General features: G+C 39.5%; 1 protein-coding gene across 5 annotated transcripts; it reads right to left on the reverse strand.

Annotated features, from left to right (window-relative positions):
* Positions 1-5,654: 5,654 nt before the first annotated feature.
* On the reverse strand, positions 5,655-117,813 carry kiaa1549la (KIAA1549-like a). 5 transcript variants are annotated; one of them, XM_063477689.1, is made up of 24 exons: positions 117,211-117,813; positions 73,951-74,667; positions 70,406-71,224; positions 69,664-69,779; positions 66,072-66,294; positions 63,056-63,189; positions 61,957-62,125; positions 53,870-53,929; positions 52,739-52,899; positions 50,852-51,023; positions 48,012-48,172; positions 46,224-46,259; positions 39,879-40,072; positions 30,826-30,971; positions 24,251-24,375; positions 23,361-23,581; positions 21,812-21,944; positions 17,322-17,563; positions 16,885-17,050; positions 14,546-14,643; positions 12,036-12,181; positions 11,803-11,942; positions 11,630-11,702; positions 5,655-9,221 (listed from the first exon to the last, which is right to left on the reverse strand). In XM_063477689.1, the coding sequence occupies exons 1-23, from the start codon at positions 117,449-117,451 to the stop codon at positions 11,673-11,675; spliced, it is 4,650 nt and encodes a 1,549-aa protein (XP_063333759.1). In that variant the 5' UTR covers positions 117,452-117,813; the 3' UTR covers positions 5,655-9,221; positions 11,630-11,672. The 5 variants fall into 5 exon arrangements, with proteins under 5 accessions (XP_063333759.1, XP_063333758.1, XP_063333757.1 ...); XM_063477688.1 differs by having other exon boundaries at positions 11,803-11,957; positions 73,951-74,664; positions 117,211-117,811; XM_063477687.1 differs by having other exon boundaries at positions 11,642-11,702; positions 11,803-11,957; positions 117,211-117,811.
* Between the last annotated feature and the right edge of the window lie 26,366 nt (positions 117,814-144,179).

Raw genomic sequence — 144,179 nt, forward strand, 5'->3', positions numbered from 1 at the left:
AACTGTCAGTCATAGTTGTCAGACTGCTAATAATGTATAACTTAAAGCCTTGGTAGCACAATTCAATTAATAGGAGAATTACAAAAAATAAATAATAAATAAGTCACCCACTATGAATGGCTTTAATGGACATTAGAAGAACTGTATTATCTTCATTTTTAACAGAGGTTGGTGGAAGTCACATACAAAGTTTTTACTACTTTACTGTAAATACCTAGTTCAGTTCACAGCCACTGATAGAATGATATAGGTTTGCATATATCATTCATTCGCTTCATTATGAGTTGGTTGTAAAGAATCGATTCAAGAAGGAACAGCGCTGAATATTCAAAAAAATAAAAAATTAGCAGCTTGAGTTACCATGGAGATTCCTGTCACATTCATAGAGCCACTTTTGTGACTCTGATAACTGCAGCTTTAGGTTCAGCATACGTTGGTAACGCATTAATCTTGCATCCCTGTGATATGATGAAAACACCTTTTAAATTTATGCCGTAAGACAAACGGTTAAGTGGTGATAAGTGTGTTTATATGTGTATTTGAACTTCTTCGTTCTTGGGATTGGGCCAAAAGGACAGCACAAAGTCAGTGAGTGTAGACAGTGCAAGTTATCCAGTCTGATGAACCATTATTCTATTAATTCTGGAAAGATGGTGCAAGTGAGATGACCAGGTGATAATTCTAGAAGTTCTGACACAAAAGAAGAAAATCAGAGGCGAATCGATGAATGAGGGTTTGCCGGATATCAAACAAGAAGAACTTGTCTTCTCACCGCTGCACTGAAATATCTAATTTTTATCACCTCGTTAAAACAAGAACAAAACACATCAACTTTTAATTCAGTTCATTCCTAAATATTTTATAATTAATTTCAGCAAAGTTTCTTGTAAGGAAGGACATCATTTGGGATTTATTATAAAGAGAAAATTGAAGCCGTCTTCAGTTGATACATTACTAGTGAACTGCTGCTTTAATGAAGTCTTTTAATCAGTGCACAGCAGGTCAGCTACACATTCCAACATTTATATAGAATACCAATAATGAATGAATAATGAATTCATGTTTTCTTGAGTTTAAATTGATTTCTTCAGGACACCATCATTTTAACCTACAATTAACATCCAATTATGTAGTTATTTTCAGCAATGAACCCCAAACCCGCAGTGCAAAAAACCTACACAGTTGAATATTTTATTTTATTTTTTATGATGTAATGACTCACTGAAATACCTCCAATAGTCCTTATGTATTACTTTTAAACCACCGTCCATTTCGGCCCCTTAGTCATAGCTAAAGAAAGGACTGCTCAGCAAGAACCAAAAGCTCTTAATGTATGAGCAATATTTCACTCGTGGCTGCACTTTCCTTCCCTCTCACCATCCTCTCCTCTCCTGTATATAGAACTATAATTACAGTGTCTTCTTTTTCTTATTAGCAGATAAGACTTTCATAATGGTTCCCTGGAGAGCCTGTCCAAACTTAATTAACACTGGCTAAACAGTCCCCTCTCTCCCTCTGTCTCCCTCTCTGTCCTCACCTCTGTCTCTCTCTATTTGTCTCCCTCCCTCTCATTAGACAATGGCAGCAGCAGAGAGAAGGAGCCAACCAGTCTGTGATAAATACTAGAAAGCCCTGCACAGGAAAATGAAAGCTGGACTTGACACATGCTTGACTCAGACAACACTCAACAACCACTGGGGACTTCCTGGTGTAGCTGTTGTGCGTGCTAATTTCCGTACTGGTCTGAACAAGTTGTGAGTATGTCTATGTGTATGTGAGAGAGGATCTAATTCCACTGAGCGGTATAAGCCCTGAAATCGTGTTCTGATCTTCAGCTGAGTAGCCTGCTCTTTTAATTTCCGTTTGTTTGACTTAGAGAGATTAGCCATTAATTACCAACTAGAGAAATCCCCCCCCCCCCCCCCCCCCCCCCCCCCCACACACACACACACATACGTGCACATGTGTAGCGTAGCATAGAGCTGTTAAATAGAGCTCATTACACCGGCCCTACCAAAGGTAGAGAAAGCTGAGACAGCATTGTCTAACAGAGCTTACACACACAGAGCTGGCAGGGGTAACAATCCGCTAAACGCTGCTGTTCCAGGGGAAATCTGGCAGGTTTTAGCTGACTGTAACATCAACCTCCCATATGGGAATGCAGGGGATTAGCACCTGAAAGAGACAAGTTTACTGAAGCCAAGACAGGATGAAGGATATTACAAATGCAAGACACCTGAGCTAGCACAAAGGCAGGCTGCTTGTATTTTCACAGAGTCCATCATTGGTTTCAAAAGGCCTTTATATCATGTCTAACTCTGTATTACTCTAAATGTGCCCCTTGATGTCAGGAGGATATGGCACAAAAATACTGGAATAAATGAGTGACGAGGTTTCTCTTAGAAAAGCATACTTAGAGGCTCATATGCAGTTACATTTGAATGCCTTTATCATTGTATGCAAACAATGGCTGTAACATCTAGTTATGAAAAATGATATTTCCTCTGGTTGTAGAAAGAAGTCAGATTTGATAGGTAAGTACAGGTAAATCCATCCTTACTTTCCTAGTTCATGGTCTAATGACTAATTCAAACGCTAATTTGATGTCTTACTGAATACAACATCATGATCACTATGCAAAGTATGGTACCAATCAGTATCCAGAAGGTCGAGATGGGACTCATTCGAGTTCATCTTCACGTGATGTCTCATTTCAAACAGCTGGGGACCTTGAAGTTTTAAAGAACATGACTTGATGTCACAGTTGTTATGTCTGTCTTTTATATAAAGTCTGGGCGCTAAGGAAAAACAGGAAAACACCTTAGCCTGATGGCCAATAACTTAAAATGCATGCAGAATTTGATGAATCTGTTGGAAATGCAGTTATTATAATACATGTTATAAGGTGGTGGCGTGTCAGTTGTGTTTTTACAGCTTCTTGCTCTTCCCCAAAGTAGTAAAAAAATTTTAAAGTGGCACTAATCACTATTTTTGTTAGAAATTAATTAAAATACAATGCATAATGCAAAAGGCATTGCTTATGGTGGATTTTTAAAATATTTTTTTAGATTTCTTGGTTTTAATTTGCACCACGACTGCTCAAATCTAAAGATCCTTCCTTAATCATATATTTTTCTCACACACTAGATTTCTATTTAAAGCTCTAATGAGCTGCATGTACACTAGCTGCAACAAGCAGCACACAGAAGTTTGGCACTACTCTGTAAAACATTGGTGGAGTATTGAGGAGCTAATGAGCTACATATTTCTCTCAAACATTGGTGGAAACCAAAACCAAGCTAAAAGCGGGGGAGATGTTGGACTTAATTCATCAAATGAATAGAAAAAATGAATCTTATGTCAGTTTGATCATAAGTTTCTGACGATCAAAGCGTAAATACATAAGTTTCCTCTAGATAACTTTGTTAGATTATGTTGCTCAAGCTTCTTAGCTTAAACTTTATAATTCTTCTCAAACAGACATTTTCATGCATGTATATGCAAATAAAACAATTTTTATGCATTTATGTGAAAAAGAATTCTAAGAATTTATTGTCAGGATATAGTGAAAAGCTATCTGGTCCTTGTCAGGTCTTAAAATTAGGCAAATATGACCTCAGCAACATATGCTCTCCATCCATCCATTTTCTTCCACTTATGTTGGGGGGCCAGCAGCCTAAGAAGAGAAGCCTTGACCTCCCTCTCCCCAGCTCCCTCCTCCAGCTTATCTGGGGGAACACCAAGGCGTTCTCAGACCAGTCAAGAGATATAATCACTCCAGTGTGTCCAGGATTTGCCCCGGGCCTCCTCCCGGTGGGACGAGCCCAGGACACCTTGCCCAGGAGGCATCCTTATCAGATACCTCACCTCAACTGCGTCCGTTTCACCATACCCAGGATAGGGTTACTGGTGCCCCGCCTTGGACCCAGTCCATTGAAGGGACATGTGTGTCTGGCCATTCCCCACCACCCACAGGAGGCGTCGTAGGAGTCGTGTGCAGCATGAGCTGGGCAGCAACCAAGGGTGAAGGAGCTGGCGGCCCAAGCCCAGGCTACCAAGGCTGGAGATGGGAACATGGAAACGTATGACATATTACAATATATCATTATTTAACAAAGACTAACCTAAAATGCAAAAGCAATGTGTGAGGAACTATGTACATCTTTACTGCAACTATAGTAATTGAGAGGAAAAACATACAGCCAGCTGCTGATATTAAAATGCACATAACTGATCATCAGCAAGTGTAGGCACCTCTGAAAAAAGTTTTGCCCATCAATAAGGGTTATACACCTATTTACAAACAATTTAAAGTTATTCTCCATATTCTTCAGTAATGAGTGGGAAAACATAACAGTTACCAATCTCACCATGGTCAGACAGTCCTCAGAGAAACTACAAAAAATCCAAGCTACATCTACGACTCTACAGGCATGTTAATTGTTAAAGTTCACAACAGTACAATTAGAAAATGGTTGAACATGTATAAATGATTTGGAAGCATTGGCTGAAGAAAATCGCTTCTCTTTCAAAAGTAGATGATGGCTCAGTTTAGGTTTGCCAAGTTGCATCTGACCACATGAGTTCTGCACAGCTGACACCAAAGTGGAGATATTAGCCCAACGCTCAGTTAAAATAAAAAAGCTTAGATATGTCAAAGGACATTGCAAAATGTAAAAAATGTAACCAGGAAAGATACAGATGAACAAAACTTGTACTTTTATAGCTAATGTTTGAAGCATAAAGTTGATTGTTGGAAGTCTGGGCCCTCTGTGCAAGCTTTTGTTCTTCAGTTGCATCCCGAGTGTAAGAGACTAGAAGATGAAAGGCAGGATTTGCAATCAAAGTATTCAAAGCTTTCTGAGGGATTAATGATATTTTAAATTGGATTAAATTAGTTAAAGTACAACTGCTGCATTTAGGAGCAACTTAAAGTCATTAATGCTTTCTTTTTACTGGGTACACAGAGATATTCAATAAACCAGACAGGATGGGAGAAAAAAAGCATTGATTACTTCTTCCAAGTGAGCTAGTAAAAGAAACGCCATTGATATCTGAGAATGTCCTGAAGTGATCAAAGATAGATACATTAACTTCTTGAGTAAAGCTGGCCTGTCAGAAATATGTCGAGCCCAGGAAATATCTTCTTTAGACACAAGAAAGAAGACTTTTCCACTGAGTTATTCTTTTGATTTTTTTTGAACATCCTAAATCCAAATCAAAAGATTATTCCTTCAGGCTACAGTCAGGTAAAAAACCAGGGGTGTTTGAACTGTGATCCAGGGCTGTGTGTTTTTTGCAGTTTATAAGATGAAGTCTGCCGCAGAGACATCTCATTCTAACTAGCTGTTTGAAAGCATGTGAAGGTCACTGACAGGCAGCTGTTTCGGTAACGCATCTTTCATCTCAAAAAGGATTCCCTGTGCATGTTTTATTCATTACCTGCCTTACCTTAAAACACAAATAATTTCCTTATCTTTTGCAGGTGTCTGCCAGCGGTAACAACACAAACACTATCTGACAGCTGACAACTTTTTCATAAGGTGGATAAAGATTAAACCTGTAACGTGTGTCTGCCTCCCTCTAGTGGTTTATACTGTTCATACACGGCAGCCCTGTTTCACTACACACAAATACAAACAAAACACACAGGCTGAGAATTGTAATTTGTATTTATTGTTTAAATTCACCAAAAAGTTTTCTGCATAACTACATCCAACAGCATTCATGGTTGTCGTCACTGTGACCTCCTCAACACCGGAGTGACGATAGTATGACATCATCAGCGCCGCCAAGATGTCACAGCTTCATGACATGCCTCAAACGGCAGAAAAATACTACTGATAGTTAAGTCCGTCCCGGAGTCCGTCATCAATCAAAGTGTCTCGCCACTACCCGTGTAAAACACAAACATTGCACATCAACTTAGAGCATCGCATTAAGCCTCGCTTTTTACCCACCCACCCCTTTCTTTTGCATGGAGTCAAATGAAATGATAAAAGTGGGTCTGTACAGTGAGGATGAATTAAAATGTGATGGTTCCTGCTGTCATCCAGGAATGATACTGATAATTCAAAGCATTCCAAAACACACCGTGTGCTCCCACAATGCTTCAGGACTTTCTTCTCACACCTTTGCTTTCCTATCGCTAAATATACACAACTAATATTCATCATGTGCAGGCCTGGTTCAGTCTGTTCTGCTTGCTGCACACATGGGTTTAATTTAGCAGATTGTCAATATCAGAGTTTTGCATTTTGAAGCAAGACAGTACAGGACAAAACTGACGATTTTGGGATTGTGGGGTTATTTTTCTCTCATAGTAAAATCTGCAGATTATTGGAAAGAAAATGTCCAAAAACTTTGTTGCTTATTTTACAGGACAGTTAACTGATCCTTTGTCTGTTACCTAAACTTTTAACAAAACATTTTCATGTTTTCAAGTTTTTTAAAGAGGCGTTTGCACACAAACTACTCACAGCTATATTGGGGGTATTTTTAGCTGTCGACAAGGTTTAATGTTTTTTCTCTTTTGTGAAAAAGAAATATCCAAATCCAAATTTCCTTCTGGAAGAACAAAATGAAAGTGAAAAAGTTTGTTGTTTTTTTAATTCTGACTTCTCAGTAATCAACTTGGAAAGTTAATCCATCCAGTTATTTGCCTGTAATGTCTTGCTTGAAGTCATAAATGTAAAGGAAGAGTGTAGTCTACAAGTCTGCAGACTACAAATGTCCCTTTCCCCTTTTTAGACATTTGTGAAAATTCCCTAAAATCTCACTCACTCCATGACTGTTTCAGTGGCTGAGATGTTGCTTTAAAGCCGGTCTATTTGTTTTTAGCCATGACTGTCAAAATTTAAGAATTCTAACTTTAAAAAATATCAAAATCCAGCTATAAAATGTTACTTTGTAAGAAGTGTGTATTACCGTGTAATATAAACTTCCTAAAGGTCCTGGGTTAGGAGTCTTCACTGTTAGTTACTGCTGAGCAAAAGTATTTCAAAACTTCGTGTTAATTGTGCAGTTACACATTTGACATTTTTTGCATTGATTCTGCTCTTTTCATGTCACAAAAGTGCTTTCATCTTTAACTACCTACTATCCTGTCTTTACATTATTATATCTATACTATCTCTCTGTCCTCTGTCTCCGACCCCAACCATATCTCTCCCACTCACCCACCCATGTCTAATATATTCTCATTTGGTATCATTTACTTTTTTGACATATCATTGATCTTTTATATCCACTCGATAAAGTTAATATATGGCTATAATCTCCTTTAATACCATCTAAATGATAAGGAGCTTTACGTACAGTGTGGTCACAGAATTCCAGTTTTCCTCAGTAAAAATGAGGGTAAATATATTCTAGACATTCTCCATAATAAAAAAAATTGCATTATTTCTACTATTATGGCTATCAACTTTTCTACTTAATGAATACTGCAATTACAGCGGTAAATTTTCTTGCTGCACATCACTATAAACTCTCTTCTTCTTTCTTAATGTAATGATTTATGCATTGTGTTATGACATAATATGATACTGAAATGTGCGCCACCTTCAGAAAGTCAAGAAGTTACAACCTTCTTTCATCTGAAACCCAAACAGACTAAAACAAAGAAAAGAATGGCATCATGATAATGTCAAGTTTCCCTCCCACACTACTTGCATAAATCTCTTCATTAAATCATCTGCTATATACAGTAATACATGTAATCGTTACATATACGGCTCGTCTGAGCCCGGCGAGTCTCTTGAACAGTACTAAACCATAGTCCAGCAACCAAATAATAATCCCTCGGCCTCAAAAGAACCAAAAGTCAAAGTTACAGTAGAATACAGTAGACACCTTTCAAGTAAAAGAACTGTTTTTTTCTAAGAATACTGGTGTGTTCACATAACTGTAAGAGACCTGAGTCAAACCACAACTGAAATCCCTTCAAAAGCAGCTCATACTAAGTATGTTTTTATCCAAGGTGCCTTTTGTGCCTTTCAAGAAACGGCATGTGACCAAAATCATGCTGAGCAGGATTTCCGTGAGTGTCTCTGACTCAGGTCTAATGTTTAGCAGACAAAAACGTCATAATCAGATGACTGACAGAACATAGTGACATACAGTAATTCTTGTTTTCATTGCTGAGTCGGATGAAGGAAAAAGGTAAACGAAGTAATTCTTTTTAAAAAGTACAGAAATGCCGTCATAACCACAGACAACTAAGCCACCGATTTCTCTGCTTCAAAGAATGTCATATATTTTTTTGCCTCGGAGTAACATTTTTTGTACAATAATCCATTGATAATAATCAATGCACAAAAGTAAAAGACAAAAGCACACAAATATCCAAAAACTGAAATAGAGACAGCTCAAGACAAGAGATTTTTTTTTCCTTTTTCCTTAGTTATTTTTTTCACTCAAGTTTAAAATACACATATTAACCAGCTGTTGAATTTTTACATAGGAATTTGGATTGATCAAAAAAACAAAACAAAACACAGTTTTAAGTCAGTCCAGCTTTCCTGGCTTTACGGTGGACCTTAGGGGCAAGTCCACGATGGCCCAGTCCAGTCCAGTTCAGAAGAGGAGTAGACTACTGGCAACGGCTGGGGCGCTACAGTACTGATAACGCAGCGCTGCCTGCCATCGTGTGCTGGGCAGATGGCAGTTACTCTACGATGATTGCTGGGCCACAGAACTTGTCACGCTGTACTGTAATCACCCTGTTCATCCACTCTGCGTCTGTGTTGTTAGGCAGGGAGGCACAGCACAGCAGCTCAGCTCAGCTCAGCAGTGTGAGGGGCCTCGGACTGTACAGTGGTGGTCACCACAGAAGAGGCAGTCTACATGGAGATAGTGACTATGGGCCCAGAGGGGCCAGCATGGGCCTGTGAGGCCAGGGGCTCAGAATACAGAAAAAGAAAATTATGGCTGAGCTTTTCATTGGCAAGAAGATCGAAGACGAGGTGAAGAGGGATTAGGGGGCAGAGGAGCTCTGGAGGATGTGAAATGCTTTGAGCTGCAGATGAAGTGGGCTGACAGAGGACAGATAGAGGGCAGGCAGAGGAGAGCTGTGGGAAAAGGTGAGGGCAGAGGGGGGGGCCTCCACTGGTGATGAATGAATCATACAGGAGGAGCGTTGTGCCGGAGCCAAGGAGGGGTGATGAAGCTCCAAAGAGTTTTGAGTGTGAAGGAGGTCCTCTGCCCATCTGAAGAGACACCTGCACAAAACACAAAGACAGTGTGTGACAGACCTGCTACCACAGCACAAGTTACTGTATGTGATTATCTCTTTGTACATCAGGACGAAAGTCCAGAAACACCAGCAAAATCAGAGCAAAGCTTGATGTTAAAGCTATAAAAAAAGAGTTAGATTTTAACTTATGAGATATGCAAAAGTGCTTACTTTTTTCTTTGTTTAGTAATTAACAGCAACATTAAAATCCCCTCAGCCTTTTACTGCTGAAGGACAAAAACATAATAAAATAATAAAATGGAAAATCTAACTCTCACAACTTTAACAACTCCATTAGCTCATTCATCTGTTTCACTTTACAGTGCAACCGCTGCTTGATAATGTTTCAGATCTCATAATCACATCTACAGGCTTTTTCTACTCAAAAGAAAAGGCTTTAAAGAGTTGCTTCCTTTTAGGACAGCTTTACTCAAAACTGGATTATTATTTTATTATTTTAGTCATTTGGCACTATGTCTGTGTTCTGGGACATACTGAGCCTTCCACATGCATAAGTGGAAAGCCTGAAGGCAGGAGGAGCAGCAACAGGACCCCCTCGTGGAACAGGAGTTATAAATAGATTGAATAGCTATTACAGTAGCTGAAGGTGGGTGGCAGAGCAGGCTGGAGTGGCAGCAGCAACTTTATCCAGTTTGAAGCAACTAAAAAGACTCATTCAACACGAGTCTTGCCAAGAAGTTGCACAGTTGCTCAGCTGAATGGGATCAGCTGCTAGTATTACCGACTGAGCTGCAGTGGGAGGGGTCACAGGAGTCACTAACCCTATGCTCAATTTGTGGATCATCAAATAGCTATTTATCATTTAACTTGAAAGTATTTGCCAGCTATTTCTCTCAAAATGTGTGTATTTTGAATGTAATAGTGCCACAGATATAGTCTAACTATTTCCATATCAGCTATATTTTACCCTGCACAAATTTAAGACAAAAAAACCAAAAAAAAAAACAAAAAACCCCAAAACCTGAAACAGTATCGGTCCAGGTACAGCACTGCATTGCTTTCTGAACACTACAGCAAACATTTGATCCTGTCAGCTTTTCACCTGCAGGCTGGCATACAGTCTGAACTCTGAAGCAGATAATGGTTTTGCTATCAAAGTAGAATTACCTGCCCAAGGCTGTTTGGCCAGGAAAACAACAGTCAACAAAGCAAAGCTTTTTTAAAACAGTATTTTGAAGGATTCACATGTTTTTTCATGAGATTTCTACTTTTTGTATATCTGGTAAATGGACTTGATTTATACAGTGCCTTTCCTGTATTACTCATCTATTCAAAGCTCTTTTTCATGACACACTGAGATTCAGTCTATGAATATCTGCTTTGTCTACACACATACTAACACACCAATGACTCTATCTGGGGAATCTGCCGTTTAGTATTTTCCCCAAGTAAATTTCACCACATAGACCAAGGAAACCATGGATTATCCAATTAGTGGAAGACCTGCTAGGCAACATATGCCCCCCTTTACACACAAATCAAATAGTTAATTCTGATCACATCTCTGGAGGTCTGCAACCTCAGGATCATCCGGAATTCTGCTCTTTTAAACTCATCACATACCAAATCCATTAAATCTCTTCTACCACCTAAAGAATGATTCCAGACTGACTTTTACTCTCAGACCTCATTCATGCCTTCATCACCTCCCGCCTGGTCTACTGCAATAGTCTCTGGTTTCGTTTGCCTAACAAGCTGCAGTATGTTCAGAACTCAGCTGCCCGAGTTCTCACGCAAACTAAGTACTGGCAATATATCACCCCCACCCTTATACACCTCCACTGGCTCCCAGTGAAGTCCCATATGCCCTATAAATCCTTGTCCTCCCCTACACCCCATCTGGGTTCCTCAGTTAAAGGCCTACTCTCCATTTCCCACATCAGACCGTAGTCCTTCAGGGACAGAGCCTTCAGCGCCGCAGTGCTGCTCCCTGGAACAAGCTCCCCTGAAAGATCTGCAAAGCTCTGTCTCTGGAAATCTTCAAAAGCCAGTTGATATGTCAACTCTGTAGTCAAATGTTGGCCTTCGATTCATTTTTTGTAGAAAGTGACTTAAGTTCCTATGTCCTGTGGCCAAATTAGTATGAGGTCTACAGTGAGACACTAAGCAATTCCATAATGCCACAATTATACTCTTATATTTAATTTTAAACCTTTAAGACATCAACAAAATAGTAACTAAATACAAAATATTTTCACTACAGATGCCAAAAATCTAAAATAAAATGGAAATATACGTTGAACTATAGATGGAATACAACATTTAACTTGTACAATAAGCTAAAATCACCTAAATCAAAGATGAGAAGGTAAACAAAATTCGCCAAAGAAGCACGACAGTATAAGACTGCAGTGCAGAGAAAAAGTGACCCACCAAGCTACTGACCGTTTCCACTCAGTGTCACAGGCGGACGACTTCAGCAGATGGTCTCGAGGTGACGTGAGTTCTGCGGGAAGAAGTGGGGGAAGTGTTTCACACACACTGAAACTTTCCGCAAAGTGTTCACAGCACATTGTGTACTTAAAAAAAGGAAAACAGTGTCTCACAGGTGTGTCGTTCCATTGCCGCGGCAGGTCTTCTGGTTCAGGTGGATAAGACATCCATGATGGACTCCGGTATGAGGATGGCGGTGACATGACGAAGTAGTCTGAGTAACCTGGGCGGTTAGCCGATATAGCGTAGACTGCTGTTATTGGGTTTCCTGTGAGATGTAAATAGATTTAGATTGAACGGAAATAACATATCAATAGTAATTCAGCGTCCTGTCAGTGTGTCGTACCTGAGTAGGTGCTGATGGACTGGTCAACAGTGACAGCAGGGAAGGGGGTCCTGGAGAGTGGCAGGTAGGGGGCACCATTGTGCTGCTGGGCCTGCAGCTCTGAGGCTTCTGACACGCGAGGCTTCAGACTAACATCAGGGGTGGAACTGTCGGTGAAGAGGAGAGGCAGAAATCAACCCGATGTACAGCAAACAGACACCTGCAAATAACAACTATAGCTTTTTTGTGTCCACAGGACACAATTCAATAAAGCAGTTAAGAGAAACTGAAAACATTTGAAACCCGAGTTTAAAAGCTGTTGGCAGAAGAGCAAAAAATAATAGCAACTGGAATCTGATTTGATGTCAAGCCCATCAACAGAGTTACAGAGTTCAAGAGTGAGCAATAAAAGCAGTTTAAATTCAGTTGGAGTTAACAAATCAGAGACATCACTGACGCGTCACCACCAACATTATAACATAATAAACTGAGTATTAAAACTGAATATTATAATATGATAAAACCTTAAATAAAATAATCTGGCTTCTTGTGAGTCAAATCTCCCTTCCTTACTTTCTAACTATTTACCATTATTTATCAGATGCTGCATTTAGAGTTAGCTGTCTGATACTTTAACACGCGACAATAAAAAAAAACAAAAAAAACAGAGTTAGCTGTGAGGCTTCAAAATGCAGTCATAAACCAATGGGTGATATGATGGCAGTTATGTCTCTCTTTTATATACAGCCCAAATTTAATCTGTATCAGTTTAAAGGTCAAATCTGCACCATTTGAAAAAAAACAAAAAAAAAATAATTTTTTTTTAATTTTCTAGCATTGATTTAGCTTTTTACTCTACTTAATACTAAATCCTGTACTGTTTACTTAAGAAACAATTTTAATTATTTTCTAAGTCTATGTTTACTCACGGTTTAACAAAGATAAAGGAAACATGTTTGTAGAAGTGGCTTGCAGCTTTAATTAAATATTATGGGAAAAGACATAGTTACATAACATAAAAAGATATAAAATCTTTAGTAATCTTTAAAACAAGAATAAAGTCCATCAGACATCTTTTCATCTTAAGTCACATCTGACTGTGGTACTGATAGCAAGTTACGAAAGTCCTGGTTTAAGGTCTTGAGTTCAAATCCAGACTGTTCTCTCTGTATACACTTTGAATGTTCTTCCCTGTGTCTGCATGGGAACTCTGGGCTTCCACTCAGAGTCCAAAGACTTCCGTGGGTTAGCCCTGCAACAGACTAGTGACCTGTTCGGGGTATAACCTGCCTCTTGCCCTATGACAGCTTTTGGGGTGATTTTCATGCACAGTACAGAGGTTCCCAGACTTGTTTTCAACATCTGGCTGAAATTTCCAGGCATTCTGGGTCACTGCAAGGACACATGACCTCACGGATCATAAATCCCATCCTGTCACCTTGAGCCTTATTACAGCTCTCCATGCAGTCATATTCTTTCTCCACCTCTGCACTGAAGCACCATCCTCTTCATCGTGCAGACACGCGTTACAGTGCATGTTAACTACAGTAAAGAACCGGAGGACAGATGATGTCACTGGCACATCTCAGGACCATGATGCACTGTGCGCACTAATGCCTCACAGTGCATAGCAAAGAGGGATTAACATGCTGCACTCTTTCTCCCTGGGAGCACAGTGGAGCTGATGTGTGACGAGCTGACTGATTAACCGCCATAATATGACTGTTTCTGGTTGTAATAAGCAAGAATAATGGTCACATACCCGTGGCCATATCTGAAAATTTAATTAGCAGTAATTAGAGAAGTCCAACTAAAAGCTGTCTCTGTCAAGCAGAACATTTTAAATATATATATAAATACATATATATTTATATATATATAATGAATATCTTTTTATTAGTAGATTGATTGTAAATTAGTTTGTCTTTTTTTATTTTATTGCAGAACACTGAATTTGTTCCTGCCACTCTGCAGCACCTTCTGTTCCCACAAGTGTTAATTATTTATTTTGCCCACTAGATGGCGAGAGTGCTCCTCACTGCTAACCAACAGACTCAATCACTCTCTGCAGTGCTAAAGTGCCCAGCAACACAGTGCACACAGCAGCAGCATTCAAATGAAGAAGAGCGTTCAGTTCAAATGATGCAGACTAGCACATGGGCCTAAGAGAGAGAAGTGAGTGGCACAAACTGAGAGTGTATGTGGAGGGCAATCTCTTGAAATGACGCTGATTAAAATTCTGATGCATTTTGTGTATTCTCCAGTGTACTCTCCACTATCTGTCTGATCCAGTGATTAGCCCCAGTGCTGCCATGTGACTGGCTGAGGACTGATCTCAGAGTACTTTTAAATGCCATATGTGAGCATTTCCTTCAAGTTTGATGTCTAAATATATTTATGGGCCACATGTTCAACACTGTGCATGTTTTTATGTTTCTTGCTTTTATTTTTTTTCTCTTTAAAAATGTTTTCCCTTCCATATATGAAGTGCAATGTGTTTGACTGTTTGATTATATAAATGTGCGTAGTACCGTCGCAGTGAGGTCGCAGGTGGCGGTCCTGGTCTTGAGGGGATCAGTGGAGGTGGAGAACCAATGCCCATATCAGGAAGCTGGGTGAACCGGAAACCCTGCAGGAGCCACAAATGCAATTTAGAGATCTGTTCAGCTCAGTATGAACACAAAACAACCTTAATCCAAAGTGAAAAAGAAGAAATAAATAGGGTAAAGAAACCAGGGGGATATCTGATCAGAGCGGAACAGAAAGATCAAACACAGATTCAGATTCAAGCGGCAACTTTATTTGTTGGAAGGCGTTCAGTCCTCAGTTTCTTTAATCATTCTCAAGGTTCTCCTTGCAGAGCAGCTGGTGACGGCACGCAGTTTGGCTGTCCAAATTCTCGGTGTCGGTTTCTTGGTGCCAACATTTTAACTTTTGCATGCAGCCAGTTTAGTTGTTTTGTCATCTGGCAGATAATGCAATGTGACTTACACGAGTATAGATAATTACCCCACATGAGCAAATATTTACTACACATGCATGACCTTATCAAGCTCTTTGGGGATTTACAGTATCTATTTGCTGGCATAATAAAGCTAAATATTAAACATTCTCATCCATTATGCAGTTTCTTTTTTATACTTCAAGTACTTTAATACATGTCGGAGAAAAATTACTGAAAGAAATTACTGTGTGTAAGGTGTCATCATTATCTTTGTAATGTAATCACTATCCATGTCTCCAATTTTCTGTTTGAGCATCTTTTGTGTGTACACATTTCTTTCATTCATTTGTAGCTTTCAATTATTTATTTTGGGTTTTCAGACGGTATGTTTCTATGTTTTGGTTCAGTCTCATAGCTGAAGGCAGTGGACAACACATATTAGGCCTAATACGCCTATAACCACAGGTTATTCAGGAAATAGTCACTTTAAGCTATTTGGGTGAATTGACCACTTAAGCACTCAAGAGGAAAGGTGCTACAGTGTACCTAAAGCCTGAGGTCCAGACAGGCACCCTCTTTACTTGTTTTATTCTAAATTATTCATTAATGTTGAGCCCAAATCTTTTTATTAATGTACTCATAATTGCCTGACTGGTGAAAATCCTTAACAACTTAAACCTATCTGCAATAAGTTAAGTTTATAGGTTGCCTGTGGCTGCATTTTGGTGGGTAACGGTTAGAAAAGTGATGAATCTACTATATAAAGCTATGGGATCCAAAAATCAATACTCCAAATACTGTGAGCCTTCAAATTCTAATAGAAAAATGCAAAAAATAAAACAAAAAATTCTGGCTTTCCAGGGAATCAGACTTACTGAAGACTTTCTTACTTACTAAAATCAGAATATATTGACACCTGTCACAGAGGTAAGCAATCAACTCAAGCACTGTAGCTGCTAAACTATGACCGTGTTTGTGATGAGTCACCTGCCTGAATTGGACAAAAGTACAGATATAGATTTTCCATAAGATCCGATCCACCTATTTTACTGCTGTTGTGCCTTTTGCATGAATGTGTTCAACTCTTCTTGCTTTGGAGATGCTCATATGCATCCTCCTGCTGTTTGATGCTGCTGGTACTTAATAAACTCAGGGGACAGACAGACAGTTTGAAGCAACAAAAACATCCCTAGGTCCTCTAATTAAAGTCAACAGACATGAAAGGCCAGGTTAATTGCCACATGAAAGCTGAAATGTTCAGAGAGACTTGATCTTGTTTATGAGATCAAGTCACTGAGGATTGCTCATACTTGGCGTGAGATTGAGCTCTGTGAGAGTGTCAGACAAGTATTATCAAAAGGTAAAGTTCCTGAAATGCAAATTTCTTTAAAACTATTACATCCTGTTATTACCAGACCTTGATTCCAATTTTAGACAGTGCTAACAGTCCTCCCCCCAAAGAGGGACAAAAGGACCCCCTGATGATCCTCTCAATCAGCCAGGGTTTCGGGTGAGCTCATTGTGAAACCTGGCCCCACCTTGTCGTGTGAATTCCTGAGGTCAGATGGCCCAGGATGTGAGTGGGCGTTAAGGCGTCTGGGGAGGGAACTCAAAACTGGATTATAGATGGCAGACAGTTGGTGCCGTAAACCACCGCCTCTGTTCAAAGATGGTCGCTCACAGTGGACATACGATTGCAATTAGAGGATCATCTTTGGGGGGATCATCTTTGGGGGGGGGATACTCCCACTAGGTTTAAATCTGGGACTCTCGGCCATTTGACCTTAGAACTGAAGAAGCTTCTCGGATGAGAGGTGAAACGTCTTCAAGCAACTTAAAGAAGTCCAGACGCTTTTCTTTGCAAACTCCTTTGACCATAGCTTTAATTGTATTTTTCTAAGCCTTAATCTTCCTTTAAGTGCTTACTGGTTTGGGCAGGCTACACTGGTGCATGTCCTCATAGCCTATGCTTCTCTGCCTGCCTCCACAGGGGTGGTTCATGGTTCCGGGGGCACTGGTCACTCCGTCACTGTAGTGGCTGGTACTGGAAGGGTTGTAGGCGCTGTGAGCGTGGTGATGATGATGGTGATGGCTGTTGGTGAGAGAGGAAGAAAAAAAATTCAATTGAGTCAATGCACACACCTACTGTCTCTTTATTTTTCTAGTCTTGCTCCAGCGCACACTGCATAGGCAAGCAGACATCAGCTAAAACTGCTGTGATTTTGAGAAACAGCTTGGGAGTGGGATGTATGCGCTTTCAAAGTGCCTATCAGGGGACCTCTCTCTTTTCTTTCCTACACAGTACTGTAAATTATGCAGATGTTATAAAAGAAAAGAGTTTTCAGTGAAAAATAAAAACTTACTTGGTTGGAGGAGAAGGAGGGTCATGGTCCGGAGGTGCCAGGCTAAAAGCGTTGCCTAGCAACATATGCATCTGCGTACGGACCTCGTCAATGGACGGCTGGGAGCTGAGTGTGGAGGAGTCGGAGCCACGGTGAGCCTTCACCCCTAAGCTGCCGTTCCCAGTGCCAGTAGATCCACCTCCATAACCCAGAGAGCTCATCAGACGGTCCACGTTGGTCTCCTCAAAGGGTTCTGGTTCACCCTGTGGAGTGAACACACAAACATTTAGCAACCAGTACAAAAGTAGTTTATCAGCTTTTCCAATAAGTTTCGAGGACACAAACACCAAGGTCATGTGTCCACAGTTTAAAGCTCGTAACATTCCTCCTTTCACTTCTGGCTTCCTTATAAACAAACCCGAAGTGATAAACATTCTGGTGCTGATCTTTATCAGTTATTGGAGAAGCAGTAAAACGAGCCACACTCACAAACATTAGTTTTTCGTATTTTTCTCCTCTTATGTTGAGTGCTTTCATCAATCCTTGAGAAATGTAACTAACTATACACTGTACAGTTATAACTGTATAGCACTAACTGTACAACTGGATGTTTTCAACTCAATCACATGGACATAGATATCGTTTTTTTGTTTTTGTTTTCTATCTTTTTATTTTTAGTCCTTTTTATTCTTGTCCCTATCCTATTTTCATAAAACATTTAAAACTGAAAAAATATGACAAGAATCTTCTTTCATTCTGCTGTCTACAAAGCATAAAACAAGCATGAAACGAGTTTTCATGAGTCCCGTGCAGTCAATGAACTGCTCCAGGTGGGTTATTCAGGGCGGACATTTTGATGCAGGAAAAGCACAGGTGGAATTTTTTACATTAAAGACCATTTTTACATTGGACTCAACTCTTATTCAGGTTTCTGAAATCACATTTTAAGAAACATCTGCTGTGAATAAAGGTCTAGATTCTGATGTGGTGTTAGAGCTGGTTTACCTTTTGCTCTCAATGCTGTTCTGGCACGTGCCAACAAGAACACAGTGTGCTTCTGTTGGTACGTGCCAATGCCCAGGAGGTAGATCCCTGGGTCCTTCAGTCTACATGTTGAAAATACTGCATCTGATTTATCCATCACTGTGTGTGCATAAGTGGGTATAGAGGAATATCAATGGGTATTATGTTGCTTGTAGTAAAAAGTGCTTTGAGTACTTAGAATAGAAAAACATTCTGTCAGTAAAAGTCAGTGCATCTTATGTGTAAATACTGTATGTGCAACTTCATCGCTTTGGAAATGCTGGTATGGATCCTGCTGGTCTACCGCAGGTATTCAAACGGAGGAGGGAATGAAGTGAACTCAGTATGCATGAAAAATGTTTTGGATAGGTCCACATGCGCCACAAAATGACCAAGAAAATGCACAAGAAAGCACAAATTAGCTGTAATGGTGACAAAAAAACCCATTGTTTTGACTTTGTCCCCTTTGTGGAAAAAAGCTTGTTTAGCATAAATATGTAACAAGTGGAATTATTTTTGGTATTTTGAGAACTTTAATTGAGAATTCAAGATAAACCAATACCTGTTCCATTTCCTGCTCTAATTAGCTTCATACTGATAAGATTTCTTGCCCCTTCTTTGTGTTGCACCAGGGTCTAACTGTCCTTCCCCTGTGTACATTTGGTCTTTCTTTCCTCCTTTCTATCCAAGATTGTCTGTCTGCCACTAATCAAGTGTTCTGGTAATCTTTCCTTCTATTGGACCTCAATTTTCCTCTTAATTTTTACCCTTTTTTACCCTCTAGTTTTGTTACCTCCACTGAAGTCAGCCTTCTTGATCTTTAGCCCTATCTTGGGAGTCTTCTCATTCAGTCACATATATATACACACAGGGACTGCACTAAATGTTTCATGCTGTAGTCAAAACCAGCGTAAGACTCATTGCATTCAGAAGAGTGAATTTCAGGAACGGCACTATCTTCAGTATCAGAATAATGCTAACAAGCTGGGATTGCATTTCGCTCTTAACAAGTACTGTAACATACATCTGGAAAATTAAGTGATCTGTTATTCAGTTATATTTAAAAAGAATAAGTCCAGCACTGTTACTACATATCTCTGCTCTTTTCTGTTGTAACAAAAAGAAAAAAAAGAAAATCCTGATGCAGTTTCATTGTTTGTCTCCCCTCGACTCCTTGCAATGGAGTCGTGTACTAGTCAACAAAAAAGTCTCACAGCTGTCATCTATTGATTTTTTTTCTTTCTAGAATTTTACTATTTTTCTTGTCCCTGGACATAGATTTCCGAGCGTTATTTTTGTGTTCCTAAACACAAACCTGTCCAATCTCATATGGGCTAATTTGCATCCATGTACATTGAATTAATATTTTGTGCTTTTAGAGCAAAAAATGCTCCACAATTACAAGAATGAATGGAGGAGTTGGTGGTGGAATGGATCCTCTCATTGCTTACACCAGAGACTACCAGGTGTCCAAAGACCGTTTATTTGCTTGCTCATGTCCCCGTGCTGCAAGCACAAAATATAGTTCCCAACAAAGTGAATCAGTTTCTTAGTCTTGATATAGTGAGGAAAAAAAACAGGAGAATATTTCTCTGGTAACACAAGCAAATAAGTTATATTTTTATTTTAGTAATTCATTTGTGCTGTAGCAAAATCTTACAGTTGTGTCATTGTGAATTTAAAGGTTGTCATGGGAGACGAGATGGTTATTACATTGGGAAGGTATTCACACTTCATTTCATGCAAGGGTGATAATAATTATTATAATTTTGAAGAAGCATCTTGAGGCTAATTACAGTCCGTTGAGAAGAAGAAAGATGGCGTGCTGCAGCTCTAAAACTCGATTTTAGCCCGAACTCTCCAAGGAACATCAGGAGCAGCAAGACTGTTGCTGGTTTTGTGGTGGAAGAAATACTACAAGTATCAACTCACTATGCAGTAATGTAAGTCAGTAACTGCTACGGACATATGCAAAGATAAATGAAAAGAGTTGTTTTCTGGGAGCACAAAAATGTGGTTATATTTAACAAATTAGTTTTTAATAGCAGTAAATTTTTTTCTGTGACATTTAACAGGGTAGAGATCAGTATCAAATCTATATTTAATATTCTTTGCCTTTTTCCCAAATAGAACTGTAGATCTAAATATATTTATTACCTTATAAAAATTGCCATTTTTTTTTAGATTTTCAGATTAGCTAAACTACTGCAGCTACCCTTTGGGAATTTGTGCCTATGCTGTGTTAAAACGTCACACAGGAAAAAAGACTTACTCAGATAAATGTAAGACGTGTGTAACAAAAACTAAAATAACCCACTGTATCAGTTTTTAATTAAATTTTGCATTAATTAATTAGACTAACAGATGAATGAATGAATAACAAGACATTAAAACATAATCACATCACCACATTAGGATTCCATTAAAAGTTGGATAAAGAATATTATTAAATTATAACCTAACCATTGTACAAAACCACAGGAATAAATTCCACAAACCACATAAAAGCCACCCATAAATCCAAACATCGCTAATACAGCTTTAATATGTCGCAACCGTTCTAAAGCATGAAAACAAAAGTGATAAGGGATTCTGATCACATTGCTTTTCTGTCCTGTCTGCATACACACACACTCGTGCACAAACACACCATGTTCTCCTTCCAAACCGTTTGGTGCATCTGAGGCTATTAACTGCTATCGAGTCTCCCATCTGAATCCATGAATAGGCTATAATCATATTCAGAGTCATTGACATTCAGGTAGGTAGCACGGTCGCTGCTGTTACTATGGTGCGTCAGAGGAGCGGCATAAAGAGACTTCACTCACGATGCTCTATCTGTCCCCGTTTTATCTCCTCCTCTCTGCCTTTTCACCCCTGTTTGCTGCCATTAAAACGAAGGAATTGTGCTGTCTCTAATCTTTTTGTCATTTTCTTCTTTTCTATCTAATTTTTTTTTTCATCTCTGTGCCTGTGTAGGTTTATAAGGTTCATCGAAAGGTAATTTGTTAATCCACTGGGTCAGAGCTAAAAGCATCGGAGAGTAAAGGAAGGGAAAGGAAGGATTAAAGTTAGAACGCTCTCAAGAGATTATTTTATTAGTGTGACAAAGTGGCAGCGCTTTACTTTCCTACAACTATCAAGTGACCCATTTCATCATCGCTCTATGGGACTCAGTTGTTCTGAGATTGGACCTGAGCTGCTATATTACAGCTCGTTACAGAATCAGACTTGAGAGCTTTGCTTTTTCTTACTACTCAGTAAGTTTATCTGAGTTCAGAGATTCAAAAAAAATCCGGAAATCCTCCATCCTCAAGTCACAGACCTTGGTTAAGTCTGAACTCTTGGTTATAATACACAGGTTATATAGACCTTTACTCACATATTACAATTTGGGTAAAGCTATAGTTTCTGGCCTTATTCTGGATCTGCTCTACTGACCCCATTACTGGTTTACTGTTTCAGAAGGTTGTTGTCCAGTCACTTACATCATAGCCGTTATTGCGGATGCCCCTCCTGGATCTCTCCCTGAGCACCAGCAGGTCCATCTCTGTCTCTACTGGACTGGGGCTGCTCAGAGACTGCCGGCTCCAATATGTAGGCTCTCGTGGGTGAGAGTACCTGGTGGAAAGAAATAAAACACCAGCTTAGTGTCATTACTACAATTACTCCTGATGGCACTGAGGTCCTTTTCCAGTCCTTTGACATCTATGTTTAGGGTAGTTTGATGCAGTGTGTAATGAGAGCTTGATCTTCCATCATGAGGACTTTGTCACACTGCCCTGTATTGCTCTACTCTTACCTGAGTAAGAGGTCCTTCATAATCAGCATTGGTAAATACTCTTAAAGTGGCCTGGCGTACCTCAAGGTTCCGTTCTGGTTCCCATTGTTTTTTATTGTATTTGCTATCACTAGGACATGAAGCTTCTCAATACTTGGGACCACATCTTTGCACCCTGGCATCATGTTTAAAACTCAGCTAAACAACCTCTGTGTTATTTTTTATTCATTGCTTAAATTTGACTCATCTGTGTGACCATACACATCAAACACATTGTTAATGCCAGCTTGTTTAAATTAAGATTTCTATGAATAAATGTGAGAAGCATAAGTCTGGAATTCACCCATATATTTTAATTAAACTATTTGAGTGCCATTTGTTTTTCTGGTAAGATTCACTGAAAGGAGTTAACGAAAAATATTATAAAAGTGTTTTGTCATATTCAAAACAATTCTTTTGTATTCTTTTGATTTGCTTAAAATGACATAAATTCTTCTAAATCTGAATGGTTTTTGGTAGAGTCATGCAAATTACCCAAATTTACAAATCCACATCTGTTTATTGTTTAAATGAGTTATAGTAATAGCTTCAGTGATTAATGTATAATGTTTGTTTATTTTATTTCATCACTTTGACCAAAAACAAATTTGATGCAGGAATTACCTTCTAACAGCACTCAGGTGCTTCTTGATGCTGTCAGTTTTTAGTATTTTGAGTCAATCTCTTGAAAACTGTCACAGTTTAGATTCTGCATTGCTGAAGTTTAAGTTTCAGAAGGCAATAAAAGCTTTTCTTTGTCTGATGTCAAAGGATTTGTAAAGTGTCCTCAGGCTGAATGTATTAAACTTAGTGACAAAAAGAAGCAAAACAGACACTCTGTCAGTGTGACCTGTGAAATATTAATATGCTGACCTAATCTCACCCCTCTCTACTCACTCACTCGTTACGTGTTGCTTAGCAACTATGCTTTACAGCTACAGCACTACATTAAGTTTATATTTCCAGATAAAAAAAATGTATTTATTGTTCATCATTGTAGTAGTTTAACACTTGAACATTCATTATTTAAATGGCATGAAACAAAAATTTTATGTGTAAGAACTGTAATTTTATAATAAGGTCTAATCTTCGTAATACATTTTGTGATTGGTCATTGAGATTTATTTAACTTTCTGCAGCAAATCAAGTCAGTGATAAGACAAACATTTAATTATATTCTACAATATGCATATTTAATTATATTTATATTACAATACCTTTTGTGACACCCTGCAAAGGACGCCCTCTTCTCCTCGGCAGTCATTGGCTCTTTCACCCCGCTGTCGTGCCGGCTGTGCCTTGTGTCACGGTGGCTATAACCGTGGCTTCCAGTCTCGGAGAGCGAGAATTCTCCGTAGCCTTTCCTCCGGGCCTTCTGACGCAGTTTGTTCCTGTAGTGCTCAATGTCGGACTTCTGTTTAAGCCCACTATGGTTAGCCTGCAAATTCAAGTAATCAAATTATTATTATTTTTTTTTAAACAATTGTTACTTTTTACTTTTTTGGCCTTTCTTTTTAGTACTAACATCCAGATAATCAGACTATGAAACACACTCTAATCATGGGGTTTTCTAGTCTTATGTTAATAGACTGAGGGGGGATTTATCATGAGCCTGTGTGTTGCTGTTTGAGCTGCAGCAAGGTGCAGAGAGGTTGAGGCAGAATAAGAGTGAGATGTGATGGGCTGACTGAGAGATTAGAGAGAGACAGAGGAATAGTGTTTGTAGCAACAACAGCTATATTCAGTAACAGTACAATTTGTCCCAGAGGAGATGTTATGTTACTACTACTATGGTGGAGGAGGGGTAGTATAACAGAATGGAAAAGCACCTTTCTGAGTTGATGCACCTAAAGAGCTTGATGAACTACTTCTTCAATACCACCCATTAATATTTGTTCAATCAACTGAGTTGATTGATTTCAATTTGGATGCAGTCCAACATTATCAATCATTTAAACAATGGTAGACGAAACATAGTTACCAAATGCTGCACTTGTCTGTGTGACTCATGGTGTCCTACTTTTCACTCTGCCCTATTCTGTCACCACTTCTGAGTGCGGGAAAGCTTTGAAGACATGCGTATAAATGTTTATGTTTTCCAGCTCACCTCCCCATTGACAACCACAGAATCTTGGCTGTGAGAAGAGGAAGAGGGATATGAGTAGGTTGGCTGGGCTGTCATGGGCTTGATAGTGATGAGACGCAGAGAGCCTGTATGGTCTTCATAGGGATCTGGAAAGACAAGAAAGCACACAACTTGGTAATAAGCAAGAGTAGATCAGCTCAGTTCTCAAGGTAGAATAAATCAAAAATAAGTATTAACAGATGGATACAGAGGTTTACTAATGGAGCTAGTTTTCATTTCTCGTATACTGTAAGCTTTATATTAAGCTTGGGTGGACTATTTTTGAACCAATGAATGATATGCCTGTTTTTTGTTTTAAACGCCTCACATCTACTTGCAATCTTATAGTTTGCTGTGACGTACAGACCATGGAAGAAGTTTGTGTTTCATGTTTGGTGAATGAAATTTCTGTATTTATTACTCTGTCATGTAGCACTAATAGGCTGGTGTGTGTGTCTACATTGCACCCACAGAGTTTTTGAATGGAACTTACTAATGAAGTAAGCTATTGTTAGCTAATAAATTAGCACGCTGGGTTTTAATTTATATGATTTTGCTTGTGCTATGTTGGGGTTTTTTTGGAGCCATAAGATGAATTTGATCAGTAATGGGTTATCAGCTTTTCAATTTCCTACCTTCCGTTGTCTCATTGCTCACATGTACCTTCCTCCACTGTTTTCCACTCCAAAATAATTGCTTTTATCCTCTAATGTGAGATTTACTTGTTGTCATGGAAACTACAACTTTAATAAACAATAAATCCAATGAAAATTGAGTTTTGTCTCATGAAAAACATCCGCTGTACGTGACAGGTCCTCTGCTTCGCACAGTAACACAATCTCAGTATTTATGTGGCTACTGTATGTTACAGCAGCAAGCAGCAGATGGATAGTCCTATGTTGCTCTGGCTCCACAGTGACTCACTGACTGACTGACATCATATGGCAGACTGCTTCTTTGTAGGGCTACGACAGTATGCCATTAACTCTGCTCCAAACCCACAATGTTATATTCGTCCCGGCACCAGCTTGGTCTGCTCTCATTTGCTGGTGAAACTGTTCAGCCTATCAGAGTGTGACAGGTGGCATCACAAGCAGCAGAGGGCTGTGAACCTGAATGGACACAGGTAACAGTGTGTTGTAGCTAACGTGAACCCTGAACCACTTCACAGCAAATGGCAAACACTGAACCGGTGTTTGAATTGAACATGTACATGGTTTCTGCCACAAAGGTTGTTACACGTGGTGAGTGCCATGGAGTGTGTGTGTGTGTGTACGTGTGTACATGTTTAGACATTTTTGTGAGGACAAAAAAATTGGCATGCTATACTTTTGGGGACAACAGTCACTTATGAGGACAAAATGCCCGTCCCCGAGTTTGAAGGCATTTTTGAGGCTCAAAATGTGGTTTTACTGTCAGGGTTACAATTAGGTTATGGTTAGGCTGAGGGTTAGGATTAGGCATTCATATTTGATGGTTAGTGTTAAGGTAAGCGGCTAGGAAAAGCATTATATCAATGAGATATCCTCACTAAGACATGAAAACGAGTGTGTGTGTATGTGTGGCTGTGGGTGGGTGGGTGGCTGGTTGGCTGCATATGTGCACTCCTGCACTCAGGGAAGACAGAGAGGCCAAAACGAGGGTGAAATTCTCAACTCTGGGAATAGCAAAGGCTATTTTATCTTATATTATTTTATTTTACAATAACTTATCTTGTCCAAGTTTCACTATGAAGAAAAAGTAGCAACTGAATCATATTTATTTTCATACAGCACTGACTGGTTTGGTCTACGTAACATTACAAACATTACAAATATAACGTTTGTAGGCTTTGTTTTTTAATTTTTTCCTTATTAGGAAAAAGTTCTACTTTCCTGTTGTGTCTGTACCTTCATTTAATTTAGCGGCAGCATGATGGCTGTGTTGTTGTTTTGCTTCCTCACAGCTACACATTTCAGATCAACAAAGAAGGGTCCTTCTTCTCTTCTTCTTTTGTGGTTAAATACATTTTAAAACATGTGGCTTCATTGACTGAATGTAGAAACTAGATGCTGCATAACTTGAATAAACTACATTTTAGACCCCCGTTACTCAGTGTGTCTTCTGCACACAGGGAGGTAAACAGTATGAGTCAGTCAACAATCTGCTGGTAATCCGCTGTTTACTCCTTTATGTTTACAGCAATATTGGTTACAATTATGGAGATAATTTAACAGATGAACAATAAAGTTAGTATATCCATAGACTATATATAAAACCACCATCATGTTATCCATTAGTTTTGGGATTTGAACCCTGAACATCTGAGGAACATTAAAAAGTTCACTTGAGCTATACTAAGGTCAGTGTCAGATGTTGTCTGTTTCTCTTGAACAGTTGCTCTAAAATCATTCTAAAATGTAAAAAACTAAAACACTGTTTTTAGTCTCTTGTTGTGGAAGTTTAGCGTGCCAAATAGAAGAACTCCCACTGTCTTTTGAGTGGTTTACTCTTGTAAGAAGGAATTCAGTCAGCACAAGGCACTGATGGCACTGCCCTGAAGGATTCACCTGAACAATGGAACCAGGCTGTACTTACATAGAAAGCTGTATCTTCATATATAAGAAACTAATCTTCAACATGTCTCACATCTGACAGATTAATTTTGGCTCACACTTCATTACAACATTGCTTCAGTTTATTGAAGTTTGCATGTATTTGCTCATCACAGCTCTCTTGACTGAACCACTGGAACACCTCAATTGTTTTCTTTTTTAGCCATTCTGTTGCAGATTTGCTGCTGCACTTGGGTTCATTGTTGTGTTACACGACGCAATCTGGACTAAGCTTTATCTTGAGTATACAGAGGAGTTCACAGTCAACTCAACTACAGCTCAACAAGCCCAAATCATCACCCCTCCACCACTGTGCTCAACGCATTTGTGCTGGAATGCTGTGGCACTGTGCATTATGGCCAAACATCCCCACTTTGTATCCCATCTGTACAAAGGACATTGCTCCAGAAGTCTTGTGGTTTGTTCAAAATCAACTTTGCAACTCTAAGCTGTGTTGTTCTGTTGAGAAAGAAGATGCTTTTCCTGACAATGCTTCAAAACGAGCCACACTTGTTCTGTCTTTTTCTAGTTTTTCTGCAAGGAACCTTAACTTTTAACATGATAACTGAGGTCTGTGGAGTCTGAGATGTAGTTCTTGAGTGTTTGCATTTTCATTTCACTTTCATTGACTCTCGCAAGTAAAATTACAGGTGTAGTACAAATGCTCTTTAGCCAATGCTTTGACACCTGTAAAACTTCCTGAAGATGTGTGACCCACTGCAGCAAGTGGGTGTTTTTATCATTTCTGTAGGCATTATTCTCTCCCTTTTTTTCTGAAAACTCTATTCCTGTCCATCTCCAGCTCACCGCAATCTCTAGTGAGAAAATGAAACGATTACTCATCTTCTTCTTGTCTCCTCTGGGTAAGCATTCATTCGCTCGCATAAACACTATTAATCACTTAAATTGCTGTGAACATTAGTTTGCTGATGCAAAAGAGATCTGAAAATCACAGTGTCCCAGAATGTCACTGAACAGCAGCCACGTGGCAGGGTTACCAGTGATCAGAGCAATGTTTAGGCAATCAATTCTGAAACTGCAGAGCTGGAAAAAAAAACTGGGCTGGTAATCTGTTGAACAGTTCAAAGATGCAGTGCATTCACTGCCACTACTGATTACAGATGTAGATCAAAAGGCACAGTCTATTATCTCTTGTCTGACAAATATTTGTTTGTTTTTAATCCTGTGATGTCTGCTAATTTAACGGTAGTAAGGAATCTGTGGTGACAGTGAATAATGTTATCATTTTATCACATTCTGCAAACTATGTAATTTATATAATATTTTATAAATATGTTTTAGGTTTACAGGTTGCCAAATATTGCAAGGGCTGACAAAAGCATTCATGCTTGCATCTTTGGACATTTTGCACCCGAGCCTCCAAGTTAGCTAGCAGGTTCATCCCACAGACTGTATATAAACGATGGACTGACCACCAAGATGGCAACCATTAGTTATGAAATCTGCATGTGGCGGGGCGTGGCCTGCAGTGCCGCTGCAGTAGCGATGGACGCACCTGCAAGGCATCTGCAATCACGCCTCGTCGGCTTGAAAATCTGCACTGGGTCCTGAGGGTCGTGTTGTTGTTGACGCAGTCGGGCTGTGAGCTGGAAAGTTGCAGCCGACTGAGTGTGTTTGCAGCAGCTTAATAAAAAGATGCGGAAAAGCATGTTCATGGAAACATCATCGAGTCTGCCGTGCTATGTTTACACTGCATTTGGAAACTTCAACATTTGCCTTGCTTGTCTCATGTTGAAGTTTTTGGACCATAAGTGACCCTAGTTGGATAGAGGTGAAGTCCTAAACCATACAAGGCTATTTAGCTTCATCAAGATGCATCCATAAGCAATATGCTACAGCACATATATATTTATTCATTAATATTAAGTAACAGACTAATAAAATAGATAATTCCAATAAAATGCTAAAAAGGGACTAAAAGGGCAAACACAGCTGAGAAGTCCATTGCAGTGGAGTGGTCCAAATGACCAGAAGTGAGCCTATCTATGGAAAACTACAACGTTTTTTTATTGTCACAACCTGCTAACGTGCTTTTTTTAAGCTCTATTAGGAGAACTGTCGTTTACTTCAGCAGTGGAGATTGTCATATGGCTGAAAACAAGAACGTTCTTCTTTAAAATGACTGTTAAGAGTACACAGTACCTGCCAGCTACTCTGTTGAATTAATGATGGAGAACATTTCAAAAGGCTCAAAGATGATGCAGTAGAAAACAGACATTGTCTTTTTTCATTTCACATGTTCTGTTTAAACCACCATTACTCATACTGTGCCATCATGCTAGAACCGGCTATTGTAGCCTCAGGCAATGACGAGAAGACCACAGAAGGTAGCAAGTTAATTTTTTCATGACGCCTCAGTTTTTGTCATTTCTAGATTTGACTTGAGTCTTAACTGACACTGACTCAAGAGTCTGGATAGATTTAGCCAAAGAGTGATTATAAAGAAAATTGTTAGTAGCTTCCTGGTCCGAAAAGGGGAAGGGGAAGTAAAATAGCCATTGGAGGACATCATAGTGGCTGAATTCATTTTTCATAGATGTACCCAAATGTAAATGTGTATGACAGATTTAGCACAGCTCCCACAGATTAACAGGGGCTTTGTGTATAGTTTTGCTCACATATACCATGTTTACTCCCAACACAAGCACACCTATGCTAATTTTGTTTTGTGTTGTTTTGCTGTTATATCAACTTTAAAGTTGCTTAATTTTTTTCTGGAATTCAATTCAGTTCAATTCAATTTTTCTTATAAAGCACCAAACCACAACAACAGTTGCCTCAAGCTGCTTAAAGTGAACTTAATAATGTGAAGTACGTGTTTGTCATCATCATGGACCAGTCTCCTCCTTTTACGACCTTTTTTAACAAATGCTTTTAAATTAATAATGCATTCTTCATAATTAGTCATCAACAGTCTGTCTAATTGATGTAGTAGTGTGAAAAATATCAGAATCAGCATAAAAAGGTAGAACACAACATGGAAATCAAAATCTCCTTCTCAAGAAGTGTCGATAAAATATCAATAAACTAAGCTACAGCATGTGATTTTTGACTACATCAGGTCCCTTCTTAAAAAAAAGAAAAGAAATGTGACTCTTGATTACAAGGAACCTTCTCATTTTAATAGTAATTCAATTATAACTTGGCATTTAAGTAGTCATACCCTCTGTGTGTGTGTGTTTTTAATATTGCACTCTGTGTGAGTGCAATATCTAAAAGCTCATTTAAAATGATGGAGAGGACAGGCATCAAGGATTAACAAGTAACTTTCCTACAGCATAGAACATATGCAGTGGGTTGTATGGATTTGAATAACACCTAAGGTGACACTACGCTGTCAGAACTGTTTCCTCCCACTTCCTTGTCTTTCTCTGTGGTTCTGCTCCAAAGTAAGTTGATGCAACGCTTAAGGAATATGTACTCGCTTTTATCTCCGTGCAGCATTTGGAATGAGGTAAGCCGATTGAAAACAGCCTAAATAGCAACATGTGAATGCTTCATATGTCTTCTAACTGATCTAATATCCCAGTTTGCATATGAGCAGACATGTGACAATATCTGATGAGTACATGTGTCGTCCCTGATAGTTACATGATGCTGTAGCAGGCTGACTCATTGTAAGCATGAGTGTGTTTGTGCTTCATTAGCTCACAATAATTATTCTTGGGTAAAAACATCATTGCATGAGTGTGTGTGTGTGGGGGGGGGGGGGGCAGATTTTTTGGTGATCTGCACTTGTTTATTAGCAATGAAAGACTTTGTGATGGGCACAAACATAAGGAGAGGCAGATTTTTTTCCATCTATCCAAAGACAGATGTGTCTTTATGTGTCCTTCTCCTAATACCTTCCCTTCTTCCTCCTTCACTGGAATCATCTCATTCTTTGTCTACCTTCTTAACCCCCTCCCGCCTCATCTCTCTTTCCTTCCTCCTCCTCCTCACCGTTGGTGCCCCTCTTGTGTAGCTCCTCCTTGCCGTTCTTGCTGCTGCTGCCAGTCGCAGTCCTCCGGGCCGAGGAGCTCTTGCTGGTGTTCAGCTTCCCGGAGCCGTTACTCGACACCGAGCCATCCTCATCACTTGGCAACCTCCTGTAGTAGCCATGGCAACAGAAAGGAGGCGAAGGGAGAGAGGAAAAGGGAGGGGCGGAGAGGGTTGTGAGTGTGTACACAAACAGGGCATCATCTCACAGTTATTACTGCCAACACACCATTTAAAAAAAAATGTTAATGGCTCATTACAAAAAAGAAAAAAAAATCAAAAGTGCTTTACAAGCCAAAAACATGTGGTGTGATTTTTGTATGTGAGTGTGAGCATTTTATGACAATCCTGGAGATAAACCAGCAGATTTGGAAGTTTATATGCAATTTAATTTTTCCTGGAAATGCCAAAAAAAGAGAAAAAAGGTGAAAGCTTGGCTGTAAGGACTGTATAGTCTACGGGAACTGAAGGTGAACAAACTTTGTAAAATCTAAGCTACTTTTCAAGTGGCATTGTTTAACTATAAGTGACATCATTAGTCACAAAGACAGAGATGTCTAAAAAATTATTAAAATCTGTAGCAGCAACTTGATCTGAAAGCTGAAGATTAGCATTGTCACACATCGTGCTACCTGCCGATTGTCAACACCACTGACTCAACTTTTGTCTCATCTTGAGCTAATCACTTGTTATCACCAAATTATATAATTGTCAGTCATAAAAGTATGAGTCCCCAACTTTTTCTTCGTTCTTCAGCTCATTCTGTCAATATTCTAGGATTCGTAGAGCAGTTTTATCCTTATGCCATGAACTCACTCATGAAGGTGCTTTAACTATAAACTGATTACATACAGCTTGTGGTTTTCCTATTTTTATATTGTTATGGTTATTTTATTGTTAATAGCCATAAGAATGCTTTTTAGCTCATTCATTAGATTGTTAATTATGTACGTTTAGAACAAGCTAGCTAATTTTCGGAAAAATATACAAAGCTGTGTTGACACCACTGAGAAGAAGAGGTCATCTAACAGCAATAGACATAACCTGAATAATGGACAATATTGTCCCTGCTGACAGGGTCAAAGGGGACTGGAGCTACAGGATACTCCCTGGGCAGAACACCAGACTGTCACAGACAACCATTCACATCTACACATAACTAAGAACTAATGAACCTAACATGCATGTCTTTGGAATGTGACACCAGGAGAAGACATGAATTCCACACAGAAAGGCTCCAGCCTGCTGGCGGACTCGAACCCACTGTGCTGCCCGGATAAGCCATTAAGTGAAAGGATGACTGATGGCATATGACATCACATCACCAAATAAGATAACATTATAGATATACAAGCCTGATCATTTAGAGTCAAATTAATGTCATAGCATTTTTTTAAATGATAAATGATTTATTTCTTATCTTATCTTGTGCACCTAAACTAATAACACTCCTGAATCCTGGCATTTTCATGCCGGCTTCCACACCTGATAATCAGCAGTTACAGTAGCTTGACCTATGTGATGTTAGCAGTTAACTAGACAAATTACATCACCTTTTACTGTTGTACTGTGTCATACAGTGTTTGTGCTTTTAGAGATGGTGATCAGACTTGTGCTGAATGCACCTTGTAAAAAAACGCATGCAACATTAAAGAAATGCAGGGCAAATGTGAAGGACAAGCAGAACAATGGCATGCTGATTTTTTGGGATAGCCTGGCTTCCGGCCAGGGACCTTGATGGAAAACAGCCCAGCATGCATACATTTCCCACTCAAAGAGTCATTTCCCTTTACTTCAGAGGAAATTATATTGATGACATTTATTTCCTGTTATAGTAGCAACCTCCAGGCTTTATCATAACCTTAAACCAAGTAATGATCTACATTATAGCGACTTCCTTTTGTCCCCAAAAGGTAACATCAAGTCAGTGTATTAAACACCTTTATGTCCTTTATGTCCAGTGTGTGTGTGTGAAATAAAGTCATGCATAAACATGTACGAATCCAAAAATAGCACTTAGTCAGTTCAATCTATATACCGAGCACACACATACGCACACACATGTGCAGGGTACACAAACACACATGCGCACAGCCTTGAGGCATGTAAGACACAGCAGCTACACAACGTGACAGGCCGGTCTACAGGTGGTGTGAGATGCACAAATCAGCCGGAGCCGACATTACAAAACCACAGGCGAGGCTAACACTGTGAACACAAACACGTCCACAGACACACACACACACACAATGCAGCCAGTGCTGTGTCCGGTGACTGGCCAAGTCAAAGTAAAAGTCATGTGGAATCAGGCAAAGAGCCACTGGGATGGAAGGAGAAATACAGTGTGTGTTCCACATAAATCTGTGAAGGCCAGAGGGAGGAGCAGCTGAATCAATAATCACACTACTGGAGACTAGCGTTCATCTCCCTGCCGCTCTTTGTGCCTCACAAACTGCAGCTCTCTGGAGGCTGAAGCGAGCAGAATAAATGCTGCCCCTATGAACCCATCCTACAGTGTTGCCCCATGGTTAGCATGCAGACTGCGTCTTCCTCCTTCCTCACACCAGAGCATGTTCAGCGGGTAAAATAATCACCGCCGTTGTTTCTCACATTGTTTCAATTTTTTATGTTTTAAACAAAGAACCATTTTAAAATGAAGCAGAAAATGATCACATCACTCTGCTTGTGTCAAGACAATGACGCAATCACACACACACAAAAAAAAACTGATTCCAATTTAGTCACTGTTGAAGAAAAACAGTTATATTACAAAGCTGCTGGAGTAAAATATCTATTCTTAAAACACAAACATGTTGCACCTGTTCCACTGCTCATTAACAAAAATAATATAATATACAGCAAACAATAATATTAAGGGAACTGTTGAATTCAAATACAAGACAAATGCTATTATTTACTCTCACAGACATAACACAGAGCGAAGAAAAAAAAACACACTCTGACACGGCCTGTTTAGTATTTAACAAAAATTCTTAACTATTTAAAAAATAGGCATCCATGTGTGCATGAATTGTAGTGAAACAGCAAACTGCTGTTTTGTGATGGGTGGGAACAACATCAAAATCTACCCACTTCTGATACCACAACCAGTTTTGGCCGAGGGCAGCATCAATGAATTTGAAATGCACGCACAAAATAAAAAGCCCAAACTGGAACGCAGTGCAAACTGATTTCAATAACATGTATACTGCTTAGCAATGCAAAGTCATTTGAAAATGACAATCATGCAACTTTTCATCTAATGCAAGTCGGAAACGGTCATTTCACAGTAAACGTCTGGTTCTAAGTGTACAACGTGTTTATGAATGAGCGAGTGATTTGAGTCTTGTTTCTTCTTATCTACCTTTTCCTTTATGATAAAGCACAGCACCTGGTTCTGCCTGCACACAGACCACAAAGCACAACAATAAATGCATTCTTGGTTGTTGTTTGGGTTTGAAATCGATTGCACCCCACATTGCATCGGTTAGACAGTGAGATATGTAACTAGTGTGCAGGTGGTAGAATAATCTGTGTTAGTTTCTTTGAGAATGTGTGTGCTGGTTGGTAAAGCTGATTATCAAACTATGCCAGCTCTTCCAGTCCTTTACACTGTCATCACCGTCACACAGAACGGCTCCCTCTCGCTTGGCTACAGCCAGGGTTATAAATATACATGTGTTTATCATCCTCGAGAGGCAAAGCACAACTAATCCCACCTCCATTCATTTTCATCTAGTGGTGTATAAATGTGAGGCTCTGTCTTATGTGCATTTCTGCATTTGCATTAATGTGAGAGGAGGCATGATGCATCTCATTTATGACTCCCAAACTTCCTCAAGGGAAAGCTGTCGCAATTGACTGTGGGCGCGGGTGTGGGTGTCGCTCGTAGTAGAGAAATGTTTGGGGATGGAAACGTTTACAAAAAGAACAGTTTTCATATTCTGTTCTAAATCTTTTCAGTGTTTATGCATAGAACAGATTATGTCATAAGTCTAGTGAAATCTACCGGGAATAAGACCTTTTGGTACATTTTGGGAAATGTGTTTAAATGGCGGGATTCCGGCAGATGTTTGCAAATCACATTCATCGCTCATGCGTGAAAAGCAGGGACAATAACAAGGAAGATTAGAAACAAAAAAAGACAGAAAATATATGGGGAAGAGACTCCATTAAATACCAAATAAAGACAAACTGCATAAAACATGAAGATTAGCAGCAGATAGATGCAACTTTCATTTTCTAACATTCATTCTGATTTGAAATCACAGAAATACAATCAAACACTCGGTACAAATGTCTAATCCTCAGTAGTAGCCCAGTGGCTGTGGGGACAAATGACCATCTGTTTAGCCGTGTGTTTGGGTCATTACATGGATTTCATTAGTTTTTCACTGAGAGCAGATTGTGTCTGATCAGTTTGTCCCTTCCCATGAGCTCACATTTCCAAAAACAGCATAAATCTAATACACAGTATTTCGCTCAACTTTTAAAAACCATGTAGAAATAACATTTTACTAGAGCCAAGCTTCAGAGCTTTAATCCAAAATAGTGCCCAACTTTTCAAAACGTGCTCGTTGCGGCTTGCTTGTGATGGTTTTGGTGACATCTTTGAGTTTTGGTTCTTGTTTTCATTGTTATTCTAGTGGTGTTGAGTTTTTGTCTGCCCAGCGTTTCCCGTGTTCCTTCTGTCTCGTCTGTCTGCTTTCTGTGTGGCATGTTTACTGTGAGTCTTGTCGCCTCCGTGTTAAACATAGTTTTTGTTTGTTTCCTGTTTGACTTTGATAGGTTTCTTCTGGTTGCTTTGTTTTATCTTGTGTCCTGATATGATCTTCTATCTGATTATCTCTGTAGCTTGCATATTCTCCAGTTTTTAATTATAGTCTTTGAGTTTGTATGGTCACGTTTGTCCTCTGCTGTGATTTGTTAGTCAAACAGGCATGCACTCAAAACATTTTTTAGGGTGTGGAGACCGGTCAGTGAGCCAATGGCAACTGCTGATCTCTAATTAATAGTGTGTATTTCCAGACTGGTTGGGGAGGTATAGATATGTTGATGCAGCAAAAGCATCCTTGCAAATGCTTTAATTGCTAGCAGGTTGCTGTTGTTCCCCATAGTTCATATGGAAAACGATGAATGTCGGAAAAAATACTCAACAAGTAGTTATGAAAAGTGCGATCGAAACTGGAAATTTATACCGCTCACCTTCAAAGACAAAGTTTCACATTTTGAAATGTTTTGTTTGAAGTGGTAAGATAGAACTTTTGCTTTGAATGTGCATGTTATCCGTTTCCATTTTGTGTGAACCTTTTTCATGTTTTATCTACAGCTTAAAGAGTAAAAAGGCTAAAAAGTCTGCAGCTTTCATGCAAACTACAGGCGACTGCAGCAGTCTGCAAGGGATCTCACGGGGAGCTTTTTGGTGCAGAACCCAATTTGCAAATCATTTCGCCGGGCAGTGAGCTGACCTGTGAGGTGGTGTGAGGAGGTCGCTAACTGGTCTCTAGGCCTGTGTGACTGAGGCCTTATGCTTTTGCGATGTTTTTTCCATGTTCTTTTACAGACGTGGATCATAGTGACAGGCTTCAGCTGCAGTTTCTGAGACAAACATTTTAATCAACAGTGAACTTCCTCCTGATCTCACTGGGTACAGATGCTTTTTTTTTTACTTTATTGCTCCCCAACTTTTGAAATCAGTCTATGATTCATGCCACATGCCGAAACATGATCCAAACCTTTCAAACCTGACACTACGCTTTAAGCAATACACTCCCCAGTGTGTAGAAGATTAGAGGAAATCCACTTAAGCTTGCACAGATTCTATTTTTTTAATGTTAGTAGTATTTTTGGAGACATTTAGTTGCAGATAATTATCTGTGAACGACCTAATGAACCCACATTAGTGCAGGAGGAAGCCATCGGACTCATGTCATCAGCGTATTTAAAAATATGAGAAGAGGCTTGACATTCATTAGTGTAGAGTTTGTATAAAATCCAGCACTGGCCATTTTTTGCTAATAAGAGGACATGGGCTCTCTGCTCACTAAAATGACAATGAAATTATTCATCCAAAAAATGTTATTTAAATGTTACTTAAACAGATGACTTTGGGTTTGGCCTCTCCAGTGTAGACACCAGTCCCAACACAAAAAGAGCCTCAGTAACTATAAAAAATAAAAATATATCTCACAAAAATTGTTCACCTCTGCTGCGAAGCCATCTCTGATGTCTATAAATAAATGTATATAATATTCGTATATTTCAGTGAGACTAGCTGCGAGTAAGACACCTCCACCCCCACCACCTGTACGGTTGGCGATCTGATCCCAGGCTGGAAACAGTCCCAAAGTATCCTTGGGAATACACTGAACCCCAGATTGCTCCTAGTGTGTGCATCATGTGAATGTGTGTGAATGTTAGATAGAAAAACTGTAGAAAAAAGTGCATTTATGAATGTTTGTGTCGATAGATGAACGAGACATGCTGTACAGAGCTTTTTTTTTTACTAATGAAATATCTGAAGGAATTATGAATTCATACCACCACTCAATATTTGTAGGAAACTTAATTATCTTTGCGCCTCAAACAAACACAGTGGTGAAATCTCAGGCAGCAGATTCCCCTTTGATGCCATGTGCTTGATGGCAAATTGATAACCAGACAAATCAAAGACAAATGAAAACTTTCTGGTTTTCAGACTCAGTAACATGTATAAACTCCTAAAAATCATCATAAAACACTGATTTGTACTGATAGTTATAACTATGCACAACATTTTAAATTTAAAGATAATCATAAATCTCTTTGAAACACATTTGAGCTTTGAAAAAAGGTGTATACATTAAAATACTAAAATTAAGCCTGTTTGTGTTTTGACTCAGCAGGGATGATTTTAAATAGCAGAAGCTGAGAATATTTTTTTTTTTATTGAAAGCCACATGGAATCCTAGAGTGCCTTATTGCGTTATATTGCATTATATGTTGACATTTCCCCATAAACTGACGTAGAAAAGGAACAAAATGGTGCGTAACATTTGACAAGAACGCAGGAAATGAAACGTCAGATGCTTGAAATAATCGGGGGAGGGGGGTGTCTGGCCCTCTACTTTATTTTTCCACTCATCGATGCTCAGAAAACTACGCCAATGACTGTAAAGTTCACAAAAAAATAGGATTGTGTATTTGTATTATATCACACCCATTATCAGTCAATAACTCTATTAAGCACCACAACAGTCTATCCTACCTTTCCTAAACATATGTTATGTATATTCTTACATATAAAGTATAATGAGAGAGATTTTGTGGATTATCTGTATTTTTTATTTTAAACTCATTTATTAATTTCTGACTTTGAGATACACCGGTGTGTCTACTGGCCAACTTGTTTTTTCACAGTGTGGTCCAGCAGCCCTATAATGATTCATTTCAACAGGTAATGCACGTCGTTGCCAGTGATACCCCGTCCCACGCTGTTTACAGTAGATCTTGCTCATCAGATGAAAGGCACAGTCGTTTAAATGTATTTCCTGTTAATTTACACAAATCTTTTGTGTCACATCATGTGTCAGATAAGTGTTAAGCTGTTAACAGTTGAAAATTACTGGAGCAATTATTTATTCACACTTAAATGGGATCATCTGTATTTGTATAGCAACACACCTAACACCACTATTAGACTCAGCTCTCTCAACTTCAGCCTAGTACATCACTCCATCCGTTGTTTTTGCTGCAACAGAAGCAGCTTCCCTTCTTTTGTCTACAAACAGCCTTTCGTTAACATTGGACTTATCTTAAAATCATGTCAATCTGTCAGACTGTGCACTGCTTACTCTGGGCTTCTCTCTGGCTTAACTGTGATGCACAAACAAGCACTGATGTCTGGACTTGCTGAAAAGCTCTGGGTTTTGTCACCGCCTTGTTCACTGACTGAAACAGATGCTCGAGAACTTTGTTCTTCCCCTTCACAAGGCTTCCAGCTGGGAACAGCATGTCGGATCAGCTCGCTATTTCAGCACTGTACCTGTGTTCAATCACAGCTTATAGTGATGTATGAACAAGGGAGAGCTTTTCTTTACATCCACATCTATAATGAATTATGCACAATGACAGCAGTGTGACATAAGACACCTCCTCTACTGGGTTTTGGTCCGTGAAAGGGTCAGACTATATTTTTGTGTTAACGATATGCTTTGCTTAAACACCCAAAAGCCAACCGTCAAGCTCAAATGTCTCTGAGCCAACTGCTGCTGTTGTTGGCCATAAAACAATGTTTTAAAACAGACAGTACAGCTGAGGGTGTGTTACCCTCTCTGCATCACAGCTGATCTAGTCTAATTCATACCTAGCAGACGTATATCAGCTGAATGGGTAACACAATATTACATGACAAAATTTGTATTCTTAAAACTTCTTTATGTAAATTTGAGTCACCAGGACTTTTGAAGTTTTATGTGTGTTTATGTTTTCCACATTCTTCTGTGGGGACGAGTTGCCCTGGCAACCAACCAGCAGACATTTAAACCCAAACCATGATCAATACCTAACCCTAATCAAATCAATTTTATTGTCTAAACCTCACCAAATATGTTTTTTAAATTAATAATATATCAAAAATAACACAAATGAAGTCTGTGAGGTCTATTTGGGTCTCCGTTCGGTCCCACAAATGTAGTCTTTTTCATCTGTTAAAGTGAACATTTTTCATTTAATACTTGAAATTTTGCCATTAGAACTTGAGTTCAGTCCACATAAAAAAATAATGATATATAATTAATGTTTTATTCAAATTGTAGCATATGTCTGTGCATGTCTGTGTTTAGGTTTGGTAGGTAACACCTGACTAAATGATCACACCAAAATAAAGAGATTTTTGTGCTATTTGTCTTCATGATTAAAAAAAAAAAACCTAAAAAAACAGATGCAATGATAAAGCACAATAATGCTAACATCCAAATCATTTATATAAGGTCAGTTTTCCCAGTACATTAAAGCAGATCAGTCAGTAACTTTCTTACCCTCCTTTGTGTATGTCAGCAGACGGAGGCCTCTTATTGGCAGTCCCATCCTGGTGCACCTTCTTATCCAGTGACAGTGACAATGGAGCATCTCGTACAGGCAGCCCCAACACCAGCGTCTCCTTAGTAACAGAGACTGCCTCATCGCCAGTTCGACCCATGTGCTTCTTGGCATAGTCGAAGCCCTGGACAGGCTGTTGGGGGGAAAAGAACAACACATAATGTTTGAATTTGCACAGTCAAAGCTAATCCAGCTTTTAGCACAATCCAGTCAGGAGTTTTTGGATTGATGGACCAAAAGAAACTAGAGACATGAAAACAAACATCGACTGTAGAGCACATGCAAAGACATAAAAAAAGACAATGCAACTGTTTCTGATATGCTGTACATGGCATACGCTGATGAGAGGGAAATATTGTAAGTCAGTTTACTTTAAAACTCACAATAATGAACAATGAATAATATATCAGCCACAGAATGTGCAGATCTTGCAACTAGCATAAATGAAAAGAGCGCTTGACACCAAAAGAACAACTGAAGAATCAAAAGCGCAAGGCAGGATTTCTTGCAGAATTTAACATCAGAGTTTTCCCATTTACATTATTGGTAAGCTAGTTTTCAGTTTAATCATATATGTTATACTGTTGCATTTCAACAAGCAAACAAATAGAGCCAATAGCCAGCTGAAGCATATTAGCCAATTGTGTTGTGCTGATGCATGCATACAGCTAATGTTCACGACAGTTTCAGCTGTGTGGTGGCAGATGTCTTTTCTGCCTGTTGCCATAGTAAAGACGTAGATACATCTGCACTTTTTACTGTCTTTGCCTACTGTTTTGTGACATCATTGTTGCATTGTTCAGTGCACAACACCTTTTATCCTGATACAAGCACTCTGAATTGAGCGGTAATTGAAGCCTTAATGTTGGGTAACACAGTTACAGCAGAAGCAAAAGCTTAAAGTTTAATTTGGTGAGAAGTCACCACACTTTAGAAAAGGTCATTGGATTTGACAGGCAATAACCATACGTGCAGTTTTTATGTCATGCCACAGAAATTAAAGTTTTTTTGGTTGTTTTTTTATAGACTGCTCATCATGTAATAAGCCCAATAGCAGTACCAGCTGGAGTTGATCTCTGTGGCACATACACACCTATCACATGCCTCGTGTAGCCATTTCCAGTGATTAAAGCAGAAGCATAATGCTGCAGCTTCAACTCTATTATGGATACAGTCTATTCACTGGGTTTGTGTGTTTCTATACTTTTTTTATCTGGTTAAAACCTTCTGTTTCACAAGCTGGGCTACTGCAGCTTAAACGTAAATGTGTGTTTATTATTTTCAGATTTAACCTCTGTGTGAATAGATATGTCAGTAAACACCATGAACGCCGGCGATGAGACTGCCTTCATTTGATTGGACTGATAGATGAAAGACTTCAACTCACTTTTCAATTCATAAAACATTTTGAGTCCGTTGTCACCCTGAGCTTTTCACGCTAGCTGCAGCACTGAACAACCTGATGTGGGTGAACAGCGCTCAGAGTTCTACCAGCTGACACGACATGTTCTCCTGAATACTAAAGAAAAAATTCCAGATAAGTGTTGCTTCTATTTCAGATAAAAGTAATTGGATGGACATCCCTCCCTGAACCTTTTTTTTTTATCAGTCTCCAAACACCAGAGCTGGCATAATGAAAAGTTGAAAAATAAATAAATAAAAAAAGATTAACAGCACCTTTGAAGTCAGGGGTTTTGGCATAAAGAGACAGAACATAAAAAGAGGCGGCAGCAAAAGCAGTCTGAAAAGCCTCCGAGGCCTGGACACAATCTTTGTATTCAAATTAAGAAAAAGCGTTTAGCGTGCAGGAGTGAAAAAAGATAAAGCGTGGGGGGGAAGAAAATTTCAATTTAGGTTACACAACCAAGTAGATGAAACCCAGATTTAAAAAAAAATAAAAATTGCCGCCTCTTTTCTATTTTGAGCAACTCTAAAATGGGACGTCTAATGCATTTGATGATGCATGCTAAATTCTGAGTGCGTGTGAGGTTAGGCAACGTGTGCATCCAGCTGACGGCGTTGTTAATAATTCATCAGTCATACACACCGCTGTACCATCAGCGAGCTCCAACACACGTGGCTGCAGACGTGGATGAGTGCCGGGGAAAGTGATAGGAGCTCAGATAGAGACGGAAAGAGAGCGGTACACCGTAGGCCCTCTCACCATGCCATAAATATATATGGATTGAGTCCATCTTTACACGCATATTCTACCAACTGAATTGATGTATGTTGACAGTTGCTGACTCTTTAATGTGAAAGACGTATGGAGAGTGCAAACACTCATTTGCCTATAACCTATGAGGAGAAAAGAAAGGGCAACGTGCAAGGTAGGAGCACAAGATGTGCTGTTGCAAATATGTCCTTCCACCAGTATGCATGTGGATTATCGAAGCACAGGCATAAGGCTTCGTGCCACGGGTGCTGAACTGGCACTGAACTGCAGGTGATGGGTAAAGCAATGCATGGAGACAGTATGGATTCTCAGAAATGACAAAGCCGAGGGGATGTAACCTTGAAAAGCAGGCTGACATTTCACCGCTCACATTTGACTGCACTGCCTCACGATCGTTCTCTGTTCTTTTCACTTCCACACATCTGTCTATTCAAATTGTCTCTGCCCTTTCTTCCTTTCCAGACTTTCTCTTTTTCCATTCTCCCTGCCTTGTCATCTCGCTCCCTCGTTTCCTACGTCCACTGACAGTGTGTTGACTTAACAAATGGCCGTCTTTCATCTTACGCGAGCGGCCCGGTTTAATGAAGACTTGAAGCCCGTGCTATGGGGTGATCCTCTGATCTCTCTGTCAGAGATGGATGGTGTTTTTCTCCACATCCATTTAGAACAGCAGCAGAAGAAAGAAGGCGAGGAGAGAGAGGAGGACAGCAACAAGAAGTCTGGGATTTCTTCCACTTGAGGATGTCATATGAAGTCACTCTGAGCACGACTCTGTGGCACCACCAGATTATCCTCCCTTTTTTCCCTTCAGTATCACACAGATGCTTCTCCTCTTGTCTAATTTTAACTCAGAGCAATACCCAACAGCAGCTTGATGAGGTGCAGCAGATGGATGAGATATGCTCTTTTCCCCCTGTGGCCATATTGATTTAAATTCAGCTCCAGCAGGGCTGATGGCGGAAGCACAGCAAAGAGATGCGCTAAAAAAAAAAAAAACTAGATACATAATAAAAAAAATAAAGGCTTGATTGCACATCAACAAGGTGCTGCAGCGGTTAGATAAACTCCTTCTGGGGGCCAGTTGAGGCATGATGCAGCAAAATGCAAAATACCTTCAGTCCTTTAAATGGCAGCCACTGCATTGTACACTCACTGAACACCTTACAAATGAAAAATGGATTTCTTCTACTTTCGCTGATTCCACCTCTATTGTACTCCACATGGAGGCCAGCTATCTGAGGCTTTCATGCATATACAAGGCGGCACAGAGGGAGGAAAAGCCATTTTGAAGAATGTTCCGGCTGCACAGCAGAGTGATAAAGGGAGGAGGAAGCAGCAGAATCCCTCTTTAATGCTTAAACACACATGCAGACCTAATATAAGTCACAGTATTGATCAGCAGCTTTAGCTTGTCCTGCACAGCGTGGGAATAGTTCATGCACACATGCGCACGCGAGCACAGTTGCACACAGGAGGTCAACTTGATGGAGTCTGCTTGGTATTCAGATGACTTAACAGAACACACACGCAAGCTAGCTTAAGACACAGACTCCGTTTACGCCTGAAATTTGTATGGGATTTATATCTGCATGTCCCGTGGAGGAAAATTCAAGATGTATACACAAGCATTAAAATTAGAATGTGTTGTAGAAAAAAATGAAATGACAACATTGGATCTTTGCCGGGTATAAATGCGATCTGCAAGGTGTGACCACAAATCCAACCAGTAACTTCTAATCAGCTCTTCTGCTTCTTTCTTCTTACATCCACTGCCAAGTTTGAAGCAAAAGCTGCCTCATGAAATCACTGATGTCTGTCCTTTGCTATTCTGTTAAGAGCCTCGTGCAGAGGCTTTTTTTTTTTTAAAGTCGACACCCTCGAATTTTGTTTTACGATACTGTTTTTGTGTGTGCGTTCGTGGGGGGGGGGGGCTTTAATTAAATTAAAGCCAGAATTAAACATTTTCAAGCTAAATTAATCAAATTCAGCAGTCGTCTTCTAGCATTTCAGTCTTTTTACTTTATAACTGCCTTTTGTGTTTTTCTTTTTCCCCACTGTAGCTCAGCAAGAAAACACTTCCTATGAGGAAACACACTGAGGGAATTTGGTGCTACAATAACTCACTCTGCAGGACTGGCTAGGCTGTTAATCTCAGTAATGCGTACCGTGCTTTATCCTCCTTTTGGACTCTAATGGGGACTATAATTTTCAAAATGAACATCTTATTGTATTCAGTAAGACTTGAAACTAGCGACTGAGATCATGAAGTCATTACACAAGTGCTCACTGAGGGAGACTTAAGACTTTCATACAAGTGGGGGTCTTTTGTTGCAACCAGAATCCTCACCCTCTCCAGGCCATTAGACAGAATGCAGGGTTAGGGCACAGGTATAACCTCTGGGATGTTAGCTTTGGGTGGTGAGAAACAAATCAAAATGTATATACCAGAGAAACTAAACAGCTGACTCCTCAAAGTGCAATAAAATTATGAACAGGGCACCCGACTTTAAGTAATGAAATAACTGATGAGTTAAAATATTGCACCTTGATTACATCTCATTAAAGTAAGTTATTGAAATCACAACTGTTTTTTGGAACAGTCTACATAAGCGTGTATTTTTGCTGTAAGGCTGGGCAGATTGTGGACCCTCGAGTTGCCATTTAAAGACCTTCAGTTTTTGGCAACCCGGAGGTTGCTGCTTGATTGCACAGAACAAGCACTGCACGCCATTCCCACTCTCTTTTTTATCATTTCTTCTAACATCTGGCCCTTCTTATGTAAGCAACAAAAAAAAAAAAGATTTAAAAAAACACTAGCCAATACTGAATGTAGACTGGTCAGTATACATGCCGCCATGAGAATAATTAAAAAAGACCAAAATTAACTGAAAAGTCTCTAACTTTAGTTTTCAGCTCCCAAACCTAACTCCTGTTAAATATTTATCTGATTTATTGAATGCACATCTTGCTCGGGTTTGGGAGAGAGTAAATACAGTGGTTGTAGCTTCACGGCGCCACTTATAAAACCTCATATTTTGGGCCTCTTTAATATTTCATGCGCTCTCTTGTGAAACGCAACATTAAATGTTTACAAACAGTTTCGAAAGCAAACAAACCTTGAAGCTGGAAAATTTGAATGTTAATATATAATACTAAAAGAAGTGGAAAACACTCAAACCCAACACGTACATGTATTTTCCGAGGAGTCTACACATACTAGCTCCGTGTCCGACCAAAGACATCCCGCCTACCCCTGCATGCATCGTTCCCTCGGCTCGCTTTGCATCTTGAGGAATGAGGATGAGAAAGGCTGGACCAAAATAACCCGCTGATATGTTCCACCGCAGTAACACTAACCACACTGATGGCCTCTGCACAGTTCTTTGTCATTTAAGGCATTTTTAAGCATCTTTATGTGTTGGCTCTGTTGCTGCTCTGCTTTGAGTTCATGATCATATCATTTAGTGGAAAAACCACATATAAAAAGGGAATGGGTTGGAGGTCTGTGTGCAGGGATCCTGCTGTGCCACTGCAGAATGTGAGCAGGATAAAACAACCGGTCTGAAAGGGAATGGCAATAGCAAATAAGCCAAGGCTGATGACACAAGCTTGTGTCACTCTTTATGGATGCTACAAAAATAAAAATAGATCGATTTGGTTCGCAGATGTTGAGCTTCATTTTTGCAATTCAAATTTATGGGCCCGGTTAAAAATGGATTCTTCTTCAGGCCAATAGTATTGAGCTCATTTGGCTGTTTTTATGAGCCAGCATTTTATCAGCCTATCAACTCAAACCTAAACATTTTAAATCTCACCGAGCATGCTTTAGATATTTCTTCACCTGCTCTCAATGCTCCCCCTTCCAATTTCCTATTGATCTCTCGTAGCCAATGAGAATGGTGGAAAAAGTGATGTCCACAGAACAGCAGCCGCATGCAAGAATTTACCCAGCAACAAGGACACACAGAACACAGAGTGATAAGCAGCCAACAAAGCAGTTCAAGCAACTGTTCAAACCCTATTAATTAATGAGAATAACAGCAACTCATTCATTCATCCACTGACTCTATCAGTCAGCTATACACCTTTCAGGCGTCTTAGTGAATACCTGGTGGTGGTAACTGCCCTCCCTTCGATATGAAGTCTAAACAGGGAAGAGAGGGAAATGGTCAGGAAAGGGTTATTATAGAATAGAATAGAATAGAATAGAATAGAATAGAAAACAGGTGGATAGGGGAGGAAGGAATGCATCAAATGTTCCGGTTTTGGCCATCACTCTAATCTGGGTTAATAAGGCTGTATTCACTCAGTTCAGAATGAAGCAAGAGTAGCAAAACAATCAAAGTAGGATACTTCTGACATGCCTACCATGTCGAGCTATAAAAAAAAATGTGTATTTCAATTTAAGAAAATATGTTGGACACTTTTTTAAGTGAAAGATCACTAAACAGCTCATGCTATGGTGAGTTTTACCCGTGGCAAGAACATTAAATGTGTGAAAAAGGAATTTTAGCTCATCTCCCTTTAACGTGGCAGTCTGCTTTATTATGGACTGTCCATGGAAGGTAGCTGGGTGGGGCTTTGCACTTACACCCAGATATGTGTGCCTGAGATTACCATTGTAGGGATATCAGCTCCCTTTGATATCATAAAGAGCAAAGAGTAGGAAAAATTATAAACCAAGGTTATTCAAACCTATTTGGTTGGAAAAGCAACAATAAAAGGCAAACTTTTACGCTTTCCCTCCACCTAACACAGTTTACAAACCCCTGGAAACTGTACTTATGTGCCACATATGTAACCCTTTATAACAACATTATAGGCAAATGAAGCTTTAGTTTTATCCAATAAAGTGTTTTTTCTATTTGGTGAGTACAGAAGTTTTAGAATTGAATTTATGGCCAACGCTATATGATGAAATATCTGTAATCAGTCAGCGTTATCCTTTAAAGTGCACATCTGTAGCCTACTGTGGTGCAAACAGGCTGCAATGAATTCAAATAATGGAAATTATCTGCAGCCTTCTCCAGTAACTCAGTGAGTCACTTCGCTTTGTTTTGGGCTGTGAAATGTGAACATGGTTCACGTGGATTTACAACCAGCCACATCCCATAAGTCAAGTCACTCCAATGTGCTGGAGTGGAGACCTAATGATGATATCGAATTTGAACTTAAAGGCGATCAAATTCTGAACACCACTACAAGAATTTTCTGAAGAAATAAGGCTGGCAGGCTCGCTGCTTGTTTAGCACTTAACTGACTGCAGTGACACCAGCAGCTGTTGTTCTGGCATCATGTGCTGCACGGTGTCAATCTGACCCGATCAAACCCAGCTGGTAGCAATCCATAACAAACATGCCCATTTCAAATGATTGACTTTTACTTAACCTCACATTGGCTCATGTTGGCTGAATGCTATTATTGTGAAAGGGCCAACATTACCCTAAGGTCCACTTCCAGCACAACAGGGCCTGCCCATTTCCTTTTGGTCATTTGGTCTTTGCAGCATGCATGATTAGCAGTAACCATGGGCTATTGGGCAGTGAGAAAACAAATGAGTAATTCCGGGACAGATGGGATTCATTTTTCTGACCTGAAGGAACGGCTTAACACACTCGTTACTCTGCGCAGTTTGTCACTCATAACAGGGTTATGTAATGTTTTTAGAAGATCCAATTTCTGGTATTGGGATTTGTTAAAGTGAAGCAATGACATTTGGATATTTTAGGTTAATTATTTTTTCCTCTTCTGCTCTAAATACTGCAACAGTTGAGCTGCAGTATTTATAGCAGGAGGGGAGAAAGGAGCAGAAAAAGCAGCAAAGGGAGAGAAAAAGTGGACAGATACAAACACAAAGGGCAATAAATAAAGGCAGGAGAAAGGGATAAAATCTTACCTTGGATCGAGTTTTAAAGGTCCTGAAGGCGCCCGTTTTAAAAAGGACCCTGTTTCTCTTACAAAGAATGAAGGCCACCATCCCAATCACCACCATCAATAAGAAGAGAGGCGTCAGAACGGCCATGATCCACAGGTTGCTGGGCGGTGTCTTTACCACAGCTGCACACGAACACAAATGGGTTCAGTCATTAAAAACAATACACTGTATAACAAGTTAATTAAATATCTTTACAAGAGCTGTTAGGCAAACTGATTCAGGCGGTTTTCCCAGATGCCTCATTAACAATCTCTTTTCCACCTCCATGTTTTTCTTCTTGGACTTCACTAGCAAGGCTAAGCATGATTCACAGCTCAAAATATGCTGGACCTTGATGCTAAGCCACTGCCTGAAACAAGGCAACATCTGATTGGCTCCTCAGCACAAGTAAAATAATTTAAACAGCAGGTGGGTGTGGCTTCTGCATAAGACCCAGAGGTTTTAAGAGAGAGAGACGTGGCACTGAACTAAAATCACACAGTCTATGCTGTCTACCAGAGATGAGCATATTAAAGACATCACTACTCTATGACATCATAAAAAGCCAGGAGTATAAAAAGCTGTTGGAAAATAAAGTGTGTAGAGAGTCTGAAGCCTGAGCTTTTAGATGACAGGGATTGCTTGTTTTGAATGTATATCCAATATCAAAATCAGGCAACAACTTGAAGTTTTGAACTAATAACTTATTTCTCTGAGCTTCTCTTCAACACAGCAGTTTACCAAATGGATGCATCTCCATTACAAGAATGAATGTAGATGGTTTCCACTGAGGCCATGAAAGCAAAGCAAATGAATTTTACAGGAACACTGTGTTCAGCTCCCTGCCCAAACACTGTGTGGAGGAGCTGTGAAGGGCACACGTGGTTGTTGGTGTCTTTCCAGATTCTGTATAACTCAGAGGGAGAAAAGGTAAGGGGGAACATTTTGTCCTCTCCAGCACATACAATACGAACAGTAGTTACTCAAAGAAAACTGACCTGAAAAGCATATCTAACTACAGCGTCCTCTTAATTTAGAAAATCCTGTTATGTGTTATTTTATTTCTATTTCATTCAAAGCTCTATTAGATGCACTGAGTATAACTGAAAGTTAATTTAAACCCAAATGTCACAGTAAGCCAACACTGCTGTGCCCAAGTTTTGCAGATCTCTCCTAAAGAGGAATGTTTTAGCAGTGTGGGGTCTCTACAACTGCTACTGAATGAGAAATGTGCTCTGTGAGTTGATTTTGCATCTATAATATCTCACACTGACAAAATTTGCGTTAATATTCAAAGAAAAGAAAGGTCCACGTACTTCATTGCTCCTATTTTTATGCTAATTAATTCTAAATTCTAGACTAAAATCTGCAAGTGTTCGAACAAATGGGAACAGATCTTTTTTACACCAGACATTCTGACTTGTCACAGCAGGAAAAGCACTTAATGAAACATTAATAACTTAATGGAGTCATCTTTCACTCTCTGCCATAAAGTGATCCTGTAAGCCATGACAGTGAACCAGCATGCATGACAGTAGAGCCGCTCCAAAGTGAAATGCAGCCGTCATTAATCTGTCTACTGTGCAAAAACATCAGTAGTTGATCAATGTGTACTTGGATAACACATTTCAACTTTGACAAATTCTGCAGTCATTTAGAAACTTTACATCAAGGATTTAAAACAGCAGATCAAAATTTACTATAGCAGCTGCAATTCCTAAGCAGGTAACTACAGAGAGCGTATAGCTAAAATCACTGCTTGTAAAACTAGATTTTCAGCCTGATGAACACCCCGAAAAATTTTAACAACTGCTTTTTTTAACAGGTTGTGAAGCTTGTGTTTGTCCCAAAAACTGCACTTCCACCTCAATTAGCTGTGAGAAAACCAAAAAAATGGCACAAACACCCAGCAAACCTGATTTGAAACTCCTTACATTGTCTTCCTTGTCAAAACCTACACTTATTGTGTATTTAATTATTTTAAAAATACCTTTTATTATATAAATATTCTTGTAAACACTGTGGTTATATATTTAGGTTCTGAACCTGTTTGTTGGAAGCTCATAATTATGCAATAAATATATAGTTAGTATCAAGAAAAAAAAATAGCCCGCTTGTTATTTCCCAAATTGCACCCCACTATGGTTTAAGTTGATAACAATACTATACTACTGTATAATTTAGCATATATTTTGCAAGCATACTTAGTAGTTAGCAACTGTAAGAGGAGAGGTAACAAGGAAAGCAATTATTGTATCAACTCTAGTTCACAAATTTACAAATAAAGTCCTTCTACATGGGGCTCAGTTAATTTTGTTTTTGTTTTTTTGTCACAAAGATACACACAATTTAAAGCTAATGTTAGTGTTATACTGCAGGCATGAAAAATTAAGTCAAAGTCCTAAAAGGTGCAGTTTCTGAAGTGGCCACTTGAGCCTGGCTTCAAAAATGAGTCTCCACAAAAATGCCCATATTTACAGCAATGCATGTTTACAGCCTGATCCAAACAACAGCTTTGATCTTTATAGCTAATATGTCATAACTAGTCTATGCTGGGTGAATTTATAACTTACCAGTTTTGGTAGTTTTTGACTGTAAAGCCTGCTAGGCCTAGCTTGCATCCTAGCTAGCTTTCTGGCTACAACAATCAACATGGTCATGGCCAAAAAACTGACACTTACATTTTGTTACATTAAAATAGCTTTTATGCATAGTGACACTGGGATAAATAAAGCCCTCTTTTGTGTGACTTGCCTGGTCCCTGATATTCATGATATATGACAATGTAACTGAATACTGGAGGAGTATAATGAGAAGCTTACGCTCAGCCTGGACTTGTACAAAGTATCCCAGGGTCAGAGCCATGGTCTGGGAGTCCAGACTGCTCAGTGTCTTAGCAGCTGTGGTTCCAGAGATGGGTGCTCCATTCAGCTGGGCATAGTAGGTCATCTCTGCTGGGTTCTTGGGACCGGGAAGTCTACGCATGCTCACCATCTGCAAGAGAATGGGGATGTCATAAAACCTTGAGTAATATGAGAAAAAAATGTTTTACCCCAGTTTATACTCATAAAACATATTCTACGGCAAGATTTAACACAAAATCCAAACTCTCTTTCTCTCTACCGAGCAAAGGATTAAAAATTCTTGCTGGTGGCCCAATCAAAACTCTGAATCAGCTCAGTTGCTTTAATCAAGTCGAGCATTTGGTGGAAGATAACTACACTTGGGGAAGACACTCGAGGATAACTGAGTCACTTGAAATCTCAATTTCCTTTCATCATACATCAAACACCATTTTTAATTTGACAAACATTACACGGTTTAATAAAGTCCGGTAATTTGATTTTGTCATAAGAAGAAGGGATGTGTGTTATTAAATGGTTGGATGATTTCTCCACCGACTACACCCCGCACCACCCTTTCTGTCTCTCTCTGCCAGCCTCTCCCTCCTCAACTTTGCAGGCATAAAACCGGTCATCCATGGCAACCATAAAACCTTACGGGTGTGTAAGGCATAAGGCCCAGGAAGAGTCAAACATTGTCTTAATTTGCACAATATGGAGCACTGGAGCCGGGAGGTGACAAATACACAAAATGTCATGCACACACACACACAGGATTTTACTAGAAAAACACAATGAAAATTAACTTACTGGCACTTGAGACCTATTTATGACAAATTTAAGACTTTATTTAAATATTTGGGTACTGCTTTTAAAGGTTTGACATTGTAGTGTGTCTCAGTTTTCATAAAGTTTGCCCTTTCCATGTCAGTTTTCTGGCAGCGTACTTCATGCTCCCCTGCAGCTTAAGCGCTCAGAATATCAGCATTCTTGAACGCAACAACAGTTTTGAAACCCGTCCCTGCTGACTACTGTCAGTAGCGCTGTCCAGGGTGCTAAATCTGGAGCTGTCCAGGGACACACAGACATTCACAAATAGTAGGTTTGCCATTTCCCAAAGCCCTGCCAGAAAGGGGTTCAGGGAATGATACTGACACTATGTTCATTGATAGTTTTTCCAGGGCAAATGTGAATGTTATTTATTACATTGAAATTTGATACTCCCATTTTGCATGGCTTAGAGGGAGGGGAAACAGAAACTTAAAACTAAGGATGAACAGAAGAACCAAGATTTTTGATTATTATGAACTGTGAGTTGTGCAAAGCTACCAAAGTGTAGTATAAGAACAAAATTATGTTGCTTGAAATTATCATAGTAGGTCCTCTATATCACCACTTTGAGCATCGTTCGTACAGCAAAGACATGTGTAATGTGAATTACAGTAAATTACAGATTATATAAGCAGAGTGAAGGCATATCAAAGACACAACCATGACTATAATTATTGTTATATTTTTCCAGTAAATATACATATTAATTTGTTTTTGAAGCACAGAAAGGAGTTTAGAAACCAGATTCTACTGTGACCTTCTGAGACTCTGTCCCACATTTTCTGGAAAAAGGTAGATGTCTACAGACTGAATGTGAAATCCCAATACCTAGAGCTATCTTAATTAAAAGATTAAAGCTAAACCTCAATCTCTAAAAAATAAATTTGAGTAGGTGAACACTGTGTACCAGTTTCTAGATACAAGAGGGGATGAAACTTATAGAGGTGCAAAGTGTTTTTCTTCCCGTATGGAGGAAGCAGAAGACGCCATCATCACAGCCACACACTGAGATCCACAAATCCCATTTCCACCTACCTGTACGGTGTAGCCCCCCACAGTGGTGGCCCGCCGGGATCTCGCCGTCCGAGGGCCCTGCCTGCCAGCCACCAGGAAGAGCTCAGCTAGTCGTTGCTCCATAAGACTGGCAAAGCTTTGGTAGTTGACCTCCAGGGAGGAGCTGTCTACATCCTGGATCACTGTGAGTCGAGACAAGAGAGGACAGAGGAGGGATTTTGAAGGGAGGGATTTCAGGCGGTCAAAGAGAAGAGAAACCGGAGACAAGTGAAGAGATGGAGGACAGGAAGGAAAATACAAACAGGACAAGAGCAAAGGGAGGAAAAGAGAAAATAGGTGTGAGGATGTGATAAAGAGAGAGAAGGAGAGTGTAAAGAGAAATTAGCTGAAGACAGTATTGATACTTGAGAACAAGGAAGGAAAATAGATAAGAGAAACAAGCAGACAGGAGATGAGTGGGCTATCAGAGAGGACTGGGTGATTGTCCCTTCAATTTAATAGCTGATCATCTTGAAACTTCTATCAGGGCTACAGCGGCACACAGATCAAACAGTCTGTCTGTATCACACACACAAACATATAAACAAACACACACACACACAAACAGATGAAGATGCTTGCATCAATCTTGATCTGAGTGTGCATCTCTTACTAGAGGCCATAAGTGAGATGAAGCCGTGGACACACACACACACACACACACACACTTCAGAATCATTCACACCCGGCCGTGATGTGATGTGAAGTGATCTCTCCCTCTGCCCCGGTCAGGAAGCTGTGAATTATACATCAATAGGTTTTCCCGGGAACAGAGCAGCTAAAGGCACTCTGACACAGAGAGCTCAAGCGGGCGAGGGAGGGGGCGCAAAGGGAGGTGGAAATGGGGGTGGGGGGTGGGGGTGGGGGGGTGGGGGGGCTCAAGAGGAAAGGAAAATGTAAAGATCCAAAACCATTGTGCTGAATTGCACAACAGCACACGCCAAGCATTTAACTAACTGCTGTTTTGTCCAATCGATGCAGCTCTTGATTACCACTGATCACCAAGCAGCACCTCAGTCCATGTCTGTGTGTGTGTGTGTGTGTGTGTGTGTGTGTGTGTGTGTGTGTGTGTGTGTGTGTGTGTGTGTGTGTGTGTGTGCGTGAGCAATTTACCCGTTATGACCCAGTAGTTCTTGGTTGCTGCAGACGTGTTGAGATTATGGTACTCAAGAGCTGGAGACAGACAGAGACAGAAATAGGGGGTTAGATTAGATTAGATTCAAGTTATTGTCACTGAAAACATACCTAACACAAACAATGAAATGCAGTTTGGCATCTAATCTGAAGTAAAAACAATAACAAAATTCATAGAAATATGAGAAAGTCTCATTTGAGTTTTTTTACCATCTAAAATTTACTTTGGGATATTTTTCAGTATTTTCTAAAGATACACACATGCAGACCAGAACTTCTGATTTTGGATGGAGCTCCTTTCTATAAATAATAACACTGACAGTTCCCTAAGATTGTATTTATTTATCTATTTCTGGTGTACACTTTTATGGTGTGAGTTGCAGTTTTTTGTTTTTAAACTCAGGCTGTTGAACCCATGTGGAACAGAAATAGAAAAAAATCCTTTGTTAAAGGTAACGTTTGAAAACGTTCACCCCTGGATGTCAGTAGATTGTATACTGCAGTCAACTGAATTGTTTTTTCTTAGCCCTCCCAATTCAAATGCATAACCCTAGCAATAGTAGCCACTGGAGTAAAAACATGTATTAGTCTGCCAAGAGAGATTACATTTGCAGTATTTTTACTTTTTCACCCCTGAGTCACCTCAAAAACCCTGGACAGGATTCATCGGTAGAGTATAGGCTGTCAGCCTGCTGTTTACCTCAGCAGTAAACGTCTATTTACTCTGGAGGAGGCTGTAAAACCTTTTGAAAGAGTCTAATATGAATTAATGAGTCAGTGAAGCTCACTCCTGTCTGATGAACACGATACTAAGATGGGTTTTTGAGGATATCCCGAACTGTTTTTTGCCATTATTAGTTAGCCAGCATTACTGAATCTTTCTTTAAATTAGCTCTAAGATTGTGGGCTCAGCGAATATGATGTGAGAATGTAATCAACCTATTTATCAGAGAGAAACTCAGATTTTTAGGACACCAGAGCCTAACATCAGCTGCCACAATGTTAGCATATAACCAGCTGTTATTGTTGTTGTTGTTTTGCAAGCTCTTGTCACCTGGCAGGACACCGGAGGGTCACATGGCTAATCTGTTGACAATAAATGATTGTGACAATACTGATAATAAATTGGCACATTTATGGACATTTTCGTGTGTTAGAGCCCTGACCCACTTCAGAAGAGGTTTGAAATGAGCAAGGATAGAGAGCAGTGGAGGAGGAGAAAGATAATGAGAAAGAGATGATATAAATATATATGTATAAATGTCATATAGCCATATATAGTTTGAACGAGATATATTATCATCTTTTAAAAGTTACTTATAAGGCGTAATGCATATGTGGCCCGCTTCTCGTGAGGTCTGTCTTGGCTACTTTATTAAAGATAGCGGGGAAGCAGGTAGTTTCCACAATCCGGTGCCCAATCCTATGTATTTTTAATAGATTACTTCTAAGTTTATTTTCCCTGGTTACAATTAAATCATAATTAATAAATAATTGAGCTACACATCTCCTCTGCTGATGTACTATAATTATTACACAGCAGTGTGCGTACAGGTCAGGTTTCATTATCTGCTTTGATTTCCTTTACCTCTCACGTCTACACTAGCCTTCAGTCTTCCTTCCCGCTCGCGTGCTTCTGTTAGCATCTCACTCTCTGCTTGTTTACCTGTCAGTGTATTCATTTCCTAAAACGCCGGCTCCTTTCTGTCCACCCGGCCGTCTCCTTCTGCTTTTATACACACATCATCACTCCCTCAGCCCGTCGACCTCTTTCTGTGTCCTGTTCATCCGTCAAGCTCTCCCTCCTTATTTCCCATCTGCCTGTTTCACCATCTGTCTCCACCTAACTCCTCTGAGCTGGCTGCTTGCCGAGCATTGAGTGTTTAGCCTGAGTCAGTGGCATTACAAGATGCAGTAGCTGTTACCAGCCCGCGTCCTGTCTGCCTGACGTCTCTGTATCTGAACGCATTCATATTCACTGCGCTGTCCTCTCGAGTTAAACAAGTTCGCGTAAACACATAAGACAATCCGCACCGAAGTGTCAAAGTTTAGACTCATTCACTTTGAGAACCTGCTCAATGTGCAGATGACTCCAGAGCTCTGATTTTATCAACATAACAGCTGGAAAAAAAAGAGGAAGAAACTTGAAGAAGAATCAGATGAAAAAATAAAAGCAAAAAGCTACTTCTACTATCTAGAAAAATGCCATTTCTCAACAAGTGTAATATTATTGCCTGTGGACTATTTTCACCTGTAGACATATTATCGAGTGAGCATTTTCCATAGGCTATATATAAAAGACAGATCCAGCCATCCTCACATTAACACTGTCACTTTAAAATGTGACAAAGAGTTTTATGACAGTAATCATTTTTGCTTCTCTGAAGCCAGATGCCATGAGTGAGGGGTGAAAGTAACTAAGGAATTGAGGGCGCTGTGTTGTTATCAGCAACCAGAGTAAGGGTTTAGACACAGAGGATAGTGAGCAGATTGGCGTATATTGGATTGTTTTAATTGAACTAGTTTCTGCATTCATGGTAATACATGGACATGTGTATCTAACTATTACTTTTTCAGCCTCAGTTTCATCTGTTTACCTTATGAACACAGACATAGAATTCTTTGGCATAATATGAAACCTAAAATCTTTTGTTTCTCTGTTTTATTTCTATCAATCGCTCAAGCCACACCTGCTCCAATTGAATCCAGGGGATGAAGTGCTTTATATTCTGAACAATAGTTTGTTGGGGGGAAAACAAGGATTCACAAAGAATTGCATCATTTGTTTGACTGACAGCTAAAGCAGCACGATATAATAACCACGTGAGATCAAAGCTCCCTCAGATGTACGCTGCCAAAATTCAGTCACGCTAACCGATAGTTATGCACAGAAAGTTGTAAGGTTTTTTTTTCCATATTAATCTCAGTTTAGACAACATTATAATGAGAATAATTTAGACATCTCACTGACCTGAAGGTAAGGATACAGACCAAAGCAAATGCAGACACTCTATAAGGAGACAGGCTCAAACACGCACAGTCATTCCCTATGGCAGCTAATTAAATTTACATTACACATGCCTTTGCTGCTTTACAGGCACACGGCATACTTTAGCCTGTACTTTGAAGGATAATGAAATACACCCGGTGAAAGTTTAAAAAATATAATTATACTATAAGGTTGCCCTTTAATCCTCAAAAATGCAAACACTTAAATGACTATATGCTCCTCTGTATGTAAATAGACTGTTCATATGAATCTCAGTATAATTCGGTATGACTATAGTTAATTTTTCTGACCAATACAGTGACCTGCATATGATCATTTCCAGCCATTTGTTCATTTAATTATGTATTTAGATTATTATATACACAACCATTCGCTCACTGTTTCCCTAGAAAAACGTGCTGCTTTTAAGAGAACAGACACTGTTTCCGTGGTGATGCCAAGTGGGTTTGCATGTGACTATGTGAAGTGTGATGTTTGAGCCCTTTGGGTGTTGAGAGCATGCACAAATAGATACTAATCTAATCTCACCGGGCTAAAATTAGCTCATTCGGGGGACATGGACAACAGACTGCCGATGGCACGATTGAGATGATCGGAGCTGTACAGCTGTTTGCCCTTTCAAAATCTCACAGATGGCAGTAGAGACGAGACCGGAATACAAACAGAGCTCCTGTGGCTCATCTTTGGGGTCTATGGTCATTTGCATATGTTTGTAGAGTCTGCGTCAGCTACTGCAATAATTCATGTTTACCGTAAAGATCTTCAGGAGTTGCACTGTTTTTTGTTTTGTTTTTTTAACTGAATGAAACACTTGAAGTGACAGAGGTGACTGCAGGTTATTCATTTGAGTAAAGAACACAAATTACTCTATAGTACCCTAAAGTGGCCTTTGTCAAGGTAATGCTTGATATAGTCAGGTAACTTAATCATTTCTTTAACTTGTTACCACCTTCCTGTAGTCTACCTACCTTCAGGTATTTGTAGCTAAATATAGTTATACATAAATTCAAATAAAATACATTTAAATTCCATTTAATTACAGGGGAATTACCTTACCCTCAGTCATGGGCTATATTAATAATAATGACAAGCTGAAATAATTATTTCCTATATGACTTTATCAGTCCATCACATTTCTTTTGGCCCACTCCTTCCAATGTTGCTTCACTTCATTAAGTCCTGCAGGCATTAGTTTATGTACGCCTCTCTTAGGGCCAGCCTTTCATTCAGGCTGAAGTCTGGGCTTTGGCTGGGCCACTGCAGCACCTTGATTCTTTTCTTTTTCACACACTCTGTTGTATATCTGCTGCTGTTCCTGAGATTTTTGTTCTGCTGAATGACCCATATTTTCCTTAGCTTTAGCTGTCAGCCAGATGGCTTCACAATGAACACTTTGGTATACAGAGTTGTTCATCATCAGCTCAATAACTGCAAGATTCCCAGATTGTGTGGCTGCAAAACAAGCCCAAATCATCACCCCTCCACCCGAGTCTCAAATGTAGCTTTAGTAGTTTGGTTTTTTTTATTTCTCTGAGTATGACACTGTCTGACCTATAATGCTCAGAAACATCAATTTGAAGATTGACAACAGCCCTAAATGTTTCCCACTTGTGAATAATCTTTCTCGCTCAACTTCAAATTGTTTTGAAATTACTTTATAAGCCTTCCCAGATTATTGCTGATGTTTTTCCTCCTTGGCATTAAAACAGACCTGAATGCTCCAGATGAGCAAGCTGCCAAAACCTGCGCTTTTATAGAGGTGGGCACATTTGCTCATGATCAGTTAATCAAGCGCATTTCATTAGCAGAACCTGTCTGCTACTTACCCTCTTAATTCCTATGTAAGTAGTGCGGCTGCACTTTCACAGAGTCCTATGCAAACTTTGTTTTGTGTGTTTCTGTTTTATTCTTCTCTCTAACTAAACAGTTTGACCTCTTTCTGTTAACATATATGTGATAAAAGACCATCACTCTTCTTGAATTAGAAAAAATATAAATATTGCAAGGAAAGCCTTAGGTGAGAGCTCTTTGAGGTGTGTGGGAAAAAACATGAGTAGCACCTTGCATTTTGTAGGAGTACCTAAAACAATCTTACTGTTTATGCAGAATGCTGCTAATGTCACATTATAGCAACCGTAAAAACCATAACAGACAGCTTTTAGTTAATTTAACTGCAAAATAATAAGTTAAAAAAAAGCATAAAATATAGCATGACATAGGAATAGTTATGGAATAAATAAATAAATAACATTAAAACTCTACTGCATTAAAGTAGTTAGTTACATTTCTACCGCTCCTATCCATGCTTTCATTCACTCGTCTCATTTTTGCTGCAGGACATGCGTCACAACACCAGATGCTAAAGGAAAAATGAGACCCCAGCAGGTTTGATTAAACAGCAGAATCTGATGTTCTGATAATGAGAATGGAATAACTGCATCAGTCATGATATTTTAGAAAATGCCTCTTATCAGTGTTACCCAATCCTTAATTCCCCCGTAGAGAAGCAGGTCAGACATTTGTTATGTCACGAAACATGCAACGCCCCGCAGTGAACTCACTGGTTCTCTGTCGTCAGTGTTCATGAAGGTACCCTACATATGCCATGTCAGTTTCAGACCAGCAGCACAAAGCAGCACAGATTAAGTAAAAGAACAATGGTTATGTAAAGACTAAAGGAATTAGCGTGACGAGACTCACAACTGCTTTATGGGAAGAAAACAAACAAGAGCATCATCTTCTGACGCCTCTTTCTGCTCTGCATGTGTTCGATCGTCTTGTGTCAATACTGATATCTGACAAGGGCAGTCCTCCACTCTGCCTCCAACCTTTGTCTAAGTCATGTTCTGCACCCATGTTCCCTTCCTGCTGCTTAAAACCTGACAAAAAATACACATGGATGTGGGAACCATCTCTGTTCTTGTTGTGTTTTCATTTCAGCCTTGCCAGCATGAGTGTAACACTCTAGCAAGTCATAAAAAATAAATAAATAAAAACATTCCCTGATATTTTCTTGGTTTCGGATTTTTGAGGCAGATATACAACATGTCCAAACCTACCTCAAATTTACCTCAGGGTGATATATTGATTAAAGTGGAACAGAGCAGGGTAAATAAAAAATGTAACGTATTTATTTATTTGAAGTTCTTCTCAGTAGGTGATGAAGATACCAGCAAAACAAAAACTACAAAGTCACCTTTCCAGCTATAAACTATCCCTGACAACGCAGCAGAAGCTCCTTCTGATTTGTCAGAATGAGCTAAAAAAAACAAAAACAAAACAAAAAAAACCACACCCATTAGGGCAATATAATGTCAAGTCAGTATAATGTCAAAAGCAATCTTGCTTGGTGATGTACCTCAACACTCTGAAATGTCACTCCTAAGTCTCCTACAATGGCAGCTGAGGATAAGGTTGTTTTTGATAGTGTTATAATAAGCTCTGGCACAGTGCATTGACATATACAGCTAAAGTGTTGCTGCGACATTTAACTAAACATTGCAAAGCGTGAATGTAATATTTCTTAATATTTTCTAAATTGTCAGCGCAACATGCCTCACCCGATGATGAATTTCTCATTTTAATTTCCCCTTGCAGCCCTTTATAAAAGATTAGAAATGCATCATAATCATCCAGCCGCGACTCTGAGGAGATGGCTTGAAGGTAGATCTAGTGAATGAGTACTGAGCACCCTAACTGAACTCTAATTTACTGGTTATACATCATTTATTCTGAATTAGACTGTTCTTTTGTGCCAAGTCTTTGTGTGCTGCACAAAGTGACAATCTCAGTGATTAATAATGAAATACTAAAAACCGCAATTCCTCCAATGGCCACTTGAGGCTGGCTCCAAAACTGAGTCAATTTGCTTGTTAAATGCAAAACTAACAGCATTAACATCATGTTTCTAGCCTGATAGGCTACAATAGAGAGTTTAACCCTTCATAACAAGGGCGTAACTGATTTCATTGGTCGATGGTGCCAATCAGCATCACCTTCACTAACTGGAGTCATTCTAAAAGACCTCTTGACATCATTTGTGCTGTTGGTGGCTTCCAACACATTCTCACTCCCAAAGCATAACATTTTACGCTAGGTGACAAATCGTCTCTATATTACGCTTCCGGGCACCCAACACGTCCATATATTTCGAGAACAGAAAAATGAGGAAACATGAGAACTGTTTGGAATGAATCTACACATGTACATTTGTTTTACTTAAATCGCTTTGGAAAACACTATCTAACGTCATTAAAGTGCTGGTTAAGGTTAGGGATAAGGTAAGGGTTAGGGCTGGAATACATGGCTGGAACGTGTATTACCGCGGGATCGTCATTCTACTGGATTTCATCCATAACCCGGCGCGTAGCATAAAGAACACTGAAGGTCACCTTTCACATTCCTCAGGAACACTTCTGGACTTGACAGGTCGTCACTACATTACGCCTCGGGAGTGAGAACGGGCTCTGACTTTTGGAGCATTTTTAAAGGATTATCTGAATACGTGCATGGCTTTCTGTAGTGCAGATCAGCCACAAAGTTTAACTTCACCTGTGGTGATCATTACAGTGGCTACAACCATCTTTTATATACAGTCTATGGGTACCATAAACTGTTAATGCGGTTGCTCAAAAATGGGATTCCTACCTGCAGCAAACCACACTGGAAGCAATGTAAAGCATGCTTTAATGCTCACAAAATCTGTTTCTGCTAATCAACAGGAAACACTGAGAGTATATATTTGATAGACAGATGCACTAATTAAATTTCATTACTATTTGTTCTGTTGGTCTGGGTGCCATAAACCTAAAACTTTCAATAAACATAAATGGGGAAAAATAAAACCAAAAGCATCTGTATGGCTATCTTACAATGAATAATCGATTACTGTGTGTCATTGTACAGTATGTACAGTGTTGGTATTTGGCAGCTTCCAGGTGTAGAGATGGCAGCAAAAAAGGGAGGTTAATGTTTGCTGAACTACAGTCTTTAGCTGTAAGTGCAAAACATAACTAAATGGATAAAAGTGTATTGAGTGTATTATGGATGCACTTACGCTCAGCGATGACCAGCGGTGGGTAGAACAGAAAGTACCCCACCAGCTCAGCAGTGAGCTGGTTGAGAAGACTGCTGGAAATTGTCCCGTTAAGTATTGAATCCTGATTTTTCACCACATACACCAGAGTGACTGAGGGGGAGTCAGGCTCCTGAGACACACTCTGGATCTGAGGATAAACACAATATATATTTTATTATTTTTATTTGAATCTGCCTGTCAAATATGGTACACTATGTGCCCCATAGTCATTCTAATATTTGTCATATTAGAATGACTTCAATACTTTATAGCGAGCACACAAACAGCCTGCTACGGCTGCATGTATAATTCAAATATTCATGCTGAAATATCTAAGCGTATCATACCAAATGTCAAAAATCCACATAAAGAATGCATACCAGAGCTTCAGACACTGTATTACGCTTTGAGTGAGCACAATATAATAAGACCTAGGTGGTGCTGTGAACCTTATGTGAATGAGTCACTGTAAACGAGTGGATGGCAATACAAGGTACGAGGGATTCCCATCACATTCCTCCATGAGTGTTAATATTTCAGACGATAAATTATGAATGGACCCTATATATCTGTCTCTTCATGCTGAGACCTACTTCTGATTATAATGGTGTGTGCATGTGCAGTATATCCTGCAGTCATGAGGGTACATTGACAGATGGAGAGAAAGAGACAGGAAATAAGAAAGAGGAAAGAAGAGCTTAAAAAAAAAAAAAAAAAAGAGAACAGCTAAGGTTTGCGAAAAACAAAACAGCATTGCACAAAAATGAGCTTTGATTGTGTCTCCAGTTGTTTAACAACACAGCTATTTTCATCTTTATTTTTTTAAATTGCTGCAAAACTGTTTGACCTTTTAACAGAAAAAAATACCAGGCAATTACCACAGAAAACACAAGAAACACACGCCTGAAATAAGGTATTCGGACTAGTTATAGAGTGGATACAATCAAGAAAGCTTGTTTTCTGGTAAGTGACGAGAATTTTACTTTATTATTCATGTAAACCTTATCAGCATGCAGCATGCAAATACTGCTTATTTGTCCGTCTGTTTTTTCCTAATAAAAAACGCCCCATGCAGCACCTCAACAGTGAGTGTGTTGTAGGTCTCCAGCACTTTGTCCTGAGCTTCATCAAAGGCGTTCTCCAGCCTCTGCTCCAACATCTGAACAAAACTGCAGGAGTAGATGTTGTCTGTCGGGCCAACAAACCTCAACACTGGAAAACAGACCATAAAAAAAACAACATTATTTATAGGCTGCAGTTTTAAAAACCTACAAAGTTTGACAATTTTCCCTTTTTTTTCATGAACCGGTGGTAAGACGCTTTAAAATTTTTCACTTTATAGGCAGTTAGCGCAGTAGGATGAGACAGAAAAATGGCCGGGAGCCTGGGAGCCTCTTCCAGTGCAGATAGCTTTTTTACTCCTCTACCAATCAAGTGTATTTCATTTTGCTCTTGTCATTAAAAGGATAAAATAAACCAATTATTGAACAAAAACTCTTTAGTTTGAAAGTCAGACACATTCATATTTTTTATAACTGATTTATGGGTGGCAACCTTGTGTCCAGTCCCTCTAATGCCATACTCTGGTGATTTCTTTAGCAGAAACCTACGTATTCAGGTACCAGCTCCAAAATCTGGCTCTTCAGATAACAGACAATCATTTAGAGTTTAATCTGTTGTCATGGCAATGTTGTAGCTACAAATTGAATTGCTGCACCGGGAAAGAATCAGGGAAAGAAATTATTTAAAAACTCTTCAGCAATCCACTTCATCACGCTGCATCTAGAATCTGTATCTGGGGCTGTGGTTTAGGCATTAGTGCCCTATATAAATGTCTGTGTGACCAATAAACCTAAGCAGTGAGGCACAGAAAGAGGATTATCGTCACTATCTAGAATTAGAACAACTAAAAAGAGTATTTCTATGTTAGCGTCACACAGTCCTGCACCGAGGAGGCACAGGGTAAGCAATATTGAGTCTATCAGATTACAGCAGATGTTATTAATGTTGTCGCCCTCTGTTCTCGCCTTGCACTCTTGTCTTTCTTTGCTGTTTTTAAAAAAAGCTCTGTAGTGACTGGGATAGGAGAGGTGGAACAATATTCTGACCTAAATTCAAATGCTGTGATGCTTATGAGTGCGGGCTACATCTTTCAAAAAAAGAAAAAAAAAAAAAAACACTACATCATTCACTGGTGTCTTAGCCTGCAACACTGTGCAGGCGCAAACACTGCTGACCCAGTTGGTAATCTTATGTAAATGGATCTGTGGCTGCTAAATTGGCATATACTATACATTTATGGATTAAAGCTGTACAACACAGAAATGGGTTTTAATTTCTGCTTCAAGTGCCTACTTCACACACAGGAGTAGATACAACAAACACAGCAAACATCACACTACAAGTCCTAAAGTGTGGGAATTGGCAGAGAGCTGTAGTTGTTTTTACAGAAAACGTGAAAGCCAAAAAAATAGGTGTTCTCAATTGCTTAAAGCCACTGTGTAAGGTTCATGAACATACACTAAATACACTGAATAGTCATGATGGTTTTCATAAAGACACTCTCATCTTTGCATATAAAAGAAATCATATCTAAAATGAATAATTCTTACAAAGCACTGGCCAGTTTGCCCATTTACAGTCATGAAATACAGAACAAGTAGCTTTAACTGAAACTGTGTGTCTGATGAGACTGCTGAGAAAATATTTTACATCTAATTAGTTGCTAATGCAAAAGTGTACATTAGATAATTACAACTTTGACTGCTGTTTAACACTAAAAACATTTTTAAAACAAAACCATAACTAAAAGGCATTTTACGGACATTCAGTGGGAGCTTGTTTCCAAGGATTTTTCCACATTTTGCATATAATTTTATTAATTAGAAAGGAACAAAAAGATGTGGCATACATACCAAAAATGTATGCACAGATAAAAATGCACAGAGATTTGTATAAAATGTACAGAGATTTGTATAAAATGTACAGAGATAGTATCACTGTACACAAAGGGTAGGAAAAAACTGCAATAATATGATTGGTATTTTTTTGTTTCTATGGCAGGTGGATGGATTAAACCACTATTTTACATGGAAAAATGCCTTCTCTGCCCATTAACAACTACCATTTTCAGCCTGTGAAACAATATTGCTTCACAGAAATGAAGAGAATTTCAGAGGTGATCATTATTCTTATCCTCCCCGTTATTAATATGTTTCTTTTTTATGAATGCAAGAAAAGGATTAATTATAGACAGTAAATTGTCTTTCCTTCTTTTCTTTGGAGAAATAAATCTCTCTCTTATTAGCTTCTCTTCATTAGTTCCATAAAACCGGAGCTGAATTTAAAATGCTTCTTGATGACCGGGCCCCATCATTTCTTAAAGGCCTCATAATATCACGTTATCCCAATAGAGCACTTTGCTCTCTTACTTGTGATTCTTGGGGTTTCCACTGGAACCAGCTCCCAGTTTGGATCATCTGACTGTGGAGGGTCTTAACTTTACAACATAAAGTGGCTAAAGGTGCCTGCTGTTATGCAGTGCTGCTATATAAATACAACTGAACTGAAATGAATAATATAATTAGTGATACCAATACAAAACCTAACAAATTCTACAGATTTAAAAAGTACAATACTTATTTTTATAAGGAAATCTAATCTGTGCATGTATATTTTAACTAACAATTCAATAATTGCATTCATTGTCCTACTTTTGCTCCCATGAGGTTTGAGGTGTGTCTGGGTGGGCATGCTGAAATGTGTTTTTTTAAGAGGCTTACCAGGCTGTCTAAATGAATGGACCAATTTGCCTTTGCTCTGCAGTCGTGGAAGTTTGTATTGGATTTATGGTATCAGAGAAGAGTAAAGGAGAGCAGACATGTAATCAAAATTTTCTAATTTTGACTCAGCTCTACTCTTCCTCTGTGTCTTCCTCCCTGCGCTCTCTCTCCCTCCCTTTCTCTATACATCTTTAACTTCTGCTTCCTCTCATACTCCACCTCCATCGCCAGATCCTAATCAAGCTGGTGCTGTGAGAGCCTCTTGAGTAAAACTGCTCCATCATATCTCATTTTTTTGTTTGCTTTCATCACCTGTTTTCAGCTGCAGGTGAATATTTGGAGCAGGCACCCAGGTTGCCACGGGAACCAGAACTGCCTTAACCAATGGGGTGTGCTGCCTGATGTCCGACAGCAGCTTGTCAAAACCGTAAACATTCAGGGCTCTGACAACCATGGCGGAAATGTAGACAGTTTTCCCGTTGGTCACGTAGTATCCCAGTGTCACGTTGTGGGGGCTGCAGTCATCATGTTCCACCTGTGACAGAGACGCAGAGGAGAACAATACAGGTTGGAGTTTGTTTTTTAAACTACATTTATATCTGTATTTCAAGGCAGACAGTCTTTAAAGCATTGTTTACCTAGTGGATTTGTGTCCTCATTTTAAAGCACACACACTGCAAAGAACTGCAGAAACCATATAAGAGCAGAAATCAGCTCTACCAGGTGACACAAGCTTAGAAAACTACACTGTACACCAAGCATCTTTGTCTGATACATGTTGTACTCAAGCGATGGGCTTCAAATATAAATGTATCAGACTATGAATACTTATAATCCTGGCATTTTTTTTAAAGTCAAATCTGACTCAAGGGAATTTTATAGCTTGAGCCCTCACCAGTCATGAATCTGACTAACCGTGTCCCGGAAAAACACACACAGACAACAATCGGCGGTGAGTCAAGGCTTGTATTTCTGGAACTATACACCGCCCACTTTCCTCTACCTTCAACCACACTGAGCTGCTGTAGCTTGTGTTACTATGGCGTCTTCCTTTTTCTTCATCCTTCTTTTTCCTCTCCTCTCCTCCCTGGCTGCCCCGGCTAGTCTTTTTCTCGAAAATAACACATCCTTCTTAGTGAAACTGTATCTCATTAACCTTCTCTCCTACTCTTATCCCCTCTACTTTCCATGCAAACAGAAACGAAAGAAAGTTCACCCAGTTTTTCAAACTATAGCTACCTGCCATCTTTGTTTAAGCCCTTTTCTGTTTTAAGTTCTCGTCAAAGCTTTAGCCCCAGTTTCTTCTTTAGTTTTTAATTATACTCAGCGACACATTCCTTTATTCCAACACCCTACCTTTGGGTTTTGCATATCATTAGAAAACAAAAAAAGAGCTTTTGAAGCTCTCATTTTAGGGGCTAAAATGAAGAAGAGTGGGAAAGTCAAAGTATTTCTTGCAGATATTATGTGTGGTTGCAGGAACAGACTGGTTGTCCTCATGTCCTCCCGTGCTACGGCTGGTTTCCTGGCTACAAGGAAAACAAGTGAAAGTCAACTCGATCCTGTGATGCAATCTTCTAACCATAATCACTCTGTAACTGTCAGCTTGTTTTCTTTGTTTTGTCCACCTATTTACTAAAGAAGCACACAAACTATTAATGACTCGTTTATGTAGATTCCAGTACAGTAGCTGAAAAAGCAATTATGTTAAAAGACATGGTTCAATGACACAACATATTAAATGTAACCTGCAAGTTAATTTCATGCTGTTTGACAATCCCTGCCCACGCTGATGCAAAGTTTTGCCTGCGTATCACTGCTTTTAAAGATCTGTTTCCTTCCTCTTGTTGTTGCTGTTGTCAAAGGACTGATCCTGATTGCCAAATAATAGCTTACGTTATCTGATGGATAGGATGAAAACTCAGGAGATTGAGGTTGTGTGTATGTGTTGCAGGAGGGTTAGATGAAAGTGGACTGCAGCTTTGAGATACTGAGTCACTCCAGCGCGAGCTCACAAACAACTGGATAAAAATAGAAAGAAAAAAAAAGATGAAGACAGACAGACAGCAAGATGAAGGGAGGCAGGTGGACAGACAGAGCCGGGCAGGCCCAACAGGCGTACAAACAGACAAGTGAGACAGACAGGTTGGCAGAAAATCAATCGACTTAAACCCAGGGAACAATCAGATTGGAGGGAGATGAAGAAAGGGAGCAATATGAGAAATGTAAACACTGAGAAATATGCAAAGGAAACAAAAGTCAGAACAGAGACACGATACAGAAAAAAACAGCAGAATGGGAAAATTATGTGAATGAAGAAAAAAAAAGTAATAGCTCATTCTTAATTTGTTTTACATTGTAGCGCATGTGAGAGAGAGAGACAGTACAAGGGTGCGTAATAACCTCTCTGAGTAAACTGCCTCGCTATTCAGTAGGTCATAACAATTCAGACTCAACCACAGTCTGCATTAGTCACCTCTCTCTGTTTGTCTCTAGCACCCTTCATGTGAGTCCTTATGAACTGAATGAGGAGGAGCATGTCATGAAAAGTATTGTAAACTGATGACACACTCACATATAGAATATCTGAGCACACATGAAGAGCAAAAATCATGGCAAAACAGAAACACAACAAAAAGATTTGACTGCAGCATTGCAGCGTGGTCCTTTTAAATATAATTTATAGATCTACAAAATTTCTTGCAGTATTAAATGCACTAGAAGATTAATAATGTGTATGCAAAATACTTGTATTAGTCTTAATAGCCATTTTATTTGCTTCTGACATATGTTTTCTAGCCACTTATCCATTGCTGCTGTGGTCTGATCTTTCTGATCTAATTAGCAATAATTAATTATTGTGAATTGCTCGAAATACAAATTATTAGTTGAGCATACTAGTGTTAGCTGCTAGCTTAGCACCCTCTGAGCACTACTGGCTCCAAAAAAGATGTTTGATGCTTCAAAATGTCCAGAAAACAATGGGTGATGTTACACTAGATATGTCCATCTTTTATGTACAGTGTTTGGTAGTTATGGGCTGGTCAGCTGTGTTAGTATGAGGGGGCGGAGCTCTGAGCACAGGTTCGTCATAGAGAGACATGATGTCATTGGAGCTTCCGTAGTTGGCCACACCACGACGATTCCCACAGTGAAACCCTTTACTTTGCTATCAGGAACCAGGGATTACAGGAAGTAACCCAACATCATTGTTTTTATGATTTTTATTATGTTTTTGATCTTTACCAGTAATAATTTAACAAATGCCTTGCCATTATTGACCTTTTCTTTTAGACCCTTATTACACAAACAGATGTCTGTGGTTACAGTAATGGCAAAAAGAAAAAAAAGCACAGCCTCTTCGGTCACCTTGAATGAAGCTGAACTAAACTTCAAGGGAGTTTGAGCTTTTAGGAGGGGGCTGAAAACACACAGTTGGTTCTTTTCAGAGTCCCTTTAGGAAACACCACGGCAGATCGTCTGCCTCCATCTCACCTTATCCCTAGTATCCTTTACTATATCCATTAATTTTGTCTGTGCTCTTTCTCTTCTCCTCCTGTCTGGCAGGACACCCTTTCAACATCCTTTGCCCAGAATATTCACTTTCTCTCCTCTGCACACCTCCAAACGATCTCATCTCCAGTTTGAACTCCTATCTTTTCGTTCATGCCACAGTCTCCGAAGCATAGCTCTCTGTCCTCCTCTATCAACCTGTCCATTACCACTGCAGACAAGAGGGGGCTTGGAACAGATCCCTGATGTAATCCCACCCCACCTTGAACCAATTTCTCACTCCTTCCGCATACCTCCCCACCGTGTTGCTACCCTCAGACATGTCATACATGAAAAACCAGTGAGTGGAGCTTATAGAAAAAGAAGAAGAAGATGATGAAGAAACACTGACCTGTGCATAAACAGTGGAGTCATTCAGGGCTCTCTGCAAGGCATGACTCAGACCTTTGGAGAGGTGATGTTTCAGTATGAGGTCTAAGCGGTTCCTGCGCAACTCAATAGATAACACTGTGAAGATGAAAAAAATGTAATTAGTTCTCAATCACCGTGCACTATGTCTTCATATGAGCACATTTACATAATTTTTATGCTTTAGTAACTCTATCAGCACTGCTTCTGCTGTAAACTTAAAGTATACTTACTTATATATCATGAACAAGCTCAAGTACTATTAAAGGCTTTATAAAACCACAGCATCACTGCTATATGCAATCAAAGGCTCGCTGGCTATTATTAATGTGTGATGTGTGGCTTTTTATATTTGTTAATGGGGAAAGGCTGTACTTACTTTTATCCAAGTTTTAATTAATTTGTGCACCTCTACTGACATGTTGGCCACAAAATAGGTACTTTCTGCCTGACTCTCAAATGCGGCATTTCATGTGCATTCATTATTACTTTGTAATCATTTTTTTCTGGAAGATTGGTAAAGTCTGCCTGTACTTAACGCAGAGTGTACTTTATGTAATTTAAAGGACATGCAGTACCTAGATTATTTTTTATGAGAGCTCTCTGATGTCCTAGCCATTCATCTTACTAGCTTTACTTATTCTTCCTTATCTTTCACACAGTTTCTATAAATGTTAAGAAATTCATCATTATCTCATTATCGCTATGTTGTTTTGGTTTCTTACCTGTTCTAACCCAAAACTTTTCAGTAATGTTGCATGGCAGAGGACTTTCCTCTGCACTGGTACTAGGTGGAGGAGGAGGTGGAGTAGTCTGGATGAACACAGTGGTAGCAGGCGCCTTTGTTGTTGTTGTGGTAGAAGTAGTAGTAGTGGGAGCTGTAGTAGTCGTGGTAGCCATGGTGGTAGTAGTAGTGGGCTCAGGGGTGGTAGTGGTGGTAGTAGTAGTTGTGGTGCTGGTGGTGCTGGTGGTAGTAGTCGGGGGAAGAGTAGTAGTAGAAGCAGTAGTCGGGGCAGGTGTGGTTGTTGTAGTGGTTGCAGGTTGAGTTGTTGTGGTAAGTCTGATGCTTGTTGTTTGCTGCGTAGTGGTTGCAGCACTGGTATTTGGCGATAACGTTGCATCGCTCCCAGTGGTCGCTGCCTGATTCGTCACATCATTGGTGGTCACAGTAAGAGTGGTCGTTAAGGGTGTTGTTGTAGTTACTGTCGTCAGCTGAAGACTGTCATTGGTCACAGTGTCCTGGCTTGTGATGTGTGTAGCCGTGCTGGATTCTGGTGGTGTTTGTGCTCTTGCAGTCGTGGGGAACGGTAAAGTTGAGCTGGTAGTGGGAGACAGAGGCATCTTTATGGTGGTGGTGGTCGTTGTGGTGGTCGGACGCCGTGAGGTGTTTCTGGTGCGCACAGGTGCGGTGGTGTTCCACTGGTGGGTGGAGAAAGGGCTGGTGACATTGGCAGGAAGTGTGACATCATGGTCACCCACTGTGGACAGGAGTGATTCGGGGACTGTAGGGAGATCCCAGGCCGGCAGGCTGCTCACTGAGTCCTCTGTAGGGCAGAAAACATGAAAATCAGTCATAATAAAGGATTTCCAGAGACTCTGAATATAAAAACTACTCAGCCTTTTTTCAGATTTAAATGGAGCACAGCATTAGTTCAGCTAGTTCATGACAAGTACTGACTATCTCAAACAGGGTACACAATTCAAGCTGCAACAATTGCTACAGATCTGCAAGCCACTTTGTGACCCACTACTTCAGCATTTCCTTTCACGGTATTTCTAACTTAAATGAATGCTGTGTCTGACATCAGTGATGCCTACTTTGTTCTGTTTGGGGGTCTTGCTTTTGCCCGCCCCCACTACAGTTTTCCCATGTGTGCACAGCAAAGGATGGAGAGGTCCATAAACAATGCCAGTGAGCTGCATACAGAAGTATCGCTCATCTGTTGATTATAGTGGTCCTGAATGAACCATACATCTTATATTAGGTCAAACATGAACTGCAGAAAGATAAGACACTTGAAAGTATTGGTGCTATTTTTGGTATTTTATATCATCTGCTGACCTACATACAACATATGCAATATACAACATAAGAGACTACAGGCTGATAGCAAACACTACTGCAGCTACACTTGTCTTTGACCTGAATCTGTAATATTTGACTCTTAAAAAGTGTAAACACAGTTTTAACCTACTCATACCACACCTATATGTATATATGCAAAGACCCCTGAGCAACCAAGTTTAGAGCAATGTCTCTTAAATCCTCATTAAAGCACTGCCATGGGGGTATTTAAACCTAAATAAAGTGATGCAAAGGAACCAGTTGCCTGATAATAGCAAACCAGCAAGACTCAGTTTTCACTTTTCTCATGAATGAGGAATGAGGAAGATGAGGAGGTTTTTGTCCAATTGAAGGCACTTAGATGGACTGCATGATAGTTTCAATTTTGAATGGGAAATAGAAATCCAATTATAAAATGTGAACCAGAGAGGCATTTTAATGAAAGGGGTTTGTTTAATCCATCTACATACTGATGCGAGACGCATATTGATGAGAAGTGTAGATGGATTAAAGTAAACAAGAGCCAGGCGATCAATGAACCTTTTCAGACCAAGCTGCGGATTCATTCTTATCAACACCTGACGACTTCAAATATTGTGCTTGTTATGTGACACAAAACACTGAGCAACAGGATATTAGCTTTCTGCTCACTCGTTGATCAGAAGCTAAAATATATGTGAAGGAGTTACCTTGCTGATGTCAGCGCTATAGATGATGATGGCATGACAGGAAGCAGGGGAGATATGAAGGTGATGAAATGGGACAGGACATGAAGGATGCTGATGATGACGAAGATGATGACACTATGATAAAATTGCTGACAAAATAGTGAGGGCGATGATGGGGTGATGAAGATGATGCGCATAAGTGGCTGTGATGATAGCAATGCTGAAAATTACAATTTGATGAGAGCAGTTAAGAATGACGATTCATAAAAGATGACATCAAAGCCGATTTCGCTGTGTGAAAGTGTGCAGTAGGCTTAAAAAAACAAAAGCTGAGCAAAATTAGCTGACTGTTTGCTATTCACTTATTATTGCCGCAATAGGCCTCTGTGCAATGACGTAAGTAGAGTTAATGCATGCCATTATTCAATTAGGGGGAGCAATTAAATTCCACAGTCCCTGCAATCAGGTGATCACATTAAAGCAGTCTCTTTATGATTACTTTTCACGGGATGCCAAATACAATACTACATTGTTGTGCATGATCGTTCAGTGGCACATAATCCTCAGAGGAGTCTTGCTATTCTGAAAGGTGAGAAACTGCTGAGACAATTTGCAAGTCACACACACAGCTCCACACACATTTAGCTCCAGTAGCTAAATGTTGGTGGGTAACAATGTGATCCTATTTTATGCTAGTTTAAAGTTTGGCCGGAGTCAAAGGGTCAAACAGCTTTGTTATGCTAGTATAAATAGCATGCTTCCTGCCTCTCTAAGCAGACTATATAGACTGCATGGGCTGTTTCATTTCATTCTTTTAACTACACTGAAGTGATACTGAAGGGTCAGGCTATACAGGCTATAGTATTAAACATCCACCCAAACTAGCATTTTTCATTATGTAGCATGAACCACTGCAGATGAATTATACTTTGTATACAGGACACGGTTGCATTGCATGTAACCCATGAACCAGTGTTTGGAGCAAAAACAGGCCCAGATTTCTTGCTAACAGCAGTGATTTTCTTAGATGAAAGCTAAGCTAGCAGGCTAATTAGCTATAACTAGTTAGCCGCTTAATGCTAATTCAAAAATCTTACAACTGATTAGTTTAATGAGAAAAAAAAACAAAACCTAAATGTATTTTAGCTTATATCTTGATGTGTATGCAAATCAATGCTAACTGAAAAAAACATTTTTTTTATATTTAACCTAAAGTTATTTTTTAACTGTATGTATTATATTTGTAGGAGAAATGACTAAAGTGAAGATGAAGACGGTACACTTCATCTCAGTTATGTTTCCTAGAAATTGCATTGCTCCTTGTTGTAGTTGAAGTCTAACCACTACTAACCAAGCTAATTAGTGAAAAATACTCATGCTGATGAACACACAATTTCATCAACACCTTGCACTGTTTCTCTTGTTTTTCCTTTTTAGGAAAAAACTATTTTTTAGTCAGCAGTGTCTAGTTATGGTTGCTAACACTTAATCATTGTAAAAATGTGAAACATATTCAAATGGCAGAAATATTACATACCAATGGTGGGGCTACTGTTGCTGTTGGAGTAGTTAGTGTTGACAACAAGCACAGATATATTCTGTGATCCTGCTGTGTGACTGTCTTGTAGTGTACTAGCTGGAGAGGAGGAGGATGTGGAGGAAGAAGGCAAAGAGGATGCTTTTGTCGTAGAGGAGGAGGCTTTGGCTGATGATGAAGAGGAGCTTTTGGTCCAAGCAGCTTTAGACAGCAGCCCTAAAGGTTTTCCAACCACTGGAGCCTGCAGCTCTGCTGTCTCTGCCAGCATGGTTAGGACAGATGAGAAAGCTGCCTGCTCTCTTCTTTCCTCTCCATCTGTCTGTAGCCTCCGCTGCCCCAGCCAGGGAGCTGTGTCCCCAGGCATGCTCGGCAGGTCTTCCCCTTCTGTGTCTACGGGCCTCCATTCTGCTCCGACTTCAGCCCAAGCACCAGTTCCTGTCATAATCCCAGTCTCGGTAAAGACTTTGCCACCTGCTTCAGCACGCACTCCTGCTTCTGTTTCTGTCCAAACTGCTGTTCTGGCTTCAGCAAACACTTTTGCCTCAGGCCAAGCTTCAGACCCAGCATCAGGACCAGTGTGAGGCCCATCCATTGTATCCTTGTTGTTAGCCCCAGCTTCGTCTCCAATCCCAGGGGTGGCCGAGAGGTTGGAAGTCACTGCGGGGTCCAGAAGCAAGTCAGCCTGCCTCATTGACTCATGATGACCTCCCTCAGCTGCTGGAAACAGAGTGATGGAGAGGGAAATGGGGTGGATGAAAGAAAAAGAAAGAATAGAGTTTAATTAGGAGTTCTGGACAGCAGCATGATAGTGAGCAGTCTTTGACTCATCAGTCCCACAAGCTAGACAATTACTTTTATGGTACCTCATCACGTTCCCGTCCATGCACATAAACACACACTTGTGAGCACACACAGCTGGAATCCTCAGATCATTAGTCCTCATAATGCCATCACAACTTTCCAGATGCCAGGAGATTTTAACTGCTTTGCTCATCACTGGGGAAAAAATACAAATTTCTCCCTCACTCTCTGCAAAACGCACGCACGCACACACACACACACACACACACACACACACACACACACACACACACACACACACACACACACACACACACACACACCCCTTCTCTTTTTTACCCTTCTGTCTCTCACACATTTATCCAAAGGGATTAAAACTGCAACTGTGGAAAATAGTAATAATGTCTAAAGTAGGTCACTTATGTTTTTAGAGGATAAAGCATAGGGAATTAATTTAGATGTTCCAGAGTGCATTAGGACACACACACACACGCAAATCCTAATCAGCTGTGATTTCACAGATACTAATCTGATCTGTTAGGTTAGCTGTGCTACGCGTGGCGTTATTATTCCTAGAACATACACAAGCGCTCAGCTCACAAGTCAAATGATGAGAATGATCTGTTTTCCAGGCAAAGTTTGGTGTGGCTTATTTTTAAGTAATCACAGTTTTATGGCGTCATTTTTCATTTGGTAAACATCAGATGATACGTGGAAATGGAGCACCAAAGATAACATTCAGTCAAAGCATTTAGCTCCGGCCTTTTTCTCCATTCTGTAAACTGTCTTCATCTTCTCAACAAAGCCTAAAGGTTTGGCAGAGAAAGGCGATCATCCTGCCTAATACATTCAGGCTCAAAGGCACCTTGCCTTAGTGGAAATGAACAATGAAGAAATACAAGACTGACCGTCTGATTGGCTTGCTGGACATCTCAGTGGGTGATACGGTTTACTGCATTTGCTCATTTGTTCTGAAGTCAAAAGGTTTGGTTTTGGCCTCAATCCAGGTAGATTTTGCATGTTTTTGGAGGTTTTTTCTTTTCTTTTTTTGGTTTCCAGCCAAAAGATTATAAGAGAAGTAAATCTGGATAGATTTTCTTTTCCAGCACACACTCATTTTAGCCTGTGTGTTAAGTGTGCATGTGTGACGCACACTTCCCACGCTCCCCATGTCTCTGAGGAGGATTGGTTAATTAAAAGACAGTGATTCTGAGCAAGAGAAGCTTTATAGAACTAGCTCTGAGCTTAGCTGCTGTATATCCTCTGGACACCTGCTAGAAAGCCTTTCAACCACCGCACTATTAACTACCACCAATCTGTTCCTCATTAAAGGATGTCATACTATAAATATCATTTAAAGTGAAAGTTAAGCTACTGCAATTTATATTGCAGCTTCTTTATGTGCTAAGCTTTATGTTATAGCAAGCATCCTGAGCTCCAATAGCGATCTTTGCTTTTAATTAAGTTTAGTTTCCAATTTCCTTTCTTGTTTCAGTTTACTGTTATTTTTTTAATATTTCATTTTAGCTTAGTCTTTTGTGGTAGCTTTATTGTTTTCAGTAAATGTGAGGAGCGAGAATTAGTACAATTAGTACAGGTATTACAATAAAAAAGGAAATTATTAAAAGCAGTGGTGTCTCAGTCTTGTAGACCTCTAAAGTCTGAATGAACATGTCCATCAAAAACTCATCAGGCAAGTTTTGATACAATTTTGATATAAACTAATAATTCAATTCAGTTTTATTTATTCAGCACCAAATCACAACAACAGTCGTCTCAAGGCGCTTTATATTGTCTACAATCATATGACCCCCTATGAGCAAGCACTTTGGCGACAGTGGGAAGGAAAAACTCCCTTTTAACAGGAAGAACCCTCCAGCAGAACCAGGCTCAGGGAGGGGCGGGGCCATCTGCTGCGTCCACTTGGGCTGAGAGAAGGAAGACAGGATTAAAGACATGCTGATACTTAGACAATGGATATTTCTGCTCTGATTTTTATTCTATTTTAATCTGTTTTATAGGTTTACAAAATTGTTTGAGTTAAATTTATATTTGTATTTTATTTAACTAAAATGTTTTTTTCACATCTAGCCTTAGTTATTAGTTTAGTTTTAGTTAACTATAATAACCTTGAGAGGAATGTGATTAGTAAACCTACCCTAAAAGTTGACATTTGGCACATAGTTCTTGATAATGTTTAAAAGTAAAAGTGGTACAGAGCATATTAATTTACTGTAATTTGTACAAACATGTACAATACTTATTACAATACTTAGTACACAATACTTATTGAGGATTATTTTCTTTCCATAGTCAACTTTTTGTTTCTTCAAGTAGCTAACAGGAATCGGTTTATTTGAATGGATGGATGAATGGACATGGAATGAATGAATGATGGACGGTGTCGAGGATGGAAGGCCTTTACCATATGCATAACTGTTAGCAGTGATTTGAGTGTTTTCTCCGCCAACAGTTGGCCACCTGCTCAGGCTGAGAGCAACATATGCGACTCTACCATCAGACCTCTGACAAAACACTAGGATAGAAGAACCTCTACTGAGAACAAATATGGACAGGATGGATGGATAGATGGATAGGAAGGTGGATGGCGGAACAGAAAATATGGATTAAAGATGGATAAATGTAGCTCTGTCCAGACATGACATGCTTTCTCTATTTGGAAAAGACACACTGAACATGTCCATGTGAGAACATTCGGCTTTTAGCCGATTATGAGAATCATCACATGAAAACGATGCACAAAGCAGGCAGTTTAGGTCGTACTATGTATTGACGATAGCGGGTTTCCAGCTGGCATTGTTTCTGCTGATGTCCCACTGCATCTCTGCAGATGCCAACACAAACCTGTAAAACCTTGCCAGGTCACTACAAGCTTTCTGACCACTCCGGCTTGCTATTTTCAGGTGCCTGTGATAATATACGGGTATAATCTCTTTGGTCAGGGCTTTGCCTTCCTCACTCCTGTATTCCATACTCAAAGCTTCCAGCCAACAAAAGTTGATCCATGCTGCCACACTGACTGAGCAGGACAGGTGGTTAGGAAGTGTGAGAACAGAACTGAGCCAATTGGTCGTCAACATGGAGAGAAAAACTGAGGAGGGGGAGTGTGGCAGCTCAGTCTGCCAACCAGCCAACTGGTGGCCAGTTTTCATTCAGGTAATTATCACACATGCTGGCTAAAAAAAATCTAAATGTCTTGATCTCCACCTCAGAGCTGCAGGCAAGATTTGTCTATGTGACTAAACTACATAGTACATCATCACCCTGCAGTACAGAAGAGTGTCACATTATGCGCACTAATGAAGACACTGCAGTTTCAACTCATTAGGCCAAATAAAATACCATTGTTAGTAACAGGCAGAGCGTTTTTCACATACACAATGCAAGTAGTGGATGTGGTCACAATGCCAGGACCTTCAGCAAAAGATGTCATCATGTCACATTCAGCCTGGTGTTCTATAAAGACATTAAATTCATTTATCAACAACGACTGCACAAAAGCTGCAAAAGCTGCTCAGGATGGTTACAAGTCTTATCTCAAAGCCACACATTCATTCAGTAATAGATTGGAATTTTTTCTTTACTCACTAGCAAGTGAGGAATAGAAGCGAGACACACTGAGCACTGCTGTGAGGGACAATTTTCCATTTCACTTTCACAAATTAAAATATTTACTTGAAGCTTTGTTGTAATTATCAAAGTTTCCAAGGAATGAATTACTGGTGATCTAGTGTATATTTTAGTTGGTCCACCTGAGCTAATACTAATGTATTTAATGTAATTAAAAGCTAGCTTGCAAATTGCATCTTTATCTCTTAAATTAGCAGTGGTGAAAGGCTAAATGTTAACATGTTACCATTTTTATTGGAAAATTTTAAGAATTGGTTGGCGTGACCTTTACCCTTGCCGTTATAGCTATACTATTTTTATTTTTTTTATTTAGTCTATTTTATTTTAATCTGGTATTCCCAGCATGTACAGTTGTGCATTTACATATCTAGCTAACACAGAGCAAAAACAGCATTTTAATAACCTGAATATTTACTTTAACTGTTTAGTGAACTCTATCATATAAATGCATTTAATGAAAATCATCCGTCTTTACCTTACTTACTGTTGTTCCAGACTGGGTAGTTACTGTAGGGTACATTATTTTAGCTCGTTCGCTGGAAATCAAGCTCAGACTGAATAATATGGTTTATTTATTTTGTTAACAGCTTATCCACTTATCCCAGCTGTCAAAGGGTAAGAGGCAGGGTACACACTGGACAGTTTGCCAGAGAATTACAGGTATATGCTGAATACGCAAAACAAATTTGCAACTGCCCTCAGAGCATGTGTATGTACAACTGATTCAGTTGAATTTAATCCAGATCATTGGCAGGGGTATTTTTACATTCATTTGTTGTCTACGGCTTCAAAGCTCACCAGTTGGTGGTGATTTTTCAGTTAAGGTAATTTCTAAAATGTAAGACAAATAGAGGTCACACTCACAAACAACATGCTAAGGGGCCAAATTCACTAATATGTGTGCAAAAGCGTTTGTCATTTGCAAACAAAATAAGCGTGCATGTTGTTCTTACAGTTTTGTTTAGGATAATGAAACCGATTTATTCTGGACTGCCTTCTGCATGCTCTCTTTTTCTTTTCCCTTTCCTCTCACCTCATCAATAGGCCACAAATTATTCCCGCCCCTGAATCAGTCTCATTCTGCTGGAGGTTTCTTCCTGCTAAAGTTCTTCCTTCTCACCGTCACAATGTGCTTGTTCATAGGGGGTTATTTGATTGTTGGGCTTATCTCTAGAATACTCTAGGATCTTTACCTTACAGTAAAAAGTGCCTTGAGGCAACTTTTTTTTTTTCCTCATTTGGCACTATATGAATTACTATTTGTACAATGCACATGTTTACATTTTGATCATTTGCACATACACAAACCGATGGGAGTTGCACATTTCTGTGCAGAGAAAGAACAATTTCATGGGACAAAAATGAAATTTTTTGTGGACTGGTGTTTAAAGCATTTGCATGGTTTAAGCACCTATCTACATATTTGTCTCTACACAGTGCTGTGAATGAGGTCCAAGGTCTCTGTGTAAAAGAGCGAGACTGTGAGGATCATGGAAATTTTTTTTCTCAATGCTATTGTTTTTCCTTTTAAAAAATAAAGTGTTTGACTTGCTACCAGGACTCCCACTCTAACCACAAAGCACTCATGTACTCGATGTGGTACGAGACTCAGTGGGCGTAATGGTGGTCTCAAGCCAATAAATTCTATCCAACACAGTGAGGCCGTCCAACAGGATGGACATGTAACCATTTCCTGGGACTATTCAGGACATCCATCTGTCTGTGTGGAGGCAAGAACAGAAAGCAGTTTGGATAGATTGTTGAAAAAAAAAAAGATATTTAGGTAAAAAAAATTAAAAAAAAAATCAGTCAGTGATAATGAAAAGAGGCGTACTAATCAAATCATACTCAAAGGTGGCTTTTATGTTAATATTTGAGTTGCTGTCTTTAGTTTAATTTTTTAGTGATGTCTGCCAGCATATTAGTACGACCAGGACTGTTGCTTTGACAGGATCTGACAGCACTGAAGCAACCCAGACACTCCATCTGTTTGTGTGAGAAACAGCCCAAAATGTCCACCAGGATGCAAAAAAAGCTCATGTGATATAATGCAATTATTTAGGTTCTTGAGCGTTTAAAACAATCTGTCTCTCATAATGTGTATGTGCAAAACAAAAGTAATGCAGCAGCAGTTCTGAGAAGTTTATTATTCTCTGAAGGGGAGACAGCAGCATTTGGAAAGTGTGCCGTGTTCTCAGTAATACTGAGAAGAGCTGCCAAAGTGTAAGAAAACTGCCTGACAACAACAGCTACCCATTGTGTGAGCTGAGTGCAGCACAATATCACACCGACCAAAGAGTGTGATAACAGGGAAGTAGGCCTACTTTTTTCAGGATTTATAGTTAAATTAATGTAAAAATGTACTGTTTGTGGTTTTTTCCTCATTTACACCTTTAAGCCAAACCAAATTGTGGAAACTTCCAGAATACAACTGATCATTAAACATTTGATTTGATGTGGTGATCATATGCAACGAACAATTTAAGGCATCTAAGCTTGCAGACAATTTTCTGCACATCTGCAACCTACAACCCAGCACCACGTCAGCTCCAGTCAGCATCAGATCTGTTGCCACTGCCTCACTGCTCTTTCCAACTCTGGTTGTCTTTTTCTGGCTGAACTGAAAACAGCCGTTATATGCACACACAGTACAGTGATGGATTTAATGCACACAATAAAAATCGTGGCTAATGGTGAAGCTTTTTGGTTTCTGAAAGTTGCATCACTAAACAATTAGAAGAGGGCATGCATATCCACACACACACACACACACACACACACACACACACACACACACACACACACACACACACACACACACACACACACACACACACACACACACACACACAAAATGCAGCTTATCAGTGAGTATTAATGCAACAGCTGCTATTTCAGCTGCTGTCAATATCTGAATGGGTTACATTTATTCAGGTCTATTTTCATGGGGGAATGAACTTGCTACACATATATAGTTGCACTGTAGTAGTGGCATCCATGTCCATGTGATCAATTCTAATAATCAGGAGATTTGTGCACACAGGACAAATAAGAGGAAACTGTACCTGTAGCTTAGACATTTTTCCCTTTTATATTTGTTTCATAAATATTCTAAATTCATACATTATTAGTGCTGCCTACTACCCTTGTCCAAACAGTAGTATGGACTATAACATAAATATCTCTATGTTTTTATGAAAAGCTGAAAGCAGTAAATATGCTGAAACCCTCTACATATAATACGATTCTTGTTTTCCTCAACTTATCACTTGCTTTCTGCTTGCAACTTGTGTGATGCCATAAGCTAGCTGCTTTGGACTTGCCAAGGCTGCAAGCCTGCCATTGGAGAATATGAGATTAAGTTTAAATTGATGTTTGCTCACTGCTGAAATATCCTACACTAATAAATTTCACACAGAAAGTGAAAAATAGCACTATCGAAACTATCGAAAAACACAAGCACCGGCTCATTTAATCCCGCAGCACTCCAGACATATTTTACACTCCTTGTGCCAGCATTCATTAATCTTTTCCCAGTAAGATTGCGCTTTATTTCCAAATACGGGCCAAGAGCTGTCAATCAGCAACACAAGGAATAAAATCTCAGAGAGATGCTCAAAGCCTGAACAATAATTCCACTTGTTTTTCTATTGCTTTTTATTTTATGTAGCATTACTCATGATTATGATTATTTTATGTCCTCGGCATCCTCTCCACCAGTAAACTCTAAATGAAAATGCAAACCTTATATAACATATATTACATATGGATTGGAACTACACACTTACCCTAATTCCTACACCCTCCTACACCTTGATGTGTTCAGCTCCATGCAGTCTCACTTACAGCTAGTTTAAATTAGGAGATCCAGCTGGGGCAGATAACTGAGGGACACTCTCACCTTCCTTTAATAGGAACAGAAACTTCCAATCAGTATCTGCTCAACTTACTGCGATCATGTCTGTCTCTTTAAAAAAGAAAAAAGAAAAAGAACCCAGCCTATTTCAGTTTCATTCAGATGTTTGTTTGCAATATTTTCAAAATGGTCTCACTTCATTTTTTCTTTCTTGCTCTTTGCTGTTAGCTGTTATACAAATAAAAATAACATGAGTTCTGAAATTGCATGTAAAAAGACTACGTGCAAACATAATTGTGTTTATAAATGCAATATATCTGTAAATATGTGGCCCAAGTTTGGTTAGTTAGCCAGCAGCAGTGCAGAATCAGCGTATGAAAGCTTTATAGCCCACTTCCACTTAAGGCTATCTGCTCTGGAACATCACTTAATGTTGTGGACCCTCCATGTGAACATCAAACGGACTGAAAATGAGTAGGGACAGGGTTTAGGGGCCAGACTGGAACTGGCCAATATTCCACTTCAAAACCCAAGAAAGTGTGATGACTTGGATTGTAGCTACAGACACTGAAAGTCGGAGAGGTGCTTGGTTATTGGGTCATATTAACATGTGAAAAAGTAGAAAAACAACAATAAAAAGTGTAGAGCCAATGTGGAATTCAGTACATGCAAATAGACGAGGCTCCAGTATTTGTTGTTGGTTTTTTTTTTGTTCCAAATCATCTTCATCTTCTTCGGCCTATTTCCATAATTGTTTTTATATATTTGCTATTTAAAAAGTATATATAGTTTTTCCACCAGTTCCTCGAGTTTCAGGTAAATCAACAGGTTGATTGCAATCAATGGGACAGCAAGGCCTGAGATAGATTTCCTTCATTGTGGGTTATATGTGTGTGTGTGTGTGTGTGTGTGTGTGTGTGTGTGTGTGTGTGTGTGTGTGTGTGTGTGTGTGTGTGTAGTCTTATGATGAAAGAGCACAGAAAGTCACAAAATGTCAAGCTGAAATGTCATTTCCTCACAGCTGTTAAAGTCAAACATTTTGGGTGTTTGGGTCAGTTCAGACCGGTCAATACAAAAGAATTACCCTGTCAAGTTTTTCTCTGTGTCAGATGGTTTGAACTGAGAGGTAAAATGAAAGAAAAACGAAGGAATAACCGTTTCTGTTTTGTCACCTCTGCTTTCAGAACGATTTTTGAATCTTCCGTGTTCAGTTTCTGTATGAGAACACATTCAGCCTAACATGGCTTCGATAACCTAATATCCTCTAAATCAAAGAGAAAGAGGAAAAAAACATGGAGGAAATTTTTTTTTATGTTAATCCGCAGAGATTCCATCTTATACATTCACACATTAAAAGAAACTTACTAGACTTCCTTTCGCTACAAGACGTCAACCTTGCACTTCAAAACAGCACAACAAAGTGATACCAAAGTCAGTCGTTAGATGAAAAGAAGCAAAGCAGGAGCCCAAACCTATTTGAGGTAACAGTAAATCAACAGCCTCATTCAGCTTGACAACAAGCTTGGGCTTCCTCTGCCGCTGGGTCTCCACAGCAACCACAGGGATGCTGTCACCAGGGTAACCATTAGAACGGATAAAGAAAGACACAGAGTGTTCTGGTTATTTGTGACGTCTGAGACGTCTGTTGTGTATCACCTTGAACGGCGCTGTAACAATAAGAATGAGCGATAAGGAAGTATGATGTTATCACAACAAACACAATAACATATTTAACGCAACAACTTCACAAGTGAACAGAGCACAAAATGAACTCTTGTTGTTTCGTAAACACAGAGAAAATTACACTGATAAGGAATTCATGCACCGAAAATATCTGCTGATAAATGAAGGCAAAAGCGAGCATGTTTGTGATGTTCTGCTTTTTTTTTTTTTGCTTGATAGACAGCCTCTAGCTTCTAGTCAGAGTTACACTATGTGATCACAGTCACCCACAATGTTTTACAGAAATGAAATCAAGTCCCACCTGCGTGTCACAGTGGTGCCCTGCAGTTTCACGGCTTGGCGTAAGAGGCAACATTAGACATTATTTTTGTTGGCAGGATGAAAATGCATATGAGGGCTTATCATACTGTGCCAACAGTTTACAGATAAAAAGAGCCTTGAATTATCTATAATATAATTATGAGCACTGGGGAATTACATGCACTAGTTGGCTGCATGAACAGACCCCTCAACAGAGAAAATAATATGGCTGCTTTGTTTGAAGTTATTTACTATTTATTAGTTCTGATTGAAAATCAGACTAATCGGATGGCATGTGGATTAAATTTAGACCTCCAGCGGTTTGACTGGTGTGTGATGTGAGAGGCCTGTGGGCTTGTCTCCCTGCTGTGTGGCCTATATTAAAATAACTAACCCACCATATAGGAAGCCATCACAAACTTGATATTACTGATGTGAAATATGCAGTAGCATTGGTAAGTCTCTGCCAAGTGATATTTAAAGACAGAGCTGGATAGAAGATTTTGTACTTTTGGACATCAAATATGATTTGAAAGACATCTGTAATGTCACTAAAAGAAAAAAGGGGGTGTTTAAAGGAGATTATTGTCTACTGTTGGGGTTAAATTGTGGTAGGATGCTGACAAATTTAAAATGTGTAATTGTGTGTGTGTGTGTGTGTGTGTGTGTGTGTGCGCGCGCGCGCGCGCGCGTGCTCCTGTCTAGCTATCTTTGTGAGGACCAAAATCTGCATTCTACTATACTTGTGAGAACCAACAGTCACTTGTGAGGACACACTCACCAGTCCTCACAAGTTTGGCCTTTTTGAGGCTCAAAATGTGGTTTTAGTGTCAGGGTTACAATTAGTTTATGGTTAGGTTTAAGGTAAGGGTTAGGGTAAGGTGCTTGGGAAACCATTATGTCAATGAAGGTCCTCAATAAGACAGCCGAACAGGCTTGTGTGTGTGTGTGTGTGTGTGTGTGTGTGTTTTTTTAAAAGAATGGTTTACAAAGATATATATTTTTTGTGTTTTGATGTTGTCATTTATCTGTTTCTTTATTGTTTTTTTGAGGGTCGGGTACTTTACAGAAAAGAATATAGGTGCTCTTGCCGCCTCAGCCTGTATGTACTACACAAAGAAATAGAAAAACTGAATTATGCTGTATTTTCACACAGTGTTTTTACAAAATAAAATTTAGATAGAATAAAATAAATATTAAAAAGGATAAGACTGGAAAAATGCTATATAAAGGAAGAAAGGCTGCAGATAGCCTCAGCCCCATAAAACACAGGAAGACTCGACTAGTTTAACAACTGTGTATTTTGCTAAGTTAATGTGCTGCTTTAATAATTTTGAGGCGTGTCAGACAATATCAGTCATATTTGTTCAGCAGAAACCTCAGTTTGTAGAACAATAAAGAAAAATGTTTGTAGCAGGGGAAAAAAAACAAATAGGAATCTATATTTTTTGTGCTCTTAAAAATACATACTGTCTTACTTTCTGCACACTGAGGACCAAATTTGAAGCTATTTTGCAGAACTGATTAGTTTTGCACATTTTGATTTTTTGATCATAACCCGGTCTGGAGCCTGCCGGGTCTGCAGCTTAAATTACCTCTGCAATGTTTTCTAGTAAGAACTGAACCACCATCATTACTAATATGAAGTTGCAAATCCTGTTGCATGGACACGCTTCTGGTTTCAGAACACAGCCGAATAGGGAGAATGTGGAGGTCACTGCATATTTCCATATTCTCTTGGCATATTTGGTAATCCGTGCCCGCTTTTCACTGATCCAATCATATCTAAAGGATTTCATGTGGAAATATGCTGCATTACTGAAGATAAAGGCGCTTTAAGTTCCGTTTCACTGTGGGTTTTAGCACATATTTGATTGGACAAATTGTTCTTCTGTGGTGAAGAGGATCAACAATACAACAACACACAACAGACAGACTACACCACATCAACTCGTATCAAATTGGATTTCTGGGTTCAAAGGTTCAAAGTGCTTTGGAGATACAGTTAAAATGTTACACAAACTCAAATGTGCTAAAATCATAGCAACACATAATCCATAGCACAGTCACCCATAACCATTGATTGCATTTATCACATTATGCAATATCACAGTTTTGATGTAGTCTTAGCCTTGGAAAATTAGCGCAGGTTTAAAGATATTTGGGGGGCTCTATGTATGCTGGTGCATACATGCATGCAGGATCTCTTTCATGTAGACATCCCCGTGTGCTCTAACAAGGTGTCCTGTGGGATTTGTAGCATATGCAAATCAACAACATTTGACACCCTAAAGTGAGAACCAATCACCTCGTCACATCCTCAAAAACTACTAAAAGTCCATCCATCTTCTTCCGCTTATCCGGGGCCGGGTCGCGGGGGCAGCAGCCTAAGCAGAGAAGCCCAGACCTCCCTCTCCCCCAACCACCTTCTCCAGCTTGTCCAGGGGAACCCCAAAGCATTCCCAGGCCAGCCAAGAGATATACTCTCTCCAGCATGTCCTGGGTCTGTCCCGGGACCTCCTCCTGGTGGAACAACTCTTCCTGGAGACGCCCAGGAGGCATCCTTGTCAGATGCCAGAACCTCAACTGGCTCCTTTCGATGTGGAGGGGCAGCGGCTCTACTCTGAGCCCCTCCCAGATGGCTGAACTTCTCACCCTGTCTCACCACGATGGACCGGTACAGCGTCTGCATCACTGCAGCCGCAGCACCAATCCGTCTGTCAATCTCCCATTCCCTCCTGTCACTCGTGAACAAGATTCCGAGATACTCCACTTGGGGCAGGAACTTGTCCCTGACCCGGAGTGGGCACTTCAATCCTTTCCGACTACTAAAAGTCACTAAAGATAACGTTGCAAGAAAGGGTGACTAGATGTCCTGATTTTGGAAAGAATGATTTTGCTACACAGTCAGTGTTTTTATCAAATACATTACAAAAAGAATGTAAGCATCAGGATGACAAGAGTGAAAAAAGGTCAAAAGTGAAAGAGGTGTCAGAAGGAATGCAGGAAGAAAGTCAAAGTGCAGTTTTGCTGATTTAAGTTCTACTTAAGGTAACAACATGCTGTTGTTGGTCAGTGTAAATACAAGTGTAAAACAGCTCATGGCGAGTCATTACTGCACGGTGTTCAAGAAATGTCAGAAACCTGGCAGAAAAGTATTCCTAACGTTGCTTTGTAGACTGTTAGAAGATGCCAGGTGACTAACAGGAAGCAAAATAATCCAGGGCACTCAGCTGGGAAATCTAATTGCTTGATTCATATTGTAGCTGCCTGGCAGACTGCCTCTGTGTTGCTTTGCTTCTCATCAGGAATTTGGCATTGTCTTGCAATATTTAGGCTTCCTGGCTGCTACCTACACCTACTGCTTCACTCCATGGGAATTGTTATTAGCCTGTTAGAATGAACGGATTGTTCACAGAAGGAGCCTCAATCTCAAAGAAACTGGTACTTTTATTTTTAACTTGCGTTTAATAATAAATTCACACTCATACCTGAAGAAAGCCATCCACACATTTATTTTCCCGAGGCTCAGCTATCGCTGCTAGCTCCTCTCTGGCATAAATGAAAAATGTCTTTCTCAGCTCAAATAGTTCAGATTTCACAGCTCAGATTCTCACTTTTGCACAGCATGTGTCGATCCCCAGACTACAAGCAGAAATTTTGACCCTTTATTAGCCAGCCTCAGATGCTCGGGTGAGGCCCTTCTGGCTATGCCAAAGTCCAAACTAAAAGCTAACTATGCTTTTTGTAAGGCTTGACTTTGGAACAACTTGCCTGGAGAGATAAAACTCTAAGGATCAGTAAGTTTCTTTAAATCACTTCTTAGAAGACATTTTTATAGACTTGCTATACACAGACATGTATTTAAGTGTTTTTATCTGTATCCACAGTAAATAAAGATATTATTATAATTATACTAATTATTCTTAGTATTACCAGCAAAAATGCACCCTACAAGGGGGTTTTACCAGGCCTTCAGTACTTGTTTGCTTTTACTCACGTATGAAAACAGAGACATTAATCACATTATTCCTTTCCTTTAACTACAGCATTGTGTACAGTGAGATGGCAAAATAATAAATAATAAAATAATAATAAAAACATTTATTGTTGTTCTTTTTTACAATATTCTAAAAATTACAGGCTCATTACTTTTTGATGAACATTGACACGTAATGTCAACAATGTAATTAATTAATACAGACGTAATGTCACCCTTGGTTTTGAGATCAGCTACAACACATAGTAACTTGTCCGAATTTTCGTTTTATAAAAAGAATTTCTAAAGCTTATATAGCAAATTTCATCGAGATTCCATCCATTCTCTGACGCTTATACTTTTCAGGATTGCGAGGGGCTGGAACCCTATCCCAGCTGTCTTAGGGCGAGAGGCAGGGCACTGATCCTGCTCACCTTAGCTGATAATGTAGCACTCCACAATCTCATCTCTGCTGGTGTGAAAAAAGCAACAAGGCAGTGACCAAAATATTAAAGACAAGATCTGAAAAACAAAAGTCCACAACCATCATAGCTATACCCATGCAATCTATGATCTAAAAAAAAAGGTGTCAAATATGAGGCCTGGGGCCTGAATTGGCCTGCTAAAGACCCAGCAATCTGGAGAGGATTGGATTGTGAAGCAGGGCACACATTTTAGACTTTTAACTGAGTTTTTGTAAGTTCCACGGTTCCTTCACAGCCATTCATACGACACAAGTTAAAGAGATGTAAATAAACCATTAAATGACAGAACGTTCCTGTTTTTTTTCCCCCACTTACATCGACTATTCAAACGTATGATTTTTACAGTGGGTTAAAAAAAATTAAAATGAATATCAAATAAATAAAACAAATGAATAAATCATGAATAAATAACAAATTAACAACAATTTTTCATTTAAAACTACAGGCCAGTCAGCACAACGAGCTAAACAAACTTTTTCTGTAAATTTCCATATTTATTTCTTACAGTTTAAGCCCAAAGCACTTATTTTTTTACATTAAAAATATATTTTCTATATTAAAATATCTGACCTAAAGCCAAACTAGTTGTTTCACCAAAGTGAGCAAGTGTATGTGTGAAAAATTCAGCTTGTCATTTGTTAAAGTTCATTTTGAAGTCTCACTGTAAAACTCGTTCTCTGGAAATTGATTTTGCTGTCTGCTCGGGTGACATCACTTCACTGCAACACTTAAGCACACGCACAGCAATGTTAGAGTCTGATGGCCCGCAGTTTTTCATTCTCAGTGACACATTGAATTTTAAGGATCTAATTGCATCACTGTGAGAAAGAACAAACTTTATTCAATTACGTCAGCCTAGAGGGATGTAAGATATATTGCCATCAGTAAAACATTAGAGCACATTTTTTTACCCTTCAGCTTGTATTATGTTGTGTATTAACACATCTGCTCGATCATGAGAAATGATGCGCACCACTAAACTAAACTAAAAACCAAAGTAGCTGTAAGCAACCTAAATGTCTGCAAACACAAGCGTTCAGTCTGTACACACATCTTTAGAGTCTGGGAGAGGTTGGGTGAGGAAGGCAATAAGTATGCACTCACGCAATAATTAAGAAACAACCGCACTTGGAAGGCAGCATGGCGCCTCATCTGTGCTGCTCTGTCACAGAGTCCCTTGTGACTGGCTTACGCAGTCATGTGATTAGCTCTGGGGCTCTCAGTAGGTCAGCCAGTCTAGCATAAACAGAACTTGGGAGACATCCTGGGCTGCTGCATTGTGCACACACACACACAAATAGTCCAACAAGCCAGGAGATATGTTATTCTGAAACACACAGGAAGAGTCAAGCACTCACAAGCACTAAAATTTTCAGTGGCAAAAGTAGAGGCACTATTCATACACCAATATAGCCAGACACATACATAAAACATCACTCTTTCTCCTTCCTGTTCACAACACAAACCCATTGTGCTCATAGACAACCATGGCACCGACAAGCTTAAAGCGGGCTTCAATCAGTGTGATAACTCGAAAATACTTTTTCAGTATTTGGATTACATTAAAATCTTTCAGACTGCAGGAATGAAAATGCATGGAGAGAACTGCATGTGACAAAGATCACAGAGCACATCAACATGCTAATGAGAACTACCATGAAAACATGAAAGTCAGGAAGGTTGGCTTGAGCGTATTTCAAAGTAACATCAGTCTCCAGCAGAGACAGGAGATGAGGCCGCGGAGTGAAGAAACAGGTTCTGCATACATTCCTAAACAGTTGGCGTCACCAACAGCTAAAGCTGTAGCCGTGTGTGACAAAGACCCATCTGGCCCCAGTTTTTGCTTTGTTTTTTTCAGCTGCTATGCTGTAACCATCGTGTCTGATGACCACCTGAAATACTTCCCCAAGATAGACTGACAGCATGTCACAGATGAGACAGAAAAGCAAAATATTTGAGAGGGGTTTTTTTTTTTTTGTTTTTTTTTTTTGGGGGGGGGGGTCATTCTGGGTTTAAGTTCTGGTTTATTATAGCATGCTCCACTGCAGATGTTGCATTTATCTTATCATTAACCTCCTAAGACCTGAACTCTTTCATGGCATGCATTTTTATCTGCTCTTTGCTATTTGGGCTGATTGGGACCTGATGAATGTAAAACCAAAGAATTATCTTTTTACCTGATTTTGCTCTACAAGGGCCTGATATCCACACACGAGGAGATTATACTGCCACTGTTCTATCAAAATTTAAAATGAATGTTCTCGTGTGTCCTCGAATTCAGTATTGTGGTCTAGACAACCCAAATTGTGATGTCCACATATATTTGGATGCCAGGTCCTAGGAGGTTAAGGGGAAATGGACTGTCTGTCTCTGTCTTCATGTTTCTGTAATTTGTGGTCTTTTTAGTTTTATTTTGAATGTTAGTTTTCTCTTACCCACTGCTTTTTTTCCCTCCTTTCTGATCATCTACCCCATCCTGATTAGAGCCACTTATTTTTAATTAGCTGTCTGTGCATTTACAGACCTCCCTTTTCTGTTTTGTCAGTAATAAAGGCCCAAGTTTTCACTATTTGCTACATTAGTTTGAGCAAAAAGGCTGTTACAAACCAAACACACTGCGATTTTGCAGCAAATTCAACCATCAACAGATGCTCTGTGAAAAAAAGTTGACTTCAAGCAATGACGAGCTGGTCCTGATGTTTCTAAACAAGACAATTAGGAAACTTCTCGGTCCATCCAGTTCCCACGAGAAGGCAACAGCAGTGAAAGTTTCCATGTTTGATCCAGGAGCTGAAACTGCGTTATGGCCGCTTTTGTCCATATTTCAGGATGTCAGTGGCAGAGTTTGGACCTGTTACAGCTGCCGTCGTGGGCTGGGGTTCTGAAATGTAAATTTGAGTGTGCAGGTGCGCATCCAGGAGTGGTGGATCCCGAAGATGGTGTGCTCGGATTGGATGATGACCTGGAGGCGGAGTATATGACAGCACCGTTGACGACGGCAATCCGTCCATCCTCCTTTTTACCCCAACCAGCTGGGGTAAGCTGTGTTGTTTTGTGAATCCAGGAGGAAGTAGGGGTGGATCTCCTTTTCAATTGGTCACAGTTTTCTCATGTTGTGTTAGTCGGGGAGGTAAGTGATTGTTGTTTGGTTATGTTTCTTTTGGGGTTAGGGAAGCAGTCGCTCCTCTGAGTTAGTTTCCTTTTGTTTGTTATTTTGGCGTGGGTCCACCCTGAAGCCTGAGCATCTCCTGTGAATTCCATTTTGTTCCGTTCCTGTAAATAAACCACTTCCTATTTTTAACTTATGGTGTGATGTGCTGCTTGGGGTCGAACGGGGGGTGGATCATCCCTCTTGTTGCGGGTGTCGGGTCACCCCTAGACCGTCCGTAACAGACTACATCTGAGAATGCAGAGAAGTCCTTTCAGAGAGCTGGAAGAGTATTTGTGTGCCTAAAGTAAGACAGGATTATTTCACTATTTCCATCTCACTGTGTACACAGTACCGGTGTGCGTTTTGAGCAACAAGCTTAGTCTTTGCTAAATGCAGTGATCTGATTGGTTAGATTTGGTTATTCTGAATTCAAAAATCGAGCTTGGGTTGAAAGAATAAATTATATAAAATAAATTACAAAAGAAAAAAAGACTTGTTTGCCAAACTGGCCTCTTGGTACTCCCACAGCTGCTGGTTCTCAGCAGGACATTAAACATGCACGATTCAGTCAAGTCGGGCTGCAAAATTCACTAAATACCTGCAGAATACTGAGCATTTATTCTGTCTGATACAGCAGCTGAAAAGTTTTTCTGCACTTGAAGTTATCTGAGCTCACTGACTTGTTCTGGAGCATTTCATTTGCATGTGACGGTGCTTGAGATTGTGATTTTTTTTTAACAAAGCGAGACCCTCTGGGACTGTGTGCCAACCCCAACCAAGAGGGCTAAAGCTTATTTTCACCAGGTGACAAAAGTAGAGATCAATAGGCTTTTAGCATTGTACATTTCTACAGGTATTTGTTCCTACAGCAGAATCATTGTCACCACAGTGAAGCGCTCAATCGCTTTCAAAAGCTGACTTTGCTGTCGGCTTTGTCGTACTGCTTAAATAGGCTACTGAAGAAAGGAGAAAGGAACTTTCAGGATTTGTACAAATTATTGTAATTTATTTGTGCTCTATATAATTAGCTTAGCTATATATAAAACGAAACGTGACGTAAAAGATGAGGTAAGATCAACTGAAGAAATAGCAGCTGATTCAAGACGGACACTGAATTACAACTTTCTTCCTTCACTGACTCTTTTATGCTGAAGCTGACCTAAATAGTGTATGGAATATGACACAGTCCCAATCTCCACACCCGCAGACTTTGAAGCGCCTTCCCGCTAAGTCCCACTGTCAAATCCTCAAGTGCACGTGGACTCTATCGCACACATTTTGAACCCCTTATGCACAGTTAACATAAGTCTGCCAACATTCTGCAGACATTGATGGAATTACCCACAGTACGTAGTGTTGTGACATTTAATGTGGAAATGTTTTTTAACACATAAACAAAGAGGTTCATACAGACTTTTTAGCCACCGATATCATTAAATTATAACGCTAACTACCCAGCGCTACCCTTCACATGTGGTCACATCCAGTTTTAAAGAAAACCAAAACAGTGACGATCACAATGTCAGACTTAAAGCTTCAAATCAGCCGACGCTAATGTCTCAGAGCAAAGTTAGTGGTGAGCTTGATGACATATTGTGCTTAGAAGTTGTTGGAAATCAAAACTGAGCTTAAAACAGACCGAATGTTGCACACAAATTCTTCATGCATTACAATAAGTTCCTATTCTGTGTAAATATGGAGTAGCATTCAATATTCTCAGGTTGGGTATATGTGGATAGCTTGTGTAGTATGAAGTCATTTCTACTGCCAAATATATTACTACAACCTTTATGTTAAGTCAGTGGAGAGTGGGCATAAAGTGAAATCCATCCTATTCTGGACACTTAAAGGTCTAGGCTTATTTATTGTGGTTGTTTTTGGTTTATATTTCATTATAAAGCTGTATTTTTTCATTTTCACATCTACAGACAAACCCCCCCCCCCACAAACTTTTACCTGTTGCTATTCATTGGTTTCTGGAGACAGGCATTACCACCATCTCAGACATGCACAGAGGCTCACAAATCACTGTCTACCAGTGTGATCGTCTTTGTATACATATGGTAATCCTGGACACAGTGGGGGCCTTCACACTTGCATTGAGCATATTCGGATTTTGAAGAACCAAAAGCAAACATTGCATCCTATTCAAATGTGATTCTGACCACAAAGCAGGGAGATTATACCACTGTGATTCTGGACACAAGCCCCGAGAAGGCCAGGGCAAATTTTAAAAAGCAGAACATGTTTGACTTTACTATTATAAGCACCATATCAGAGTACACCTGATATTTTCAGCACAATTAAAGAATGGATTCAAGATCATTTTCTTATCTGCCCATATTCAGTTTCAGGTGTGGATTTTAAGAGAATTTCTATGGAACAAGCCACTCCCACGCATACCAAATACGCTGTAACCCCCTGAGAAGATGAGACCTTGGTTATCTCACTGCATGTCATTTCATAGACAAAGTTTGCAAGTTCACTGCCCTTGGTTGCAATAATTTTGATGTTGCCATGGTTTCCAGCTACTAGACTTAAAGTCAGAGGAAAAATGCATCAGGGAAAGATAAATCAGATAAATTCTTTAGTCGTTAAGGTGTGGAAAAAGGAAGAGGTGGTGTTTGAAATCACTCATGCATGCAGCATAAGAGCAAATAGGTTCTTGTTTGTTTTGCAGGATTTTACAACCAAAAGATGGAAAAACATGCCATCGGCCAATGGAGATAAGAATACTGCTGCTCACCGAGGATCAGCTCCTGCTTGTGTCAGGTTACCCATACTTGTTACCCACACTCGCACTGGGAATAAACGCAGAATCCACGCCACCACATGCACAAATGCACAGAAACAAGAGCGAAAGGCTGGCTGATCCGCCAAAGCTTCCCACTGTTATTATTCCAATATTATTTCATCATAAGAGACAGGTTCATTTTAAATTTCATGTTCTCACAGTTAAAAAGCTCTCGTGTTTTACAATACCGTACTGCGGCATCAAGGAAATGTTGCTCATATTGCCTTAGAAAATGCGAGAAGCAGAGGTCAGTTTATTCTTCGTTATCCAGTGTGCTCTAAACCACTCCATAAATTCATATTTCTATATGACATGTGGGAATGCTGCACTGCACTGTATGCATTAGAGATACAGAAAAGCTAAAAGGGATTCGGAAAAATTGTTTTCTATATTTTCAGAACAAAACACTTTGGCACCAGAAATGATCAAACATGGTAAAATCCATCTTTACAACACAGTGTTCCCCCGAGTCCAGTTGTGTAAAAATAAATCAGAAACATTGTCCTACACCGATTCTTTGCTTCGGTGCTGCACTTTAAACAATTAAGGATTGTGGTTTTAGTAAGCTGAGCACCTTCCTGTCTGTTTTTGACAAGATGCATCCAATGAAATTCCCCCCACAGAAACACACACACACACACACACACACACACACACACACACACACACACACACACACTCTTTGAACTCCAAAGCCATTAGCTTATGTGAAGTGACACACAAGGGGACAAAAAGTATTACATCATCTGCCTAAGTCCATTTACCCTTTCACAAACACACACAGAGCTACACAAACAGTGACAGAAACAATAACACACCCAGACAAACACACCCAAAGCTGAACCACAGACAAGCGCACAGAAACCCTGATGTCACCGCACGACACACAAACAAGCTGTGACACACACCGCTGCAGACAAACTTGGAAAATAGGTCCACTGAGTCCCAACAGGAGTGCAGATAGAAGAGTCCGAACACACCCAAATTACACACACACACACACACACACACACACACACACACACGTATAGACGCCAGTTCAGATCCCATCTCTCGCTTCATTTCCCGCAGCCAACCTGCTGCTGCTGAGGCCTCGCTGGCGTGACAGCAAGTCTGTGATGACGGATCACCGTGGAAACGTGCATATGAGTGCGCGTTTGTGTAGTGGGAGTGTGTATAAGATGGATAGATGTCTTCACCTTGTCGCAGAAACACTAAAGATACAAATTTTTCTTGCTTTTTGAAGAGATTAAATCAACCTCATCAACCTCAACCCGAAAGGAAGGAGTTTTAATAAATCAAAAGTCTGTGCAAAAATTTATGGTCTCTTTTAAAACAAACAGGGAGCCAATAAAATACCAGGACAGATATGAGGCGCACATTTGGATCTAGCCAATGATCTCGCAGTAGAACTGTAAAGCATGTGAAGCCAATCTACTGCTGGGTAACAATAAATCTGTCAGGCAACAAGGCATTGCAGACAAATTTATCACAATCTCAGCAGGCCATGATTTAGATTTTTTTAATGGATTAAAGCAAATGCAACTTAACAACCAAAGTGTAAACAGCCATAATTAAAGCAGAAGGCTAGAGCTGCGTGAAAAGGTCTTAGAAATGTAACTTGGTTTAGAACACGGGGGAGAATTTTTAATGAGCACATTTTTTGACATAAAAGAGACCAGAATAAAATAACTGGTTTAAAAGCAGAGCACCAAAATAAGCATTAACTAAGAAGAAAAGAGAAGTCCAGTGCATCACAGGTCAGCCCTCACATCTGTGCATCCTCTGAAGGTGTATTTTCAGGCAGCAGGACAAATACCTTAGGGTCAGAAAAGCAACTGTAGACCATTTCAAAACATAATCTCACTTGATATCATAACTTTAGGCATAGATCTTGCAAACTAAGCTAGTCAATAGTGCAAGCGTTAGCTAATGGCAGCTAGTGTACCTTGTTGTGTATATATGTTCACACTGAGTTTTTTAAAAAATGAAAAAAAGCTAAAATGCCAAACTATCATTGTGACTATGTCCATCTAATGTATATAGTTTTAACAAAAGATGATCTATAGTTTGCACAGATTCACCAAAATTAGATACAGACAAGTGTTTTTAATTTTTTGCAGCAACATTCAGATTGTAGGCACTCAGACGAGCTCCACAGTCATCCGATCTCAATCCAGCAGAGCAACTTTGGTATGTGGTGGAATAGAAAATTTGCATCATGGACGAGCAGTTGAAAAATCTACAACAACTGTGTGATGCTATCATGTCAATATGGACCAAAATCTCTGGTGAATGCTTCCACCGCCTCGCTGAATCAATGCCATGAAAAATTAAGGCGGTTCTGAAGGTAAAAGAGGGCGAGTGTAATGCTGAGTTTAAAAAGCCACAATTTTATCAAATGTTTATGGAGATCAAAATTGAGTTAAAACAAGACTAAATGTTAGAGTTAAAGGAAGAAACAGCCTCGATTGAATGCTCCATATCCGCTGGATTAAGCTGCTGTTTGACAACAAGCTTAATATATCAGTTTATTATATGTGAAGCTTCTAACTAATGAAGCTTTTACCAGCCAGCACTTGAGAGGTTTTATGGAACCATTCCTGCCCAGCTGACAGAGCATAGCAGTGCCTACTTTACTTAGATTTAAATCTGGTGCTAGGAATGGTCACTGGTGGGAAATCATCTCCACCCACACAAAGTGCCAACTCTAGTGCTTCTACTGAACCGCAGTGGGAAGTGATCTAGATGAGACAAAAGCAGACTCCACTGGTATTTATTATTGAACAAAAAATATAAATAGATTCTGCTTTATGCAGCCACAGGCAGAACATCCAAACGTTACACAGAAACACCCCAGGCAGGTTTGAACCTGCAACCTTCATGTCGTCAAGCAACAGTGCTCAACTGTCGCTGTTATTTATGGCTTCTCACTCTTCTTGAAGTTAACATTGTGCAAAATTCATAAATGCAGCCAAAGTACATCAGCTGTGCTTTTTAAAAATGTTCAAGTCGAACTGAAAAATTGCAGCTGCACATCTCCAAGCTACGACTGACAGTATCTGATGAATCCAGGAGAACAGCAGGGCATGAGTCCCAGTAGTACACTCGGGTCATTGGCCACCCCAAAATACCTCTTAGAGGCTTTTAGTGCTCTGCACCCACACAGCAGCACACACACACACACACACACACACACACACACACACACACACACTCACTGCAATTATTTTTATTTTTAGATTTCAATTTTAAACCCTGGTAAAGGTAAAATGGAGAGCGACAGACTGATAGATTAGGTAGCATCTGTTTTTTGGAGCAGAGAACTGTCACTAGGGGAATATACAATCTACTTTTATTGAATCAGAACGACAATATAAAAGCCACACAGCAATAAAAGAGTCTGAGAGTCTCCGTTCTGCTCCGCAGTGGAAGAGGCTTTGATTTTGCCTGATAAATACAGAGACTCAAACAATGGAACTTCAAATTTGACTGAAAACTTGTTTTGTGTTAATAGGAAATTCATGTACATAACTGGCGATGTTGTTCTGGGATATATTTGGAAAAACTGAGGTATTTAAAATGAAATCTCAAAATCGTGTCACTTTTACATATATCACAATAATAATAATAACATTATATTGATATTATTGAGATTTTGTATCGGTTTACAGAAGATGTTTCCTAATTAATAAGACAATAAAATAGCTAGAACAGCTGGAAGTGAATTGTAAGAGATCATAACAACATGGCTCTACTTAGATTACATATTCAAATATCCAAACTGCAGTGTGTGCTTCTGTGTGAACGACACAACGACACAAAAACAGTGTATCACATAAAACTTCCAAACAACATATTACTGTAAGCTCATCTCACTTTTACACCCCTTTGCTTTCATTTTTGTTCCAGTTTCCAGCTGAAAATCTCATCAGGTTGTGTTTTCACACAGCTGTCAAGCCTTCGACGACTAAGCCCAAAAAAAAAAACCAACAAAAAAAAAAAAAAAAAAAAAAAAAAAAAACACAACACACACACACACACACACACACACGTGAGAACTGTCAAATTGTTAAAGACAACCATTTCCTCTGAGGAATGTCAGAAAAGAGGACAGGCCTCTTTGTAGTGTGACACGCACACACTCGATGAGGGAGCTCTAATTCCTATTAACTGAAGTATGCTCAAAACAGAACACATGACGCACTTCTGTCGCCACACAAGTGCACACTCGTACACGCTCACACGCACGCACTTACACAAACACGTAATCATAGTGGATTGTCGTGGTACTTTGATGCTTTTTGAACATTGTGTGCCTGTGTGTGAGTCTGTACACAGTGTGGGTGTTTGTGTAAAGCTGTATTGATTTTATACTGTTTTTAAAAAAAAGAAAGAAAGAAATGAAAACAAGCCAAAGCCGCTGCAAGATGTACCATGTGACTTTGAGCAAGCCAATGAGCGAGCTGAGTGCTTCCGATTGGCCTGCAGCACCTGATGTGCGTTTGCCCTTATTGTGTCCCCTGTGGTGGCACACTATTATCCGTGTGAGTGCATAAAACACATATGGTGTGAGCAAAGAGTGCCATTTCATTACCGGCTGTGGAAATAAGACATTAATCTGATTAAGTGTCCTCATCATTATCCTTAACCTAACTCCTATCAGTCAGTGCTTCCACCCAGCTATGATGAGACGATGACGGCGCTGATGAAATGAAAATCTTGTGTCGTTTAAGGAACTGCAGAAAGAGAATAAATTGTGCGCTAATTAGTCATCACTTGTTATGTAACGGTCTGAACCATATTACACAGACACCCAGAGCAGAGTTCAACATCATCACTAACAGTTTGCCAGTTAAGAAGACCGAACAGACTTCTAAAGTCCCTAAAAAGTGATTACAGCACTAGTCTGAGTGACGGCACTTTACTTTAATCCTAAAGTGCAAAACACACAAACCAAAGATACGGTGCTGCACTGGTTTCTCCTTTAATCACAAGGATCTCAGTGCTCACAGCGAGGTGCTGGTTTCATAATGCCTGCTGCTAACTAACCTCTGATCTTCATAAAGCCATCCGAACCAGCGGGAGCACTGGTTTTTAAATATTCCCTGCTCATGAACCCGGAATCTAATCTGGGTTGTTGAGACCTTACAGCTCGCTAACACCTAAACTAGGTCTTGAACAGCATGTGTGATTATGCACAGTTATGAATATTTTATGTAGATTTTTTTTCTTGAGGCTGGTAAACAGATAGCAGAGCGTGCGCTGGGGTCAGAGCCGTGCGGTTTGACTTTGATTTACCCAGGGGGAACAATTACCTTTGTCATCGAAACCAATTGTTCCGTTTACACAGCAATCTAAGTTCGGTTCACCAGGCACACATAATGAAGAAAACGAGCTGCCATGTGGAAATGGATTCCCCTAATTGCAGGGGAAAGTTGCTTTTCATGCATGCGCAGGAATTTATTGTATTTTTTTTAATCCTTTATCTGATGTCCAAACAGTTTTGATCCCTGTGTTGAAGGCACTTAAATTTAGCTATTTACATAAGAGATAACAGACCAGAGGCTCAGGTCAACTTCAGGATACTGTTTATGTGCATCTTCGCATTCTCATCACATACGACCAAAGAGAATATTTCAAACATTGCTATGGAAACAGAAAAAAATGTAATCCTATAAATATGAGATTATGTAACAAGAAACTTAAGGTACATTCAGGCTAAGCCCACCACACTGATTGTCATATACACTGCTTTTTAATGTTTAAAAAAAAAGAAAAAAAAGTGTCCATTCAAAGAAGATTCCAAATATCATTGATATGCCAAAAGAAATGTATTTAAAAGGAACCTATATTTTGTGTTATAAAAAGGGGAAATGGCTTTTTTTTTTTATCAAGTTTAGATCATTTCACACTATATTTGCAAGATAATGTCAGTTGCTGGTGTATCGCAGGAGCGTGCAGTGGATGTATTTGATCTTTAATCTCCAGATAAAAATGCGGTACAAAGTGGAGGGAGATTTTCATTCTTGGCTGCTCCTCACTGAGCCTGTTTCTGCCAGAGGTTTGTTCCTGTTAAAAGGGAGTTTTTCGTTCCCACTGTCACCAAGTGCCTGCTCAAATGGGGTCATTTGGTTGTTGGGCTTTTCCCTGTATTATTGTAGGTTCTTTACAGTATTAACTGTCTTTAGGCAACTATAATTCTCATTTGGAATGAGATGAGATTTATTTGTCAGTTGCAGTTGCCCAAAACCGAGATGACAGACCTTGCCGACTGTACATACAATACACAAACATCACATTGGGGAGATAGGTCAGGCTAGGTAGCAAGGGGGAAAAAAAAAAAAACATCGAAATGTGCAACACAAAAGGATAATCCAGGAATGCACAGATATAACACAATAAAACACAGACAAGCAACATGGGAGAGTATTCCAGTGTGTACAGCTTATCTGGGACCGCTGCAATCTTGGATTGCACCTCCAGCTGATCCGGTGTCCACATCGGATGGGAGGTAAGCATTGTAAGTTGAACTGATTTCAATTACTATTCGCATCCCACATGTATGTGTTTACATTTTCATCATTTGTACATACACATGGTCTGAGGGCAGTTACAAATTTATATGAACAGTTTTGGGGAAGTTGCCTTGAGGTAGGGCTGTGCGATATGACCAAAATCTCTTATCCAGATATAAGACATTTATCGTCCCGACAACGATATATATCACAAAAATTTTACATTTTCTGTAAATCTCAGGCAACTCGACTTGCGTGAAATGTTTTCAGCTGGGCGTCATGTACCTGGAGTCGAGTGTTGCATAAGTTGAAACGGCTGCAATTTTCTCTGTGAGTATTTATTACACGGCGTGCTGTGGGGAAAAGCCTGTTCCAAGCTTTATTTTTTTAGCTCCTGACAACTCTTTTTGGCTTGTAGTCCGTAAAGTGCATACTACGTGATTCATTTTATTTTGAAAAATTTCAACAGGATCTTCAGCTTTATTGTGAAAGGTTTATGTGGAAAATAAACAGCGGACGATGGAGCCACACGATGGTTTTACCGTCGTTGTTGCTACGACAACGCATAAAAACTGTCGCTTGTGTCCGTGTGGTTATATTAACCTCCTAAGTCCCAAACTCTTCCACAGCATACATTTTTAATTTCTCTTTGAAATTTGGGCTGATTGGGGCCCGATGAATGTAAAAATAAAGAATTACCAGATTTTTTTTTTTTTACCTTATGTTTGTTTGGATATTATGAGGATATTCGTTTAAAATTTTGATAGAACAGTAGCAGTATAATGTAAGTGGATATCAGGCCCTTGTAGAGCAAAATTGAGTGTTTTGGTCTAAATAACCCAAAATGTGATGTCCACATATGTGGACGCCAGGTCCTAGGAGGTTAAGTATAAGAGAAAGAGAGAACTTTAAGAAATTCTACAGTGACCATCAAAACGATGAAAAAATATTGCCGTAAACAGTTTATTTTGCGACACCATAAAACAATTGATAGCGTAATATGAAATGATAGACGTTTTCATATCGTCATCCGATATATATCATTATATCGAACAGCCCTACCTTGAGGCGACTGTTGTTGGGATTTGATGCTATGTAAAAAAAACTGGATTGAACTGAAAACTTACCTGATTGAAAAATGAAATGAAATCATTCACGCGACTGTGTCATATCTACCTAAATTCACAAAAGCATCAGTTTGTAAACTTTGTAAACCCCCTTCCTGATTCTTGTCCTGATTGTAAAAGGGAGTTCTTTCTCTCCACTGTTGCCAAATGCTTGTTTATAGGGCATCAAATGGGGTTCTTTGTTCTCTACCGTACAATATAAAGCGCACTGAAAAGACTGTTGTTATATAAAGAAAACTGAACTGAATTAAACTGTGATGGATGTTTGTAGTGCTGGGCGATATGACGATATATATCGTGTGGATGATAGAAAAGTGTCTATCGTGCCATTTGTCTTCTATCGTTTCTATCGTTTCTAACCCTAAATTTATAAATTATTACATAAAATTTATCATTAACCCTTTACAACCGGTCGGAGCAGGCACACTCCGTTTTGCCTAACTATTTTTAAATCCCTGTAGAACTGGAACCACGTAAGGTAGCGCAATAATTTTTTTTGCATATGAAACCGTAGGAGTTGTACTTACTTACTTATGCCATTATCTTGTCCTAAGTCACGGTTTCCTTCCACATATAGCTTTGCAAAAATTGCATAAAAAGCACTTCCAGCAACAAAAACATTATATTCCAGACTTGCAGTAACAAAAACAATATTCCAGAAACACGCTTTGCCGATCCGATCAGCTGTTCATAACACTTCCTACGTTGGAATATAAGCGCGAACTATCGCATGTCCGCCATTACCTGTCCGAAACCGGAAGTGACGTCATTTTGCGGAAAATGTAGTTTTTAAAAGTCATGTTTGACTTTATGCTTTTCTGTATCGTTTCTGGGATGCTTAGAACTCAAATTACACTGTTGGAAATAGTTTATTTTGATGCATTATAATATTTATTTTCATTTTTCCTGTAGTATATAAAAATTAGTGTATCTCAAAAATAAAACTATGAAGACACTCAAAATAAATTTCTTGTGGTTGGAAACTATTTTGTGCAACTTTTTTGTATTTACAGTTTTGAGGGATAAGCCTCTTAAATTTCTCTAACTAGAAATATATGTAAAAAAAACAAAACAAAAAGAATTTTCATTTTTTTTTGTAGTTTATTGCACTTTTTTGCAATTTATGTAGTTTCTATGGACTTAATGCATACATATTATTAAAATGTGGGCTATAACGGTTGTATTGATGTATAGCAACTTGAAATGCTCCCACAAGTGGCACTACAGCATGTAAAATGTAAAGATAAGCTCTGGCGGACTTGGTTCTATGGTAGGTCTTAAAGGGTTAAATAGCCTGTGGCAAATAGGCTAATAAAGAGAAAATAAAGTATAAAAAAAGATATTTTTCGCTAAGAAACTCCGTCTTGTGGTTTTGCAACATGGTACTGCTTTACGTGCACCCGGATTTGCGACATACTTTACAGTAACTCAAAACAAAGACTGCACCCTCTCCACTCGCTGTTTACAGACTGCATACTTTCCAGATGACCACAGGTCAGGTGGTATATCGTGATATATATCGTTATCGTGATATAAAATAATTCATATCGTGATAAATATTTTTTCCATATCGCCCAGCACTAGATGTTTGCAATATACAAGTTTGGGTAAGCATTGTGCCCTCAATTTATCTTCTAAACAGGTCTGGCGAACTGGGAGGTTTGCTTAACATCTGTCCGCTGACCACCCTTTTCTTTTGGCTGGAAACTCCAGATCTCAACAATTAACACGGTGAATATCTTTGCCAGATGGACTTTGGCCACAAATACAAAAGTAGGTTATTGTTCTGTACGGCCACTTTTCCAGGATTGCTCAGACAACAGCTGAAGTGAATGAAGCTTACTAAAGGGCTGAACAGCATCCTTAGACATGAACAAAATGTGGCTGTTACATACACATCATTGGCTTCAAGGCCAAGTGACACATCAGAAACACAAATGGAAAGGCTCTTGCATGCACACACAAACACACACACAGAAGTGAGTGAGTGATAGGAGGGAGGTGAGCAGCTGGAGTGATACATGGTGAGTTGAAAGAGGGAAGGCCAAGCAGCTATAAATCCAACCCTCTCCCAGTCAATCCTTAAGAAGCACAGACTGATTAAATTTTCATTCTTTCGCCTGCTTTGTTTCCTCTCTCCCCATTTTTTCCTTTCTCAGTTGCTACAGCAGAAATAAATCCCTGCCTGTCTGCCGGTTTGGAGCCTGAAACAACCTCCTGCAGTACAAGCAGCTCATCAACAACTTGCTAAAAAATAAATAAATACTGTACTAGTTCATCTGAACAAATTGATTTCTCACGGATATCACAAGCTGGATTGCATTTTCTGCGCAGTTGATTTTAAACAGAAAAGCAAACGAACATGAAGACGATGGAGTGGGTAACGGTGGAAAAACACAGAGGCCTTTGAAGGCACACTCCACAATTGGTCTGGTTGCATAATATCCTTACAGGAACAGCAGGGAGCGTGGACAAAAGCAAAGTAGTTTGTACATTTCATTTTATTTTAGTGACAGAAAATAAATCTTCTTGTTAACAAGCCCTGAGGCTGACTCTAAAAGTAGATGTCAGATAGAGTGTTTCTTCCCGTTCTACCTTTTGCACACAAGTTAAATCTTTTGCTTTTCATTCTTATTTTCATTAGATGATCATTACAGTCCTAATGATGACAGTGCTGCTAATGACGGTGGTGTCACACTGTGTCACATTTCCCTCACAAGCTAAATCGAGTGAGGCCATCAGCCGGCGTCATTCCCTCTCTGTCTGCCCAGATTTGATGTTTTCTCTACCATCACTTGATATTTTAAAAAAACTGTTTCCATACTTGTCTGCTGCCAAGTCCGGGGGGAAATTTCCAATCTCAGGATTTACCTTTCATCTCTTCAGCAGGGTGCGCTCTCCACCGAGAGGCAGTTTTATCTATTTGTTGCATGTACAAGGCTTCAAGACCTCATGAAACTCGGTGGTTGATGGGGTCACGCCACATGCTTTTTATTTTAATCAGTTCAATCATGCTGCTATACAAAACCCCTAAAGTAACCTCCACCAGCACTCAATATTTCTCTCTGGCTACTTTTGCTAAACTAATTTCCTGACCTTGGAAATCAGAAATGGGATCTGGGGATAAAAAATCCATTCGTTTCATTTGAGGTATGAAATAATGACTGACATTTCATATTTGGATCATTTACTAAATTTACTCAGTTGTGAACCGTGTCCATCAGATTGCTTGCAAATGTTTGTTATACTCACCTCACGCTCTACCCTTTAATGTTCAAGGACATTTCAACAACTGAGTGTGCAGAATGCTACAAGTTCATCTAATAGTTTAATAAGCAGTGTTAACTCTCAGCCCAGTTTCCACAGAGAAGCAGGTGTTTTAAAAAAATGTAATAGGTGTTGGACCCAAAAATCTAACAAGCACCACATGACAACAAGAAGGTGAGGTATGATTAGCATACAAGCATATTACATCCGATAAGGGAGGTAATATTTTTAGTAGTGTTTGCATGCAAGTCATCATTCTGTCTGCAAACATGAAAAGTTTTGACTTAATTCTGTACAACACTGTAGGGGTGATTTATTGGTTGAAACCTGACACAAAGCCTTCCAACTTAGAAACTGTTATTCTCACAAATGTGGTGTGTATTTTCAGCATGTAGAAAGTAACGTGTACAGATTTTAAATATCATGCCGCATTTGATCTCTGACCTCTCCTCCAAAGTCAACCGATTTATCTAAAGGTCAGTGATAATGCTATATAGAGCTATTTAAAACTGTTTCTTACCGTCTTTGTTTGTATTGACAACAGACAGGCACATAGGGGGATGATATATTTTACAACTGCTTTTGTTTCAAATTGACCCTAAAATATGTCTTTAAAGAGGCTATTGTCAAAAGAAAGAGAAAGAGCTGCTAGTTAAAGATATACTGTAAGCTCAAGTTAATCATGTCTCCTTATCGACAAATCAGTACTTATTGTCCATTACATACTCCTTGATAGTGTTTGTGTAATCCAAGTAAACATCTCTCATGCTACTGATTCACCTGATTTTTAGTTTCATTTTTCACCACAAACATCTCAAAGCACCTCCAAAAAGAATTAAGAAAACAAAATTAAAAATAAAAAACACAATCCTATTTCCTTAAAAGTAAATACTGCCTTCTGAGCTGCCTTGCTGGAGGTTTGTGCTCTCTGACTGCTACATCTACATGTGACCAAGGCCTCACAAGTACCAACTACTACTGGCTCATTTTTTGAGTTGGCTTCATTTTTTAGCCCTCAGGTGGCTTCTTGATCTCTTAAAGTTACAGACACACACACACACACGTTGGATGTATGTGTAATTTGGGGAAAATGACCAGCTAACAGTTGTCGTCTCTTACTACTGCTTTACTAATGCTTCACGCAGCACGAAGTAATCAATATGCAGAACCTGTCCCACATCACATGACCACCGTGAGGAAGCATGATAAGCACGCTGCATGATCACACAGATGTCTCTATTGTAAAGAGGTGTAAAATCTAGAGAAGATGAAATAATTTAAATCAGTGCAAAAAGGCTCGTTTTTAGCAACAAGGCATTTCTTCTTATGATCCAGCTTTTCAGGCTTGTTCTCTATATTCTATTGTTAAAAGATATAAGTTGATGATCTTTTATCACTAGTTTTGATTACTGTTTGAAATTTGATTTATGTAAATTATAAAGATGTTTGAGCTTCCTTTTCACAGGAACAAACAAAAGCCGGCAGAACGAGGCTCAGGCAACCGTGTGAGGTAACCAGTTGGGGCTGCAAATAATCCCGGAGACAGATGCTCAGGCTTCAGGCAATTTTTTCTACTCTTAGCTTTGCATGGTGTTAGTGACTGCTGCTATCCCTAATATAAAGGGCTGCACGAAGGTCCAGCATAAACTAAGTTCGTTAGTGCAGATGTGAACACATTAGTCACATTTGTGTTCAGACCAAAACAACTGCAACAAGACCCTTTGGAGGACGTGGTCTCAGTCTGGTTCCTAACAAACTCTAATGGGGTTTTGGTAATGGTGTATGTTGCAAGTTTGAGCTAAGCATCTCCCTGTAGGCACATATACTTTGCAGTCTGGGATGCAGGAGAGTACCACAGATGTGAGAAGGTCAGTAAATTCTCCAGAGTATCTAACAGTCCAGAACACAGCACCTTCTTCCTGTGTTTACTTTTCTGGCCACTAAGCGGTCTGATCAGTTTCACATGGTTTTTAAATGATACATTTTGGTTCCCTCTGAGATTGCTTGGATTTTTCCCCTGAGTGGAAAAAAAAAAAAAACATAGGAAAAAGCTTCTGCAAAACACACCAACGGAGAAACACGCAACCTCCCACAAGATTAGAAAAATACAAAGTGTGGCTAATTGGGATTATAAAATCAATTTATCCAAAAAAAGCTTCTGCCTACCCGTAAGATTTCAGAGAGAGTCCTTCCATGCATAATGTGTTTAATATACAAGCTGAGGCAATATTTATGGTCGGCCTATGAAGCCCCTCTCTCTCATGTCAAGTCAGTCTTCCTCCCTCGAACATACACACACTCGCGCTCTTTCCTGAAATAGATTATTAACTTCAGAGTGCTGCAGAAAGGAGCTGTCTGGTACACTGATGCTCTGCACTGAATGTGACTTTGTGCTACTGCATGTGTGTGTGTGTGTGTGTCAAAGAAGGACAGATCTGATAAGGACTCTCTGTGAGAGATGTTTGGCCTGGTTAGCTTGGTCACAGTCACAAAAACACACACCAGAGCACAGCTAAAATAGAGCTGTGTCAGTCATATCATTAGAGTTCATCAGCACTTCCTTGAAGCTGCGCTGCGTTTCTGCCTGGCAACAGTAAGAGCTATGACAGCGCAGCCAGAGGAGACGTTTAACATGACAGCACGCATCACTACAAACTCTATCTGCACTAAAAAGAAGCCTCAGTGGTACAAAATAATCGTGAATGACAAAAAAAAAAAAAAATCTAAAAGGACTCACAAGAAAATACTTGGCAAATCCATAATAAGCATTTTACTTTGAAAAATAATGCTATCAGTTTTTAAAACTCTGCTTGCTTTTTAATCTCATGATTTAGTGACCATGGTGCTGGTTTAAATCTGTGTTGTGTGGAAAGCCAAACTTACTCCTGTGAGGGGTTTTTTTCTCCTTGTCGGTGTGAAAAGCTCCAGCAGTGCATAATCAGAGAAGCACAGAATGGAGTGCAGCCAAGCAGAGCGATGCAAAATGAGCCACTGCTGCTTTAATGCTGAGAACATGTGCTCGGATGATGCAGTGACCCCACTCCCTCACCCCACCTCCACTCCCACACCGCTCCAGCCTCTGGGACCAAATGCAGGATCTTTGGCATTGGATCCATTGCAGGCAGAATCCTCTTCTTAGATGTGCTGCCACACCTCTGATCACCTGAGCCCTTCAGATACGGGGGGGGGGGGTCTGAGCATGAGCAGCAGCAGTGTTAATTTAAGCTACAACTCAAAGCTTTTCTCCTTGAGACCAGAGCAGTCTTGATGGCCCTGTCCTCCATGCTGTGAGTCGGGTTTCTGCTCCAACTGTGGTCACTCATCTTGATGAAATATCTGCTAATACCTCGCAAACGGCTGAGGTAACTATTAACATTGAAGCCTCTACTAATAAGGTCATCTCGGGCATACAGCTCTGACAGTGAGCTGAGAAGCCCCACCCACCAGCCTTTACAATAAAGTTGGCTCAAAGGGAGGATGTCCTTAACATTTACATACTGTTCATATTTCATGCCTTCACAAGTGTGGTCAAGGTCAGCTATGACCTGGGCTAAGAAAACCTTCATACGTTATTGAAGGTTAAGTTGGCAAGAACAATCTGGGACTGCTGGGATTTCATTTACAATAGAGCTGGGCGATATAAGATTTTTTCATATCACGATATGTTTTTTTCATTTCAGGCGATAACGATATATATCACGATATAAGCCAAATAACTATATTTGTAAGATTTAAATGTGCCGTTGCTCACAAGTAAAATTTGAAATAATCAGCAGCTTGTCTTGATTTTAATATTTATTTCCCATAATAAGTTCAACAGGGTAGATGTACTTAAGGAACATGAGACTTTTTCAGATAAATAAAGGCAAATATTGCAAACTACACAAAAGGCAGCCGCTAAAGCGTTTAAGTTTCAAAATAGAACAAACAAAACAGACTACTAAATTGTCAATTCCACTTAGAAACAAAATATTAATTCTAAAAATAAATCTTAGTTTGTTTTACAGAAGAACAGACAAAATTGACTAACTTTTGTCAATATCAAATAAACTGAGAACTAAAAGGAAATTTTCAATCTCTCCTTGTTGTATAGCTTTCTGAACTTTCTGAATCCTTTATCATCCGCAACTGAAAATAGTTGTGGATGATTACTATACCTTTCTAATGTGACGTTGTTGTCCCTGGCTCTCTTTCTCTCTCTCTCCCTCCCGCTCTGTTCCTGTGCTACTGCGAGTGTACCTACCGCCCCTCCCCCCTCTTCCCAGCGCAAAGCGCAAGGCTCGCATGCAGAGTGAAGCGGAAATAAAGTGCGAGAGAGAGAGTGAGAGAAAGAAAGAAAAAAAACCCCCCACGGGTCGCGATAAGGAGCCGGCTCGCGTCGTTCACGTCAAAGATCCGGCTCTAAGAGCCATTTCGTTCGCGACCGACCCATCACTACGAAATACTACTACTACTACTAATAATAATAATAATAATAATAATAATAATGTGCGGCTTGGCACTTGTGCTGTATGTAACAAGTCACGTGACGTGACGCTGCGGCTGTGATTGGTTCGGCTCTGCTCTACTTAATTTGGATTGGCTGTTCTTCTTTTCTTTTTTTTAAGAGCAAGAGAGAGATGAGGTCTATCGCAATAGTTTAATTTTTCTATCGAGAAAAAGTTATTTCGCAATACATATCGTTATCGTTTTATCGCCCAGCTCTAATTTACAACTATGCAAGCATCTTTAAATTACCTAATAATGGGTGTTTTCATACTTGTCATCGTGTCTCATCCACTGCAGTGGTTTTCAAATGTTTTCTATCCCTGTTTGGAAGCAGGGAACATTTTTGATACTTAATGATGGAAATCCATTTTACTCATGAGCTAATTTCAGAGCTTTTACACAAAAAAGAAGGAAGCCTCTCTTGCAGAATTACCTGTCAACTACAACAGTGGTCCCCAACCTCCGGGCCACGGACCGGTCATTTTGTACCGGGTTGAGGCTCAGGTGTGAAATTCATGGTTTCCAGGGTTTTTATCAGTTTTTAGTGTTTTTTAATCATTAACTCTGTTTCCCTGGGTCTTTTCCCGTGTGTTATGAATAAATCTTTTTTTGGGAGTACCGGTACTGGTTTTGTTTTGTTGTATTTATCCGCAACACCTTAAAGGCCGGTCTGTGAAAATATTGTCGGACATAAACCGGTCTGTGGCGCAAAAAAAGTTGGGGATCGCTGAACTAAAAGGTAAAAATTCTATTCAGATTTGGTTTTAAGGGTTTTGCTGAGTTTCTTTATATTTTGTTGATGATTATCTTTCACGTCAAAAGTCCATCTTTTAAAACCAAGCGGCAACCGTCCAGGAAGAATGAAGCCAACAGGAAGCGTAAAAAGCTTGAGTCCCATGTAAAACTGCAACTTCATGCTGTCTACAGCCATCTTTTTTAATACAGTTTAGGAATAATCTGGGTGTAAGGCTATCTAAAACATTCCCTCTGACCTCCTTACATCCCTATCTATAGATTACGGCTTTTGTTATAACTACAGGATTCAAAACCCTTGGAGCAAAGCTGCTGAAGCACCGGTTTTCATTTTCCCAATGTTTGATTACATCCCCTTTTTTAATACTTCTTATGAGACATGCTTTGACACCAAATAAATTGAGCAGAAGTGAACTGTGGCTTTGCAAACCTCTTTGGATTGAATCTTGGAAATGTTATTTACTTGAGAGCTGAAGAGGACACATTGGAGCGTGCAGCGCTGCCGTTCATTTGATTTGTCAGGGTTTCTAAACGGATGAACCGAGCGATCGTGTGTGAGCAGGAATCCTTATGAAGCCAAGTAACTGGCATCAAATAGAGCAGGTTGTAGCGCAGCAAGCCTTCTCATCTGTCAGCCGTCATCAGAGTTTTCAGAGGTATCGCGTCCGACATTCCCCGTGCATTAAACACGAGCTCGGAGCTTAAGTGCTCTGTGAAGCGGGCGGAATTCACCGCAATTATGAGTAAAATGTACTAAAAATTGACATATGCAGAAGAAGAATACACGGTAAAGTCGTTCTCCTTTCACATTTGATAAAGCTACAGATAAATATTTATAGATTTTATCTTATTTATTATTCAGTGCCACCACAGATTTAGTAGGTGTCATTGTTACACAGTGGGTAACGGGGCTGCAAAGCTCTGGCAAAGTTCACTGACGTAAGTGAAGCAGCAGTATTAATAAAAGCAGTCTCTCCATCTGAACGCTATTCTTTGCTTTGAGCTGAAATTGCACTGAGCCTAAAGTCACATTTAAATCAGCCTCACTAAGTGACCGACTGATTACCTCCTCCTCCTCGTTCTGTCTCGTCTTTCCTTTGCAGCACCACAAACTTTTAATCTGATTGTGAGGGCTCTGATGCTCAGCCAGCTCCTCTTCTTCCTCTTCCTCTCTCTCTCTGAAGCCACAGGAGGCGGGGAGGAGCCCAGTTTCCCTCTATGTAATCAGCACAATCGATTGCTTTAATTGATGACAGCAGATACATGATCAGTAGCATCAGGATTTATCAATGACTCTGTGGCCAGACATTCAATTCCTCACAGTCCGGCTCCTGGTTATTAGATTCTCGGACTTTATCTGATACAGCTATTTATAGACCAAAAAAATATAAGCATGCCATCTAATGCCCAAGTCACCAAGATACAGCGTTTTACTAAAGATCCGAAATGACCAAGCAGCTTTTGGTTTTCTGAATATTTGTATCTGAGCGAGCAAAACGAAATTAAAACTCCTGACAGGTAAAGTTAATAACACTGATCGTTTTGTTGTTGCTATGTAATATTCTGATGGGAAACCTCTGATCCTGTTCACATCCGTTACTTTGACACATACTATGAATTATAACTCTGCTACAGACCAATCAACCCATATTATAATAACAGCACTCCCCGATGGCAGCTGTCTCTCTCAGCAGGACAATCCCCAACACAATGAGTGTCTCACTTCTTAGGCCCCACCCTGCAACTCACTAAAACCTAAGGATCTGGTGCCAGGCACCACAGGACATCGCAGAGCTACAGCTGTTTCTGCAGAATGTGGTAGATCTGCAGAACATCAAGCAGGTGTGTGATTTTAATGTTCATAAGAAGATGTCACACTTTACAAGAGCTGGCTTGGATCCATCTAAAGGTGAAAGGAACAGCCACCAAAATTCACCAAGCCCTCCTGTGAAAAAGGTTAGGAACATATGTCATAATGCCATAACGAACAAATGAAGCCCAATCTCTTAAGCTGCCTTCAGTCCATGAAACTGTCTTGTGTTTAAAGGCACAGCTAACTGACATCAGCTGTCACGTTGCGGTTTGTGAAGCATCCTGAAGTGAAGGAGATTCACAGTCGCATATGATGTTAAACACTAAGAAAACAACAGCAGCAGGATGCAGTGACTCAGATGGCCAGAAAACCGGATGTTTAGCAGCTGGAAGCAGAAGGTTTGAGTTGATTTTGAAACAGTGCAGCACGGGGAGCGTTTCATCTCCGCTGGTGTGTCATCAGACGCCGATCATTAGGCAACAGACTCTAACCTGGCACTTACTCAGATGTTATTTTCAATCCCTGACTGACAAACACAGACACACAGTGAGAAAAAGTACTAGCTGCAGATCTGTTCCCATGGTAACGTGGACCAATAGATCTCAGCTATTGACTGAGGATGAAGATCTCTGTAGACCTATTAAAGAAAACGCCTACATTCACATACTGTATGAGCCTGCAGACACACACACACATACACACACCAGCTGGGCATCAGGCTTCAAAGCATCTTTTTTCTGTTCTAAATGCAGAAAACAAAAATACAATGGGAACATTTTCTCTCTGGAAAAGGCTTGAGTAACCAGGTATGAGAGAGAAAGTCAAATCTCTCTGAGCCATTCTATGGAACAGCTCACTCTTAAGTGGCACAGCAGCATGACATAAAAGAGGATATATCATCCAGAGCGAGTGGGCGATTTGCTCTGATTTAACCGGGGAGGCTGGGCAGATAAACTCTCTTTTGCTAAATACTTTGGCAATCGTCTCCATTTTCTCAAATCTTCACCCAAAAACAGGTTTATGCATATAATGAAGATGTGCATATCACAGGGGTGCAGTCTCTCTTTATTACCCTCTAATCACACCCTGAGTAGTGGTGGTGGCATTTGTTATTAAGACGAGCCCGAATTTCATTATTTTCCAGTTTGATCGGGAAGTGAGGTTGGTAAAGTGGCACTGAGACAGAGAAAGAGAGAGCGAGACAATCTTCCTTTAACTACATGGCACTGAGTGTGCAAGTCAGTCAGACAATCGCTTAAATTATTATGCAAATATAAACCAGCAGCAAGCCGGCAGAGCCGCTACTAAACTATTCCATTAATTCACACCTGTCCTTTAATTACTCGTTTTAGGGGAAAATGAGGGAGAAGAGTGTGCCGGGGAATGTGCTGTGTTTTTTTTTTTTATACAAAGTGATGTGAGACGTCTGATCTCCCATAACATCACCATATATGTATGAACATGTATGAAGTTATCTTTTCTGATGCACTACTTAGACCAGAACAGGTCACTCCTTTAGAGCAACATTGTCAGCTGCAGGTGTGCCAACATGTCTGTGGAAGTGAGACAAAACCATTCACTGTATATAAAAGATGGCAGTATATCCTATAGTCCTATAATTTAAGATATAGAAAAATTAGATTTAATTGTTTGTTTGTTTTTTCAGACTTCTTTTAATGCCAAAGCTGAAGAACTGTCATTAAATTCAGAGTGTTAGAGACACGACTTGTTTGATTTGTGTGGTTTGAGGTCTTTGTCGAACACAGGCTGTCAATATAGTCTAACTTGTTGAAACTCTGTGAAGTAGAAGCTGAAGGCAATTTTCACTGCCGTGATTCCCATGATGGCGAGGCTGAAACACCTTCTGCACAAAATACACTGGGGCTTGAATACATTTGCAGTACTTTTTTGAATCAAAATTTACACTTCACACTATTTCTTTATGTCATTGCTAGCTCACAGACGGAGCAACCTGGTCACCATTTTCTCTCCAAAAGAAAAACTGGCTTTAATAATACAAATTGTTGATTTTTTGATTGGAGATTTAAATGCAATTAAATCTAGCAATTGTTGCTGCATTTTGAAATTTCATTGTTAACAATTTGGCTGCTGCCGTCAGGGGTTTTTGGAGCTAGAAACGACTGTATATCTGGAAAACAGGGTGGAGTGCTAAGTTATCAGCTAATGTTTGTGAGTTTTTTAGCAAGCTATGTCCATAAACTATAGATCTGTAATTCATACACAGACAAAAACACATGAGTAACAGATTATTATAATATTATAATTTCACTCACCAATATTGAAGAACAAAAATACGTGAAAAACCCCAACCTAACTGCAGGTGCTTCTCCTGACACACCTGTCAAAGTACCCCTAACTTTATGTGTTTTATATCTAAATGTACGAGTTCTATTTGTAAAAGAATTTCAGTCTTGTGTTTTTGTAGCGCGCTGTAAAACACGCGTTTTAATGATAGCATTTAATATTTTCCCACAGGAGTTTTTTCCCCACTCACTTTTGGAGCCACCCTCAAGTGGCCATTAGAGGAACTGCAGTTTTTGGTGCTTCAGTGCTACCTTTGTTTTTTAGACCTGGAGGTTGTCATTTGTACAAAATACAGAAATAGAGGGGCATTGAGCACTCTGTTGTTACCTACGCATTGCACCAGTGGCATCTGATTCATTAGGTCCTGAGCCATGTAAATGAAAATTAGGGTTTATATACATGTTGGCACTACTTGTGTAGCACTTCCTACGTAGCCACTAAAGCAGAGAAATAACAACTACATGCCTGTTGCCCGCTGTTGCACCACATTTCAGGGAAACCTGCCATTCAAACACAGAAACCGCACCAAACCGTTGCACTGAATGTTCACATTATTACACCACTGCACTGCATTTTGGGGCTTTTACATTGGCATCGTGTCCAGTAGGCTTACTTTATATTGTAATATTCATGGGACGTTATTCGCTTTCCATAAAGGCAAATATGAACAGACGAATAATACAGTTCAAATAAATTTGCAGCTGCATTTAATTATAACAAGAAGCATATTCACTTTGTATTTGTCTGATGTAATATGGTTGGTACCTCAGAAGAATGAGTTTATCTAAGCTGAAGCTCATTTATTCCTTATCTTTTTTTTTTAACTGTCTTTTCCCAGATACTGCTACAGTGTACATCTTGGCAGAAGGCTGACATATTTATTATAATTATTCGTGTGACACTTTAATTGAAAGTTTGAAAAGATATTTTTAATACTGTTCTCACTGGGGCTGGCCACACTGACTCATTATTCCTGGAAAGCGACAGGACATTTGACATTCTTGCAAATGTCACCCTCGGAGCTGTGAGCACCAACAATAAACTGCGGTTCAGACGGGCTGTGTGTTGGCACATTTGTGTTTTATTTTAACAATATTTATTGTGTACAGGCATTCACATCTCAGCTGTAGCTGATACATGTGTTGTGGATTATTCCAGCTGAACAGACTTGACTTAAAGATTTGAAAGATAAAAAAAAAAAAGTCAGATTAAATGAGAAAATATGTTTTGTAAATTGGATGAAATGGCCGTTTATTTTGCATCTCCACTGGATCTGACTGAAGCAAATAAATTCTAATTGTGTTGTTTGTGAATTTTTATCACAGCTTTGCAGATTTCTCCCTTTATCAGACGAGGTTTACTGTTGCTAAGCGTCCAAAGTCAGTGTCTGTATATTTAATTCTCTTCTTTTATAAGATTTTATCAAACCTGTAATCAGTGTAAACATGCAGTATTGCGCGGTCATTCCAGCCAAAACCCAGGAACATGTCAGTGTATGAAGGCATTCTGACACAAAATGACCCAACTTAAGGCCTGAATTATTTCCTTAAGAAAAAAAAAACAACAACAACAAAAAAAACAACAACAGCCCCTTCTTAAGGGACTGAAACAGTAATTTCCAGTATATGTATATCCCAAAGGATTACACTGAGGCTTTGCTGTCAGTATTAAAGAAACAGCTTCCTGCATTAATTATTGCTTCTCTGAATGAGGACTGGTGCTGTTATTTTTTGCTTTTTATCCTCGGATGTCTGTGAGCACACAGAGATCCTAAATTATTCATTTGTGCCGACTACGAAACATCCCCTATGGATCTTAATAGAGGCTGAAGACCTCGGGGCCCAATTTTCCATGAATGAATAAAAAGTTTCCTCCTTAACGCAAAGAAGAGGTCGCGATGAGCGCAGCGCTGCGGTCCACAGTGCGCTCCGGCACAATAAAGAGATTTAAAATCAGTCAGACAAATAAATCAATACGATAAATGTATAAACAACAACAGGCACCCCTTCAGAAATCGCCACAACACCTCCGGGTGCATTAACATAGCTGCTGCTTTTGCAGCTCGTTTCTTGTCTAACAGAGTTTCATTAGGTCTTCCTCTCCACTGGCTCTTCATCACTGTTTTCATGGAGCCAGCTCGAGAGTGGATTCAAAACATTAGCGCGACTCAGGCGGCTGATCGCGTGGTTTATGCTTTATTTACGTGATTAGAATAAGAATACAGGGCTCCTCTCAGTGACAGGAAAAAGACAGAGCATCGGGGTCTTACCGTCAGCGGCCAGGGAGCTCTGCATCATCAGCATCAGCACCGCGCCGATGGTCACAAACCACCGGGCCACCATTCCATTCAGCGCGCGCGTCCTCTTCCCGATCCTCGGCGAGTAGACGGCCACCATCCCCGCATCCAGGATCCATCGCGACGAGGAGGAAGAGCAGGGGTCTTCTTTCTTATTTAGCCCTCCGACCCCGGGGCCACCGCTGCTGGAGAGGCGCGCATGTTTGGGAGCCATTGGTCAACCAATTAATCCTGAATGGGAAACATCTAACGGCGCTGCTGGGATGAAAGGCATCCGATCAACCTGCCCCCTGTTCGGACAAGCAGGGCTCCGCTCTCCATGAGCCTGCTGGAGGCTGTGAAGGTCGACGAGGAAACAAAGAAGCGTTAGTTTTCTCCTTTTGCGCGTCTCGCTGTGTCAGTTTCTGTGTGTTTCTGTCCCTACTGCATCCGCAAGGCGCTCTCCATATCTGCGGGCAGCTGTGTCAATGCACAGATACAGAACCGGAAATCAACCGAAGTTCTCTTCAAAATAAAACCGTGTGCTCTTAGTATACACTTGAGCTATTCTTCAGCCTGTGAAACCAGATTAATGCAAGAATTATATGCTGCCAAGGTTTATAGGAGAACAATATTTTCCGTCAGCTGCAATGCTTATTCAATAAAAAGACTAGATGATAATTCTGATAATGCATTACTTCAAATGAACATAAGTAAATAAGTAAGAAGTAAATATGAAATAAATATGAAAACTGATTTTCCAATCCATGTCTTGCAGGTTTGTAAAAGTATCCGGTTTCTCCCCTGTTTCTGTTTGTGTGTGCATTGCTACTTTCAGTTTTTGGTCCTGAAAGTTCTGACATCTTCGATGTTTGACGTTGTTTTTCTTTGTACTTACCTCAAACGTAACGCTTTCTTCTAGCTCCCTGGCTGTCGCATCTGTTCACAATTAACTCATCACCATCTTCCTGCATTTTTAATCAACCACTCCTCGCCAGACTATTCCCCTAGTTGCTCCTTAGTGTTTCTTCTAGTTCTTAAAATTGTGATTTATCCCACCTCTCTTTCTTTTTTCTTTTAGTGCGAGATCTACTTACATTTAAAAGTTCAGAATGTCTGGATTTAACTTTAAATCTTAAATGTCTGTATTATTTAGAAGCAGGATCTAGTGATGACATTAGCATATAACAAGTGTAACTGTGTAACGTTACTACCTTTTCAGATTTTTTTTTTAAAAAAGTAAATTGAATTGAAATTTTAAATTGATCCTTACTCATTATCTTTATCATGCATGAGTCACTCCCCTGTAAAGTAATCTCCTGGATCATAAGTGGCTAGAAGCAGTCTTTTTTTATGCAACTAATTTTGGTTACCAGCAGCCCACTGCACTCGTGGACCCACAGCTTTTTTAAAGTAAGAGGAAGATGAAACAAAACCTGAGTGACTGAACTCCAGTAATCATTTTTAAACATAGAACAACTCAATGAAATTTTAGTCACCAGTGGTAAGCTTTTCTTCTACAAACATCAACAAATTATAAAAATCAGAGGGTTGGGATGTTTTGTGTCCGTCTGACTAACGAGCGCACACTCCCAAGTTACCTCACAGGCCAGAAGTGACCTTTTCCAAAAGGGTGACATCCAAATTTTTTGCACTGCAAATTGTTCCAGCTGTCTATTGTGCATTATTATCTTAGTGGTGCATCCACTAATATATAGTTCTTTTAATCACACTAACTCACCTCCTCACTCAGTGTGTGCACCTGGCACTGATCTATGGATGGTTTTGTGTGTTTCACAGAACAGGTTTAAGGCAGGTGTATTTGATTGTGCTTCCACTTCAGTCTACTTATACTCCACAATCCAAACACTGCTGTCACCTTTTCCTTTTTCTTGTGCAGTAAACGGACTTATTCCTATATAGTGATTTTCCTATGCTACTTGAGCGTTTAAGACGCTTTATACAGAACGCCTCATTCACACATATTTACATTCATACAAACACCTTTTTTCTATGTCTAACTGATCGCTATTGAATTGGGAGCAACTGGGGTTTTAATATCTTGCCCAAAGATACTTTGGCATACAGACTGGAGCCGCCAGGAATCAAATCACCAACCTTCCAGTTGGTAAATAACCTGCTCCAAGTCATCCCAACTGCAGGTATGCCTTATTGTCCAGATTTAACAAGGTTTCGACTAAAAGCAATGCGTTTATAGTAGATATTCTTTTGCTGCTCAGTTAAGATTCAGCAGAATACTTGGTGACATTTTGCTATTTCCCTCTGCAGGTCAGGATCTACTTGATGCTGCAGCCTACTGGGCCAGCCTACTCCATACAGGATAGAGGGTATACTGGAGGTTTTCAGTGCACTAGAGTGTAGCTCAGTTCGCAATGGACCAAGCGTTCTGTCCCTGTAGCAAATAAGACACCAGGCTGTTTCCCCCCTTAACTTTTATGCATATTTTGATTTTGGTGTTGTCTATTAAATTTTAAAAATTTCCCTTTTATGTATACATTCTATTTTAAAAATTGCATATTTTGCCTAAAGCTCAGAGTAATGGTCAACAATCTGTGGTACAACTCAAATGCATTAGATCCAAATAATTGAACAGAAGTCTGCATTCCTGGGAGATTCCACACATTAAACCTACCTTTATTAGGCTGTTGCACCCTGAGGTTAAAATGGGCCACAGGCCAGACCGTCAGAGACCTTTAAGCAGAGCAATGACACTCAAAAAATCCTAAATTGAAATGTTTTGGGAAAGAATTTCCAAAGTGAAGAAAAATGTCCATTTACAAACTTATTTGTGGGGGAAAACAAGAAACATTTAAAGAGGTTTATCAGATTTTATGCGTATCTATATACAATTCCCTCGAAGCACAGGCAGACGCAAATTTGAAGACTTCTCTCCAAAGCCACCGTGAAAACTATACAGTATTAACAAATTAAAACTCAACATAAGACACATCATCTAAAATAAACAACAAAACACGATAAATCAATAAATACCTCGTTGGTTGCATGCTCCAAAAAGGGAATTAGCCGCCGTTCTTCTGAGTTTTCCTTTAACCGTGTGTTATCTAAAGTCCATCCCACTTAACGTGACTTTCAATAAAGACCATTCTTGCTGCGTGCTTACAGGCGTTTTCTCCTTTTTTCTCCCCAAAAAGGAAAACCAGCGCGACTTTTAGGCAAACTTGACTTTCAAAGTAAAAGCACAGAAACTTTAACTACATAAAATAAAATAACATAAAATAATGTTCAGCTTAAACAATTTACAATGATGACATGGACCTTGACAAGATAAAGAAATAATCCAAATTATATAAACAATGTCATCATGCCAACAGCTACACTATACATGTATTTTTGTCATATGCCAGATAATTTATATGCTTCTTGAAAATAACAGATTTGTTTATTTTCATTATATTTCCAAATAATGACATATAATGAAATAAATAAGATATAGCCAGTTTAAGTCAATGGTATGACAGTGACAAATTAAACATAATATGTATGTAACAAAAAGAGAGTTCCGGAGGTGAAACGTGGTTCTAGGATGATAAAGTTACTATTTCCTTAAGGCTTGCCTGGTCCAGCTGCTCATTTAACACTTTTTGTTCTTGTAAAACCAATTTATACAAATACGAGTTTAGATTTCCGAGAAGCTCACTTCCGGTCGTGTTCTGCTAACTGCGGACACCTTGACGCATCTTCCTGCAGGTAGAAACAGCCTGTGTGTTTGGTGTAATTATGCTGGAAATGACAGGAACACACTGGACCTAACAGACTAATTATCCCTCCGTCTAAAAACTGAGATGAGACATGGAACTCTTGTATTAGTAGTAGATTAACTCCCGCATTATTCTGAAAGAGGACCGAAACCCCGGGCGGGCAGTGTTTGTGGCTGAGCTGACTTCAGCTGGAAGCAGGCGACCCCTGGTGGCAGCCGGAGGAAGGGCCTCAAATTGAACTCCATCGTTACACAGTTCCCTCTGTGCCCAATTCGCTGTAATAGAAATAATAGTGAAGTCATTATTTTAGTGAAAGAGCTCCCGCCAGTCATACTCCAGGAACATGCTTTTGTATATATCATCATCTAACCCGCACAGATTGAGGCCTGCAGAGAAGCTACCTGGTAGGCCTGTTTGCACACAGCTCAAATCACACAAATAAATAAATTAAAAGTGCAACTGCTGGCTTTTTTCTGACAGAGAAAAATCAAATGTTTTGTTCATTCTGTTTGCACACTTTTTGCACCTTTATTAGAAAATCAATGGAGTAACTGTGGCACTTAAACTACAAGGAGTAGGGGAAGGAGATATCCAGAAGAGGCAGACACTGATATAAATTGCTAAGTTTTATGGTTTAAGAGACATCGTCATTTTAGAAGTGAGTGATAACTCAGTGCAAAACTAGCTGCATTTACAGAAACCTACAGAAATACAGCAGCCATTATGGGTGATGTGCAGAGCTGTAGAAACTACAGAAGGCTGATGCTGATGAAGTTATGGGAACTTAAGGTAACACGAGAGGTGATGATCAGTGACTAGTAGTGCTGGGCGATATGGAAAAAATATTTATCACGATATGAATTATTTTATATCACGATAACGATATATATCACGATATACCACCTGACCTGTGGTCATCTAGAAAGTACGCAGTCTGTAAACAGCGAGTGGAGAGGGTGCAGTCTTTGTTTTGAGTTACCGTAAAGTATGTCGCAAATCCGGGTGCACGTACAGCAGCACCAGCTCGCAAACCACAAGACGGAGTTTCTTTGCGAAAAATATCATTTTTTTTATACTTTTTTTTTCTTGCATAAAGTTAAGAGCATGTATAGTGAGAAGACAACACTAATATATTTGCCACAGGCTATTTAACCCTTTAAGACCTACCATAGAACCAAGTCCGCCAGAGCTATCTTTATGTTTTTACATGCTGTAGTGCCACTTGTGGGAGTATTTCAAGTTTCCATATATCAATACAACCGTTATAGCCCAAATTTTAATAATATGTATGCATTAAGTCCATAGTAACTACATAAATTGCAAAAACTTGTAGTGCAATAAACTACAAAAAAAATTGAAAATCGTTTTTGTTTTGTTTTTTACATATATTTCTAGTTTAAAAAAATTTAAGAGGTGTATCCCTCAAAACTGTAAATATAAAAGTTTCCAACCACGAGAAATTTATTTTGAGTGTCTTCATAGTTTTATTTTTGAGATACACTAATTTTTATATACTACAGGAAAAATGAAAATAAATATTATAATGCATCAAAATAAACTATTTCCAACAGTGTAATTTGAGTTCTAAGCATCCCAGAAACGATACAGAAAAGCATAAAGTCAAACATGTCTTTTAAAAACACCAACATAGGCTTATAGGGCTTTAGAGCGTGATGTCACGGGAGCGGGGCCACGCCCCCTCCCGCCATGACAGTAGGCCAAAGAAAGCACACGGAAGCGTCAGCTATGGTTCGTACGTGCTGTGTTGCAACGTTAGATCACACAATAGAGATTGACAGACCACGTGACTTTCGCGCATTGCATGCCGGTAACCCAAGGCAAAACAATCCAAGTACCGCATCAAATGCAAGCATTTGAAGCACCGCAAAACGTTCATTCTCCGGTTCCAATACCTTCTTGGTTTTTCTTTGCCACACAAAAAAGGATTGTACAAAACGAAGGAGAACAACGGCGGTCCGTACAAAGACAGACTCGACGAAAAGGCAAAGAAAAGATACGAGGAAAAAAATCAAAGGAGTGAAAGGGTCAGACCCTTACGAGCACACAGAGTAGACAAAAGACGTTAGTGTGCTGCCCACTTTCACCACGATCATATTTATAATTATATGGTTCTTGGAGTGAGTGCATGCACTCATGAAGTTTAACTTCAGGTCACTGCAACAAGCCCAGGTACAGTTTACTGACAGATGGGTGCAGGACCTTGAAATGCACCGTGTAGAACAAAAGACCATCATACGTATCATAAGTTTACCAGTCTCACAAATCGTCCTCATAAATACACACTCATTCACCGTTTATTAATATAACCTTTGAGCTCAACAGTAATTAATTAGTAGTGGAAATGACTTCAGGTACGCATCACAGAAATGTAGCAGTGACAATAATATTGTATGCTGTAATCGCACTGGACAATTAGTGATACAAAACAACTGTTTTACCCTGTGAATAAAAGTATATGTTTTTGTCAATGTACCGTGGTAATAAACGCAATATTGTGTCAGGACAATTCACTATTTATGCACAATAAACAAAGGAGCATAGCGCGACAATTTCTGTTTAGCACCAGACTTGCTTGTAACCTACGTCACTAATTAAATATGAAAAATGACGTATTAACTCCTACAAAACACTGACCTTTGTGGGAATGCTTGGAGCAGACTAACCTGTGAGCTGGAGTGTTCTGGACGTTATATTTGGTCTTTGAATGGCTGCAATCCAGGCCATCCGTCGCCTCTTTTTACTTCGGAAACATGGCTTGAACAATTTCTCCTTAACGACGTAATCCGATAACAACCGATCTCTTTACCCGTCGGCTTCCCGAGCCTGTCATGCGACCGGCTATTGCAATTAACAATGCAACAGCTTCTTGCCATTTTTTGTTTCTTTTTATCGCTGTGTAACTTATTTCAATTGAAAGCCTGCGTGCGCTAGTACCTCTTGCCTTGGGTTCCCACAATCCTTTGCGGTTTTACCCCTCAATGACGTCACATTTTCAATCTCTATAGGGAAGGCAAGAAGCTGGAAAATTGGCTCTCTTTTCATCGTTTCCCCTCCTGGAGGCAACGGGAGGGATCTCATGTATCCGATATTACTAAACGAAGACATCAGGCTCGGATTGCAGCGGTCAGACGAGCGGATATCGAGTTCTCTGCCATCCCCAATTTTTTGTTGGTTTGCTCGCGACATTTTCTTTCCGGTGAGTTCTACATAAATTCATATCTCTCTTAATAGGCTTTTAGTGTTATTTTGAATGCGCTGAGGTCATAGATAATTAGATAAAACATCCTAATGTGTGATGCTGCAGAACCACGTCATGTTGACGGAGTAGCGTATTATTTGGCATTATTGCAGGCAAACCAGCATATGAAATATGAAACAGAAAAGAAAAGTATGTTTATTTTTTTATTCAAGATCTGTTGACATGTACTTTGCAAGTACATACACATGAAATGCAAACTATTTACATGGCAACGCACAGCTGGCAACCTCTGGCTGTGTACTCACAACGTGGAGGCTTAAAAACGGCCAAATCTTGTACCCAACCGTTTGTGAATTAGATGTGCGCCTCCAGGAATTTATAATTCCGAAAATGATTCGCCGTGTATGCGCTGACTCCACAGACAAGGTACACGACGATATCGGGATAGGACAACGGCGGTAGGCTGTCTGGGTTTCCGCTCCACTGCCTTTTTTCATACGGGCCCACATTACCGATGCACGCTATTTTTTCCATGTACCGTTTCTTGGCGTCTGGGCGCAATCGGTCGCGATACAGCCCTTTGTCTTTTGCGCTGATTTTAAGCAGGGTTCTGGCAGTCCTGCTATCAACACAATGTTTGTTTTGATTTGTGGCCTTCTGACATGGCGCCGCGATCCCACAATGCACTGCGGCGTGACGTCAACTCCAAAGCCCTATAAGGCCCTTTCGCGAAAATGACGTCACTTCCGGTTTCGGGCAGGTAATGGCGGACATGCGATAGTTCGCGATGACCTATATGCCAACGTAGGCAGTCTTATGAACGTCGGCAAAGCGTGTTTCTGGAATATTATGTTTTTGTTGCTGCAAGTGCTTCTTATGCAATTTTTGCAAAGTTATATGTGGAAGGAAACCGTGACCTTGGACAAGCTGATGGCATAAGATGTAAGTACAACTCCTCCGGTTTCACATGCAAAAAAAAAAATATTGCACTAATTACGTGGTTCCAGTTCTACAGGGATTTAAAAATGGTTAGGTAAAACAGAGTGTGCCTGCTCCGACCGGTTGTAAAGGGTTAATTATATATTTTATGTAATAATTTATAAAATTTGGGTTAGTACGATATAAACGATAGAAGACAAATGGCATGATAGACACTTTTCTATCGTCCACACGATATATATCGTCATATCGCCCAGCACTAGTGACCAGTAGTATGTCTTCATTTCATGATAAAGGCAATACACACATGATGTTTGCTTTAAGAGTATTAATGCAGAAGTACAGAGAAGGTCAGGAGGAGTTGCGCTCTGTTTTTGCGTTCTGTCCCAAGAGTCGATCTGTGGTGCTGTATGAAGAAGTCAAGTGTGACAAGGAAGAACAGTATGTGAGGATGGTGCAGTACATGTTTGAGGGCAGAGAAACACCAATGAGGTGTAGAAGTGACAGATGTGACAGCCCCTTCTTATGATGGTGATAGGCAATGTAGCTGCTGAGGTCATACAGGAGTCGCTGATGTTTGCAGACGACATTGTGATCTGTAGTAAGAGTAGGGAGTAGGTGGAAGAGAGACTGGAGAGGTGGTGGCATGCTCTGGAGGGAAGAGGAAGCAACCCAGAATAGATGTGTTTGAATGAGTGTGACAGGCTGAAAGGTGAAGAAGCAGAAGCAGTGAATGTAGATGAGTTTAAATGCCTGGGGTGAACCATTTAAATCAATGGACAATGCATAAGAGGCAATGTGGAGTAGGTGGCGAAGAGTGTCGGGGGTGATTTGTGACAGAAGGATATCAGCAAGTGTGAAAGGGAAGGTTTACAAGATGGTAGTGAGAGCAGCTAGGAGGCGGAGCTGAGTGACCAGAATAGTCAGGATCAGAAACTCAAACATTCATTCAAACATATTAACTAACAGGTCGAGCAGTTAGTTAATAAAAGTTAATCAAGAGGCAATGCGGAGATGATGTTGAATATGGACTTTCCAGGCAGGAGGAAAAGTGGAAGACTGCTAAGAAGATTCATGGACGTAGTGTGACAGAGAGGACACTAAGGATAGGGTGAGATGAGGCAGATGATCCGCTCTGGTGACCCCTGCTGGGAGCAGCCGAAGAAGAAGATCTAATTGGGTTCAGTAATAAAATATTTTCACTAATGACAGGTGACAAGTTGAGTTGTTGTAGCGAAAGTGCACCATTGTTAGTAATGACAACATTTCCACAAATAATTCTTTACAGCAGTTAATCATATTTTTAATCACATTTTTTCATTGGTAATAAAAATCTAAAGGGGATATTCGTGTGTCTTTGTTTGTTCTATCTAAATTTTTGCCTAATAAAGTCAGCCATCGTTATTTTGCCAGCTTTATAGTTAACATTTTATTCCCATGCTCTCTCCAGATAGGCATGCCTACTATTTTTGACGAAATGGGATGCTGCCCAAACTCAAAAGCCACATATTTCCACCATCTCCAGCTGAATTGATCACTTGAAGTTGTGCTTGGAGGGGACATGTCACAGTAGTGTCAGAAAGAGGATAAGAGGATAAATGAATGGAAATACAACTAATTATTGTTTAAAACAGGAGGTTTGGTTTGGCACAGGGCGCAGGCTCTGTGGTGGGCTGAGATCTGATGCTCTAACAAATACCTGCAGAGTTGCATCACATAAAAAAGTTCTGTTTTAGGCCAGCGAGTGTTATTCTGCTTGATAGATGGAATCCTTGTTGTGTTGTCTGCACAGTATCCAAATGTCAGTATGCACTTTGCTTTTCCGGATCAAAGACAGAGGCAGAGCAACCAACGAATTAAACCAGAACATGGACCGAAATGCTTGGAGATGTGTCAGAAAGAGTTTCAGGCAGGGTTACTTGCCCACTGACGGACCTGGCTTTATAATTACATGATATTATAGTTCATAGTTATTAAAAATAGAAATAAACTATTATTGATATAAAAAGAATAAATAGAATACCAGCCAGTACAGGTTGGTTGGTTGGTGTTTTTGATTTTGATTTTATTTTTCATTCAAAAAAAGAGAACATTAATCAGAAATACTATATATAACAGTAATTATTGGATTTATTAATCAATAATTGCTTATGAAATACCAACGTAGTTCTGCAGAACCACATCCTCATCAACCATGTCTGCTGTGTTCTACATTGTGTTCACTAATGCAACTTTGTCGTGTAAAACTGCTAACTGACTGTTGCTATCCATTCATCTAGTTATGGTAATGAATGAAAACTGACATTTATTTCTCACTGAAATTGTCAGAAATTTGATTTTTCCATATAAGCAGGTGTGTCCTGCTCCCTTCACAGGACAGTGCAAAATGGGAGGCTCTGATGAAAAAACTGAGCGAGAGGACAAGTATGTTAGTCTTCAATCTGAGACACGGGCGTCACACAGGTCTTCAGCTTGGCAGTTTCCTCAAAAAAAACATCAGTCTCAACATCAGCAGTGAAGAGGAGACTTCAACATGCTGGACTTAGAGGCAGAGATGCAAAGAAAATCAATATTAGAGACAGACAATAAAAAAAAGAAGACTTGAGAAAGGAATGTTTGGGAGACTGAACAGATAAATCCAGCAGGTACTGGAACATTTGTGAGACAAATGAAATGATGCGGGAGGAAAGGCCGACCCCGTCTGTCTGGCCTGAAGGAGAAATGTGACAATCTGGGATGCTTTGATGGTGGCAAAGTGGGACATTTGTACAGGATAAAAAAGATCTTGGACAGGGGCACCTATCATTTTATTTTGCAGTGCTATTCCAGAGTGTTGGGAAACAACTTTATAGGCGCAAATTTCCTCTTACAATGGTCAGAAGCACAACTCCAAACTATTCAAGAACTATTTATAGAATAAACTGGGACTCTGTTTCTAATGGAGAGGCCAGCAAAGGGCACCACAAACCTGCTGTGAGGCCATTATGGCCATATGGTAGATAAAAACAGCCCCTCAGACAAGATGTCTCCAGATTATTTCAGCAAACTGACTGAACTACAGTGCCAAAGGTCTGCAAGTCTGGGTCTCGTGCAAGAAAGTCTGAGAATGTATTTTTTCACAAATACAAATTAAGTTAAACTGTCCTTTGACGTTACTAGCACTTTTGCGAAAATGGCATATACCATAAAGTGGCTCACAATATTGTATTCCCTAATACTCTATAGACAAGAAACACAAACTAAAAATGAAACTACATCTACTGTCTCAACCCCTTCTGTCCAGAACACGATGAAAACTTTCCATTCTGAGTCTTTCTGCTGCAATGAGTGCAACACATGTGCAATGTGTCTCTTTGTAGTAGAGGACTCAACTGAAAAGATTGCTCACTGGTTGTATTCTGGTTAGATTTTTATATATAAACAAAGTTTGACATTTTGAGAACACTACAAAGTAATTTTTTGTGGAATAATATCTGCTTCAAATCATGCCATTTTGGTCAGTTTGTCACAATTAATCACCGTAATAACACCAATTGATTAATCCAGTTGAATCACAAACTGACAGACTGTTAGATCGATTCCATATTGATGCTCTGATACAAAAATTGACTCCATCTTGTTGCTATCACTGCACCAAAATTGCTTTGAAGATGGCAACTGACATTTTAAAAGCAACAAGTTAATAGCACACGATTACACTAATGTTCCCCGTACTGTGATCTCCACATGCTGCTTATCTTCTTGTTACTATGAGGTAGTGTTGACCATGTCTATAAAATCAGAAGGTTTTGCAGTTTCCTGGTCTGAAGCTTTATGATGTTTGTTAACACAACTCTAAAGAAGAACGACATCAGCGATGACCCTGGAGGAGCAAATGCTGCTACACATCAATCTGGGGAGAGTTATAAGGCCATCCATCCATCCATCCATTCGCTTCCGCTTATCCTTATTAGGGTCGCGGGTGGCGCTGGAGCCTATCCCAGCTGTCATAGGGCAAGAGGTGGGGTACACCCTGGACAGGTCGCCAGTCTGTCGCAGGGCTAACACACAGGGACGGACTACCATTCACACTCACATTCACTCCTAGTGGCAATTTGGATTATCCAGTTAACCTAAACCCACAAGCTGCATGTCTTTGGATGGTGGGAGGAAGCCGGAGTACCCGGAGGGAACCCACGCAAACACGGGGAGAACATGCAAACTCAACACAGAAAGACCCCGGGCTGATGGTGGAATTGAACTCAGGACCTTCTTCCTGTGCGGCAACAGTGCTAACCACCATGGTGCTGAGTTATAAGGCCATTCCAAAAAACTCCAAAGTCCATCATTCTACAGTAAGAGAAATTATTCACCAGTGGAAAACATTCAAGGCAGAAGCCAGTGTTCACATTAAATTATTCAGACCTCAACCTGATGGAAATCCTTTGGTGCAACCGTAAGAGAGAGACGTGCATAAACAAATACCCCCAAACTTCAAAAAACTGAAGAAACATTGTAAAGAAGAGTGGGCCAAAATTCATCCATGGTGATGTGAAACAGCAATGAAATCATACAGAAAACCACTGCTAAAAGTTTCTCTGTGCTGCTGATTTTCAGGAGTCACTTGGGGAACATTTTCAGGACCAAACATCTTGACTTTCAGTCATGTTATATATGATAGAGATGCAAAATTATTTTAAATAAATAATAATTAAATTATTTAATTATATTGCTGGTTTAGCCAGCAAAAACTATAGAATCTATAGATGTTGCTGGCTAAACCTGAACAATCAAATTGAAAATCAAGTTCAAAATGTAAATTTGAAACAGGTTAACAGAAAGCTTGAAACATTTATTCTGACGGGGAATCCTTGTCTGAGATTTGAATGTTTAACCTTAAAGGGCTGTTTTCATATATGGAGGCAACTGGATTGTGAAGCATTGAGTTTCATTTTTGGTTAGTGCATCATCATAATTATTCTGGCACCAAGCAGCGATGTGACTTGTGGACTACTGCAGGCAAAAAATAAAACTTCCGGGCCTTCTTTCAAAGTAAAAGTAGTTGTGCGAACTTGGCAAATGCTTTGTTTCCATTAGCATTTTAAAAAGCTAAAATAAATAAATACATAAAAAGAGTGGGTGGTGTGCTGAATGAATGATAAAACCACTCTGTGAAGACAAAACAAAGCTATAATAAATGTCCACGTGCACAGACATGCACACAAAACTGCGTGACTCCTTGCTGGCTGTAACTCACCGCGCGTGATCACATGTGACCATTCTGATAGCCGTCTGTATCTGCAGGTGAATGAGTGAAGCTACATAAACATTTAAATTAGCATAGCTCACCAGCCACCATGGAAACCCGATAACAACACAGTGGGGGCTCGCTTCACATTCTAAATTTAAACGAACGATTTTTAAAGTATTTTTAAAGTATTTTTAAAGTATTGAAAATATTCGGTGTGGGTTAAAGCAGTGCACTAGTAGGCCACAAAACTTTCACTGAATCACAACAACTCAGGATCGTAGGTGTGCACATAGCGGTTGCTAGGTATAACTTGACGATCCAGATAATTAAAAAATACTTAATCGAGTCGATGGAGAATCCAGCCCTTAGTGCGGCTGAAGAGGTTCAGAAATACAGGTCTTCTCTGGAAATCTGTATCGAGGACTTGGTGAAGCATGTCGTCGAAAATGCCGACTCACCCTGCTCTTCTGAAAAAGCCGATGCCATCGCCAAAGAGCTGTTCAGTAATGTCTGGCCTCAAGTGAAAAATGTTCAAATCCCTGCCGAAAATGTGACATTCCTCAGTAACGTGGTCTACAAGTCTCTCATAGAGAAATGGAAAGACCCAGATGTAATTCTGACATTCATGTCATTTGACCACAGATACATTCATGAGCTCATTATTCAGGTCTTCAAAGAGAATGCTGTAACTATACTGGAAAGCCAACCTTTCATCAGAAGCTTCTTTTCCTCTGTGGGTCGAGCTACGGGGTTCGCACACAGACAAAACGAAATTAATGTTCTGTAAGCAATCCATCAGGATTGCCTGTAAATATTTGTGTAAAATCATTTGGACAGTTTAAGTGTATTAGTTGACATCAAACTCTTTAAATTGGCTAACAAGTCATTTTAAAAACTCCAGGACGGGCAGAGGCAGATGGCCGTCCCTCACTGAGCCTGGTTCTGCCGGAGGTTTCTTGCTTTTAAAAGAAAGTTTTTCCTCCCCACTGTCGCCGAGTGCTTGCTCAGAGGGAAATGTCAGATTATTGGGGTTTTGTTTTTTGTCAACTAATACATAACTTATCTTATTGGGCACTCTAAATTGAGTCTATTAATTTAGAGTGCCCAAGAAGATACGTTTTTATTAATTTTATTAATTTAATAAAATCCTAAAAAGATTATATTGTGACTATTGCATGTTTCATTGTCACACAAATGTCTACATTTTCATTTCGTGTGTTTGTCATTCTACTCAAAATCAAACATTTTAGTAGCAACTATTGTATATGGCAGATGTTTTACTCTGATTGCACAAACCTTATGTAGGAGTAGGTCACAGATAATAGGTATTCATTTGTAAATTTGACCTCTGACCTCACATTGATACAGAATGACAGGATATTTGTATGTAAACTATAATGTGATATGTAGAATCCACATATATTGGTATATAATTTCCCAGATGTTGCCAAAACAAACAATGGCAGTAAGGAACATAGCTCTAAATAACATTAGGATCTTTTAGACCCTCACTATAGTTTAGATGAGAAATCAAATAGACAGGTCGGAGGTCAAATGTGGCATTAAATCCTAATGCGGTACATTCTTATGTTGACAATACACACCACACTTGGAAGAATCAAAGGTATAAGTTAAATTATAAGGCTTTTTATAAGGTGTTTCTCTATGAAAACAGTTAAGATCAGCATGCAAATACATAGGAAGGCTCTTCTTTGTATCTGCCAACAGAGGCGTTATGGTCACACTTTCCTTAAAGCAAGAGGTACAGCTGCTGAAAGCACTTGAAAGCACCAGTTTCTGGATCAGCACCCTAAACAGAATGATCAAACTTTCAATAACGAAAGAAAGTAAAGCATCTGTCTGATATAATCTATAGCAGACAATGGTTCCCATGTGGTGCAATTCCCAGGTCTATAATGACCAAGACAGTCACATGAATCCGCATTCTGTTTATTTAAAGATTTAACTTGTATGTTCATCTGTAGGGTGTAGCTGTAGGAACCCCAGAGTGCACCAAGATGCTCCAGTCCTCCAGGTGAGATTAACCTGCTGGCAGCTGATGCTTTAGTTTGTCTGTCTCTGCAAATCCATGTTCAGAGTGTGAAAACTAATACTACAATGTTATATTTCCACTGTAAACATGTTGGCTGTTCTCTGTGCCTGCACATATTACTCTGGTACAGCTGAGTTTATTTACAGTTCATGGTACTTGATTGCCCTGATAGTCATAAATATTTTTCTCTGAAATGGTCAGAACATTCTTGCCATTTAGCAAGTGCACATTTAGGAAGTGCACACAGTACGTGATACTAAACTGCGTATGTGCTACGTCTGGTACCGAAGAGTGACTCTTTATGAAATGGACATTTTATTTTCTACCATTGCTGTATCATTTTAAAAGATCGTGTCACTATAAGGTTTGTTGGTTAATCTTTTGTAGATGAAAAGAGTAGTGGAATATCTGGTGAACCTGAACCTGCTGCTCAACCACAGAGACCCATACTTCCAGGTGGACCAACCAGCAACATATTTGGGCCTGCAGTCACTGCACCTGCACAAAGTCCAAGCTGAAGCCACCCAAATAAGCCAAAGGTAGGCTGTAACATTACCTTCCTTTCACTTTTTGACTTGTATTTTATGAGTTGCAGAACATTTTTATTCAAAGCCTGTGCAACAAAAGGACTCTTCAGTGAGGAATACATAGCTTTGCGACAGGCAGCACTTTAATAATAATCTCTAATAAACAGACACTAACTAAGCCCCACCCCCACCTGTCTGTGCCTCCAGTGAGGCCGGTGGTATAGTAACCTCAGAGGTGATCTCTCATTTGCATAGATAGTGACTGCAAACCTGGCTGATGTAAATGGTAAATGGACTGGTTCTTATATAGCGCTTTTCTACTCTGAGCACTCAAAGCGCTTTATACAACTAATTCATTCACCCAATCACACAAGCACGTTTTTTTCTAAGTTGTTAAGTGCTCACTGTCTAACATTCATACACATTCACACTGATGGATTCATCTGAGAGCAACATGGGGTTAGTATCTGTCATGTAATTAATATATCCTTAGTATCCTCATTTTCTTATTATATTGTTTTATGTACTTTAATAATGAAGGTTTGTTGAGCAAGGCCACTTTTGACTCACAAACTAAGTGCTCAGCCAGACTGAAAACAGGAAGTTAGTGTAGAGCTATACAACTATATTAATAACTACAGGAAGCCAGACAGAAAAGAGGAACTTTACCATATAAGCAATGTTTGTATCGAAACTGTGTGACGTGTAAAGTACCAAAATAATACCTATATGAGACACAGTTTATGATTCTAATGTTAGAGATCCTGCAACTGGCGTTTGGGCTAAAGGATATTTGACATGCAGACTGGAGGAGTCTGGGATCTAACCACCAACCTTCCAGTTAGTTGCTGACCTGCTGATGTCAGCCTATTATTGTAGATGTCTGTGATTACTAATCAGCAAAGGTGTGTTTAAGTCACCTCTAGCTTTAGCTCATTGTTTAATGAATCAACAAAGGTCCTGATGTTGGTAACCTGTCAGTTGTAGGTACTGAGGGTCATTCAGATGATTTGCAAAAGTAAACAAAACATGTGGCAAATATAACCATCATGACCTTTAAAACTAAAGAAATATACACAATAAGGCAGAAAAATTTCGCTTTCTTGTCCTGTTCTCATGTCCATCTGATATGCATTTTTATGCCCATTTACTCATCTGTCATTTCAATAAACACACTAGAGAGGTTTTAAAGGACAAGCTGACATTAAAAAGAAATGATGAGTTTGTGCTTGCAGGTCACTGTCTTTGTGTTGATTTCTTTCTTTTGTTGCAGACTGTCAATGGAAAATTGTACTTAGTAGTCAGTATAATCTTTTAATGATTTAAGTTTCCATATATGCTTAGAGGTGTATAATCGATTGTGTAGTGATAGGATGTGTGATCTTTAGTAGGCTTTGTGTGCATTCCAGAGTGTTCTGGTATTCACCCCACACACTCTGGGAGCATGGGAGAGGTCATACCTTGTTTTATTGTTTTACGGTAGGATAAACGTAGCTATGTCAGTTTTAGTCTAAGTGCCTTTTTTACATATAGATGAACTGTTGGATTTTCCAGATCAGCAGTTTTGGGGAAGTCATATATGGGGTCATGCTTTGACCCCACACATACACATACACACACACACACACACACACACACACAACCCCGCTCAGCTATCTTAGTGAGGACCTTCATTGACATAATGGGTTCCCTAGCCCCGTACCCTAACCCTAACCATTAAAAATGAATGCCTAACCCTATCCCTTACCCTAAACCTAACCATAACCTAATTGTAACCCTGACACTAAAACCACATTTTGAGCCTCAACAAGGCCTTCAAACTTGTGAGGACCGGCGTGTGTCCTCACAAGTGACTGTTGGTTCTCACAAGTATAGTAGAATGCAGATTTCGGTCCTCACAAAGATAGCTAGACAGGAACACACACACACACACACCTAAACATCCACATTCCAATGTAAAGAACAAACACCCACTGATGTATAAATAAAGAACAGGGCAGTGGCACGGCGCGAGTCTCAGAGCCCACACTTTTGTGCGAGTTCTGTGGCTGCCCTTGCTTGCAAGTAACTAACTGCAGTGTGTGTTTCTCCTCTCTGATTCTCAACTGAAGAAGTGTTTTAGAATAATTCTCCTGACACAGACTGATTTACCTTTATTAACATTATTAATTTCCATTTTAAGTGTATGCAGTAAAACAAGAACACTTGTGCATTTTATTTTTTTCCTTAACTTTACCTTGTTTGTTAATCAGTCTTCAGTTAATGAGAGGGAAAAAAATACATTTTGAGTCTATTTATGTTCTCATCTGTGCATTTAAACTGCTTAACTGCATATAGCTCCATGCAAACAATGAAATCATGTAATATCTATCACCCCCGCTCTTGCTGATTTGCATTGGTTACCCATAAAATATCGTATTGAATTTAAAAAATTGTTGCTCACCTTTAAAATTATAAATAAATTAGCCCTTAGCTATCTTGTTGATCTCCTTGGTCCATGTGTCCCTGGGCGAGCCCTCAGGTCTTCAGCCCAATTACTCTTGGCTCAGCCTAGATCCAGACTTAACTCTAGGGGTGACCGTGCTTTTGCCCTGGTTGCACCTAACCTGTGGAACAACTTTCCCATCGCTATCCATGCGTCAGACTCCACTTTATCTTTTATATCCTGTTTAAAAACTCACTTATTTAACCTAGCTTTCCATCTAGTTAGTGTCCCTATTTTATATTTGGCTCAATTTTGTATCTATGTACTTTATCTTTTAGCTATATCTGTTCTTATATTCCCTTTTATTCCTGTATAATTGTGCCCTCAACCTCCTGACATATGTGGTACTTTGTTAATAGTCTTTTATTTAATCATGTCTTTATTTTCCTGTTTCTATTGTAAAGCACTTTGGTGTACTGCTGGTTCTTTAAATGTGCTATATAAATAAAGTTGTATTGTATTGTATAGTCTCAATAAATTGTCCTCCATCTCTGCATTTTTTTTACATTTATTAGTTTCACTTACAATCAGAATGAGAATCAGAATGAGAATACTTTATTGATCCCTCTGGGGAAATTATTTTGGTTACAGTGCTGCAGTACAAACAGTAACAAAGACAGACAATACACTAAGTAAGAAATAGCACTATATATATATATATATATGTATACACACACACACATACATACATATACATATATACATTACAAAAAGGGTGTAGCTACTGCAGTATACAGTGTGTTAGATGGAGGAGTTGTAGAGGGAGATGGCCACAGGCAGGAATGATTTCCTGTGTCGTTCAGTGGTGCTTTTTGGTAATCTCAGTCTCTCACTGAACGTGCTCCTGTGACTGACCAGCATGTCATGGAGTGGGTGGGAGGTATTATCCAACACTGTTTTTATCTTGGACAACATCCGCCTCTCCGACACCACCTTAAGGGAGTCCAGCTCCATCCCCACAACATTACTGGCCTTATGGATCAGTTTATTGAGATCTCAAATGTAACAAATATGCGACACACATTAACCAGGTAAAATACATATTTAGGCAGAATTTTGCAAATATCTATTTTTAATTTTTTAGCAGCATAGTGCTTTTTTTCCCAATTATTCTTTAAAAATCAGGTCAAGGCTCCAAAAGCCCAAAGGCGATATAAGGGTGGCGGCTCACAACAGTTTTTGTTTGCTACATGGATCATTTTAGTTCAGCTGGGTGTCTTTCCTTTTGTTATGTTTCTTTAAGAGTTCAAAATGTGTTAATTACATAAATAAAATGTAACTTTCTCTGTAGCACTTCATGGATTTCATAAGCAGCACATCTTAGTTGCTCACACAAAGCATAAAGGTAAAAAACAATATATATACAGTGTTATCTTCATTTTAGATGTCAAAAAGTATTTGCGGCTCCTAGTGTTTTCTTTTGCATGGAAACCGGGTCCAAATGGCTCTTTGGGTGTTAAAGGTTGCTGACCCCTGCCCTATACTCATTCACCTGCAGATACAGACGGCTATCAGAATGGTCACATGTCTGTCTTACATTAAACATTAAAGGTGATCACGCGCGGTGAGTTACAGCCAGCAAGGAGTCACGCAGTTTTTGTGTGCACGTCTGTGCACGTGGACATTTATTATAGCTTTGTTTTGTCTTCACAGAGTGGTTTTATCATTCATTCAGCACACCACCCACTCTTTTTATTCATTTATTTATTTTAGCTTTTTAAAATGCTGATGGAAACAAAACATGTGGCAGGTTCCCACAACTACTTTTACTTTGAAAGAAGGCCCGGAAGTTTTATTTTTTGCCTGCAGTAGTCCACAAGTCACATCGCTGCTGGGTGCCAGAATAATTATGACGATGCACAAACCAAAAATGAAACTCAATGCTTCACAATCCAGTTGCCTCCATATATGAAAACAGCCCTTTAAGGTTAAATATTCAAATCTCAGACACGGATTCCCTGTCAGAATAAATGTTTCGAGCTCTCCGTTAACCTGTCACCAAATTTACATTTTGAACACTTGATTTTCAATTTGATTGTTGCAACATCTAGATAACAGGGCCAATAAGGACTGAAATTCAAGATGTTTGGTCCTGAAAATGTTCCCCAAGTGACTCCTGTAAAACAGCAGCACAGAGAAACTTTCAGCACCTTTAGCAGCAGTAAGTTGAAGCAGTGGTTTTCTGTATGATTTCATTGCTGTTTCACATCACTGTGGAGGAATTTCAGCCCACTCTTCTTTACAATGTTTCTTCAGTTTTTTGAAGTTTGGGGGTATTTGTTTATGCACGTCTCTCTCTTACGGTTGCACCAAAGGATTTCCATCAGGTTGAGGTCTGAATAATTTAATGTGAACACTGGCTTCTGCCTTGAATGTTTTCCACTCGTGAATAATCTCTCTTACTGTAGAATGATGGACTTTAAGTTTTTTGGAATGGTCCTATAACCCTCCCCAGATTGATGTGTAGCAGAATTTGCTCCTTCAAGGCCATCGCTGATGTCTTTCTTCTTTAGAGTTGTGTTAACAAACATCATAAAGCTTCAGAGCAGCAAACTGGAAAACCTTCTGATTTTATAGACATGTTCAACACTAGCTAACGATAAGTCAATTTGGAGCATTGGCATTAAATTATTAGCAGCAAATGACTGCTTCTTACCCTTTTAATTCCAGTGGAAACAGTAAGAGTGTAGTTTTTCACATACTGCTTCTGCATTTTGGCTCAACTTTTGCTAAATAAACATATATGTAGTGCAATATGTCATGATCTGAGGCTGTGTTTACTCAGTTTAAAACCAGATCACTGATACTAACTCCTGAGCTAACATGCGCCACAAAGTAAGTTAACATGCGCCACAAAGAAGGGTCATATTTGGATTTAAAACAATCAAGAAGAAGCTACCACTGAATGCTACTTTCCCCTGCGTGACACTGGAATCAGTAACGCATACTAAATAAAAGTAAAGTGAAAGTTACTCCCTCAAATTGGATCCTCCATACCCTGTAGGAAACTCACTTCCTTGGAATAACATTAAACGGGGAAAGAGTTGATCGCGAATGTCCATCTCTTGAACCTTCTTTCAGTCAGACAAGTGTCGCTTTGGGCTTTTGCTTGCAAAGGAGAGGATTAACAATGGAGACAAAAATGAGCTAACGAAGCATAAAAACTGTAGAAAGGGCGTATGGCTCCTGTGTCAGTGAATCCAAGCTACCTCTATGTTTGAACAAATCCAGTTACACAGCTCAAGAAATATAAAATTATTCTAATGGAAGAAAATGGCAGTAATTAATTAACAATATGTGTATCAGTAGAACTAAAAAGCTATTATATTAAAAAGTAAAGGGAAAACAGTCTGATGAGCTGAAACTGAAACAATATGAAGCCTATCATTAGGAATGCTGACTTTATTGTAATGTCTGTTTGCTTTTTACAGCTTCAGTTCTTTTTTCACTCAGTAGGTGGAAGCAAACTACAAACAATGGTTGCAATTTACACTCATCTGTTTTCACTAGAGGTAGAACCCAGAAGCACATCCAGGCTTACCTCTACTGCTTGGTGCTACACAAAAACAGGCTGAACAGACTGAAAATTACTTGAATTTGGATAAATCCAAGTCAGACGTCAGTGAAGCTCCATAACCACTTCTGCTCTTCAGTTTTCTCAGAAATGGATTAAGCCTACACCCAAACCTATGGATGTATTCACTGACTTTTTCTCTTAGTCTGGAAATAGACTTAATCAACCCATTACTCAACTGAATTGATTATCATGACCCTCACTAATAGCCACTTAATAAGTTAAGAGTGATGTGCAAAACCCATTAGCCAGAGTAGTATAAATATTTTAACTTTTAGCAAATCCAGCAGGTTAATTAAGTGATTTCACATCATATTTTCAAACAGCTTGTCCATTATCAGCTGTTTGAAAGACAGCTGATATCAGACAAATTCAGACAAAAGCACTACTGTCAGTGACTCAAACTTTAACTCTCAATCTGGGGCAGACAACACTTGGATTGTATGCCAGATTTACACAAATCCTCAAGTTAAAAGAAGACAGATTATGTTTTCAGATAAAGCAAGCAAAGAGGGCGAAGCAGAGAAAGTACCTGCACAATACATCCACATACATCATAGTGGAATTTCTTTTAGAACGCAGAAACATCTGGGGAGTAAACAGCTGTTTCAATGTCTAATCACAGATTGTGCTTTCTGTTGTAAACGTTTTTAGTAAGGATGAAAGGATGCCAAGCTGATATCAGGCCTCAGTCACATGGATTGTTTCTTAAATTCTGAAATTAAGTGGTCATCCAATAAAGATCTGGCACTTCATATGTATGCTGATGATACGGTAGTTTTTACACAAGCTAAAACTGCTGATGATGCAGCCCATCGGCTTTCATTGGCATTACATGATTTACAAAAATGGCTGAATGACCCATGCCTTAATGTAAAAAAAGACCGTATCATTGTTTTTTAGTAAACCTAAAACAACTGTGGCTGCAGTAAAAGTTCACTTGGGTGCACAAGAACTAATTAATGTTGAGGAATTTAAGTATTTGTCAGTGCTATGTTGTGGAAAGTTTAACAATAACCTGCAACACACCCAGTGAGCTTGATGTGAAGTGGGTTTAATAAACACATTGCAATGTGGAGAGAACATCCCAGTGAAACACCAGGACCATCTCTGAATTGTGGCCACCGCCCTTACATCTTATATACAGACACACAGACAAAGAACATTCCACAAACTCAAATGTTGGCCCTCTCATGGGGGGCTATACCTTCTCCCTCACAGAGAGAATTATGACCTTGTTTTCTGAGTGGCCATCACCTAAGGATTTACATCCCTGATAAGCCGAAGGAGTCTCACTATCTGTTTAACGTTTCCCATTACAATGGCCTCAGTGTGTTAATATTCCACATGAACTAAACTAGTGACAGGAGTGCTCTTACTATGGTAAAGTGAGAAAGTGATATTACTATAACTAATGTGATATGATTAAATATGTGATAATTACATGAGAAAAGAAATGTTCCACCACAGCTACTAGACTCAAAATTATCTTTTAAAAAACATGTTGAAAAAGTAGTGAAAACCATAAATGTTATACAGAACTTTAGACATTTCCACACATCATTAACAGACACAGCAGCGATTACATTCCTGCACTCTATGATACTGGCTGATAGTGAACACTGTATTACAAGTTGGTCCTATACGAGCTTTGCTGCTATTGGGCCAATCGAAGTATGCTACAAAAGAGCATTGAAAATATTAGATAAGAAACCCTTTTCATATCACCATTGTCAACTTTGAGATAAAGTTATACATGGCTGAGGGACACACAAACATGTGATCGTGTTTAATTAATCATGCTTTATGTTGGACGTGAAAAAGAGTTAATGTATTACAAAAAGGGAAACAACTATTAGTGTAATGTGTCAGTGCAATATCACCACAGTCAGAGCATGTGCAATACTGGGGTTTGTGCAATATAATTGATGTGTTTCCGTTATTATTATCTATATTGTCCTCTGTTGTCCACTCCTCTTGTCATTGTTTGGTCTAATGTGATGTGATCACTGTTTTTGTCCTTGTCACACAATCTGTAAATATTATCTCTGTATGTTTTTACTAACTTGTGTGTAACACCAACCTGCCAGAGGGTCTGCAGATGAAAACTAGCCCAAGTCTATAATCTGGCATATTTACATTTGTGTAAAATGCTTATTAATATGTATTGCCCCTCTTTCTAAAATAAATAAATAAATAAATATATTAAACTGATAAGAAGCTGTGTTCACCCGAGAAAGCTCCCAGAAATTTGGGCAAATGTCTGCTGTGAAATTTTTAGCCAAACCAAATTGCAGGTCGTCTTGATGCATTCTCAATCATCCAGGAAAGTAAATCTCCAAAAGTTGAATCTGTTCATCTGGACGTAGCGTTTTGTGGGAGAAACGTTTCGTCACTCATCCAAGTGACTTCTTCAGTCTCAGCTGACTGCAGGTTTCCCCAAATCTTATAAACAGTACATTTGCATAATGACTGAAACCAGCCCACTGAGGGAACAATGGGCTGTGAGGTCAGTTCCTTAATCATAATTATGCAAATTCCCATGACCATTGATCAACAATCACTGACCAAAACCCACTGATCAAAGAACACTGATCAATGGCCATGAGTACCATTCACAGAGAGTTGAATGGTACTCATGGCCAGTGATGTTACAGTGACTGTAACATTACCCATGGTCTGCCATACCACACTGAGGTAAGATGGTTAAGCAGAGGTGCTGTGCTGAAGCGCTTCTTTGATCTACGTGGGGAAATCGGACAATTTATGGAGAAAAAAGGAAAACCTGTTAAGGAATTACAGTGCCCACTTTGGCTGCAGGACCTTGCATTTATGGTTGATATTACAGAGCACTTGAATAATCTGAACAGAATGTTGCAGGGACGCAAAAAAATTGTAACACAGTATTATGACAGCATACATGCATTCAAGTTAAAGCTCACGTTATGGGAGACGCAGATAGCAAGCAGAGACCCTGCTCATTTCCCTGTCTCCGAGATGTGTGCGCAGCAAGTGTTAATCCTGACGTGAAACAGTACAAAGACAAGATTTCAGGGTTGCTGAGGGAATTTGAGAAACGATTTCAGGTCTTTAGCAAACTCGAGACAGAATTCGCAGTTTTTCGCTCACCATTCACAGTCAGAGCTTCTGATGTGCCTGTTGACATGCAACTTGAAATCACTGATTTGCAGTGTGATGTAGAATTGAAGGACAAATTTGCCTCTGTGGGCTTGGACACATTTTACAAGTATCTCGTACCACGCTATCCTAAATTGACAGCACTGGCTGCAAAAATGTTGTCCATGTTTGGGACTACCTACCTTTGTGAGCAAGTTTTCTCACTCATGACCATTAATAAAACAAAGCTACGCTCAAAGCTCACACATAAGCACTTAAATGAGATTCTGAAACTGGCTGCTACTCAGGATATGATGCCTGATATTGATGCACTTGTGCAGGCTAAAAGATGCCAAGTTTCAGGGGCAAATACTGAGCAAGACTAAATTCTATGGAATGCTGCTTTGAACGTTGCACTATAAAATAAACAAATGTGAATATTTGCTCTAGTAATTGCTGTGAAAGTCAGTGGTAGTCAGAAACAGATTTACAAGAGAAGACTATTGTTAAGTAAAATATTATGTCTTATGCATGCCACATATGTTATCTATGTGAGTTTTTTTTTTGTTTACATTTTATGCATTAACAAGGAAGGGGCCAAATTTACTTCATCAAATGTCTGTTTAAAACAGCTACCACTTAAGATTTCAAGTGTGTGGCCTCAATTTATGTGTTCAGAATTGCTACCTAGATGTGGAAAATGGATTTTAAATTCATTCATTTCTAAATTTAGATGTGTTTGATGTATTTTAACATGCAGGGCAGTGTTTTTAAGTTCCACAAAACTGTTTGTTGACTAAATGTTTTAAAACATTGTACAATCACTGTGATCAGATTTTTATGTATAATGCACTTAAATAAATGTTAAACTGAGTAAAAGTGTAAAAGGACAATTAATTTAATGTAAAGATTTTTATAATTTATTTCTTCTTTGCACTAATACAAAGAAAAAAAGTGGACTTACTGTTAGTTCTATGTAATTTTGGAATGAGTTTACTGGTCTGGCCCCCTTGAGATCAGATTAAGCTGTATGCGGCCCCCAGACCAAAATGAGTTTGACACCCCTGCTGTAGAATAATGGACTTTAAGTCTTTTGGAATGGCCTTATAACCCTCCCCAGATTGATGTGTAGCAGCATTTGTTATTTAGAGCTACACTGTAAAAACTATAACTAATAATTGTTGATTTCATTAAAGTTTTCACATTAAACCTCACTTAGAAATAAAACTTTCCATGTACAACGTAAAAAGGCTTGTGTGCCCAACAAAGTTCTTCCATTGTTGTTCTAAGACTGTCTAGAGAGCATAGATTATCACCTTTTGAGCAAACCCTTTGAGTCAAATTGGGAAGCAGCGGGAAACCCCGTAGATGACTGGCACACGTGATCTGAACAAGTTTGAACTGGACCAAACGGACCTTCGACTGAGCCTGAGAAGACGTGAGCTGTGCGATAGTGGTTTGTCGATGCGTTCTGGACTGAGACCGCCTAAGAAAATTTGAACAAACGTGGCTAACGTTGGATTTAAATCACAATTTTCCGAGCATTACGGATTTTCACCTGGTCTGCAGTTGGAGTGTATTATTTGACGATTTTTTGGACAGCTGCGGGAGCTGCCGACCGTTTGCCCTAGCAGGTAAGCTAACTACGTGTGTTATTAAGATTTTCTACAAGCGCCTAGGCTGCATCCTCCGGAGGACCCGGGAGGATGGACCGAGTAAAACACAAAAAAAAAGTCAAACAATAATAATTTTAAGTTATCTAAGTGACTTATATATCATGTTTAACCTAAGAAGCGAAGGACGGCGGGGGCTCGAATGTTCCAGATTAACTGGATTTGGTCGAACAGATGTGTGGCAGACTTGCGTTTCAGGAGCTGCTACCGACAAACCAGCAAAAAAAACCCGCCAAATCTGTCATCTGTGACACTTGTGAGGTTAACTTAAACACTCTGTCAGTCTTGGTGCCGTTGAACAACAGCATGTTTAAAAATTTGGCGCGTTTACCAGGCGATATCGTCATGCGCTACGCGATCGCGAAAACAGCAAACAATTAACTCCACGCCGGTGTTGTTCACAGG

Source organism: Pelmatolapia mariae, linkage group LG7 (genome assembly GCF_036321145.2).
Source record: "Pelmatolapia mariae isolate MD_Pm_ZW linkage group LG7, Pm_UMD_F_2, whole genome shotgun sequence".
Lineage (NCBI taxonomy): Eukaryota > Metazoa > Chordata > Actinopteri > Cichliformes > Cichlidae > Pelmatolapia > Pelmatolapia mariae.

Excerpts from the sequence above, each read along its gene's own strand:
- kiaa1549la (XM_063477687.1), bottom strand. The coding sequence starts at position 117,451 with ATGGCTCCCAAACATGCGCGCCTCTCCAGCAGCGGTGGCCCCGGGGTC. Across the intron at positions 48,173-50,851 it reads TGTACAAGTCCAGGCTGAGC|CTGTGGTAAAGACACCGCCC; the intron begins GTAAGCTTCTCA and ends GTTCGTGTGCAG. Across the intron at positions 14,644-16,884 it reads AGTGTAGCCTGCCCAAACCA|GGTTTCCGGTTCACCCAGCT; the intron begins GTAAGCACTTAA and ends TGGCTCCTGCAG.